The sequence below is a fragment of the Carcharhinus amblyrhynchos genome, chromosome 8 (genome assembly GCF_965287045.1).
Source record: "Carcharhinus amblyrhynchos chromosome 8, sCarAmb.v2.hapA, whole genome shotgun sequence".
NCBI classification, from domain to species: domain Eukaryota; kingdom Metazoa; phylum Chordata; class Chondrichthyes; order Carcharhiniformes; family Carcharhinidae; genus Carcharhinus; species Carcharhinus amblyrhynchos.
In genome coordinates, this window is record NC_137331.1 from 108,228,935 (window position 1) to 108,365,078 (window position 136,144).

Below are 136,144 nucleotides of genomic sequence, written 5' to 3' on the forward strand. Positions count from 1 at the left end.
AGTTCAGAAGCATGAAGGGGAATCACATTGAAACTTAGAGAATAATAGAAGGCCTGGATAGAGTGGATGAGGGGAAGATGTTTCCATTAGTAGGAGGAACTAAGATCCGAGAACTCAGATTCGGAGTAAAGGAACTGAGATGAGGAGGAATTTCTTCAGCCAGAGGATGGTGAATCTATGGAAGTGATTGCTGTGGAGACCAGGGCATTGAGTATATTTAAGACACGCATAGATAGGTTCTTGATTGGTAAAAAGGATCAAAGGTTATGGAGAAAAAGCAGGAGAATGGGGTTGAGAAACTTATCAGCCATGATTGAATGGCGGAGCAGACCCGATGGGCTGAATGGTCTAATTTTGCTCCTGTATCTTATGGTCTTATGGCCTCATGATATAAAGAGACAAAGTTAAGGTGATTAAATGGAATTGAGGTATGAAGCAGCCGTGACCTAACCGGTGAACCAGACCTGAGGAGTTAAATGACCTCTTCCTATTCCTATGAGTGTATGTTGCTACATAGGTACCAACCCTGGCACATCAGCCAGGCTACACAATGACAAATCAGAGCTCTTCAACCCAACAGTTCCTTTCCCTTTTTCCCAAAATTCACCCCTCATAAAGTGGTCCTGGATTTCGCATATAACCACAGGAATCCCTTCTGCTGTAGGTCTTGGAGATCTGAACTGTAACCAGGAACTGTTTGGACACATGTAACGCTGCGTATCTCATTAGAAAGATACCAACAATGTGATTATTGCAAAGACTTGTACCTTCAAAAACTTGCATCTTTAATTAGATATTCTCTTTCTCATTAAATTTTGACTGCTCAGGCCAATGGAGTTAGGAGAAAAAAACTATATGATTGCAGATGTTTAAATTCATTACAAGATCCAAAGACACTTTTCTCCTTCATTTTATTTAATCTGCAGCCTTTTTTCATGAAAGGTTATGCTGCCCTGCCAGATGATTTCAATAATCCACTTGTGTTAAGACACATTTTAAATGACATATATATTCCCTTTAGTATTCTTATCTCTGGCTCATTCCACTAACTTTTCTTCTTGGCTGTGATGGATGACAAGGCTAGATGTTTTCTGTCTGGTTTAATTGGTACCACTCCTGCATCAGCATTTTGTGTGCTTGAATCCTGTTTCAGGGATGTGCGCACGTAAGTTAGCTTGAAACTTCAGTACTGAGACAGTGCTGCATTGGGGGGGATGTGCTGCCTTTGAATCAAAGTAAGTGGGAGTGTTCCTGGTGTCTGGTGGCATAGTGGTTAGCACTGCTGCTTCACAGCGCCAGAGACCCGGGTTCGATTTCCAGCTTGAGTCACTGTCTGTGTGCACTGTCTGTCTGCACATTCTCCCCGTGTCTGTGTGGGTTTCCTCCAGGTGCTCTGGTTTCCTCCCAGGTTCCCAAAGAAATGCTGGGGTTCGGTGCATTGACGCGATCAGATGCTGAACTGTGGCAACTAACAAAGAACATAGAACATAGAACATTACAGCGCAGAACAGGCCCTTCGGCCCATGATGTTGCGCCGACCAGTTAAAAAAAAAACAACAACAATGACCCACTAACCTAAACCAATCCCTTTTCGTCCATAAACCTGTCCACAGACCTCTTAAACGCCCCCAAACTAGGCGCATTTACAACTGCAGCAGGCAGGGCATTCCAATCCCTCACCACCCTCTGGGTAAAGAACCTACCCCTGACATCTGTCCTATAACTACCCCCCCTTAGTTTAAAGCCATGCCCCCTCGTGCTAGATTTTTCCATCAGAGGAAAAAGGCTATCACTATCCACCCTATCTAAACCTCTAATCATCTTATATGTTTCAATAAGATCCCCTCTTAGCCGCCTTCTTTCCAGCGAAAACAACCCCAAATCCCTCAGCCTCTCCTCATAGGATCTCCCCTCCATACCAGGCAACATCCTGGTAAACCTCCTCTGCACCCTCTCCAAAGCCTCCACATCCTTCCTGTAATGTGACATAAGAACATAAGAAATAGGAGCAGGAGTAGGCCATCTGGCCCTTCGAGCCTGCCCCGCCATTCAATAAGATCATGGCTGATCTGTCGTGGCTCAGTTCCACTTTCCCGCCCTCTCCCCATGACCCTTAATCCCCTCTCTTATCAAAAACCCATCAACCCGCTTCTTAAAAATATTTAGCGAGGCAGCCTCCACCACTTCAACGGGCAGAGAATTCCAGAGATTCACCACCCTTTGAGTGAAGAAGTTCCTCCTCAACTCCGTTCTAAACCGCCCCCCCTTTATCTTGAGGCTGTGCCCCTAGTCCTACTGTCTTTTTTGAGCGGGAAGAGTCTCTCCACCTCTATCCTATCCATCCCATTCATCATCTTATACGTCTCAATGAGATCTCCCCTCATTCTTCTAAACTCTAACGAGTACAAGCCTAGTTTATTCAGCCTCTCCTCATAGCTCAACCCCCTCAACTCCGGTATCAGCCTAGTAAACCTCCTCTGCACTCCCTCCAAGGCCAAAATATCCTTGCGCAGGTGCGGCGCCCAAAACTGCACACAGTACTCCAGCTGTGGCCTCACCAATGCCCTATACAGCTGCAGCAAGACCTCCCTACTTTTATATTCAATCCCCCTCGCTATGAAGGCCAGCATCCCATTCGCCTTCCTGACCACCTGCTGCACCTGCAGGCTGGGTTTTTGCGACTCATGCACAAGGACCCCGAGGTCCCTCTGCACCGTCGCCTGCTGCAGTTTTTCGCCACGTAAGTAATAGTCCTTCCTACCATTCTTCCTACCAAAGTGGACCACCTCACACTTGCCAACATTAAATTCCATTTGCCATTTCCTGGCCCATTCGCCCAGCCTATCTAGATCCTTCTGCAGACTCTCCACACCCTGCGCACAATTTGCCTTTCCCCCAATCTTGGTGTCATCAGCAAATTTCGACACCCTACACTCGGTTCCCTCCTCCAGATCATCTATATAAATGGTAAATAGCTGAGGCCCCAGCACCAACCCCTGGGGCACCCCACTAGTCACCAACCGCCAATCCGAATAGCACCCATTGACCCCCACTCTCTGCCTCCTATTTGACAACCAATCCTCTATCCACGCTAACACCCTACCCCCAACTCCATGTCCTCTGACCTTCTGCAGTAACCTCTTGTGAGGTACCTTATCAAACGCCTTCTGAAAATCCAGAAAGACCACATCCACCGGCTCTCCTCTATCCACCGCTCTAGACACATCCTCATAGAACTCCAGTAAATTTGTCAGACACGACTTCCCTTTAATGAAACCGTGTTGCGTCTGCCCTATCAAGCAATTCCCTTCAAGATGCCTCGCAATTTCCTCCTTAATGACGGATTCTAACATTTTACCTACCACAGACGTTAAACTAACCGGCCTATAATTTCCCGCCTTTTGCCTGGCACCCTTCTTAAACAACGGCGTAACATTAGCCGTTTTCCAATCTTCCGGCACTTCCCCGGAATCCAGCGACGTCTGGAAAATAACCACCAAGGCATCCACTATAACCTCCGCCATTTCTTTCAGAACCCTCGGATGCATTCCATCCGGTCCTGGGGACTTGTCCACAATCAGCCCCTCCAGTCTGTCGCGCACCACCTCTCTAGTAACAGTAATGTCATTAAGACCCTCCAGTCCTACCACCTTTCCATCGCTAACACCCGGCAAATTATTCACGTCCTCCTCCGTGAAGACAGAAACAAAAAAGTTATTCAAGACCTTAGCCATATCCCCATCCCCTACCACTAGGTCCCCTTTCTCATCCTCTAAGGGACCAACGTTCACCCTAGCCAGCCTCTTCCTTTTTATATATTTATAAAAACGCTTGTTATCCTTTTTTATATTAAGCGCTAGCCCAGCTTCATAGCTTCTTCTACCCTCCTTTATCAACTTTTTTGTCAATCTTTGTTGACATTTAAACCTTTCCCAATCCTCTTCTCGCCCACTGCTGTGGGGACCAGAACTGCACACAATACTCCAAGTGCGGCCGCACCAGAGTTGTGTACAGTTGCAACATAACGCTACGACTCCTAAATTCAATCCCCCTACCAATAAACGCCAAGACACTGTATGCCTTCTTAACAACCTTATCTACTTGATTCCCAACTTTCAGGGATCTATGTACACATACACCTAGATCCCTCTGCTCCTCCACACTATTCAAAGTCTTCCCGTTAGCCCTATACTCAACACATCTGTTATTCCTACCAAAGTGAATTACCTCACATTTCTCTGCATTAAACTCCATCCGCCACCTCTCGGCCCAGCTCTGCAACCTGTCTAAGTCTTCCTGCAAACTATGACACCCTTCCTCACTATCTACCACACCTCCGACTTTGGTGTCATCAGCAAATTTACTGATCCACCCAACTATACCCTCATCCAGATCATTAATAAAAATCACAAACAGCAGTGGCCCCAACACAGATCCCTGAGGCACACCACTCGTAACCGAACTCCATGATGAACTAGAGGAATTTCACAATCACTTCATTGCAGTGTTAATGTGAGCCTTACTTGTGACTAATAACTTAAAAATAAACAGGTTAACTGGTCAGCTGAATGTTTCTGGGATGTTGCTGCCATGATTGGGTGTGGATGGTGCCATTACCTCTGCATCTTTTCAATCCATTTAAAGAATGGATGTTGAACGTATTCCAATAACAGATAAAAATCTCCCTATGTTTCTTTAACAGGCTTTTTGTGTTATTTCCAAGCTTGTTGGGGGACTCTTTTTTTACAATCTTGAACTGTGAGTGGAAGCAACGCCAGTAATGGGAGTCTGAGCAACTTTGCTTACTACTGTCGCCTTATCCGTAGCCGGAGGAATCAAAAATAGCCCTGAAATACTTTCCATCAAGGGAAATAGAGGAAATGTGACCAAGCGACACAGCATACCGAAAGTTTGTCAAACTCCATAAACCAAGATTGATGAGACTGAAACTGCATTACTTTTCAGCCGTTATGACTCTGGTTGTTTGTTCCTGCTTAAGAAGCCTATATTTGAGAAACAGGGACATTTTTTGGTTCATCTTTATAGTTTTCAAATTCTTCACAGCTCACTCATTTCTGGAGCTGTGTGCAATGCAACTCCTGACAGCCCTGGTTAATATGACGAGAATACTTCCCGTTAGTGTGGCATGTAGCTAAATATGTGTACGCAAATTGTTCACCCAAACTGACACACTTCCCATGCAGTATCTGACTTCTCTCTCCCAGTGTTCTTCTTCCAGTCTGACTGTGTCTTAAAACATCAATGACAACGTTGTCTCTTTGTTTCTCTGCACGTGACATGAGAATTGTCACATCAACAACTTGCACATGCCTTGCAAACAGAAATCACGTAAAATGCAGATCCATGAGGCACTAGTTCACCAAAACCAGCACAATGGTTAGCACAGCTGTTTCACAGTGCCAGGGACCCGGATTCAGCCCGGCCTCGGGTCACTGTCTGTGTGGAGTTTGCGCATTCTCCCCGTGCCTGCGTGAATTTCCTCCGGGTGCTCCGATTTCCTCCCACAATCCAAAGGTGCACAGGTTAGGTGGATTGCTAAATTGCCCCTTCCTCTCAGAGGGACTAGCAAGGTAAATAAGTGCGATTATAGGGATAGGTCCTGGGTGGGATTGTTATTGGTGCAGGCCCAATGGGCCAACTAGCCTCCTTCTGCACTATAGGGATTCTATGATTCTATGAAAACCATACTAGCCCAATGATATGCAGGTTAGGTGGATTAGCCATGATGAATTGCCCCTTAGTGACTCAAGGTGAGTAGGTCAGATGGATTAGCCGTGGCGAATGTGCAGGGCTACGGGGATAGGGTGGGGGAAAGGGCCTGGGTAAGACACACTTTTCAGAGGGTCAGTGCAGACTTATTGGGCCAAATGGTCTACTTCTGCACTGTAGGGATTCTATGATTCAATGATATTTCATCAAACAATGTAAACAAGACACAGACTATACTTGGCTCTGAATAATAGTTTTTAGAATATTTCAGCATGGTTTAACAAAACAAGCCAGGACTTTCCCTACAAACCTTCAGGAAACACTGGATTTTACTCCTGTGAGTGCAAAGTTCAAACTGATTTGAGTTATCTCAGATATCAAATGATGGAACAGATTATAAAGAAAACATTTTGTTTGTCAGGGATTTTGCATTTGCAAACATGTTGCTCTAACACACTGAATCAGAGCTGTCATGGTCCAGAACCGTATTGCGAGGTCAGGACCCCGATAATGTGACATTCCACAACTTGCAGCCTAATGCCATACACCATGATCTTGTTAGTTCTATCCCTTTTACCGGCAATCGCACCAAGTCTGTGAGGGGAAAACAAAATTGAACATTTTGGTTTTATGACAACAATGTGCAAAACGTCTCGCAAAACCAAAAGCTCCACATTTCCATCATCTGAACTCCTCAACTAATTAAAATAGAACAGCTTCCGAAATGGCACTGCTTATGTTACAGCCACAAAGCCATAGTCTCAGACAGTGAGACTCCATCTCCTTCAAATAAAGTCACTTTACTCACCTAAGTGTTTGGATTCATTGCACTTACTCAGTTGCCCTGCTTATTGTCACTTATATACTGACAAATTACAATTTCCTTCATTCCACTCAACTGGTTTCATTCTGGTTACTGGTTTTTATGCAATTTAGTGGTGACCCCCGTGTAAAATGTGAGGGGATGTCTTTGGTTCTGGCCCCAAAGTGACTGCAATATCATTGCCCACCCGAGGGTCACAGTCAGGAGTCTCAAGCCACTTTTAGACTCAGACTGTCTTTCACATTGTGGACTGCCAAACTGCCTCTTCATTGGTTTGGTCACACAGAAAATAAGCAAACCTTGCCACAACATTGGTCATTGGGATAGTAAATCTGGGGGAGGAGGCATGGGGGTGTAAGTGACGGGGCAGGGGGGGAGGGGGGGTTGGGGGCAGAGGCGGAGTTGTTGGTGAGAGGTTAGAAGACAATTCCATGCTGGCAATAGACCAGGAGGAGCATCTTAATCCTAGAGAATCTTCTTATCAGAGCGATGTCCAAGGGTTCCTGGTTGGCACCTCAGTAGCTGGAAAATGTGGGGTTCACTTATATTTTACTCGCTCACTCATTAACCCACCAAAGCTGCAATTGGAACCTGACACTGGTGTAGAAACCCAATTTTCACATGTAAACAGCCTCCTACCTATTTGAGCAGGAGTCACATTCAAAGATCTGTTTGAAAATTGAGTCAGCATGCTTGCCTCTAAATCTGGAGACTGAGGGGTCTCACTGAAGTCATTGGAGTATAAGATTGAGCAGAATATCATTCAGGCATCTTTTTTATCAAGGAGGCCATTTGACCCATCGGGTCTGCACTGACTCTCCAACAAAGCATCCCACCCAGGCCCTTTCCTGTAACCCCACATATTTACCCCCCTAACCTACAAATGTTGGGACACTAGGGGCAACTTAACATGGCCAATCCACCTAACCTGCACATCTTTGGACTGTGGGAGGAAACAACAGCACTGGAGGAAACCCATGCAGACATGGGGAGAACATGCAAATTCCACAGTCACCCAAGGCTGGAATTGAACTGGCTCCCTGGTGCTATGAGGCAGCAGTGCTAACCACTGTGCCGCTGTACCACCATCTGACTAAGACCATTTTCACTGAACAAATGGCAAAATTCACATAATTGGCAGACTTGGAAAATATGTGATGAGGTTATGAGCAGCAAAGAGAGATCCTCAAGATGTCACTATCCAATCCCTGAAAGAGCCAGAGACATATAAATTCAGGGATGTTGAGACCTTGAAGATCACTAACAAGGCACGTCCTCTTGGAAGAATCCCTACAGGTCAGAAGGAGACCATTCAGCCCATTGAGTCTGCAGCAACACTCCGACAGAACATCTTACCCAGGCCCAGACCCCCTGCCCTATCCCTGTAACCTCATGTATTTACCATGCCAACACACCTAACCTGCACATCTCTTCCCCACAGAGAGTTGGAGGGAGGGTCAATGAATATTTTTAAGGCAGGGGTCGATAGATTCTTGATGAACAAGGTTATCAGGGAGAGGGGAATGTGGAAGTGAGGCCACAATCAGATCAGCCCTGATCTGACTGAATGGCAGAGCAAGATCGAGGGACCGAAAGGCCTACACCTACTCCTAATTTGTATGTTCATGTGTCAGGAACAGCGCCTGCCACAGACATCTCAGCATCCTGAGACACTGCAGCCTCGACGTACTGAGGAAGCTCGTACTCTGTCTGTGACCCTATGCTGCATGTCTTATTGCCTTTGTCTGAGCTGCATCACTCTCTCTGTGACCTGGGCAGCAGTGAAGGCGGCTGCTGTTAACCATTGTTGCTGCTCTTGGTGCTGTTGGTACTAAAGCTTTTGGTGTGGCCCCTGGTGCTGCTGTTGGTGTTAGAGTGACTGCTCCCCTGCCAGTGGTCACCATAGATCCAGGCACAGCTGCATCAGTTTCTCCCATGCTGCCACGAAGATGGACAGAAAGAAAGTTGAAATGTGGATGTGTATATCCCAAAGTAGCTGAGAGCCTCTCTAAGAAGTTGAAATTGACTTGCAACGTGGCAATTTCACGCTTTGCAGAGTTAATCCTCAGAGCGTAAAGCTTTCACGCTGGCTGGCCCTGGCCACAGGCTTTACATTTTCACTCTTTACAGGCTTCCCAGCAGGTTAGTTCATTAAACATGATGCGGACATGCTTTATTGACCCTGGTGAGATGTAGCAAGCTTGCGAAACAGATCAGCTTGTTGTTAAAGTCAAAATACAGAGTTAAATTCACGGCTAATGGCCTGCTGGCTTATAATAATAATATTATGACAGCTGCCTGTTGGTTCACTGCTCACCCTCAAACCTACCCAGCCCAATTCCAGACATGAGCAGGACAATGGCATGGTGGAGTGGTACAATGGCACAGTGGTTAGCACTGCTGCCTCACAGCACCAGGAACCCAGGTTCAATTCCCGGCTTGAATAACTGTCTGCGTGGAGTTTGCACATTCTCCCCATACCTGCATGGGTTTTCTCTGGGTGCTCCTGTTTCCTCCCATGATCTGAACAGATGCCAGAAAGTGGTGACGAGGGGAATCTCGCAGTAACTTCATTGCAGTTTTAATGAAAGCCTTACTTGTGACAAATAAATAAATTTTAAACGATGCTAATTTCCTGACATTTAACCCTACCATCTGCATCTCAGCTCGCCTCCCTTTGGCAATGAAAGTCCTGCCTCTGACATAAAAGTTCTGCAGTTTCAAAAAAGGCACTCGGACTTATCGCCTGGTGTTTGGCCAATATTTATCTCTCAGTCAATATGATAAAAAACAGACTTCCTGGCCATTATCACATGGTTATTTGTGATTGTTTGCTGCAGGTAAATTGTCTGCCGTGGTTTCCATATTGATTGCTCTTACAAAGTACTTGATTGACTGCAAAGTGTTTCAGGATGTCCTTGTGGTTGTGAAAGGAACTACCTAAATCAAGCCTTTCATTTTTCTCAGTGAGCTGCCTGGGGGTATTCAGCTGGGTGTCCGCAGCTTACGAGTCCATGAGGCCCAAGGCTGATATTGGGATGGTTTCCTGTACCCAGTTTGGACCTGCAACTTCTAGGCCTTGGTTTATTAAGAAAATAAATATGAGGGATCTGTCGGTGGTCTTCTGAAGTTATATAAACACACACATATAAAAAAACTATGCATAAAAAATATAAATAACATGATGGAAAAGGTAGATCCAGGAAATTACTTCACATTAAAATGTAAGAGAGAAACAAGGGAATATAGTTTCAAGATATGAAACAAGTTAAGGCCTGAATTCAGAATATTCTTCTCCATATGAAGCATTTTTAGTCCATGAAATGAACTTCCAAACAGTAAGGTGGAAAGTTCTGGGATCCATTAAGAAACAGGCAGCCTGACTGCCTCCATCCTTCTCCCCACTAGTTTTTATTTATTAGTTACAACTCGGCTTACATTAACACTGCAATGAGGTTACTATGAAAATCCCCCAGTTGCCACACTCAGACGTCTGCTTGGGTATTCTGAGAGAGAATTTAGCAGGGCCAATGCACATAACCAGTATGTCTTTGGAGTGTGGGAGGAAACCAGAGCACTCGGAGGAAACTCGTATAGGCATGAGGAGAATGTGCAAACTCCAGACAGGCAGTGACCCGAACCAGGAATCGAACCTGGGTCCCTGATGCTGTGAGGCAGTAATGCTAACCACTGTGCAACCATGCTACCCGTATCTCAACAGTTATTGGGGGTTACCTCAGAATGTCAGTGGTGGGCAGACACAGTGGGCCTGATTTTACCATTCTTGTGTATAATAGGGATTTTATGATTACCCTGGGATAAAATCCCACTGCAGGTATGTGTGTGAAATATACATATGCATTTATATGAGTTCCATTTGTTTTCAAAGTTTCTCCGCAGTATCTGTCTCTTCACAACATAATGTGGAATGCTGGTGTTGGACTGGGGTAAACACAGTAAGAAGTCTCACAAGACCAGGTTAATGTCCAACAGGTTTATTTGGTAGCAAAAGCCACTAGCTTTCAGAGCTTTTCCCCTTTGTCAGAGACTGGTAGCCAAGTTCCACACACATGAGGACGGCCTCAACTGGGATCTTGGGTTCATATCACACTATTTGTAACCCCCATGACTTGCCTGGGCTTGTAAAATCTCACTTACTGTCCTGCCTGGAGACAATACATGTCTCCTTAACCTATGCTTAACACTCTCTCCACTCACATTGTCTGCACCTTTAAGACTTGATTAGCTGTAAAGACTCGCATTCTAATCAGTATTCTGTAAACTGGGTGTGTGCCTCTACATGCCCTGTTTGTGATCAGAACTCCTCACTCACCTGACAAAGGGGCAAAGCTAGTGGCTTTTGCTACCAAATAAACCTGTTGGACTTTAACCTGGTGTTGTGAGACTTCTTACTGTCTTCACAACATATGCATAATAATCACATTGATTACTACTGTCTCGTATCATTATATTCCCAATATTGATGGTGCAGGAACCAAAAGGCCTGGTATTGTTTTCATGGGGTTGATCCAGGCCTTCATCAAGCAAATGGTATTTGGGCTAACATCTCAGTCCATTAATGTATCCAGATGAAAGTCATCTCTCAACAAACTCCGGCACCCACCCAAAAGTAGCTGAGAAGATAAAGGAAAGTTAGCGGTGAGGCAATTTAAGCAATGATTACCAGTAAATTGCAAGGATACTTGGGAACATTTTGAGCTTGTGAACAGCTGGGCTTTGCTTTTCCTATTTAGTTCCCAGTTTAATCAAGGTTTGGATCACAAAACTGACGCCGCTGTGCTCTCTCTCCGAGGCATGGAGGAGGACAGAATGTTCCCACTGTGAGCTCTTTGTGTGGGAAGTAGTCAGCCATTATTGCAACCAAATTGTGGTCATCAGTAAATTGTGCGGACGATGTGAAATTCTAGTTTTAAAATTAACTTGTCCCAGAAAGATCTAGTCCACAGTTATTTTGTCAATAGCCAGGTAAGGGACCACTGGCAAACTCCTTGTTCTGAAATCACAGGGTAAGCCACAAAGAAGTAAAATCAGGCGTGACCATTTCATTGAATTGTGTCAGTTGTAAAGCAGAGATATGGGCCATTCATTTCAATAGGTCCACAACTGCATTAATGCAACTTAAGAGTATCCTCTCATACCTTTCCCCTAATAGTGTCAGCATTCTCTTTCTATTCCTTTCCACCTCATGTTTACCTAGCTTCCCCCTCAGTGTTATTGGTGTCCTTACCTGAGGAAGGATGTCCTTGCTATAAAAGGAAAGCAGCAAGTGTTTACCAGGCTGATTCCTGGGATGGCAGGTCTGTCGTATGAGGAGAGACTAAGTCGGTTATGATTATATTCATTGAAGTTTAGAAGAGTGTGAGGGGATATCACAGAAACTTCTAAAATTCTAACAGGATTAGACAGGGTAGATTCTGAAAGAATGTTCCTGAATGATGGGGAGAATCCAAAACTAGGGGTCATAGATTGAGCATAAGGGATAAATCTTTTAGAACTGAGGCGAGGAGAAATTTCTTCACCCAGAGACTGGTGTACCTGTGGAATTCACCACCACAGAAAACAGTTCAGGCCATAACATTGTGTGATTTCAAGAAGGGTAGCACGGTGGCACAGTGGTTAGCACTGCTGCCTCACAGCACCAGGGACCCGGGTTCCTCCCTGTGTCTCCGAGGGATTCCTCCGGGTGCACCAGTTTCTTCTCACAATCCAAAGATGTGCTAGGCAGGTTGATGGGCCATGATAAATTGCCTCTTAGTGTCAGGGAGACTAGAGGGTGAATATGTGAGGTTGCGGGGATAGGGCCTGGGTGGGATTGTGGTCGGTGCAGAATCGATGGGCCAGATGGCCTCCTTCTGCACTGTACTTTCTATGATTATATAATACTTGGGGCTAAAGGGATTAAGGGATATGGTGGAAGGGGAGATCAGGATATTAAATTTGATAATGAGTCATGATCAAAATTAATGGCAGAGCAGGCTTAAAGGGCTGAATGGCCTACTCCTGCTTCTATTTTCTATGTTTCTATATAGCTAACTACTCCTGGTGGGAGCACGTTATCCATTCTGACCATTCTTTGAATAAGGGCTGAAGTTTACAAAGTGAGTTGGGACCCTGACGTGAGGTTAGGAAGCAGGGCCTGAGGCTTCACTTTCCAACAGCCAAGCCTGCTCTCAGTTTTACCACAGCCAGCCCCCTAATCAGCTGCTGGCTGATTAAGGATGATGCGTGGCCTCCTGATACCGCTGGCCCAATCAGAGAACCAGTAGTTGTGACACAAGACAGCCCCATCGAGAGAGTTGGCCCCTGCTGGAGGATGCTGGGAAAATTCGGGCCTACAGCAGGAACTTATCATTCTGCTTCAGCATTTGCCAGCAAGGCTAACGACATTCGAAAAAGATACAGAAGAAAAGGGAGCGATAATTGATAATTAATCTTTGATTTGAGTTATTATTGCCACATTTATTAACATAAAGTGAAAAGTATTGTTTCTTGTGTGCTATACAGACAAAACATACCATTCATAGAGAAGGAAACGAGAGAGAGCAGAATGCAGTTTTACAGTCATAGCCAGGGTATAGAGAAAGATCAACTTAATGCAAGGTAAGTTCATTCAAAAGTCTGACAGCAGCAGGGAAAAAACTATTCTTGAGATAGTTGGTAGATGACCTCAGACTTTTATACCTTTTTCCCGAAGGAAGAAGGTGGAAGAGAGAATGTCCGGGATGCGTGGGGTCCTTAATTATGCTGGCTGCTTTGCCGAGGCAGTGGGAAGTGTAGACAGAGTCATTGGATGGGAGGCTGGTTTGCGTGATAGATTGGGCTACATTCACGACCTTTTGTAGTTCCTTGCGGTCTTGGGCAGAGCTGTGATACAACCAGAAAGAATGTTTTCTGTAAAAGTTGGTGAGAGTCTTGGCTGATTGCCAAATTTCCTTTGTCTTCTGAGAAGGTAGAGGCGTTGGTGCGCTTTCTTAACTATAATGTCAGCATCTCAGAGAGGTTAAACATTCTGGTCAAGTTGGATTGCCACATGGAGTAAATATGTGGGGTTACGGGAATAGGGGCTGGGTGGGATTAATGTCAGTGCAAGCTCGATGGGATGAATGGCCTTCTTCTGCACTGTAGGGATTCTATGCTTTGCACGCATTAAAAAAAGTTAAGGGCAAGGTAGCTCCCTCGGCAGTGAGTTCCAGGCACCAGCCATTCTAATATTTCATAGAGTCATAGGATCGCTACAGTGTAGAACAAATTCATTCAGTCCATCCAGATTGTGGTGTCTGCATCGACCACAAACCCACACAGGTCCTATTCTTGTAACCCTACATATTTACCCTGCTAATCCCCTTGAAGCTAAAGTCAATTTAACATAGCCAATCAATCTAATCTGCACATCTTTGGACAGTGGGAGGAAACCAGAGCACCCGGAGGAAATGCACACAGACACAGGGAGAATGTGCAAACTCCACACAGACAGTGATCCAAGACTGGAATTGAACCCAGGTCCTTGGAGCTGTGATGCAGCAGTGCTAACCACTGTGCCACCATGCCGCATCTTTGCTTTCATATGTGAGAGCAGGAAGGGTGAGTGGAATGACAATGAGAGACCAAGGGATTTAATGGGAGAAGTGGCAGCAGAGAGTCAGTGAGATTGAAGGGGGCAAGTCTAAATGAGGCCAAAGTCAGCGCATGAGATGAGCAGAGAAATCAGAGAAATTCAAAACTGGTATCCCGGGTACAGAGTTTGTGTGCTGCCTGTATCAGAAAGGATAATCAGAAAGGATTAATCCAACATCATGATCCCCAATCCCATTGACAACCCTTATATTGTTTTTCCTCTATAAAGCGGTTAATTTGGGGAAAAGTTTGGTCTATATACATCTCCATGTAGAGGCAAAGGACATGATCAATGTGTTTAATGAATACATTGCATTTGTCTTTACAAATAAAGCAGATAATATTAAAGGCACACCAAAAGAGGAGAGAATATTGTGGACAATAAAGAAATAGATAGAAAACTGAAATTTGGGAAGTCACTGGGCCTGGATGGAATATATCCCACTTTACTAAAAGAATAAAAGGTAGAAATAGCAGAGACATCGGTCAGAATCTCTCAATCCTCTTTGGACACTAATGTTAGAGCACCATTCCGAAAGGGGATAAAACAGGTCAGTCAGACAAACATTGAGACTGGGGAATGTTGTTGGAAATGACTATCAGGAAGAAAATAAGCTTTTATTTGGAAAGAAATGGATTAATCAGGGAGTGGTGCATGGATATGTTAATGGGCTTATGAACTTGATTGAATTCCAGACGGAAGTTAATGAAAGTAGTGGAGCAGTAGTTGTATCAATGAACTTTAAGAAGATAGTCGAGAAAGTGCCTCACAAGCAGCTTATTAACAAGATGGAAGCCCATGGAATTTTAATTTTAAATCAGAGAATCCCTTGAGCAGAAGCCATTCGGCCCATCGGGCCTGCACCAACAACAATCCCACCCAGGCCCTACCCCTGTAACCCCACATATTTCCCCTTCTAATCCCCCAATACAAAGGGCCTGTAATGGGGAATTCTGTTCCAGTGGTCGGATTACTCTAAAAAACTATTTTAATAAGCAATCTCTTAAAATAAACGAAACTCAGTCTTCAAGTGCAATAAAATTTATTTTTGAAACTAGTTTTATTTCTCTTAGGTTAATGTGCAGTCAGCAGTTAGGAAGGCAATGCAATGTTAGTATTCATGTCGAAAGGGCTATAATACAAGAGCAGGGATGTACTTCTGACACTGCATAAGGCCCTGGTCAGACTCCATTTGGAGTATTCTGAGCAGTTTTAGGCCCCATATCAAAGGAATGGTGTGCTGGCCTTGGAAAACGTCCAGAGGAGGTTGATAAGAATGATCCTTGGAATGAAGAGCTTGTTTTATGAGGAATGGTTGAGGATTCTGGATCTCTACTGGTTGGAGTTTAGAGGGATGAGAGGTGGAACTTACTGAAACTTACAGGATACTGCGAGGCCTGGATAGAGTGAACGTGGAGAGGATATTTTCACTAGTAGGAAAATCTAGAACCAGAGGGCACAAGCTCAGGTTAAAGGGATAGTCCTTTAAAACAGAGATGAGGAGGAATTTCTTTAGCCAGAGAGTGGTGATTCTATGGAACTCAATCCCACAGAAGGCCATGGAGGCCAAGTCATTGACTGTCTTTAAGACAGAGATAGATAGGTTCTTGATTAATAAGGGGATCAGGGATCATGGGGAAAAGGCAGGAGAATGGGGATAAGAAAAAAAATCAGCCATGATTCAATGATGGAGCAGACTCAATGGGCTGAGTGGCCTAATTCTGCTCTTATGTCTTATGGTCTTATGGTCTTCTTAAAACATAGAAAATACAAAACAAAAAACATACAATAGATAGATAAACAAAGACTACGGATGAAGAAGAGATCCAAGATAAGCTCAATGACAAACAGCACCATTGAGTTTTCTCCACAGATCTCTGTTTTCATACCAGAAGTTTGATCAATTAAACAGCTTGGTTATCGCAATTATCTCAAAATACACCCAAGTAATTAATGTACAGAATTTAATTTAATAATCAACATGTCAATGCATTTATGATCACTTTGATGCTCGAATTAAAATCTAATACTTAAAATATTGATCAGTTATTTGTCTGTCCGTTTTACGAAAGTTCTCTCCCAAAAAATCTTCTTTTGATTTTTATGATTCAGCATTTCTCTAATCATTTTAAACCAAATGAAGGTGCCTTTATCATTTAGTATTACCCCCTGGCCTGGATATACATAGGTAATTTACTTTGTTGAATAATTTGTGCCTGAATTGTGCTGGTATCTTTCATGAGTGCATTTTTCATTTAACTGGCATGTTGTAAGTTCAATTCTTAGAGACATTATTAATATGTTACTTAAATATTTTGTATTATTCTCAAACTACATATTAAAACATTAGTTGCTAATTATCCGCATATTAGATATTTAGAATTAATCAGAATTCTCAACTACAATTCCCCCCTGTTGGCCATATTGGCTAACAGCAATACAAGACCAAAATTATGTCTAAAATGTTGTCAGTGTAATCTACCATATCCTACACCATGGGTATTTTCTTCATTATTAATGTGTTAACACATCTTTACCTGATTCCTTATTGATGGTCGTAAAGAATTAGTTGTTTTTAGCTTAAAAAAACATTGTTGTTTTAAAAGGATACTCTAGTGTATTTGTTCCCATAAGGTGGAACATCTAAAGAAGTTGAAGTCAGTGGTATTTCTTCCTTCTCTTGCTTGATCGATGCTACTTTTACAACAGTTTGGCTTGCAGTCGAAAAACAACATTGGAGTAGCATTATAGTCACAATAATTAGCAATGAACAAACATTAAGATATGTAACTCCAATTAATATGTTCTTTCCTGATATTCCGATCCATCCTGCTGACAATTTCCCCAGAGAGAATGACTCTGGTTTTTCTAATTCCTTGACCTCCTTCCGAACATTAGTTACCAGATTGGTAATATTCTCCAAAATATCTGGTATGTAGGTGCAGCATTTTCATCCAATCAAAGCGCATGTTCCTGCTCTTGCTGCAAGAATGAAGTCCAACGCCATCCAATTCTGTATTACAACTGTACACATTGCTACCATTTCATCAGTGATCTGTGATAAAGCAGTAGCCATGTCATTCGCTACCCTCTCTACGATATTAGCAATATTTTCCAATTCCATTGTCAGTCTTACATGTGAATATCCTGGCACCATTATTCCAAAGAAATAGTCTATGCCCACTGTCAACATCTGGTAGTTTCCTTTGGTAATTGATCAGTATGGTAGATATGTAGACCTACATATTCTAAGTAACAAACTCTTTTCCAACCTTTGGACAGCCATGGGTATCCACAAATCCAAAACGTTCCATTAAGTTGGGTATATATGTTCTCCTCTGAAACAATATTGAATGTTGCACATGTGATCATTTTCCGATGGGCTTAAGCAAATCCTGTTCCTGACATCTATGATGTAAATTTAATTTACTAATCCCAATATCTATGCTTCCTTGATCATTCTTGATGCATAATATTCCTTGTTTCTCTAGTCCTGTATCAATTAGAATCACATTGGGTGCTCATTTGGCTGTATTGAATACAGGTGTGTATCTAATCAAGTAGCCTGACTTTCTTGTGCATGATCTGTCATTGAAAAAAAATCTACTCTTTCACACTCTTTTATAAATGTCCTTCCTCTGGGTTTCCTAAACAACTGGGTTAATTGATCCCATATTATCAATTCCTCCCACCATAAAGGGATTGTCTGCAAATAAATCCCCTTTCCGCATGAATTGGTATGTGAGTACATACCCACCATTTAGACATACTAACTGTTCTAGGATAAGCGTACACCAGATACAGCTAAGTGTTTCTGTTAAACTCCTAATAATCTACTTTCACTGTACAAATCATACATGTTATTACAAACAGATGTAATATAATCTTTTTTTTACTGTTTGCTGTTACTCTAATTCTGTTTATCTTAATAAAAATAATGTTTTTATTTGTAGTTTTAAAACTAGTTTCATTAAAACATAGAAAATACAAAATGAAAAACATACATTGGACAGACTAACAAAGACTTCAGCCAAAGGAGAGATCCAAGATATGCTCAATGATATAACAGCACCACTGAGTTTTCTCCACAGACCTCTGCTTTTGTACCAGAAACTTGGCCAATTAAACAGCTTGGTTATCTCAATTATCTTCAAATACATCCAAGTAATTACAAAGAACAAAGAACAAAGAACAACACAGCACGGGAAACAGGCCCTTCGGCCCAACGAGCCCGCGCCGCCGTCCCACTGTCTCAGTGACCTATTAATTTACAGAGTTTAGTTTAATAATCAACACATCAATCTATTTATTATAATTTTGATGCTCAAGTTATGATCTGACACTGAAAATATTGATCTGTTATTCGTCTGCCTGTTTTACAGAAGTTGCCTCCCAAACATAGCTTCTTATGATTCAGCATTTCTCTAACCAGTTTAAACTGGCTGTAATGCCAAATGATAAAGTGGCATTATTTGGTATCCCCTGGCCTGGATATACATGGGTAACTTACTTTGTTGCAATAATTTGTGCCTGACTTGTGCTGATATCTTTCGTGAATGCATTTTTCATTTAATAGGTATGTTATAAATTCATTTCTTAGAGACATTATTAAGAGACATTACTTAGTTATTTTGTATTATTCTCAAACAACACGTTAAAACATTAGCTGCTAATTATCCTCATGTTGGGCATTTAGAATTAATCAGAATTTTCAACTGCAGGGGCAATTTAGCGTGGCCAATCCACCAAACCCGCACATCCTTGGACAGTGGGAAGAAACCAAAGCACCCAGAGGAAACACGTGCAAACATAGGGGGGAATGAGCAAATTCCGTACAGTGACCCAAGCCGGGAATCAAACCCAGGTTCCTGGATTCCACCCACGAATCAAAGAGAAAGTGGCAACAGGAGGGCGAAATGAGCTGACGCATGGCAGATGGAGTTCAATGAGGCGAGGCTGGAGATGTTTGGACTGTTCTTCTCGTAACAGACAAGGTTAAGTGGTGACCTTAATGAAGTTTTCAAAATGTTTAGAGATTTTGATGAAGCAAAAAGAGAACAATGATTCCCTATGGTAAATGGGTCAATATCCAAATACCATGAAATGAAAATCATTGGCAAAGATCTATCCCAATTTTAACATTGTTTCCGCAGATGTGTTTCAAACGTGTTAAAATCAGGGCTAGAGGGGAGATAAGGAGACATGTCCCGGACTGGAAAATAATCCTTTTATTCTGGCAGAAACTAAGGTTAGTAAGACCGTGCCTGTTGTCTCACTTTCCTTTTTTGAACCATTCCTTTCTTCAGTGCTGTTATTTTTGTTTGCTTTTCATCTTCTCATTTTCCAGTGTCTCTGTGACAGATGTTGTGGTAGTCCCAGCTACATAACACTCTCTTCTACAGGGAAAAATAGAAAAAACAGACTCGTATTTCTACAGTGCTTTTCATGACATCAGGATAATGAAATACTTTAGAATGTAGTCACTGCCAACTCCCACAAACCACAACGTGGTAATGACCAAATAATTTTCTTTTCAGTGATTTTGTCTGAGTGATAAATACTAGCCAGACACAAAAGAATATAAGGATTAGGAGCAGGAGTAGGCAACCCAGCTTCTTGTACCTGCTCTGCCATTCAACATGATCATAGCTGATCTCATCCCAGCCTCAACTCCACTTTCCTGCCCATTCTCCATAACCCTTCGACCCATTACTCTTTAATCTTACCCAAGGTCCCCGCATCCACCGCACTCTGGGGTAGTGAATTCCACAGACTCACCACCCTTTGAGAGAAGTAGTTTCTCCTCATCCCTGCTTTAAATCTGTTACCCCTTATCCTCAAACTATGACCTCTCATTTCAGACTTCCCCACAAGAGGAAACATCCCCTCTACGTCTGCTTTTAGCATCTTACTTTTAGCACCTTACATTTCGCAATTAGATCCACCTTTACTCTTTTAAATTCTAGAGCACATAGTAAGTAGTCTCACAACACCAGGTTAAAGTCCAACAGGTTTATTTGGTAGCATGAGCTTTCGGAACGCTTCTCCTTCACAAACATATATAAATACAAACTAAATTACAAGATAATGGTTGGAATGCTAGTCTTAACAAGTAATCAAGTCTATATAGTGCAGACTATGTGAGTGGAGAGAGGGTTGAGCACAGGTTAAAGGGGTGTGAATTGTGTCAAGTCAGAACAATTAGTGAGATTTTACAAACTCAGGTAAGTCATTGGGGTTACAGATAGTGTGACATGAACCCAAGATTCCCGTTGAGGCTGTCCTCATGTGTGCGGAACTTGGCTATCAATTTCTGTTCGGCGATTCTGTGTTGCTGTGTGTTTTGAAGGCCACCTTGGAGAATGTTTATATCGACAAGAGAGTATAGGCCTAAACTTCTCTTCATTTGGCAAACCCCTCATCTCTGGAATCAAAGAATTGCTACAGTGCAGAAAGAGGCCATTCAGCCCATCAAGTCTGTACTGACTACAATCCCACCTAGGCCCTATTCCCGTAACCCATATATTTACCCTGCTAATCCCTTGTCGTTAGGGTCAATTTAGCATGGCCAATCTACCTAACCTGGATATCTTTGGACTAATGGAGGAAACCCACATAGACCCAGGGAGAATTCCACACAGTGACCCAAGCTGGGAATCGAACCTGGGTCCCTGGCACTCTGAGTACCACCATGCCGCCCTTGCCACAGGGAATCAATCTAGTGATCGTTCTCTGGCTGACTCCAAAGCAAATATATCCTTCCTCAAGTAAGGGGAACTAAAACTGTGTGCAATGCTCCAGATGCAATCTCACTAATGCCTTGTACAGTGCAAACAGCAAGTCCCTACTCTTATACCCTATTCTCTTAGCAATGAATGTCAAAATTAAATCTGCCTTCCTTATTACCTGCTGTATCTGCATTATAGTATCCTGCGATTCATGCATGAGGGCACCCAGATCCTTCTGCACTGAAGCACTCTGAAGTTTCTCCCTATTTAGATAATAAACTGTCTTTTTTGGTTTTCCCGACTAAAGTGGATAAGTTCATACTTAGAACTATCCCTTGCCGTCTTTGAAATAGTGCCATAAAATCCACCTGAGATAGAGAATGGGTTCCTATCTCATCAGAAAGACAGCGCCACACTCAATTAGGCTGAAAGCTGGGTAAGAGTGTAAATGTATCATATCATTGAATCCTGCAGTGCAGAAAGAGGCCATTCAGCCCATCGAGTCTGCACCAACCACAATCCCACCCAGGCCCTATCCCCATATTCCTACATATATTACCCACTAATCCCTCTAACCTATGCATCCTGGGACAGCGATTTAGAATGGATTAAGGGGCAATTTAGAATGGCCAATCAACCTAACCCGCACATCTTTGGACTGTGAGAGGAAACCGGAGCACCCGGAGGAAACCCACACAGACACAGGGAGAATGTGCAAACTCCACACAGACAGTAACCCGAGCCGGGATTCAAACCCAGGTCCCTGGAGCTGTGAAATAGCAATTCTAACCACTGAGCTACCGTGCCGCCCATGTTGAAATCAGAATATTTTGCAGAGACAGGGAATTATCCTGAAAGTAGCTATCAGATCTGTCTCACCAAGATGGCGATGAAGCTCTCACTGGAATTGATAAAATGTACAGGGTATTTAAATATATCTCAGTACAACACCATCCACAATTATGTTATATGGGAGGCAATAACCCAGCGGTATTAACACTAGCCTATTAATCCAGAAACATAACTAACATTTTGGGACCAGGGTTCAAATTCTGCCACAGTAGATGGTGGAATTTGAATTCAAGACTTGATGGACTGAAGGGCCTCTTCCTGTGCTGTACTGTTCTTGGTTCACTTTACACAAACTGATTATACTTAGCTGCTTGCATTTGTTTATTAGCACTCATGGTTATTTGTAAAGACTTGTTATTCAGCCTGCCTACACTGGCTGTACTTATCCTTTGACACTCTTGATTACCAGTTAGTGTCGGGCTATTATCACTCCGCCTACACATTCTGTGCCTGCGCACCTCACTCCACTTCACCTGACAAAGCATTTGAAAGCTTGTGATTTCAATAAATATAACCTGGTCTTGTGTGGCCTCTTATTTGTCTGGTAGGCACTTCATCTTTTTGACTTGACAGCACCATCCTGTTTGTAGAAAATACCATTCTTGTTGCCACTGCATTGCAGCAGCGTAAAAATGTGCAACTTCACCTGTCACTCAATTCTTTGAGGTAGAGTGAATACTTTTTGAATCTGGAAGTGAAGGCCTTCAGCCCATTCATCAGCATTGAGTAATGGTGTGACTGGGGAAACCATTATCCCAGAGGTTGGTCTTAATGTGAACTAATTCAGGGTGAAGTTTGCACAATGAGCACATTGATCTGCAGAAGAGGACGTTAAACCATTTGTTCCCTTTGAAAATATCAAAGCTGTCAATCAGACTGAGAGTCAATGTCAACATTACGGTTAGGAATAATGGTGGTACTTGAGATGCATTCGAGCATGAAGGGAAATGTAAATAAGAACAGCTGACTGGTGCCTGAGTAGAAATCCATTAATCTATCAATGGAAGTCTCTTTCAAAACACTGCACTTTGAAATTGAGAGAGAGGTCAAGGGTTTGTGTGTTTTCCAAGTGGAAACCATGAATGAACTGCGATATCCACTGCTTGCAAGTCTGAGGCGTTCAAGTCAGACAACATTGACCTATACAAGAAAGCCAGACATGATCTACAGGGATCTATCAAAGATGCCAAAAGATAGCACTGAACCAAGCTAGAGTCCCAGGCTAGCCTGAAGGATCCCCACCGACTATGGCAAGGTCTGCCAGACAAAACAGGCTACAAGATGAAGGCACGTAAATTGCCAAAACCAATGTACCTCTCCCTGATGAGCTCAATGCATCACTGTGTGACCAAATTCCCCTCCAACTCAATTTTCAAATTTGCTGATGGCATTATCATAGTAGGTTGGATCTCAAACAATGATGAGACAAGAGTACAAGAATGAGATAGAGAATCTAGTGAACTGGTGTCAACAAAACAAAGGAGAATGTCATCGATTTCAGGATGTGTAGTGGAGGACTTGCCTACGTCGACGTCAATGGGGACAAAGCAGAAATGGTCGAGAGCTTCAAGCTTTTAGATGTCCAGATCACAACAACCTGTCCTGGTCCCTCCATGCCAATGCTATACTTAGAAGTCACACAACACTAGGTTAAAGTCCATAGGTATATTTGGAATTACGAGCTTCCAGAGTGCTGTGCCTTCGTCAGGAGACTCATGGTGCAGTTCCAACTGGGGAGTTGATGCATGGTCCGTCAGACCCACTAATTGTATTATTCAGTGGGGCACCAGGATTCCCATAGGCTGTGGGCCGAGACTGTGGCCCATTATCTTTGCTTCTCTTTCCACAGGTGCTGCCAGGCCTGCTGAGTTTTCCAGCATTTTCTGATTTTATTTCTGTGCAGCAGACTGTATATTCCTATTCCTGAATAAATACTGTCAATGGCTGCAGGCAGCAACCCATCATGTGGAGGTTGCTCGTGCCAAGGTCTTATCAGCAGCTTAAAAATAATGGAGGAAAAAATATGTACACAGATATTAATTGGAGCCTGTTTGGGGAGTGGGGGGGCTGTGGTGGTGGGGGGAGGGTTGGTATTGGACACTCATAACTAGAGGGGATGACTGGATAATTATATATGTGACACATGATTGTAACAGAGGAAAGTGTGTAAAGAGACACATGACTAGGGGAAGGGTGCACAGTGACACAAGACTGGAGAGAGGGTGCACAGAGTGACATGACTTAGGGGATGGAGGTGGAGGGTGCACAGTGACATGAGACTCAGTGGGGGGGTAGGATGCACAGAGATACAAGACTGGGGAGAGGGTGCAAAGAGATACATGATTTGGGGACTTGGGGGTGCAGTGGGGCAATGGGGGGGGTGCAGTGGGGCAATGGAGGGTGTGGAGGGTCCACGGTGACACAAGAGTCAGCCAGTCACCCATGACCCTGCCATCGTTAGAGTATCCCAATTTCCCATGAGCCTTCCCATCTATGGGCACGGGATTGCAGGTGCTGCATCTCAGCATTAATCAGTTAATTCTTTGATAATAAATAGCACACATCACATTAGCTCTGATCCCATTTCAGGCCTCCATATTGTCAATCCAGAAGTCCCAGATGTCCACATGGAAACCTGGCAAACTGATGGCAACCTCCCAATCAGGTAACCATGTTGATTGGCCATAAGAGAGCTGCCTCGTGGATTTGGAGAAGCCACGCTAGCCACACCTTCTGGTCTCGAGCACCATCCTCCCATGTGATAGTCCAGCATCGGTGGCCTTGACAGTCTGAGCTCACATTATTGTCACCCTCTAATAGACATTTCAGAAGTCACCAAGCGTTAGCTAGATGCATAGCTCTGCATTAAGCAGGTGGGGAAGTTGGGACTACTATAGGGCTGATAGCTAGCTGTGGACACAGACACAACATAATACTGCAGGCTGCCAGGAGTGCATAAGATCCCTAATTGTTGGTGGATATACAACCTGCACTCAAACCCGACAGCAATACAAGATGCACCAGCGGAGATTAACTCCAATGCAACTTGACATTAACACCAACATCGGCCATTCCTCACTGCAGAACCATCAGGTGAATAAACCAGGCTGCACCTTCTACAATCATGAGGCCACATGATATGATCCTCTAAGTCTCAAGTATGCATTGTGCAGCCATCACATTGCTGGAACCAGAAGCCTTGTTCACCTTCCTGATGTGTACAGAAAGGCAACACATTATAATGAGATGGTCCGAGTCCCATAGACTTGAAGCATACAATGGGAGATCTGTGTGGATGGATTGTCTTTGCTACACTTGTATGACCCTGGAACATTGCGTCACATAGGGGACACATCCAACAGATGGGACGTTCACAGAAACAAAATATATTTAGATGTGACCATAGTATATACAGATTAGGTGGCACGGTGGCACAGTGGTTCGCACTGCTGCCTCACAGTGCCAGGGACCCAGGTTTGATTCCTGACTTTGGTAATTGTCTGTGTGGAATCTGCATGTTCTTCCCATGTCTGCACGTGTTTCCACCAGGTGCTCTGGTTTCCACCCACAGTCCGAAAGCTGCGCTGGTTGGGTGCATTGGCCATGCTAAATTCTCCCTCAGTGTACCTGAACAGGCACCAGAGTGTGGAGACTTTCACAGTAACTACATTGCAGTATTAATGTAAGCCTACTTGTGGCATTATTGGCTGCGGAGCAAGGAATTAAAAGTATTTGTTTATTAAATACCCACATTGATAAGTTGCTGAATATCAGTAAATTTGGACACTATTCTGGAAACAACCTTCAAAGACAGCTGACGTGCCAATGTGATTCGCAATTCGAAAATTATTTTCAAACTATTCAAAAACTTTAAATACTGTTCTGCTACATTTCCAGTAGTGCTTCATCAACTCATTTTACTGTACTGACAATTTTCAAGGAGAAAAGATTGGGGTAGCACAGTGGCACAATTGTTAGCACTGCTACTTCACAGCACCAGAGACCTGGGTTCAATTCCCAGCTTAAGTCACTGTCTGTGTGGAGTTTGCACATTTCCCCTGTGTCTGCATGGGTTTCCTCCGGGTGCTCTGGTTTCCTCCTACATTCTGAAAGACATGCTGGTTAGGTGCATTGACCCAAACAGGTGCTGGACTGTGGTGACTAGGGAAATTTCACAGTAACTTCATTGCAGTGTTAATGTAAGCCATACTTATGACTAACAAGTAAACTTCTTAAAAAAACTTTAATTGTAAAGTGAATTTGCCAGACATCAAGGATAGACATTTTGCCCTGAATAATCTTGACGATCTTCCCAAATTCTTCCTCTGGCCAAGTTAGCATTATCTACAGTGCATTTCATTTCAACAAAGTCTTTTCGACCTTCTGAGCAATGCACTTTTTATGATACCAATTCCTTGCCAACAATTTTGCGATGTTCAACAAAGCTGTTTCTCAGGACCACAGAAAAATCCAGTAATGTAGTGGGGCACAGCTACCTCCGGTGTTGGTAGCAACTTGACTGTTCCAAAGAATGTATTTAATGTTTGGCAAGCTGTCTGACAAGTGTAACTGAGCTGGAAGGATTGTAACCACTTTAATTCTTCTATTGGGCTCCATTTTGTCTTTGCAGCCAGCAGTTGCTGATATTGAAGTCATTGTCACTGATTTTATTCTACCCCTAACAACAATTTATGCTGATATCGTGCGCAGAATTTAATGAAAATATGAACAGTAAGATCATTACTCGTCTGATTGTAACTTCAACTCCACATTCCTGGCTTCTTCCAGTAATCTTTCACCCCCTTCTCAATCAAGAATCTATCCAGCTCTGCCCAAAAGATATTCAAAGACTCTGCTTCCACTGCCTTTGAGGGAGAGAATTCCAGAGACTCATAATCCTCGGAGAAAATCATTTCTCCTCACCTCTGTCTTAAATAAGTAACTCTTTATTTTTAAACAATGCCTAGACTCAATATCTCTCAGACTCATAAAGGTCTCAATCGTCTCTTACTATCCTAAAGTCCAGCAGTTACAAGCCCAAACTGCCCAACTTTTCGCCATAAGACAACCTGCCTATTCCTGCTGTTGCTCCAAGAAACCTGCAAACTGCTTCTAATGCACTTACAATGCTACTTATATAAGGAGACCAATACCATACACCCTTTTAATGCCTTTCCTTGAAGTGAGTTTGTTGGTGAGAGGGACCATTTAATCAGACAGGAGGGTGGATAGCCCTTCAGTCATACCGCCAATTGAGGGCCTTAAGTGGACAATTAATGATCACTGAAGAACCTTGTCCCACTGCTGGTATTTACCCAGCAGTGATTAGGAGACCTGTCACGCGGGAAGGCCGAATAGCAAACCCTTTCAGAGTTGCTTGCAAACTTCTGGAGGGAGTTCGTTGTTCAAAGGCACTCGGTGCCTGATCGAGGGACCTGGCATTAAGAAGGGGGGAGTCCACTGATAGACACCCATTACCCTTGCTACTGAACACTCTCCCACACTCCCCTGTGACCCCCCCGCCACCACCGCACAATCCTCCATCCCTGAGGCTTGGGTCCCTCAGCAATCCTGGGCCTTGGGTGGGTGCATTATTGGCAGCTACCACTGCACACCTGGTGGCACTGCCAAGCAAAACATAGCCGACGGCTCCTGGTATTCCTGCATCTCTAGGCAGGTGACCTCCATCCCCACGGTCCTTGATCCTAGGAAAGGCCCACTGCTGTTCAATTAAGGCACTGAGTTTCTTTTTATTCATTCATGAGACATGGGCATCGGACATGGGCATCGCTGGCTGGCCAGCATTTACTGTAATGGGGAGATGCTGGCATTGGACTGGGGTAAGCACAGTAAGAAGTCTCACAGCACCAGGTTAAAGTCCAATAGGTTTCTTTGGTAGCTCAAGCCACAAGCTTGGGCTACCAAATAAACCTGTTGGACTTTATCTTGATATTGTGAGACTTCTTACAGCATTTACTGACCCATTCCTAGTTGCCCTTGAATTGAGTGGTTTGCTAGGCCATTTCAGAGAGCAATTGAGGGTCAACCACATTCCTGTGGCTCTGGAGTCACATATAGATCAGGTCACATAAGGACGGCAGATTTCCTTCGCTAAAGTACATTATTGAACCAGAATGGGTTTTTCCGACAATCGGCAATGTTTCATGATCATCAGTAGATTCTTAATTCCAAATATTTTTTATTGAATTCAAATTCCACCATCTGCCGTGGTAGGATTCAAAGCTCTGTCCCCAGAACAGTAGGTGAGTTTCTAGATTAACGGTATAATGATAATACTATATCACCTCCCCACAATTCAGCAGGCCTCGCAAAAAGGAGGCAACACCAACTCGTTAGCTATTTGGAAAGGTGCCTGTCTGCCCATTAAATATCACCCAGTGTCTTTAATGAAGAAAAGCATCTTATGGCACTTTGCAGCAGCATAATCGAAGAATTAAAATATTAAGAGGGGCAACTAAAATCTTGTTCAAAAAAGTGGGCTTAAGGAAGCATCTTAAAGGAGGAGGGGATAGGGAAAAAAATAGAAATGACTGAGAAGGAATTCCAGAGCCTGGGGCTTATACAGTTGAAGCCATTGATTTGATTTGATTTATTATTGTCACATGTATTAGGTTACAGTGAAAAGTATTGTTTCTTGCCTGATATGCAGAAAAAAAATACTGTTCATGGAGTATATAGGAGAGAAGAGAAGGAGAGAGTGCAAAATATAGTGTTACAGTCGTAACTAGGGTGTAGAAAAAGATCAGCTTAATATCTTAACATCATTAGACATCTATAAGAGATGTCTTAACTTGCCAGTTAAGGCAGTAAATGTGCCTGCCCTATTTTTGCCAGTGTTATTCACAGAGCTTTGCCACCAAATCAGATTATTAACCCTTTTGATTCAACTATGTGAAATACTATGACTGACAGTATTAAAAGCCTTCATAAAGTCACAGTGCTACACGTGGTTCCATTCCATTGTAAGTTTGATGAATATATCGGCGCAGGTAAAATGTCCAGGATACAGTCCAGTTCACCCACACATGTTTATATTCAATGCCACTCCGCTGCACTGAACTCTAACATAATATCAGTTTTCATTTGGATACAGCCTGAAGCAGATCTGCCTATCTGGAAATTAAGTTGTAATTCCAGCAATGGCCAAATATTTAATTCACTTTGTTCTGACTTCAATTAAAGCATCATGAGGTTGCTGGAACTTGTGAAACTATAGTTGAAAACAGTTAAAACCTGCAGATGCTGGCGTTAACACAGCACTTCGTGTTAGTAACGAATACTAACCTGGTGTTAGTTCCATAAACACTGTGCTCCCAGCCTTGATGTAGACAACTTTCCACACACTTGACGAAGGAACACCGTTTCCGAAAGCTTGTGGGATTACTATCAAATAAACTGGTTGGACTTAAACCTGGTGTTGTGAGTCTTCTTACTGTGTTCTCCCAACCTTGGCCAGAGGATGAAAATAAGACCCTTTCAATAACAAAATTCCAAAAAGCAAGATATGGTGAACTATAACTGTTACATTTTCTGTATGAATCAATAGACACCATCGTGAAATTCACTTTCTGTTCACCTTGCTGGCAGGTAATAAAAGCTTAAAAGATTTGAGTACTTGCCGTGCATTGTCTGGTTAATCCACCACACCTACATTGCTAATTCATAGTAAAGAGCACCCCTTGTCCCACTGCCTTCAGTCAGAGTATTACCCCGGATTTCAGACAATTTACTTTTACCTTTGGGGACAGAAGGAGATTTTTCTTTATCCTTCAATTGTTATGCACTGTCAGAAAGGATGATTGAAGCAGGGTCAATAGCAACATTCACAAAGGAACTGGATCTTTCGGGTGAGATTTTCTGGGCCCACCTGCTGCAGGAACCGTAAGGGGGGGGGACAGAAAATTCAATGGACCATTTGAACTCGGGCAAGAATTTCCAGTCTTGGGGCAGGCGTGGCTGGAAAACCTTGCTCCTATATCTGAAAATGGAAAATGCACAGGGTTATGGGGAAAGAACAGGCGAGTGGGACAAATTGTGATATGCAAGTTGGGGCATTGCCGCTTTAAGGGAGTGGGTGAGGTCACCTGGGGTGTGGGGTGAGCTGGTTGGGAGGCACCCTGAGTAGGTAGTTGTCATTTGGAGTGTGGAGCGAGTAGATTGAGTAAAGATTTCTGTTCGCTGATGCCTGACTGTGGAGTAGTTCTTGAGGAGACACTTCAGTACTCAGCGATTTAACAAATTGCATAGATCTTTCAAAAGGCCTGCACAGGTACAACGGTGTGGAGTTGTGAGGCTTCTTACAGGTACAATGGGTCACAAGTGCTGCAACCCTATGAATTTTTCAAAACCAATTTTGTGCATTTTGAAATGTAAAATGTGCACAACACCCAAAGTTGTCTGGCATAATTAAAGCAAAAGTTATATCTTGGCTATAACGTGGAGTGGAAACTTATGGAAGAGAAAGTCCAGAGCCTGCACTTCATTTTCAGACCAAAACAAAAGCAAACTACTGCGGATGCTGGAAATCTGAAATCGAACAGAAAATGCTGGATCCACTCAGCAGATCTAGCAGCGGTTGGTGGCCAGAGTTAATGTTTTGAGTCCGTATGACTCTTCTATTTTGCAAGATGTCGGAACTCCAGAAGACGAGTTATACAAGCTCGACACATTTGCTGGAATTTTACTGCCGCCCCACCCGCCACGGGAATCGTAGCGGGCGAGGGGTGGACAATGGAAAGGTCCATTGACCTTGGGTGGGATTTTATGGTTTTGGAGCGAGCAAGGCTGTAAAATCCCACACATCAACACTATTCCTTTTGCCACAGACACTGCCAGACCTCCTGAGTTAATCCGGCATTTTCTGTTTTTTGCTTCCTTTTAGGACATTGCTGCTGCTAACAAAGGTCCATCTATTGCCCATCTTTACTTTCCCTGAAACAGCCATGGTCATTCTGGCAACATCAGTACCTCAGTGCTAGCAGGTAGAGTATTTAGCAGGTAGTGACTGTGAAGGAAAAGCAATAGATATGTCCAAGTCAGGATAGTGTTGGAGATTTAACTTGAATTCTTTTCAGGTATGATGTGGAAATGCTGGCATTGGACTGGAGTAAGCAAGTAAGAAGTCCCACAACACCAGGTTAAATTCCAACAGGTTTATTTGGCCAAATAAATCTATTGGACTTTAATCTGATGTCGTGAGACTTCTTACTGTTCTTTTCAGCTGACAGCTGTCCTTTTCTCAACCCCTGTTTTGGTTGGTTGGTCTGTTGATTTTTTGCTGGTTTTGGGACGAAGAAAATTCTCACTGGACAGCCCCCCTCCCCCTCCACCACCAACACCCTCCCACCCAATGCTCCTCAGTAATAGAGGTTACTGGGAAAGGAGATGCTTTTAAAGTAAGCTTAGTCCTGGGTAACGTTAACCTTTTTTTGAGTATTCCTGTGGCTTCAACCATCCAGTTGACTGACAAATATTTCATCACACTCCCGACTTGAATGTTCACCTGGTGGATAGAATTTGAGGACGCAGGAGATGAGATACTATTTTTATTATTATTTGTTCGTGGGAGATGGGTGTTACTGGCTAGGCCAGCATTTATTGCCCATCCCTAGTTGCCCTTGAGAAAGTGGTGGTGAGCTGCCTTCTTGAATCACTGCAGTTCACGTTCTGTGATCTCAAGGTTCTAGACCTGGAAAAATGCGTCCCTTGTCCAAAATCCAGAGGATAAAGTATGTCACATGACCTCCCCTAAGCTGCCAGAACCTATAATATTGTCGTGTGGAACCAAATCTGGGCAGCCCATCATTTTCCAGCCAACAGGTAGATGCAGAACATGTTCTGTCCAGGTAATTTGCCTGGCCCTCATTTACACTGTGCACCACTGGAGTATCAGGACTCTTGTATTATGGGTGGCACAGCGGTTAGCGCTGCTGCCTCATAGCACCAGAGACCCAGGTTCGATCCCTAGTCTGTGCGAAGTCTGCATGTTCTCCCTGTGTCTGCATGGGTTTCTTCCATGTACTCTGGTTTCCTCCCACTGTCCAAAGATGTGCGGATAGGTTGATTGGCCATACTAAATTGCCCTCAGTGTCGGGGGGACTAATAGGGTAAATATGTGGGGATAGGGCCTTCGGGCGCTCCGGTTTCCTTTCACAGTCTGAAAGTCGTGCTGGTTAGGTGCATTGGCCGTGCTAAATTCTCTTTCAGTGTACCCAAACAGTTGCAGGAGTGTGGCAACTAGCAGATTTTCACATAACTTTATGGCAGTGTTAAAGTAAGACTATTTGCGGCACTAATAAATAAACTTCATAAACATCAACTGTCAGTGCTTAAGAGGCTAATTCATCTCCACATGCCTTGTTCCATTGTGGAAGTCCTTGTTTCTGGAAAGACAGATTATCCTGGAGTCAGGAGCCTGCTAATCTCTGAAGGAATACATCATCAGAGTTGATTTTGGATTCTGGACTCACGTGAAACCATAACTCTCGTTCCTCTCATGGTCTTTGTTCTGCGCCCCTTTCTTTCCTTGACCCTTCTTGTATTGTACAAGTGCAAAAGGGGCGGACATTGCAAAACCTATTCTTGCGTTGTGTATGTGTGGAAGATAAACCAATCGTCTTATCATAAAATCCCTACAGTGCAGAAGGAGGCCATGCTGCCCATTGACCCTGCACAGACCACAATCCCACCCAGGCCCTATCCCCACATATTTAGCCTATTAGCCCCCCTGACACTGAGGGCAATTTAGCATTGGCAATCAACATAATCCACACATTTTTGGACTGTGGGAGGAAACCAGAGCACCCAGAGGAAGCCCTCGCAGACACGGGGAGAATGTGCAGTCTCCACACAGACAGTGACCCGAGGCTGGAATTGAGCCCGTGTCCCTGGTACTGTGAGGTAGCAGTGCTAACCATTGTGTCACCATGCCACCCCAGCCACTGTGCAATATTTAGTCATTATAATGATCTTGTCTTGTCTTGAGTTTCCTATGGCGTTACTTCAAACTGAAAGATTGGGGAAAACTCCCCACCACTTGTAAAGGGTGAAATGAAAAATCAAAAACCCCTTTCTGTTTATAATCAGATGGTGAGAGGAGGAATCCAGATTGTTTAAATTAAGTTCCCCACCTCACCCTTCCCCATCCATAACAACTGATTGCAGTTAAAGTCTCTCCTCCAGCCTGCTCAGCCAGTTCTCAAATAAATAAGTGAAATCATGTTTATACCCTGGTGGCTTTAAAGTAAATACAGTTATTAAGCTATTTGCAAGGTATATTGTTGATGGAAGCCTCTGCATAACTATTTGCCAATTAGTAGAATCTGTTAATTATCTATTCATTCATGATTTGTGGCTGTCATTGACAAGGCCAGAATTTATTGCCATCCAAATTTCCTTTGAGAAGTGGTAGCGTCATTTTGAACTGCTGCAGTCCATGTGGTGTGGGTACTTTCATATGGTGTAGGTACCCCCACGGTGCTGTTAGGGAGGAAGCTCCAAGTCTATGACCCAGCTGGGAAGGTGATATAGTCCCAAGTCAGGACAGTGAATGACTTGGAGGGGAACTTGCTAGTGGTGGTGTTTTCATGCATCTGTTGCCCTTGGCCTTCTAGGTAGTAGAGGTCGCGGGCTTGGAAAGAGCTGTCGAAGGAGCCTTGGTGAGTTGCTACAGTGAATCTTGCAAGTGATACACTGCCACGTGCATCAGTAACAGAGGGAAGCGACAGTTTCAGGTGGTGGATGGAGTGCCAATGAATAGGGCTGCTTTGTTCTAGGTAGTGTTGAGCTTCTTGAAAGGTGTTGGAGATGCACTCATCCAGGTAAGTGGAGAGTATTCCATCACACTCCTGACTCGCACAGACTCCGAGGAGTCAGGAGGTGAGATATTTGGAACAAAATTCCCGGCCTCTGAGGTAGCTCAATATAGCTCTTGTAGTTATGAAATTCACATCCAGCCAATGTTCTCTGAGTGTTGGCCATTTGACCCATGATTCTCGTGTCTACGTAACTTACGAGTCATGCTTTCGCAGCTGAAGCAGTATTTTTATTTATCTGGCTTATATTCCCAATTAAGTTCAGCCTGTTCCTTTGTTAGTAAAATTCTCTGGCAACAAAGAAAGAACAAGCTGAATAATTGTGGCTCAGTTCCAGTGGGGTATAAAAAGAAAGAATGTGTATTTCAGTCTCCATCGAGGCAACTGACACTCAGCTCTGGGTGAACTTGTCCCCCAGGATGGATGGAATCGGGAATAAGTCAGACAGAGTAATGCATAGTCATATACAATAAATGCCTAAAACCCCACCGAACCCAACAATGGAACATGCAATATTTAATCATCATTATTATCTTATTTAGTTTTTCTCCCTCCCTTCCTATTACTATCACTCCCTTCCTTATAAGCACTAAAGGGTAGCTCAGTTGGGGATTCAGTCTGTCCTGATGTTGCAGCTGAAGGTATCTGAATCGGCCAATTTAGTGATCATACAATCACTGAATCCTTACAATACAAAAGGAGGCCATTCAGCCCATCAAGTCCACACCGGCTCTCCAACAGAGCATCCTACCAAAGCTCTAACCCCATGATCCCCACAGATTTACCCCACTAATCCCTCTAAACTGCACATCCTGGGACACTAAGTGGCAATTTAGCACAGCCAATCCACCAAACCCGCACATGTTTGGAGTGTACCCGGAGTACCCGGAGGAAACCCACGCAGACACGGAGAGAACATGCAAACTCCACACAGACAGTCACCCAAGGCTGGAATTGAATCCAGCTCCCTGAAGCTGTGAGGCTGCAATGCTAGCCACTGTACAACCGTGCCACCCAAAATATCAGAAATGTATCCATTTTTGGCAATGCTCTCCCCTGGTCAGGTTCTATTCTTTCTAACTTAACCCTATGAGCTGCCACTGGGCACATTAATTCAGTCAAGCCATTTTGCCACGCTTTAGAACGTGCATGAGTGTGTAAGGAATCGAACAACATGTTAATTTATACCCAAACAGTAGAAAGTAAGATTGTCAGGGCTAGTTTTGGACGTCATAAAATTCAAGTGATTAAGAAGCTGAATTTAGAAACTGATCCCATGGACTCCTGGGTTTGACCTGCCATCATGGGAGATAAATAGTCCCTCCTCTGCACTGCATCTCCCCTTTGGAATGAGATAGCTTTCAAGTAGAAGGCTGAGCCTTCAGTTGTTCCTCCTGGCTTTGGCATCAAATATAAAAAGGAAACAGCTCGATTATTTATTTATTAGTGTCGCAAGTTGGCTGATATTGGTACTGCGATGAAGTTACTGTGAAAAGCCCCTAGTCGCCACACTCCGGTGCTTGTTCAGGTACACTGAGCACCTAACCAGCATGTCTTTCAGAATGTGAGAGGAAACCGGAGCACCTGGAGCAAACCCACACAGACATGGGGAGAACATGCAGACTTCATACAAACAGTGACCCAAGCCAGGAATCGAACCCGGGTCCCGGGTGCTGTGAGGCAGCAGTGCTAACCACTGTGCCACCGTGCTGCCCCTATTAACCTCCACTCCCTGACACTTGTCTTCCCCCAGGCCTTAAAAAATCCAATCTCTTCATGAAAAATGCCCCCTTTCCACAAGCCGGGAATTGAACTCATGTCTCTGGTACTGTGAGGCAGCTGTGGGTTTTACTGTTCCCTATACTTGTCATCTCTTCCAGCCCACAATCGAACAAAGTTTCTACCATTTGGCATAATTTCAACCATTGATGACCAGGCCGTCAGATGTCAAGGCTCCAACCTCTGAAATTTCCTCCTTAAACCTTTCCACTGGTTCCCTCTTCTCACTGGACTCCCCTTAAAAACTTCCTCTTTGACCAAGATTTTGGTGACTCGTCCACTATGGGGTTCCTTGGAGGCCCTGCTCGTTGCTCAGCCAGAGTGCCAGGGGGCAGTGCTCTGCCTTGTCCCTCACCACCCAGGTTCTGTAATCACCACCAAACCTCAGAGTTGTTGTTAGGACTCATTTTCATTTTTGGAAACCAGCAGTGATTCCCACGGGTGCAATGTCACACTGGCAGTGGGTTAGAGGGGCTGGGGAGGGGAGGGGACAGATGATCTGTTGACTCTTGAAGCAAACCATTTAAGAATATTTAAATGTATGCAAATTGATGGTAATCAAGTTCACATCCTTACTGGGTGTGAACCTGATGATGTCGCCATGCTTGTCGGGGAGGGGGGGTGCGAGGGTTGCTGAAGGGAGGCAGAGGAAGACCTCAAACTGAGATCTTGCCACTGCACATCTTGTTGTACTTCTCTCAAGACAGTTAGCAGCTGCAACGGGATGTGCACCTTTGGCAAACGGGCCCAGAGTATCACAGGCCCTATCTCAAGGTACAATCCCAAGTCTAACATCGTCTATTCCATGGTTTGCTCCAGAATCTGCTGATCTATGAAATTATCCCAAAAACTTTCTATGAATTCATCATCTTCACAATCTTTTCTCATCTATATATTGCAGCTGTATAGGACCCTGGTCAGACCCCACTTGGAGTACTGTGTTCAGTTCTGGTCGCCTCATTACAGGAAGGATGTGGAAGCCATAGGAAGGGTGCAGAGGAGATTTACAAGGATGTTGCCTGGATTGGGGAGCATGCCTTATGAGGATAGGTTGAGGGAGCTCAGCCTTTTCTCCTTGGAGAGACGAAGGATGAGGGGCGACCTGATAGAGGTGTATAAGATGTTGAGAGATATTGATCGAGTGGATAGTCAGAGGCTTTTTCCCAGGGCTGAAATGGTTGCCACAAGAGGACACAGGTTTAAGGTGCTGGGGAGTAGGTACAGAGGAGATGTCAGGGGTAAGTTTTTCACTCAGAGGATGGTGGGTGCATGGAATGGGCTGTCAGCAACGGATTCGATAGGGTTTTTCAAGAGACTTTTAGATAAGTACATGAAACTTAGTAAGATAGAGGGTTATAGATAAGCCTCGTAATCTCTGAGGTAGGGACATGTTCGGCACAACTTTGTAGGCTGAAGGGCCTGTATTGTGCTGTAGTTTTTCTATGTTTCTATCTGATTATTCCAGTCTATACATAGATTAAAATCACATATGACAATCGCCTTACCTGTCTGACAAGCTCTTACTATACATTCTTTGATAGCTGCCCTAACAGCTGATTAATGTTTAGGGGCCGGTACACCACTCCCACATCATTCCCTGTCTCTACCAAACTGTTTCTATATCCAGGCTTCTCAAATTTAAGTGATCCTTCTCTTTTGTGTTAATTTCATCTTTAATTAACAGAACCACCCCTCCACCTTTACCTCACATCCAATCCTTCCTAAAAGTCACATATCCTTCAATATTCAGGTCCCAATCTATGCAGCCATGTCTCTGTGATGACTATTAGATCATACTTTTCAATCTCTGTTCACACCATCAGTTCATATGTGTTGTTTTGAATGTAATTTGCGTTTAGATAGAGTCTTAAGTTTTGTCTTATCTTATTTTTGTAACTTCGAGCCTTATCTGTTGGTTCATTCTTAAACTTGCACTTCCTGTCTGGTATTGTCACACGCTATTTATCATTTCCCATATTCATATCTTTTTCCCTTGCCTTGCTTCTACTCTTTGATGTACCACATCTGCACACATTTGATCCCTTTCTTTGACTATTTACTTGAAAACCTTCCCTCCTTCCCCAGTTATGAACACTAGTCCCAGCATGGTTCAGCTATGGAATATCTCAACAGTACAATCCCCCCCTTTCCCTGGTACTGATGCCAGAGCCCCACAACTGGAACCCATTTCTCTCACACCTGCCTTTGTTCCACAACCAAAAAGCTGGGAGAAGCACAAAAGGATGGATGGAAAGTTTCTACGCTGGATCATTCAATGATGAGTCGCAGGGAAAAACTGAACCTCATTGTCCTTGCTGTCCACGACAGAAAAGGAGACACCAACATCCCAGTTAACTGGGCCCAAAAAGTATTAGAATTACACTCAATGCCATTTTAACATTGGGAATTGAAGATCACCTAAAACAGGTCTTAGGCATTATGAAGGTTTCAATCAAGGGCCTACCACCTTTTCAGGACCCATTCCAGAAATTATTTGATCTCATTACAAGACTGAGTCTATTCGCTCAGGATAAATGATCTACATGCAGTGTAATGAACAACCCTGAAAGGGATCACTGGAGGCCCACCATTAATATGTTAAGTTCTATTTAAAAAAAATGTACCTCTATGTGGAGCCAGGAGCTCCAGGAGAACTCCTCATGACTCCTTTGCACACTATGTATATTGATAGAGGCACACCCATCTATATATAAAAAGTTACAGACTTTTTACTAAGTATTTATTTAGTTTCTGTAATGTTTAGTCATGGATATATTTAGCATTTGGATTTAAATTAATGCTTATACTATTTTTAAACTTGGAATCTCATGAATTAGGCAAAAAAGGAATAGACAGAATATGGGGGAAGGTGGAGGAGGTTAATTTTGTTAGAAACTAAAAGCTGTAATTTGCCCCTATTTAAGGTTATTTTGGAGCCGGGTTTTACCGGGCTCACTACCTCTGGATGGAATTGCGACAGCTCATTGAATCAGATATCGTGCCTAAAACGAGATTCCCGCTGGAAAGCAAACCTGCCGCAGTGTTCCCAGCCCGGTCCACTGGCCCTGATCAGGTTCCCAACTAGAGTGGGGGGGGATCTAGTTGATTAGGCAAAGCTGCTCATTGTAATGGTATTAGGCGGCTGGAAGCCTGATTCAGAGGCCTCCTGTGATGAATCTGACCTCCTCCCCATGGGAAGCTCACCGGGCAGGCTATGGTGCAGGCCCTGGGAGACTGGGCACCTTGTACTCCAAGGGTGGGAGAGACAGGGAGGTAAGCCTGTGTGCCTCTATGCTGCCACCAGGCTACAGAGGGAGGGTCCTCAAAGGGACCTGGGGGTTGGGGGAAGAGGTTGATCTCAGAACTCTCACGTGGGATGGGGGTCTCGTGACAGCACTTGTCCTTGTTGCCCTGAGAAAGGCTTGTTCAGTTTCAGGATGGTGAATTCAGACACCATTCTGGGGTAGGAAAGTTCATTATCATCTCTGTCCTCTGAAACCTTTGAAATGCCTTAGTCACTTTGATATCCATGCCCGTTGGACACCTGGAAGCCTTTAAAATCATCGCAGCTCCCCATTCCACAACAGGATTGAGCCAACGTTCCAAGTCCTCTTTAAATTGCTCTTATAGAAATGACCTGTCAAGATTAATGGGCAGCACGGTGGCACAGCGATTAGCATTGCTGCCCCACAGCGCCAGGGATCCAGGTTCAATTCCCGGCTTGGATCACTGTCTGTGTGGGGTTTGCACATTCGCCCCGTGTCTGCGTGGGTTTCCTCCAGGTGCTCCAGTTTCCTCCCACTGTCCAAAGATGCGCAGGTTAGGTGGATAGACCATGCTAAATTGCCCCTTAGTGTCAGGGGGACTAGCTAGGGTAAATGAATGGGGTTATGGGCCTGGATGGGATTATAGTCAGTGCAGATCCGAAGCCTCCTTCTGCATTGTAAGATTCTGTGATTGCTCGGGAGATCTCCTTGCTTTTCCTCGTAAGCCACAGCTACTGTGAAAACCCTTTGAACTGCTTTGATGGTCAGTTTCACTGGGGAAAACCCTTTTAACATCGGAAGATTAGCATCTGGCGTCTGCATTCTTTGAAGTGGTTTGATTAACAGGTATGGATAACGTACCAACCAACCAAGAGCCTTGTTTGTTTCTCTTTCCCATCTTGCTTGAATGCATCGCGAATATTTTGTAAACATTGTGGTAGAAAAGAGGAAGTTAAACCTCATAAAATACGTAACCTAATGGCAATGCTTATAAACATTAAGGATTTGATCCCATAAGAGCACTTTAAAGAGGCTTTTAACAACTGGGCCAATTCCTATTGTGGAGTGGTGCGCTACGATGATTTTGAAGGCTTCCAGGTGTCTAAGGGGCACGGAAGTCAAAGCGATGAGGTTTTAGAGAACAGAGGCAATATTCTGAATTCACCATCCTGAGCAGTAAAGGAATTAAGGATTATGGTGAGTGGGCAGGGAAGTGGAGCTGAGTCCATGAAAAGATCAAGCATGATCTTATTGAATGGCAGAGCAGACTCAAGGGGCCAGTTGGCCAGTCCTGGTCCTAGTTTTTATGTTCTTAAGCTAAACAATACCCTTCCCAGGGCAACATAGACAAGTGCAGCGACTAGACCCCCAACCTGGGGAAGAGTCCTGAGCCCACCCTCTGCAGTCTGATAGTGACAGTGGGGCAAATGGGTACAACACTTACCTCCCTGCCCCACTCGTAGTACAAGACATCGGGTCAGGGTGTCACTGCCGATGTGCCAGGGAGCAGTTCAAGGTTGACATGGGGGGTCCTGAGGGTTCCTGAGAGGATTCCGGAAGGAGCACCTGAGGGAGGCCTCAAAGGAGTCTGGAAGGGTCCTGAGGGGAGTTGAGTTGAGGTCTAAGCAGAGTGTCTCTTTAATGGAGGGCCATTGAGGCCCCTGGCCCTGGGCCAATCTCCTGCCTGCATGACCTGGGGATGATGCCCTGTTTCAGTGGTGGGGGGAAGGATGTCCCTCTGTGTCGAGGGTTTGGGACACTCCCCTTGTCAACAGGCGTGACCATGTCCATTGTGGGGGAAAGGGGGCACCCCCTTGTTGGCGCAGAGATTGGGGTGTCTTTTAAAAAAGAGTTCCCAGTCTCTGGAAAGCCGGGCTGGTGGCATGTTTCAGGTTATGCACAAATTGAAATGGTTAAGCTGGGCAAACCCCCGATAGGTGCTACCAACGCCAGGGGAAACACTCCAAGCACAAACAGGTGAATTGCTCTCATTATCTTTGCTTGACGAGAAAATACAAAGTTTCCTTGAATATTATTTTTCACATAGAAGTTCTACAAATCATTTTTTCTTCTGGAACCATGGTGCACTTGCTGTAGATGGATGTCTGGGCTCTGTAGGAAGCAGACTTCACCAAGGAAGAGAATACAATCCTCATGTCCAATTTTCATCAGGTTGGCTATGGGTGTTGGTGAGATAAGATGAGAGAGTTAGCTTCTGGAGATGAGGGGGTTAGCTTATGAGGAGAGATTGAGTAGATTGGGCCTGTACTCGTTGGAGTTTAGAAGGCTGAGGGGGGATCTTATAGAGACTTACAAGATAATGAAGGGGCTAGATAGGGGGTAGAGGTAGAGAGATTCTTTCCACTTAGAAAGGAAACTAGAACTAGAGAGCACAGCCTCAAAATAAGTTGGGGGGGGCGTAGTTTAGAACAGAGTTGAGGAGGAACTTCTTCTCTCAGAGGGTGATGAATGTCTGGAATTCTCTGCCCTTAAGTGGTGGAGGCTACCTCGTTGAATATGTTTAAGTCATGGGTAGTTGGATTTCTGATCGACAAGGGAATTAAGGGTTATGGGGAGCAGGCGGGTAAATGGAACTGATCCACTTCAGATCAACCATGATCTTATTGAATGGCAGGGCAGGCTCGAAGGGCTAGAAGGCCTACTCCTGCTCCTATTTCTTATGTTCTTATGTTCTAAATTTCAGAGAAACCATCCGGCCATATGCTTAAATTCTGTGCTTATATGGATGAGATTTTGATTTTATTTGATTTATTATTGACACATGTATTAGTATACAGTGAAAAATATTGTTTCTTGCGTGCTATACAGACAAAGCAAACCACACATACAAAAGCAAATGAGAGAGTGTGGAATGCAGTGTTACAGTCATAACTAGGGTGTAGAGAAAGATCAACTTAATATCAGGTCCACTCAAAAGCCTGATGGCAGCAGGGAAGAAGCTGTTCTTGAGTTGGTTGAACATAGAACATAGAACACTACAGCACAAACAGGCCCTTCGGCCCACAAGCTGCGCCGATCACATCACCTACCTACCTACAGACCTATCTATAACCCTCAATCTCATTAAACCCCATATACTCATCCAGAAGTCTTTTAAAAGACCCCAGCGAGTTCGCCTCCACCACCACTGACGGCAGCCGATTCCATTCACTCACCACCCTCTGAGTGAAAAACTTACCCCTAACATCACTTCTGAACCTCCCTCCCCGCACCTTAAATCTGTGTCCTCTCGTAGCGACCATTTCAAACCGGGGAAATAGCCTCTGAGAGTCCACCCTATCTATTCCTCTCAACATTTTGTAAACTTCTATCAGGTCGCCTCTCAACCTTCGTCTCTCCAGGGAAAAGAGTCCCAGCTCCCTCAACCTAACTTCATAAGGCATGCCTCCCAGTCCAGGCAACATCCTTGTAAATCTCCTCTGCACCCTCTCAATAGCTTCCACTGTCTTCCTATAGTGAGGCGACCAGAACTGCGCACAATACTCCAAATGAGGCCTGACAAGGGTCTTATAAAGTTCCAGCATTACCTCCCGACTCCTAAACTCAATCCCTCGATTAATGAAGGCCAGTACACCATACGCCTTCTTGACCACCTCCTCCACCTGCGAGGCCGATTTAAGAGTCCTGTGGACCCGGACCCCAAGATCCTTCTGCTCCTCAACACTACTCAGACTTCTGCCCTTGATAGTGTACTCGTTCATCCCGTTGGTTCTGCCAAAATGGACGACTACACATTTATCCGCGTTTATCCGCGTTGAAGTCCATTGGTTGGTACATGACCTCAGACTTTTGTTACGGAAAATACTCCATAACCCCATATATTTTACTCTGCTGATCCCGCTGGCAATAAGGGGCCATTTAGCATGGCCAATCAACCTAACCCACACACCTTTGGAGTGTGAGAGGAAACCAAAGCACCAGGCAGACACAGGGAGTATGTGCAGACTCCGCACAGACACTGTAGGCCAGAATTGAACAAACAAAGAACAAAGAACAAAATCAGCCCGGGAAACAGGCCCTTTGGCCCAACGAGCCCACGCCGCCATCTCAACACCACCAGTCCACCTCTCCACCCACGACCCCTGTCTAATGTTTTATGGCCATCCAGATTGAGGGAATCTGATTTAGGGACAATTTATTCCTGCCAATCAGCCTAACAGCACATCTTTGGGATGTGGGAGGAAACCGGAGCACCCGGAGAAAACCCACGCAAGCACGGGGAGAATGCGCAAACTCCCACAGACACCGGCCCAAATCCATGTGTCTGCACAGCAATCAGCGATAGTCACTGAGCCGTCGTCTTGTCCAGTATCTTGTCCAGTTTAGGCACACACTAACGACATGAAGCACTAGGCCAATCTCGAACAACCCCAGTATGACCCATCGCGTGTATGCCTCTCGTTAGACACAAGGTGGACCGACTTAAAACCTGTGAATGAAAAGAGAAAAAACATTATTATCATACCACAACCATTTAACATGGGTTCCTGGTGCTTTGAGGCAGTAGTGCCAATCACTGTGCCACCATGCTGCCCATTAAAGTGGATGCGTTTAATCATTGCTCCAGAGAGATAAAGACATTTGTTTATGCAACTGTGATACTTTGTTATCCAGTCATAAAATAATGAAGATCCATACGAAATTTACAAACCACTTGTCAGATCCAGGGCCTTTAAGCTTCTTCCCATTTCCCTATCACTCTTCTAAGAGATGCTAGGAAAGTTATCTTCATTTTGGAGTTAGATACATCACAAAAATACTAATACGAAGAGCTGTATTAAAATACTCAAATATCAGCAATTTAAAAATGATCATAACACTAATGTACTTATATGCACAAAACCTAACAAATGAAAGAAACACAACACCAGTTTTAGGGGAAAAATTAATGAAAAACAAATATCAAGTGTTGTTGTGCATCTGCATTACAACAGCAATTATGCTTCAAAAGAACTTCATTGGCTGTAAAGTGGTCATGGGAAGCACTAAAGAAAGCAAGGCTTTCTTTTTCCTTTCATCAGAATGTGAAAAGAATGCCGTCAGGCTATGTGAACCTAGCTTGCCCATTAGCAACAGGCAGCAACCAGTAGAATGCGGGTTTACATTGGGTCTCAGGGAGTAAAATCCAGCCACAGATTGAGTCTACTAAAAAACTGTCTCTCCCATCCCCACCCTCACCCTCAAGCACACAATTTAATCATGAGGTGAGACCATGGGGTGAATTTTCCCATCCCGCCCGTCACGGGAACCGTAGTGGGTAAGGGGTGGACCATGCAAAGGTTCGTTGACCGCGGGTGGGATTTTCCAGTTTTGGGGCAAGTGCAGCCAGAAAATCCCACTGTGTTTCTTCCAAGTTTACCAAGGGCGGCACAGTGGCACAGTGGTTAGCACTGCTGCCTCACAGCACTAGGTTCCTACATTTGATTTCGCCTTGAGTGACCATTTGTACGGAGTCTGCATGTTCTCACCTTGCCTGCATAGGTTTCCTCTGGGTACTCCAGTTTCCTCCCACAGTCCAATGATGTGCAGGTTAGGTACATTGTCCATGCTAAATTGCCCCTGAGTGTTCATCAATGTGTAAGTTAAGGCAGTATGATGGCACAGTGGTTAGCACTGCTGCCTCACAGCACTAGGGATCCAGGTTCGATTCCCAGTCTGGGTCACTGTCTGTGTGGAGCTTGCACATTCTCCCTGTGTCTGTGTGGGTTTCCTCCCACAGTCTGAAAGGTGTGTTAGTTAGGTGTATTAGCCATGCTAAATTCTCCCTCAGCGTACCTGAACACGCATCAGAGTATGACGACTAGGGGATTTTCACAATAATTTCATTGCACTGTTAATGTAAGTCTACTTTTGACACTAATAAATAAACTTTGAAACTTTAAAAAAAAGTTAGGTGGTTTCGCCATCCGTACTATAGGGATGGAGGGGAGGAGTTGGATTGGGGAGTGCAGACTCAATGAGTCAAATGGCCTCCTTCTGCACTGTAGGGATTTTATGTTCTATGCCAATCCACCAATGCTCTGTGTTCATGGGCACCTTGCAATAATTGAGCGCAAGAAGTAAATTCTGTCCCTCTCCAAAAGTAACCAGACACCTTGGCACGTGACTCTGAACACAACGCAGTTTGTAGAATTTGCGTTTGGAAATTAGCATTGAAGAAACTACTTTTTGCCATTTCAAAGATAAAATATGATCCTGAACAGAGGGCAAAATGTGACTTCTGGTTTCCAACTAAAGCAGCTCTCTCTGCTGCCCCCTTCATTCAATCTGTTCCCCTTTGGTTAACATATGAGCTTCTAAGTTTAAAAATAGCTGAAGCATTAAGTCTCGATCCTAAATATATCAAGGACAAAACATTTAAGGAGAGCGATCCATCATTAAGGTGCAAAAAATCAGCATTCCATCAGAACCCCTCAGTTTCCCAGCAAAGTGTTGGAATATCCCCTTAACTTTGAGTTTTTAAAGCCTCTATATTATTTAAAGAAAGGAAGACTCAGGGAGGCAAAGCATTTCAAAAGTGTTGAGAGACTTGGATGACATTGCATCAACAGTTGTGTGGGCTGCTAAATACAGAAAGCTTATTTGAAAATTTGCATTGTGCTGCAGACTCTGCTGTTGCAAACGCTGTAAATCTGGAATCCTCTCTTGTTAAATTTTAAATAAGCTTTCAACAAAGTCAAACACTGTTAACACTGGATATACTTGATGATGCAAATATGCCCTGAATTATTTCATTGCTCACTTCTGCACACACACTTGGGAAAATCTCAAGCAGGCTAGTTAAAAGTGACAACTGTTACTTTAAGGATTACTATTTGTGCCCTAAGTTTCATATCCCATTCCTGTCGAGATCCTTGCACTTGAAAATAAATGTATGTGGAGTTTAATTATGCTTTGTTTTAAGTTAACCCATCCAGTCCTGTAACAACTTAAATCCTTGTCACTTATCTTACTGGAAACACTCTTAAATTTTATTTGGAATCACATCTCATGGTTTCTGTGGTGGTTTACATTTCAGTTATTGTGTAATTCTTCCATTGTTCCTGCAGGTTCACGGGTGTCTGCGTTTCAGTACATGTTGCCAAAGTCATGTAGATTTTAAGTTAAAGGAAAGATCTGACGTCAGCTGCCTCTAAATCATGTCTTGAGTTCCTCTGAGCCGGCCAAAGGCAAGTCCAAAACGATACATTGCGTGTCACATCGCAAAAGCATCTGAAATACAGAAGGAACCAGCTGCTTTCACTGAAATCTACTGCAAGTGAGTTCTGCTAATGTTCACTTTGTAAGAAAGGGTTTCTCATGAAGATAATCAAGAAATGTGATTTTTAAACTTCTAAACTGGAAATTCTCTAATTCTACCAAGTTTGTCTCCCTTGATGGTTTAAGTTAAAGTTTATCATAGATAAACTATGTTAGTGCTTACTGCATTTGTTTTAAGGTGTATGTATTTATTTTGCTAGTAGTTTACTCAGTGTATTGCCAGCATTTCAATGTTAAGTGCGCTGATAGTGATCTTTAATTTTCCTATTCCTTTGGCTGTAAAACAGGAGTGTTTTAGTAATATGCATATATTAGCTTAAAGAATTCAGAGTCAGATTGCTATATCACGAACATTTGCACCATTTCAACGTCTGTGTGCTTGTTCACCCAGTTAACTTTTCGGGTAGTCGGGACCAAGGATTATTAATAATACTATCTATTATTCATTTTGCTGTTCATTTTCATGACAAATGCTTTTTAAGTGCTATATTTCAGAATAGAAGATTTTTTTGTTCATATCAGAGTTTTTTAAAATCATCTATTCTGTAATTTCAATTCTTGTCATTTTTAAAGACTGATTTTACTAGATTCACACCAAAGTTTTATTTTGAATCACATCCAACCTCCCAACTTTTTTTAAATTATTTACTTTTCCCATGGAAAGTTGAATGAGGCAGTGAGAATCTATAGTGGGTAAATGGGTGTACAACAGACCAGGATTACTTGTTATAACACAACAACTTACATTGTTATAGCACCCCCTCATGTAGAAGAAATATCTCAGTGCTTTTCATAGGGAAAAGCAAAAGCCCGAGCCCAACATTGGAAGGATAAAGAGTAAACAAAAATCACAGTCTGAGGTATCCCTTAACATGTTTTTAAAAGGAAGAGGACCGCAGCATAGCAAAGTAGTTTAGGGAGACAGTGTCAAACAGCAGAGAGCAGACACTGAAAGTAGAGGAGAAGAAGGCACATGATTATTTAAGGTGGAGTGCACAATGCCACATATGATGGTAGAAATCAATGTGGGATAACAGCATGAATGTGTGTGAGATGAAGATGAAAGGTGGGATTTGCCGGCCGCATTCGCCCCGAGTCCAAAAGATCCTGCCCAAGGTCAATGAACCTCTTCGTGGTCTGTGTCCTGCCTGATACTATTTCCGTGGCAGGCAGGAGGGCAAATTCTGCCCCAAGGTTTAGATGTTGATGCATTGAGTGAGCAAAAAACTCAAGAGAGATTGGAGAGTTCTAGGATTATCACCGTCAGAAAATGATTTGATTTATTATTGTCACAAGTATTAGTATACAATGAAAAGTATTGTTTCTTGCATACTATACATACAAAGCATACTGTGCATAGAGAAGGAAAGGAAAGAGTGCAGAATGTAATGTTACAGTCATAGCTAGGATTTAGAGAAAGTTCGACTTAATATGAGATAGATCCATTCAGGAGTCTGATGGCAGCAGGGAAGGAGCTGTTTTTGAGCTGATTGGTACATGACCTCAGACTTTTGTATCTTTTTCCTGACGGGGGAAGGAGGAATAAAGTATGTCCGGGGTTCTTGATTATGTTGGCTGCTTTTCCAAGGCAGCAGGGAAGGAGCTGTTTTTGAGTGATTTTATTGAAACATTTAAGTTCATTGAGAGACTTGACAAAGTGAATGCTGTGAGGATGTTTTCCCTTGTGGAGAGACCAGAACTAGGGGACACAGTTTGGGTTCTCCCATTTAACACGGAGATGAGGCGACATTTATTTTCTCTCAGGGAATTCTTAGTTTTTGGGACTCTCTTCCCCAGATCGCAGTGATGGCAGGATCATTGTATATTTTTAAGGCAGAGGTAGATGGATTCTTGAATAACAGGGGAGTCAAAGGTTATGGGGGTAGGTGGGAACATCAAGTTGGGGTTGCAAAAAGGTCTTACTGAACGATGTTGCAGGCTTGAGGGGCCAAATGGCTTACTCCTGCTCCTAATTCGTACGTGCGTATGTTATGCAGTCTGTGTGAGCACTGTTGCCAGAACTTGAACACTGATGTTGGAATGAAGTGGAGCTTTGGATGAGGGGAGTGACTGTGGAAAAGATTGAAGAAATCCTGGAGACTTTGAGGTCATGGGTTTGAGCTTTTTGAGGCATCGAGTAAAAAGCAGCGTTAGAAGCAAATAGCTTCCAGAGATAGAAAAATAAAGCCTCAGCGGTGGATAAAAAGTCAGCTTGAAATAAGCCAAAGTTGCAGGCTTCTTCCTTCAATGTGAGGGGGAAGTCAAACAGCCACAAGCCAAAAGCACAGAAATACTGAGAAAGGTAGCATTTGTTTTGCTGCAACTACACCGAGGGAAATTTGGTTGTCCATGAATTAACGTTGAGCGGGTGGTGTCAAAGTACAAAAAGAGTCCTAAATTTGATAATGGTGCTCGAAGAGGTAGAATTGGGTGTGACATGAATGAGCACGAGGCCATTTTATTTCAGAAAATAGGCTTGTGGAAATGGGGTCACGTTTCATTAAGAGAATGGGTTTGATAAAGCCTGGGGGAAGGCGAGAGACGGGGAGTGGAGGCTAAGGTTAGCGTGGTGTACGGTGATGAAAAGAAGGCAGTAGGGACTTAGCTAATGTTCTCTCTTTAGAATAGAAGAAGCACATGAGCATCTTACTTTGGTGTTGGACGTAACAATAGAGGTTCCAGGAGGGAAACAGCAGAGGAATCAATAAAAGTTGTGGAAGAAGTTAAGAGGGTTCTTACTCTGTAGGAATATTCCGGAGTAGTGAGACATTCTAGGAGAGGGGCGATGTACCTGGAGAATTTCCTCAACTAAAAATTATCAGAAGTTGCAAGGCAGAAATACATAGAATGGAACCCCTACAGTACAGAAGGAGGGCATTCAGCTCATCGAGTCTGCACCGACCGCACTCCCACCCAGGCCCTATTCCTGTAACCCCACATATATACCCTGCTCATCCCCCTAACGCTAGGGTCAATTTAGCATGGCCAATCAACCTAACCCGCACATCTTTGCACTGTGGAAGGAAACCAGAGCACCTGCAGGAAACCCACACAGACACGCAAAGAATGTGCAAACTCCACACAGACAGTGACCCGAGGCTGGAATTGAACCCAGGTCCTTGGTGCTGTGAGGCACAGTGCGAACCACTGCGCCGCCGTGCTGCCCTAAGTTAAACTGTAAATCGACAAGAGTAAAATGTGCATCTGCAATAAACAAAATACATGTATTGAGTTTTAAAATACATGTATTGAATTTATGGAACAATAGAAAAACAATTGTAATAAAAATAGACCTAACTCTGAATTATCGCAGGTTTTTTTGTTGCAATTTTTGCATCTCTTTTTAATCATTCTTCCTGTCTGCAGGAAATGCAAATTTAGATATTTAGATTAGCAATGGTAAAATCTTTCCTTGACTTACTTTCTTTATGTTTTTCCCATAATAATGCAACCCAACTGAAAAAAGTTGGAAGCCATTATTGAGATGTTAGAAAGCCAAAGGTTGTCAACACCTGTCTGAGAACCAACATTCATGGTGAAGAAGAAATGGTGACGATTGAATAGAACAAAAAGGTGTGTTCCAATGGGTGGGATTTTCCCGCCGGAATTTTACCGCCTCGCCCATCCCAGAATCAGAGCAGGCAAGGCTCACAGAACAGAAACCTCCATTGGCCTCGGGTGGGATTTTACAATCTCACCTGAGCAGGCCGTAAAATCCCACCCGCCATGTGTCCCCCTCTCCCTCAGCGTGTTTCGTGGTGGTGGAGGTGGCCCGCCATTGACCAGCAGCAGGATCTTCTGGTCCCTCCACCATCAATGGGGTTTTCCATTGTACGTACCCCCACCATTGCCAGGGAACCCACAGCAGTGGTTCATCAATAGCAGGGCCGGAAGATCCCACCAGCAGGAGCAGCCGGAAAATCCCAGCCAATGTTAAAGGCTGGGAACAATTGAAGCTTAAAGTTTTTAAGAAAGATAATAACCCAGGATTTGCTCCTTCAGAATGTCACACATACTGTATACACAAGGCTATAAAACAGATATTTCATTGCAATATATGATTTACTTTGGATCCCATTATCACAAGTATACTTGCCTCTTGTGCTTAAAGTGCTTGCGTTTGTTTTATGGTACCTCTTCAATGTAATATACAAGATGTGAGAATTATTTTTGTCATTGTAGTTTGCTTCTTTAGATGTAATCCTTGGAGTAGCATGCATGTTGCAAAATAATATGCACATTATAGAATCTGAATCATAAGTTGTTTAAAATTACTAAGCAAGGCAATTTCTCATTGGGGCAGCACGTTGGCACAATGATTAGCACTGTTGCCTCACAGCACTAGGGACTTGGGTTTAAATCCAGCCTTGGGTCACTGTCAGTGTGGAGTTTGCACGTTCACCCAATGTTTGCATGTATTTCCTCCAGGTGCTCAGTTTCCTCCCACAGTCCAAAGATGTGCAGGGTAGGTTGATTGGCCATGCTAAATTGACCCTAGTGTTATGAGGATTAGCAGATAAAAAGTCCTTGTGCATGAGTCGCAAAAACCCAGCTTGCAGGTGCAGCAGGTGGTCAGGAAGGCGAATGGGATGCTGGCCTTCATAGCGAGGGGGATTGAATATAAAAGTAGGGAGGTCTTGCTGCAACTGTATAGGGCATTGGTGAGGCCGCAGCTGGAGTACTGTGTGCAGTTTTGGGCGCCGCACCTGCGCAAAGATATTTTGGCCTTGGAGGGAGTGCAGAGGAGGTTTACTAGGCTGATACCGGAGTTGAGGGGGTTGAGCTATGAGGAGAGGCTGAATAAACTAGGCTTGTACTCGTTAGAGTTTAGAAGAATGAGGGGAGATCTCATTGAGACGTATAGGATGATGAATGGGATGGATAGGATAGAGGTGGAGAGACTCTTCCCGCTCAAAAAAGACAGTAGGACTAGGGGGCACAGCCTCAAGATAAAGGGGGGGCGGTTTAGAACGGAGTTGAGGAGGAACTTCTTCACTCAAAGGGTGGTGAATCTCTGGAATTCTCTGCCCGTTGAAGTGGTGGAGGCTGCCTCGCTAAATATTTTTAAGACGCGGGTTGATGGGTTTTTGATAAGAGAGGGGATTAAGGGTTATGGGGAGAGGGCGGGAATGTGGAACTGAGCCACGACAGATCAGCCATGATGTTATTGAATGGCGGGGCAGGCTCGAAGGGCTAGATGGCCTACTCCTGCTCCTATTTCTTATGTGTGGAGTTACAGGGCTTGGGTGGGATTGTGGTCGGTGCAGACTCAATGGGCCAAATGGCCTCCTTCAGCACTGTAGGGATTCTATGATTATATTCTTTCACGTACACACAGCCACACAAAACTATAACCACTTAATTTCCTTGCTCACTTTCACTATCACTAATCATTCCACCTCTCACAAACACTCCATCACTCCCTTTTCTCTCGCTTGATCATATTTTGCTCTCTTTTACACAAACTCTATTTCTCTTCTCACCATTTCACTGTTCTCCTGATGCACTCAAGCGCACACTCTACACACTCAATCACTCTTGCTTTATCCTTCATATTCTTCTTTTGCCTTTCTCCTCTTTCACACTCAGTTGAGCTGTTCCTTACCTCCAGCGATTAGCAGCTTATTCCAAAAACTGAACAGCTCTGAAATACCATTTTATGAACAGCACACAGACAACTTCAGGCCCCAAAGATTAAACACAGGGCTGCTACCACGGGATTTAGGGTCAGAGATGCCTGCATATTGGTGTAAGTGGCTATTATGTGCAGATGCCGGCGTTGGACTGGGGTGGGCACAGTAAGAAGTCTCACAACACCAAGTTGTGACTCATCTGATGAAGGAGCAGTGCTCCGAAAGCTCGTGATTCCAAACAAACCTGTTGGACTTTAACCTGTTGTTGTGAGACTTCTAAGTGGCCACTGTCAGCCATGCATGTGATTTCTCTGGGATTGCTACCAATCGCTCAGTGAACATTACAATAGAGAATTTCAGACCCTTAAACCTATTGACAGGTTAATGCTAACATTTAAAGTAGCAGGTAAAGTCAGTACAGAGAATGCATACATCCTGAGCACATTAATGGCTCAGAAAGTTAGGCTTAGCTCATTGACTGGGGTGCAACATGAACATAGAATCATAGAATCTCTGCAGTGCCAAAGGAGGCCATTCGGCCCATCACATCTGCACTGACCGCAATGCCACCCAGGCCCTGTCCCCATAGCCCTGTGCATTTACCCTAGCTAGTCCCTCTGATACTAAGGGGCAATTTAGCAAGGCCAATCCGCCTAACCTGCACATCTTTGGACTGTGGAGCACCAGGAGGAAACCCACACAGACATGGGGAGAACATGCAAGCTCCACACAGACAGTGACCCCAGCCGGGAATTGAACCCGTGTCCCTGGCACTGTGAGGCAGCAGTGCTAACCACTGTGCCACCCTCTGTGAGCTGTACTTTGTAACCCAGCTCCAGGGGGTATGCTGCTGATTGCTGGAAATGTGAATTGATAACAGTGTAGCAATGTTAAGGTTGTATCTTGGAATTCACGATGGTCAATGAAACAGAAGAAAGGGGAAGAAACGGTGCGCCCAATGGAAAAAGGAAATTGAATGAATTTGAGTCAAATTGGAGCCAGAGAGGGAATTAAAAAGAGGGCAAGTTAGAGAGTTGATTAGGAGAGAAAGGAAAAGTAAGGAGAAAGGGAAAAGAACAATCAGATGAAGAGGTCATTTTAATCAAGCTGTGTTTGGAAATTGTTGTCTTTGTCCTTCAGATGATCTGAGTGAAGGCAGGGTGACAACCTATGTTCTTTCAAATAATGTCACGAGTCACATCAAAATGTGTCATGATGTCTCAGAAATATTCTGTGACATTAGAACAATGCCCAAGCTGGACAGCTGTTTGGTCACACTCTGGGAAGCTGGCTTAAAACAAGCAAACGAATTGAGCTGAAAGCATATTTTCTTATATTTTTAATGCTGTTCTGAGGTTCATTTCCCTTTCAAGTCCTGGCATCTGACAGATCATTTCCTGCTCGTGGTCAAAAGTTATCTTCGGAATAATCAGGCAAAACTCACCAGCTGAGAGAAAGTGATTATCAGCTGAAATCAAGCAGATGTATCTAGGGATGAGGCAGCAGCTGGAAGGGGAAGATGTGTGAAAAGGAAATAAATGTGACTGCAAATTGCGTTACAAAGGCATTCACGTGATAAAGTGCACCCATCTTTTATTTAAAGCAATCTACATAATGCGCAGTATGCGTGACAAACATAGGAACACAAAAAATAGAAGCATGAGTAGGCCCTTTGGCCCTGGGAATCTGTTCTGCTATTCATTTTGATAATGACTGATCATCAAAATCAATATTCTGATCCACCTCCCACCCCCACATCACTTGATTCCTTGAGCCACAAGAGCTATACCCAATTTATTTTTGAAATCACACAATCTTTTATCCTCAACTGCTTTCTGTGGTGCTGAGTTCCCACCTTTACCATTCCCTGGGTGAAGAAATTTCTCCTCACCTCAGTCCTAAAAGGTTTACCTCTAATCCTCAAACTGTGCCCCCTAATTTTGGACTCCCCCACCATCAGGAACATTCTTTTTGAATCTACCGTCTCTAATCCAGTTGGAATTTTTTAAGTTTCTATAAATAATCTTTACTTTTCTCCCACTCTTCTAAACTCCAGTGAATATAATCCTAACATGTGATGGTCTGGTGACGTTATCACTAGACTATTAATCCAGTAACTCAGCTAATGTTCTGGAGACGCAGAATCGAGTCCCACCACAGCAGATGGAGGAATTTGAATTCAATAAAACAAAATCTGGAATTAAAAATCTACTGATAGCCATGAAACCATTGAAGATTGCCAGGAAAAATCCATCTGGTTCATTAATGTCCTTACCTGGTCTGGCCTACATGTGACTCCAGAGCCACAGCAATGTGGTTGACTCTTAACTGCCCTCAGGGAAGTAGGGATGGGCAATAAAATGCTGGCCAGCCAGCAACGCCCATGCCCCATGAATGAATATATTAAAAAAAACCCGCCTCACATGACATACCTGCCATCCCAGGAATCAGCCTGGTAAACTTTTGCCATACTCCCTCTGTAGCAAGGACATCCTTCCTCAGATAAGGATACCAAAACTGCATACAATAGCTCAGGTGTGACCTCACCAATGCCCTGTACAATTGCAGCAAAACATCCCCATTTCTATACTCAAATTCTCTCGCTCTGAAAGCCAAAAGTCTCGCAAATACAGCATAGCTGCCTCTTCTAACCAAACAATTCTGGATCTGCGTTGCTACCACAAGAAGAGTGAAGAGAAAACATTCCATCTTATTATTTGGCCAAAGGACATGTGCCAAATCCAGATTTAAGGATATCTGTGTGGCGAGGGTAAGAGCACTTCAACCACAATTGTGGGTCAGCAGCACTGTAGCCAACAGAACTTCAAAGTGGCATTGTAACATGTCGGTGACAGGGAACCTTGAAAGAAAATCACAATAGGGCAAGTGTTGGGAAATACATCAATCCAGAATCAACTTCCTTTCCAATTTAATTAACTTCATTGGAACTCATACCAATTCTCACCCAGGATGAGTTCAATTCCTACCTTGGTGAGATTACACCTGGAATACTCTCTGCAATTTTGATCTCCACATATAAGGAAGGATGTTCTTGCGTTGGAGGTAGTGCAGTGAAGGTTCTCTACATTGGTGCCTGGAACGAAGGGGTTGCCTTATAGAGTCATAATCATAGACGTTTACAGCATGGAAACAAGCCCTTCGGCCCAATTTGTCCATGCCGCCCTTTTCTTTTTCACCCCTAAGCTAATCCCAATTGCTGGCGTTTGGCCCATATCCCTCTATACTCATCATACCCATGTATGTGGCATGCTTTTGAAGGTGTGTTATCTAGGTCTGTCACGATTGGAGGAATGGTAGTGGTATGTTTCTGATAGTTGGCCATCTCCATTTGATTTCTTTCTTTTGCTCCTTCGAGCTGTATTTCTCTTTGTTAACAACTCACCTTCTTCCTTCGTTCATTGTGCATTTGTCCGGTTCCTTCCAAGCAGAATGTGCACCCTGTTCATTCCCAGACCGGATTTGAATTTTCTTTTTCTGTGGTGTCCGCCATGTTTATGTTTCAGAAATGGAGCCTACGCTTTTCACTTGTGTCACAATTTTAGCCAAACATTTGTTTGCTGTTATATTTGCAAATCACTTTGAAAATTTAGAAATCTTGTCATTCAGTTTAATGTTTTTTTCCCAGTGCTTTTCCTTCTACTAGTGCCTTGTGCTTCATTATCAGATTTACATTTCCCAATCTCATTTCTCTCTCTGTCTGCAACAGGACTTCCATCCTATCCTTCATTTTACATTCACTGTTGTGAATTGCTACCAGCACAGTGGCACAGTGGCTAGCACTGCTGCTTCACAGCGCCAGGGACCCAGGTCTGATTCCTGGCGTGGGTCACTGTCTGTGTGGAGTTTACACATTCTCCCTATGTCCGCATGGGTCTCCTCTGGGTGCTCCAGTTTCCTCCCAGCCTGAAAGACGTGCTGGTCAGGTGCATTGACCTGAACACGTACCAGACTGTGGTGACTAGGGGAATTTCACAGTAACTTCATTGTAGTGTTAATGTAAGCCTTACTTGTGACTAAAAAATAAATAATCTTTACTTTTGTCACTGACGAGATCTGAACTTGTTTTGATTCTGTAATTGTGCTTCTCTTTTCTTCATTAACCGCTCGCAGCTTGGAATGTTCTATGGCTTTTCCTTTCAGTGCCTCCTCTTTTCTGTTCAACTGCTTGTTTTGCTTTTTGGTCTGTTCCTTGTGGCTTTCAGCTTCCTCCTGGAACATAGAACATTGCTGAATCCTCTCCCCCAACAGGTTCAGCAATTTGTTCAGAGTGATGTGAATTTCATTTTGCTTCTCTTCACAATTTTCCAGAAGGATAAGCTTTGACCCAAGGAATTCTCATAGCTTGCAAAAGTCTTTCATAGGTTTGCCTTTTCCCTGCAAAGCTCACTTGCATGATCTTGCGTTTTCCTGTAATTCAGCAGAGTCTCCTTATGTCTTCTGTTGTGCTTCTATTCTGCTGTTTAAGATAGTTTTTCATTTCTTCATGGCGTAGAATGGTCATACATTCCTTTTGCAATTGATCTTGAAGAACAATTGACTGTTCTTTCAACTGTTTATTCCCTCATTGGCCTTCCTCTGTGTTCTCTTGTCTCCCTCCCAATGGGGTCTCGGTGCACACAGCAAAGTTGCACCCTCTCTGAGATCACTTGTTGCCCTTGACAGAGTTGCCCTTTGTCTGAGGTCTTTTATTGCCCTCCGCAAAATTGCCCTCTTAATGGAGTTTCTTGTTGCCCCCAGTGGAGTTGCCCTCTCTCTGAGGTCTCTTGTTGCCTTCAACACAATTGCCTTTGTTTGGGGGGTTTCTTGTTGCCCTCTGCAGAGTTGTCCTCTCCCTGGGGTCTCTTGTTTCCCTTGGTGCTTTATTGAGAATTGGCTTGAGTCTCTTATAATTTTCTGTCCATTACCATTTTCTATCTTGTGGTTACCACTTTAAATTTTGTTACCTCTTTAAGACTGAGTGTAGCAACTATTTCTTCACAGAGGCTGTAGTTGCTACACTCTACAGCCTCTGTGAAGAAATAGTTGCTACACTCAGTCTTAAAGAGGTAACAAAATTTAAAGTGGTAACCACAAGATAGAAAATGGTAATGGACAGAAAATTATAAGAGACTCAAGCCAATTCTCAATAAAGCACCAAGGGAAAGAGTTGACTTCCCTTTGTCTTTATTGAGATCTTGATCAAAGATAGTCAGCATGGCTTTGTCAGAGGGAGGTCATGCCTAACAAATTTGATTGAATTTTGAGCTGGTGATCAGGTGTGTAGAAGAGGGTAGTGCAGTCGATATAGTTTATATGAATTTCAGCAAAGCCTTTGACAAGGTCCCACATGGGAAACTTGTAAAGAAGGTAAATCCATGTGGGTACAGAGTAATTTGATAAAGTGGATTCAGAATCTGCTCAGTTGTATGAGGTAGGGGATGATGACAGAATGACAGAAGGCTGTTTGAGTGACTGGAAGCCAGTGTCCAGCGGCGCACCACAGGGATCTGTGTTGGTTCCCCCTATCATTTGCCATTTATATGAATGACATTGATGACTATGCGGGGGCGTAGGATTAATAAGTTTGCGGATGACACAAAGATTGGACGGGTGGTTAGCAGTGAGGCGGAGTGTCTTTGGCTACAAGAAGATATAGGCAGAATGGTAAAATGGGCAGATAAATGGCAGCTGGAATTTAACCCTGAAAAGTGTGAGCTGATACACTTTGGAAGGAGTAATTTGACAAGAAAATATTCAATGAATGGTGGGACACTAGGAAATTCTGTGGAATAAAGGGACTTTGGCATGTTTGTCCACAGATTTCTGAAAGCGGAGGGCAAGTTAATAGGGTGAAAAAGGCACTTGGGATACTTGCCTTTATCAATCGAGGCATAAATTACAAAAGCAGGGAAGTCATGTTGGAGTTGTATAGAACTTTGGTGAGGTCACAGCTGGAATACTGTGTGCAGTTCTGGTCGCCACATTATTGGAAAGGATGTGATTGCACTAGAGAGGGTGCAGAGGAGGTTCACCAGGGCGCTGCCTGGGATGAAACATTTAAGTTATGAAGAGAAGTTGCGTAGGCTAGTATTGTTTTCATTGGAGCAGAGAAGACTGAGGAGTAATCTGAACGAGGTGTACAAAATTATCAGAGACGTGGACAGAGTGCATAAGGAGCAACTGTTCCCCTTAGTTGAAGGGTGTGTCACAAGGGGACATAGGTTCAAGGTGAGGGGCAGAGGTTTAGGGGGGATGTGAGGGAAAGCTTTTTTACCCGGAGGGTGGTGATGGTCTGGACTGGGGGGGGGCGGGTGATAGAATTGGGTTGCCTCACATTCTTTAAATAGTATCTGGATGAGCTCTTGGCATAGCATAACACTCAGGGCCACGGGCCAAGTGCTGGCAAATGGGATTTGGTGACACTACAGCTGTTTCTAATGTATCAGTGCAGACTTGATGGGCTGAAGGGCCTTTTCTGCACCTCATGACTCTATGATTGATATGTTTTAGAGCTTCTGGCCATGCCGTAATATGATGCATGATGGTGTCTTGATGATAAGGTCTTGACATTTTGAACCATCAATTGCAACTATTCACAGATCTGTGGTGTAGTGCTGTTGTTGCCATGCAGGCAGGCTACTTACTTTACAGAGTTCTATTTCTAGACTGTCCTCTAAAGTCTATTACCATGTGACTTGGTGCATCATACCCCTATTCTCTGGTCCCACATTAACCCTTACACTGCTGAGCACCTTTACCATGGCATGCAGGCAATATTGCAACATTGATTAGTTTTCCAATCATTGGCTGCTAAAAGCTATTTGAGAATGGATCCTTATCATGTGAGAGGAAACCCAAAGCCTCCATTTTACGGTGCTCAAAATGACACTTATTAATAAGATAATTAAATGTACCATTAGGGGTTTATCACTGATGTTGATTTGAGTTTAAATTGTTTATTAATGACTGTATTTCTTGGCAATATTGTTTTTCAGCTGTTCTGCATGGAAATTACTGATCATACATCTTAATAACATTTCCCAGCTCTGTTCTCCTTATCCTTTTTCCTTTAATCTATCTATCTAATCAAATCATAAATATTAACATAGTTATTGCCTCAGTCATAACCCATGGAAATAAATCCCACAGATTCACAACTCTGAGTAAAACGTCTCTCATGCTTTTTGTTATAAAGCTCTCACACTTTATCTTCAGTTAATGCACACCATCAACCCACTCCCCCGCAAAACCCCACCCCAAACCCCCATCCAGACATTTTCACCACAGAAGGCTGTCTGTTTCTACCCATTCTGTTCTATCATTGCACGATCTTCAAACATCTACCCATCGCCCATATTCTAATGAACCAAATAACAATCTTTCAAGTCTTTGTATTTTGTATTCCCTCACATCCTAGTGAAGCAGCAATCTGTCTTGTCAGAAACTTTGGTATCTATCCTCAACACTGTCCGAATACCCAGAATGCTGGAAATCTGAAATACAAGCAGTAAATGCTGGAAATCCTCAGGAGATCAGGCAGTTTCCATGGAGAAGCAAACAGAATTAATCTTTCAGGACGTTTTGTCAGAACTGGATGATGTTAAACATGGACACGGAAACTTAGAAACTGGAAACAGGAGTAGATCATTCAACCTTCAAACCTGCTCCACCGTTCATTTTGATCATGGCTGATTATCGAATTCTATAACCTGATTCTCCCCTTTCCCCTATATCCCTTGATCCCTTTAGCCCTAAGAGCTATATCTGATTTCTTCTTGAAATCAGACAACATTTTGGCTTCAACTACTTTCCATGGTAGTGAATTCCACACATTCACCACCCTCTGGGTGAAGAAATTTCTCCTCACCTCAGTTCTACCCCTTATCCTCAAACTATGACCCCCTGGTTCTGGACTCCCCCACCATCGGGAATAGTCTTTGAAATAAATGTTTTCTGCAGTGGGTAGTGCTCTGAAAGAGGAAACCTTTTGTAAACTGGTTCATAAGAACATGTAAATATCTGAATTCCTGAGAGCGTCACTTCAAAAAAAAGGAAATATTAAAATACAGGAAATATGAAAGGCAAATAAAAAATGGTGGCAGTGCACAGCCGACCTGTCTGTACTCAACGTCTATTAAGCTAGTGGAGAACTGAGGAGAGGAAAGAACCATAGTCAATCATTTCAGGTTTCATCGTTTCTCTGATAGCCTACGCTTAATTTGAAAAAATGCAAAGTACTTAATACATACTTGCACTATCTCTTGACCGCCTACAACATGTGAATCTTCTCTTACAGAACGTAATTGAGGCCAAAATATTGTGTGATTTCAAGAAGAAATTAGAAGTAGCTCTAGGGGCTAAAGGGATCGAGGGATATAGCGGGGAAGGGGGGATCAGGGTATTGAAATAATGGCAGAACAGACTCAAAGGGCCAAATGGCCTACTCCTGCTTGTAGTGTCTATGTTTTTACATTAATGTTTCTATGGGTCCCCATATCTTGCCCTTCAACATTCTCTTCTAATTTATATGCTGTACTGGTAAAATATTTTACTAATTCTTTTTCTTTATCAGAATGACTGGTGCTCTCCATTTCCTTGGAGTATGTATTTTTGAGCTATGCAATATCCCCCTTAGACAAACATTTGGGAGAAAAGAAAGCAGACTGGTTCCCAACCTACGCTTCCAAAGGTTATGTCAGGCCTGATCACTAACTCATGGTTAGTTGTATCAGTAATCCATCTCCTCTGCACTGCCAGCTTAAACCTTATCCAATTTGTTGATGCCATGGACATTTATTTGACAGTCATGTTCATTTTGCTGCAGGAAGTTAAACTCTCAATTACCTCAGACAACATAATTTACTTTGGATTGTCTTGCTCGAGTTTTTCTTTGCTCTTTATCCCACTCCCTTGGGAAGTCCACTGTCCGCTCTGAAATTCTTATAGATATGAGTACCCCTCAAACTCTGACTCCAAAAGCTTCTCTCTTCCCCCCCGATGAGTCAAGTCGTCTGTGGCTCCTCTTTAAGTTCAGAGACGCTGTGATTGAACAACATGAGGGCAGCACTGTGGCACAGTGGTTAGCACTGCTGCCTCACAACGCCAGGGACCCGGGTTCGATTCTGGCCTCGGGTCACTGTCTGTGTGGAGTTTGTATGTTCTTCCTGCCTCTGCGTAGGTTTCCTCTGGGTGTTCCAGTTTCCTCCCACAATCCAAAGATGTGCCTGTTAGGTTAATTGGCCATGCTAAATTGCCCCTTAGTGTCAGGGGAGATTAGCAGTGTAAATATGTGGGGCTAAGGGGCTAGGGCCTGGGTGGAATTGTTATCAATGAAGGCTCGATAGATCAAATGGCTTCCTTCTGTGTTGTAGGGATTCTATGACTCTATTCATTGAATCACTCAGGGAAGTATGTTTCTATGTCTGCAGGTGTTCAATCCTATCCATGGTTACCTTTGCAAGTTGTACCCTCAGTCCCAAAGTGCACTCTTCACATCTTACAAAAGTCACACTTGAGACAATGATTGACCTAACCCCACCGTTTTGATAGTAATATCTTAAATCTTGTATTAATTGCACATTCTGGGTTCATGAATAGCCAATTAACATACAACATTTTTTTTAATGGGTAAAGTACTGGGCTTATCAGCATCACCAGGTTGGCTTACTAACAGTTTGGAGATGAACATTCCCAAGGATTGGGAGAGGGATGATCTAGACACAATGGAACCATGGTTGTTATTTTGTTAGCCATTTGGGTCTTTGTCCTCTCTGAAGAGGCAGGGTGGGCTACATCATTACTTAGCCAGCAGCGCCTAAGGGAAGAATATGCATCACTGACTCCCTCCACCTTTTCTGTGGCTTGCCCAAACTTGCTAACTATACAGAGCACAGCTAGTTCGATCATCTGGTCCAACTTCCTGACTAAAGGGAAATCCTAAGCTGCATTTTAAATGTTAATGCACCTCAGATCTGCAATACAGGATATGGCCAAAATACAGACTAAGCTGCTAAACTTGCAAAGATGTGGGGAAAGTAGATTACTTGACAGTAATATTGCAAATTTTGATGGAGGAAATTAAGGAATATTCATGTAATTCTACTTTATAATATTAAGTTTCTGGAATTGAAGCTAGCAATAACTTAATAACAGGACAGTAAGAAGTTTCACATATCAGGTTAAAGTCCAACAGGTTTATTTGGAATTGTGAGCTTTCAGAGCTCTGCTCCTTCATTAGGTGAGTCGTGAATCACCTGACGAAGGAGCAGCACTCCGAAAGCACGTGATTCCAAATAAACCTGTTGGACTTTAACCTGGTATGTGAAACTTCTTACTGTGCTTACCCCAGTCCAACACCATTAATAACAGGAGATGAACACTACAATATTTTAGCCGTGAATTTGATTAACTGGAATGTCAAATGAAGGAGATAAGTTTGTCCAATATTATCATAATGTTCTTTTCTAGTCTGGTGTTGTTTTTGGAAGATGGGAGATCTTATTCATAACTCCTTAAAGAAAGCAAAACTAATCTTGGCAACGGGGCCACAACAGGGAAACAACAAGTAATTGTGAGGCAGTTAGCCACTGTTAGGAAGAAAAATATCCAAAGGTTGCGAGCACAGCTCCTTTAACATGTTCTCCAGCAACTGAATGTGAAGAATAATTTGCAGTGGTATGAGATCAACCGGACAGAATACTATGTAATACTGTGGGAATCTAATTGGTAAACACAGTAAGAAGCCTCACAACACCAGGTTAAAGTCCAACAGGTTTACTTGGTAGTAAACGCCACTAGCTTTCAGAACGCTGTTCCTCTGTCAGGTGAGTGGGGAGTTCTGACCATAAACAGGGCAATTGCACTTTATATGCCTTGTTTGTGGTCAGAACTCCCCACTCACCTGACAGAGAAACAGCGTTCTGAAAGCTAGTGGCACTTACTACCAAATAAACCTGTTGGATTTTAACCTGGTGTTGTGAAACTTCTTACTGTGTTTACCCCAGTCCAACGCCGGCATCTCCACATCAGGAATCTAATTGGAACAGGGAGGAGAGAAAACAACTGAACTGGCAAGCTATAGAAACCATAAAATTCCAGCATTCAATGGCATGCACAGGGTTAACCTAAGCAGTGTTCATGCACAATAATTCTAGATCTTCAATGCTAAAATGTTGATGACCCTTTTAAGTTTAAGCCTGACAAATTGATTGGAAAATATTCCCAAGCTTTACACTTGGCAGAACTTCTCTTAACAATTTCTAAAAAGCATTCTTAAACTTTTTCAATGTTTTGTACAGTTTAGCATGATTAATAAAATGCGTTTTTAAAGGACAAAGACATCTTAACTCTTTGGAAACTCAGTGGAAATTAAATATCATCATTTTCCCTTCATTATTAACTGCCACATCCAAACATTAAAATATCTCTCACTGCAATTAATTATATATTTTATATTTTATCCAGCCATTCTCAATGTCTCCTCTGTACCTACGTGTCAGAACTTGATTGCTATCATTCAACAAAAACGGAACTGGAGATGTCAGATTCTAAAACGATTGTGGTAAACAGGAAGAGAATAGTTATCTCCAGTGAGGGGACAGTTGTGTTGGTTTGACATGTTTAATTTCTATGGCTGTAAAATTCCTCAGATGCGCTCAATGCTACTAGTTGTAACTTTCTTCTCAGGGTTTTCCATCAAAGTAATCTGAAGTTAATTCATATTTGCAATAAGATTAATTTAAAAAATAAAGTTTATTTATTAGTCACAGGTAAGGCTTACATTAACACTGCAATGAAGTTACCGTGAAACTCCCCTAGTCGTCACACTCTGGCACCCCTGTTCAGGTCAACGCACCGAACCAGCACGTCTTTCAGACTGTGTGAGAAAACCGGAGCACTCGGAGGAAACCCACACAGACACGGGGAGAATGTGTAAACTCCACACAGACAGTGACCCCAAACTGGGAATTGAACCCAGGTCCCTACTGTGAGACAGCAGTGCTAACCATTGTTGCCACTAGCAATTTTGCTACGTTTGTCCATCCAGGTTTTTCAACATCTCCTTCAATAAAAGTTGTCATCTGGTATAAGAATATAACATACAGATCAGTACAGTCCCAGGCCCAATCCTTAGTCTATGTACCATTTGGAGTCTATCATTAACCTCAGTGCCCCATGAGCTAATGGGTGAAAAAAATTAGCCCAGGTTTCTGGGGCTGTGTCACCCAGTGCAGTGGTTCAGCAAAATCATATGCAAAATTCAGAGAGAGAGTAGAGCAACATTTTGAGTCAGGATGGCCCTTCGTCAGAGTTTAAAGTATTGGTTAGTGCACTGAGTTTGCACATTGCTTTTGCCTTTTGGCCCTGGATTTAGAACAAAGAACAAAGAAAAGTACAGCACAGGGAACGGGCCCTTCAGCCCACCAAGTCTGTGCCGAAACAGGTGCCTCTCTAATCTAATATTTCCTTGCCTCTATGTGGTCCATATCCCTTTATTTCCTGTCTATTCATATATCTATCCAGATTCCCTTTGAACATTTGTTATAGAATCTGCTTTCCTCTGTAAGTGTGTTCCAGGCATTCACCACCCTCAGTGTGAAAAACTTGCCCCTTACATCTCTTTTAAACTTTCCCCCTCTCACTTTCAACCTATGCCCCCATGTAATTAACCCCTCGACTCTAGGAAACAGACTCTGACTGTCCACTCTACCCAAGCCTAGCATAATCTTGTAAACCTCTATCAGGTTCCCCCTCATCCTCCAAAGCTCCAGTGAAAACAATTCAAACTCATTCAACGTTTCTTCATCGTCCATATCCTCCAAAGTAGGCAACTGCCTGGTAAATCTCTTCTGCCCCCTTTCAATGCATCAACACCATTCCGGTATTGTGGCAACCAGAATTTGATTTGATTTATTACTGTCACATGTATTAACATACAGTGAAAAGTATTGTTTTTTGCGTGCTATACAGGCAAAACATACCATTCATAGAGAAGGAAAGAAGAGAGTGCAGAATGTGGTGTTACAGTCATAACTTGGGTGTAGAGAAGATCAACTTAATGCAAGGTAGGTCCATTCAAAGGTCTGACAGCAACGGGGAAGAAGCTGTTCTTGGTTGGTATATGACCTCACACTTTTGTATTTTTTTCCCAACGGGAGAAGGTGGAAGAGAGAATGTCAGGGTGTGTGGGGTCCTTAATTATGCTGGCTGCTTTGCCAAGGCAGCAGGAAGCGTAGACAGAGTCAATGGATGGGAGGCTGGTTTATGTGATGGATTGGGCTACATTCACAACTTTTTGTAGTTCCTTGCGACCTTGGGCAGAGCAGGAGCCATACCAAGCTGTGATACAACCAGAAAGAATGCACTCTATGGTGCATCTGTAAAAGTTAGTGAGAGTTGTAGCTAACATGCCAAGTTTTCTTCGTCTTCTGAGAAAGTAGAGGCGTTGGTGGGCTTTCTTAACTATAGCGTCGGCATGGGGGACAGGTTGTTGATGATCTGGACACTAAAACCTTGAAGTACTTGACATCTCTACTTTGTCCCCATTGATGTAGACAGAGGCATGTTCTCCTTTACACTTCCCAAAGTTGGTGACAATCTCCTTTGTTTTTTTGACATTGAGGGAGAGATTATTGTTGTTGCACCAGTTCACCAGATTCTCTATCTCATTCCTGTACTCTGACTCATCATTGTTTGAGATCCAACCCCCTACGGTGGTGTCGTCAGCAAACTTGAAAACCAAATTGGAGGGGAATTTGCCCGCATAGTTACAGGTGTATAAGGAGTAGAGAAGGGGGCTGAGATCACAGCCTTGTGGGGCACTGGGATTGAGGATGATCATGGGGAAGGTTTTGTTGCCTATCCTCACTGATTGTGGTCTGTGAGTTAGGAAGTTCAGGATCCAGTCGCAGAGGGAGGTGCCGAGGCCCAGGCCACAGAATTTGGAGATGAGTTTCATGGGAATAATAGTGTTGAAGGCTGAGCTGTAATCAATAAATAGGAGTTTGACGTAGGTATCTTTGTTGTCTAGGTGTTTCAGGGTTGAGTACAGGGCCAGGGAGATGGCATCTGTTGTGGACCTGTTGCAGCAATAGGCAAACTGTAGTGGATCTAGGTAGTTTGTCTGGGAGGGTGGAATTGATTCATGCCATGACTAGCCTTTCAAAGCACTTCATAATGATGGATGCTTGAGCCACCAGCCAACCACCGTAGTAGGTCAGATCTCAAACAATGACAAGACAGAGTACTGGAATGAAATAGAGAACCTGGTGAACTGGTATGGCAATAATATTTTCTCCCTCAATGTCAACAAAATGAAGGAGATTGTCCTCGACTTCAGGAAGCATAAAAGAGAACCTGCCCCTGTCTACATCAATGGGAGCCAAGTAGAAAGGGTCGAGGGCTTCAAGCTTTTAGGTGTCCAGGTAACCAACAACCTGCCCTGATCCCCCCATGCCAACACTATACTTAAGAAAGTCTCTACTTTCTCAGAAGGCTAAGGAAATTTAGCATATCAGCTACAACTCTCACTAACTTTTACAGATGCATCATAGAAAGCATTCTTTCTGGTTGTATCACAGCTTGGTATGGCTCCTGCTTTGTCCAAGAATGCAAGGAACTATAAAAGGTCGTGAACGTAACCCAATCCATCATGCAAACCAGCCTCCCATCCATTGACTCTGTCTATACTTCCTGCTGCCTCGGCCAAGCAGCCAGCATAATTAAGGACCCCACACACCCTGACATTCTCTCTTCCACTTTCTCCCTTCGTGAAAAAGATACAAAAGTTTGAGGTCACATACCAACTGACCTAAGGACAGCTTCTTCCCTGCTGCTGTCAGACTTTTGAATGGACCTACCTTGCATTAAGTTGCTCTTTTTCTACACCCTAGTTATGACTGTAACACTACATGCTGCATTTTCTCCTTCCCTATGAACAGTATGCTTTGTCTATATACCACGCAAGAAGCAATACTTTTCACTGTATGTTAATGCATGTGACAATAATAAATCAAATCAAATAATCATTAAGGCATGCTGCTTGGTTTTTCTTAGGCACCGGAATATTGGTCATCTTCTTGAAGCAGATAGGGACCTCAGTTTGTTGTAAAGAGAGGTTGAAGATGTCCGTGAATACCTTTGCCAACCGATCCGCACAGGATCTGAGTGCTTGTCCTGGTACCCCATCCAGGCCAGTCACTTTCCGTGAGTTGACCTTCAAGAAAGCTGCCCTGACATCTGCAATGGTGACCCTGATACAGGTTCATTCAGAGCTTCCAGGGTGGAGGGCATGTTCTCGCTGACCACTTGCTCAAAACGGACATAGAATGCATGAGTTCATCAGGAAGGTGTACGTTGGAGCTGGTGATTTTACATGCCTTCACTATATTTGTACACAATAATCCAAATGCCACCTAACCAAAGTCTTATACAGCTGCAACATGATTTTCCAATTGCTATAGTCAATGCCCCGACTGGTGAGAGAACTTGCCATATGCCTCCTTGACCACCTTGTCCACCTGAGCTGCCTCCTTCAGGGAACTGTGGATCTACACACCTAGATCCCACTGCATGCTAATATTTCTAAGGGCTCTACCATTTACTGTATACTTTCCTTCTGCAGTAGACCTTCCAAATCACATCACCTCATAGCTGTCCAGGTTAAATCCCATCTGCCATCTTTTAATCCAAGACTCCAGCTGATTCATATCCTGCTGTATCCTCTGACAATCCTCCTCACTATCCGCTAATTCCCCAATTTTTGTATCATCTGCAAATTTACGAATCAGACCACCTCCATTTTCCTCCAAATCATTTATATATATTACAAACACAAGCAATGATCCTTGTGGAACACAGCTTGTCACAGATCTCCAGTTAGAAAAGTACCCTTCCACTGCTACTCTCTGCTTGCTATGCTGTAGCCAGTTTTGCATCCACCTTACCAGCTCACCTCAGATCCCATCTAACTTCACTTTCTGTATCAGCCTGCCATAAGGCACCTTTTCAAAGGCTTTACTAAGGTCCATATATACAATACCCTGTACCCCATCCTTGTCCATTTTTCTTGTCATTTCCTCAAAGAACACAATTAAGTTTGTGAGACATGACCACCCCTTCACAAAACCATGCTATCGCTAATAAGCCTATTCCATTCCAGATGTGAATATGCCCTAAGAATCTTCTCCAATAATTTCCCCACCACTGATGTAAGGCTCACAGGCCTGTAATTTCCTGAATTGTCTCTTCTACCCTTCTTAAACAGAGGAATAATGTGAACTACTCTCCAATCCTCTGGTACTTCGCCCATGGCTAAAGAGGTTACAAAGATTTTGGCCAAGGCCTCAGCAATTTCTTCCCTCGTCTCTCTCAGTATTCCAGGATAGACCCTAACTGGCCCTGGGAACTTGTCCACCTTGATGTTTTTCAAAACCTCCAATACTCCTTCCTTTTTATCTCAACATGTCCTAGAGTGTCAACATCCTCTTTTTTGCAGTCACCATTCAACACGTCCTTCTCCTTTGTGAATACTGATGCAAAAGTACTCGTTAAGGAGCTCGCCCACTTTGATTTGAATTCATCTCTGGCTAATTGGATGGAAGTTTCCTCTCTGTTGGCCATGACTTCAGGTAACTCTAACCATTTCCAGACGACCATAACCCATATGATGTTTCAGCCCCCTCACATTGTTTGCCTCGAAAATACTTGTCTTGATAAAACACAGAGCAAAAGGAAAATTAAAGGCTTGCATCCCGAAGTGCTTTTCATGCTCCACAGATGTCTCAAATTACTTGACAGCCAATGAAGTACCTTTGGGATGAAGTCACTGTCATAATGTAGAAAATCTTGCAACAAATTTCCACACACGAGCTCCCAACGGCAATGTGACGGAAACCAGATCGTCTGTTTTCTGACAAAGGAAGAAACGTTGTCCAGGACACCAGGGATAACTCTTTTGGTCTTCTTCATTGTGGTGCCTTTTACATCCGCTTGACAAGGAAGACAGAACCTCATTTTAATATCTCCCTCAATACTGCGTCGAACTATTAGTCCTGATCTTTGTGCCTAAATCTTGGAGGAAACTTGAACCAAGAACCTTGTAACTCAGAGAGATGAGATTGCTATCAATTGGGCCACACGCAGATAAAACAAACATGAACATAGAACATAGAACATAGAACATAGAACATTACAGCGCGGAACAGGCCCTTCGGCCCACAATGTTGCGCCGACCAGTCTTATTCGTAAAAAAAAACATTGACCCACTAATCTAAACCAATCCCTTATCGTCCATAAACCTATCCACCAATCTCTTAAACGCCCCCAAACTAGGCGCATTTACAACTGCAGCAGGCAGGGCATTCCAGTCCCTTACCACCCTCTGGGTAAAGAACCTACCCCTGACATCCGTCCTATAACTACCCCCCCTTAATTTAAAGCCATGCCCCCTCGTGCTAGATTTCTCCATCCGAGGAAACAGGCTATCACCATCCACCCTATCTAAACCTCTAATCATCTTATATGTTTCTATAAGATCCCCTCTTAGCCGCCTTCTTTCCAGTGAAAACAACCCCAAATCCCTCAGTCTCTCCTCATAGGACCTCCCCTGCATACCAGGCAACATCCTGGTAAACCTCCTCTGCACCCTCTCCAAAGCCTCCACATCCTTCCTGTAATGTGGGGACCAGAACTGCACACAGTACTCCAAGTGCGGCCGCACCAGAGTTGTGTACAGTTGCAACATGACGCTGCGACTCCTAAATTCAATCCCCCTACCAATAAACGCCAAGACACCGTACGCCTTCTTAACAACCTTATCTACTTGATTCCCAACTTTCAGGGATCTATGTACACATACACCTAGATCCCTCTGCTCCTCCACTCTATTCAAAGTCCTCCCGTTAGCCCTATACTCAACACATCTGTTATTCCTACCGAAATGGATTACCTCACACTTCTCCGCATTAAACTCCATCCGCCACCTCGCGGCCCAGCTCTGCAACCTGTCCAAGTCACCCTGCAAACTTCGACACCCTTCCTCACAATCTACCACACCTCCGACTTTGGTGTCATCAGCAAACTTACTAATCCACCCAACTATACCCTCATCCAGATCATTAATAAAGATTACAAACAGCAGTGGCCCCAAAACAGATCCCTGAGGCACACCACTCGTAACCGAACTCCATGATGAATAATTACCATCAACCACCACCCTCTGTCTCCTATCTGCTAACCAATTCCTGATCCAAGTACCTAAATTACCACCAATCCCATACATCTGCATTTTCTGCAGAAGCATACCATGGTGAACCTTATCAAACGCCTTACTAAAATCCATATATACCACATCTACTGCCTTACCCCTATCCACCTCTTTGGTCACCTTCTCAAAGAACTCAATAAGGTTAGTAAGGCACGACCTTCCCACTACAAAACCATGCTGACTATCTCTAATCAATTCATTACTCTCCAAATAACTATAAATCCTATCCCTAATAATTCTTTCTAAAACCTTGCCCACTACAGAAGTAAGACTCACTGGTCTATAATTCCCAGGGAAGTCTCTGCTCCCCTTCTTAAACAATGGGACAACATTCGCTGTCCTCCAATCTTCCGGTACTATACCAGAGACCAACGACGACCTGAAGATCAGAGCCAGTGGCTCTGCAATCACCTCTCTTGCCTCCCATAGAATCCTAGGGTAAATCCCGTCTGGACCAGGGGACTTATCTATTTTCAACCCATCTAGAATATCCAACACATCCTCTGTATCAACTACAATACTTTCTATTTTACACCCCTTCACCCCAGTGACCTCCTCAGCTACATTCATATCGTTAAAAGTAACCTTTAAGTATAATTTTTAAAAGAGGCTACTAATGGCACAGCTTATTCTGAATTAACATAAAAGAGAGTCAAGATTAAGTTCTCTCCAGTTATGAATTTTGCCCTTTTTGGTTTAATTGAGTTAAATTGCTAACTTGTATTCTGAGGCCAGTAAAATAAAAAATAACTGGTATTAGCCAATCCTTTTTAATTATTTAGCATTCAAAAATTTTAAATTAGAGATCATCCTTTTAGGTCAAAGATGAGGAGAATTCTTTTCTCTCAGAGGGTTGTCCAACTTCGGAACTCTCTTCCTCAGAAGGCAGTGGAAGTGGGATCAGTGAATATTTTTAAGGTGGGGAGGTAGACAGATTCTTTTAGGTAAGAGAGTCAAAGGTTATCGTGGTTAGATGGGAATGTGGAATTATAAAGGTAAACAGAGCAGCCATGATCTAAATGAATGGCCAGTAAGCTCAAGGGGCCAAATGGCCTACTCCTACCCCTACTTCATATGTTTGTACGCTCACAATACGTGGTCCCACATAGAAGCATAGCTCTCAGGAGCAAGCGTAGGCCATTCAGCCCTTAGAGACTGATCCACTATTTAATAAGATTATAGCTATTCTGATTGTGATCTCAACTCCACTGTCTGCCCCTCATAAGACCTTAAGCCCATAACATATAGGAACAAGGTTAGGCCATTTGGCCCATCAAGTCTGCTTTGCCATTAGATTACGGCTGATAAGTTTTTCAACCCCATTCTCCCACCTTTTTCCCATAATCTTTGATTCCCCTTACCAATCAGGAAGCTATCATTCTCTGTCTTAAATACACTCAATGATCTGACCTCCACAACTTTCTGTGGCAATGACTTCCATAGATTCACAACCCTTTGGCTGAAGAAATTTCTCCTCATCTTTGTTCTAAACACTCCCTTGACTATCAAAAATCTATCTAACCCAACTTTCATTAAATTTAGTAGGCCAGCCTCTACTGCTTTCTGCAGAAGAAACTTTCTTCTAGAGAAATAACAATCCCTCATCTCCATCTTATTTTTGAACTGCATCCACCAGTTCAAGTGTTTCCCATGAGAGGAAACATCCTCCCAGTATCCATCTTGTCAAGCCCCCTCATAATCTTATATGTTTCAATAAGTTCATCTCCCATTCATAGAATCCCTACAGTACAGAAAGAGGCCCTTCGGCCTATCGAGTCTGCACACCAACCACAATCCCACCCAGGCCCTACCCCCATGTCCCCACATATGTTACCCACAAATCCCTCTTACCTACGCATCTCAGGACACTAAGGGGCAATTTTTTAGCATAGCCAATCAACCTAACCCGCACACCTTTGGACTGTGGGAGGAAACCGGAGCACCCAGAGAAAACCCACACAGACACAAGGAGAATGTGCAAACTCCACACAGCCAATGACCCAAGCCAGGAATCGAACCCAAGTCTCTGGGGCTGTGAAGCAGCAATGCTAACCACTGTGCTACCGTGCCACTCATTCTTCTAAACTCTGATACAGACCCATCTTGTTCAAACTTTCTTCATAAATTAAGCCTTTCATCCCAGGAATGAGTTGAGTGAACCTCCTCTGAACTGCCTCCAACGTAACTATGGCCAGGATTCTATGGGTGGGATATCACACTCCTGCCAAAATAAACAGCAGTTTAATTGGCCCACTGCAACCACCAGGGCAGAGACACTATTGTGGGGCACATCATAGGGGAGGTGACAGCCTAGTGGTATTATCGCTAGACTATTAATCCAGAGATTCAGCTAATGTTCCAGGGAACCTGGGTTCGAATCCCACCATAGCAGGTGGTGAAATTTGAATTCAATAAAGTAAATTTGGTATTAAAAATCTACTGATGACCATGAAACCAACGTTGATTGTCGGGAAAACCCATCTGGTTCACTAAGTCCATTAGGGGAGGAAATCTGCCATCCTTACCTGGTCTGGCCTACACGTGACTCCAGAGCCACAGTGATATAGTTGACTCTCAACTGCCCTCGGGCAATAAATGCTGGTCAGCCAGCGACGCTCATGTCCCAGGAATGAATACAAAAAAATCCTGGCCTATGTTACTTTTCAAGTAAGGGCTCCAGTACCCCAGATGTGACCCCTCCAAGGCCTTGTACAGATGCAGTGCTTAATGTTATATTCCCTTCCCTTTGCAATAAACAGCAACGTTGCATTTGCCATCCTAATCACTTGTTGTACCTGCCTACTAATATTTTGTAATTCCTGTACCAGACACCCCAGATCCCTCTGTACCACTGTGTTCTGCAATCTCTCTCCATCTAAATAATATACTTCTTTTCTGTTCTTCTTGCCAGATTGACATACTCACAATTGCCCACATGGTGCACCAACTGATAAATGTTTGACCACTTACTTAACCTATCCATGTCCCTTTGTAAACTCTTTAACTCCTCTTGACAACTTATTTTCCTACCTGTCTTGGTGTCATTAGCAAATTTAGTTACCATACATTCCATCCTTTCATCCAGGTTATTGGTATGTTTTGTAAATAGTTGAGTCCACAGTACTGATCCCTCTGGCATTCTACGAGTTACAGTTTGCCAATCCAAATAAGACTCATTTATTCAACTCTGCTTCCTGTTAGATAACCAATCTTTGTTGATCTGTTATCCCTGCACCATAAGTAACTTTTGATGCGGCACCATACCACATGCCTTTTGGAAGTCCAAGTATAATTCACTGTGCTTGTTACTTCCTCAAAGAACCCTAATAAATTAGTTAAACACAATTCCCCTTTCACAAAAACCGTGTTGACTCTGCCTGATCCTAATATGATTTTTAAGTATTCTGCTATAACCTTCTTACTAGTGATTTCCAGCAATTTCCCCCTACAAATGTTAGGCTTAATGGTCTGTAATTTCCTGCTTATTGTCTCCTTCCTTTCTTGAATAAAGTTGTTCCTTCAGCTATTTTTGAAATTCTAAGACTTTTCCAGAATCTAAGGAATTTTGAAGATTAGAACCAATGCCTCTATTATCTCTGCAGCCACTTCTTTTAAGACGCTAGAATGCAGGCCATCAGGCCCTGAGGACTTCCGACAATTTCCCCAGCATCTTTTTCCCTGATGCTGGTGATTATTTTGAGTTACTCCCTCCTATTCACCTCTTGGTTATCAAGTATGTTTTTGGGAGTTTTCTAACTCTTCTGCAGTGAAGGCAGACACAAAATACCTCTTCAATACTTCTATCATTTCCAGGTTTTCCATTAATAATTCTCCAGGCTCATTCTCTCGAGAAGCAATGCTCACTTTAGTCACTCTTTTCCTGATTAAATTCTTGTAGAAACTCTTACTATCCATCGTTATATTTCTAGCTTTCTTTTCCTCATACTCTAATTTTTTTCCCCTGAATTACATTTTGGTCATTTTTCTTAACCACCACTAATCTCCACAGATTTGTGTAGCATTTCCATTTGATACTATTCTCAACTTGTTTATTTAGCCACGGATGATGCATCCTTGAGTCTTTCTTTCTCACTGAGATAAATCATAGAATCATAGAAAGTACACAGCACAGAAAGAGGCCACTCAGCCCATCATGTCTCCACTGGCCAAAAAATGAATTACCCCAGCCTAATCCCAATTTCCAGCATTTGATCTGCAACTCTGCAGGTGACAGTACTTGAGTTGCATATCCAGATAGCTTTGAAATAAGTTGAGGGTTTCTGCCTCTGCTACCCTTTCAGGCATTTTAAATCTACGCCCCTAGTCATTGGCCTCTCTGCTAAAGCAAATGCCCCTTCCCCATGTCCCCCTCTTCTGAAAAGATAGACCCAAAGTATTCATTAAGAATCATGCCCACATTCTCCATCTCCACACACAGGTTAAATTATTGACTTTTTAAGGGCCCTACTCTTGCCTTGGTTATCCCCTTACTTTTAATGTATTGATATATCACCTTTGGGTTCTCCTTGGTTTTGCTTGCCAATAGTTTCTCACGCCCTCTCTTTGCTTTCCTAATTTCCTTTTTGATTCCACCACTTCACTCTCTATACTCCTCTCAGCCTTCAGTAGTATTGAGCTCTTGGTGTCTGATATAAGGTTTCCTTTTCTATTTTATCTTACCCTGACAGTTCTTTGACATCCAGGGCTCTAAATTTGGCCGTCTACCCCTTTTCTTCATGGGAACATGTTTACTCAGAACTGCTTGAATCTGCCCTTTGAATGCTTCCCATTGCTCATAGACTGATTTCCCTGTCCAGTAGATGTTCCCAGTCCATTTATGCTAAATCACTCTTCGGTTAAGTAAAATTGGCCATGCTCCAATTTAGAACTTCAACTCCTGTTTTATCTTGGTCCTTTTCCATCATTATGTTAAAACTAACTGAATTATGATAACCCATTGTCATTCCTTCCACCTGCTCAGCTTCATTTCCAAATTAAGCCCAGAACTGCACTCTTTCTTGTTGCATTTGCTACATTCTGGCCTAAAAGGTTCTCAAGAATGCACCTTAAGAATTCTGATCCCTCCATTCCTTTCATACAAAAGTTAGCTCTGTTAATATTGGGAGAGTTAAAACCCCCAATGACTGTGCTATATTTTATGAAATTCTCAGAAATGTGCCTTCATATTTGCTTTTCATCTCCCTCTGACTGTTTAGGAATCTATGGGACACTCCTAGTAATCTGACGGTTCATTTTTTGCTCCTTAGTTCAATCCCCTAGATAGATTCAATTGACGATCGTTTTAACACATTATCCCTCCTCAAATTGTAATTGCTTCTCTAACCAAAATTGTCACCCCTTCCCTTTTTATCCCCCTCTATATCGCATCTGAAAACTGTGTAATCAAGGATGTTGAGCTGCAATTTCTGTCCCTCTTTAAGTCATGTTTTGGTAATAGCTATGATATCAAATCTTTGCTGATAAACTCTTCCTTATAAGTCTGTCACTGCATCTCCATTGCCCTACCATTTAAGTTAGTTTCCCAGTCTACTTTAGTCAACTCTGCCTTCATATCTTTCTAATTTCTTGTATCTACATTTAAAACACTAGTCTTAGGTCCACACTTTTCAACTTCATGTTGTGATCGCTATCCATGAAGTGGAGAGCCCAACTTGGTAGGGATGCTAATATTTTGCAGCATTTTTTAAAATCATTCATGGGACATGGGCATCACTGGCTGGCCAACATTTGTTGCCCATCCCCAGTTGCCCAAAGGTAGTTGAGAGTCAACCGCATTGATGTGGCTCTAGAGTCATATGTAGGCCAGATCCCACACATCCTGACATTCTCTCTTCCACCTTCTTCCATCAGGAAAAAGATACAAAAGTCTGAGGTAATGTGCCAACAGAACCAAGAACAGCTTCTTCCCTGTTGCCATCAGACTTTGGAATGGACCTACCTTATATTAAGTTGATCTATGACTGCAACACTACATTCCGCACCCTCTCCCTTCCTCCACTATGTATAGTATGCTTTGTCTGTATAGCGTGCAAGAAACAATACTTTTCACTGTATACCAATACATATGACAATAATAAATCAAATCAAATACGTAAGGATGGCAAATTTCCTTCCCTAAAGGACATTAGTGAACCAGATGGGTTTTTCCGACAATCGATAATAGTTTCATGGTCATCAATAAATTCTTAATTCCAGATATTTTTTATTAAATTCAAAGTCTACCATCTGCCATGGGTGGGATTCGAACCCGGGTCCCAGAACATTTGCTGAGTTTCTGGATTAATCATCCAGCGATAATACTACTAGATCTTTACCTCCCCAGTGTTGAGATTTAATCATGTAAGATTTAAAATAATGAACATTTCATTTGAGTTTGAACGATGAATACATTAACAGGATTTAAGTGATCTATGGAAGAGAAACTGCAATATTTAAATATCAATAGATCTAAGTGATATTTCTCTACAGATGGTTTCTATCATTTGTCCAATAAAATGATGTGAAATAGCCTGGGTCTGTTTATTCCTGTGAATTGATCAATTAGTTCCACACTGACAGACAGGGGGCAACATTCATAATTAATCCTTAGACAATCTTTGAATATACTGTAGCAGTCAAGTTCAAGGATGACACTAGTTATAGCTGATCAAGTGTCTGCTCATTTGGAAATTGGACTCATTGCAGGGGGAAATATGGGAAAGATGGGAAATTAAAACCCAATTAAACATAGGGATTAACCAAGTCTAAGCAAAAGATGGTTTGTTCCTCCTTACATTTACATTGTCACAACTCCTTGCAATGTAAGCAGTCTCAAGAGGCTGCCTCAAGTATTTTGATGTACAAGAAAATCCACCATGCATTTATAAACACATTGAGAAGTCAGCACATCAGTGCCAGCTAATCTGGAGCACCCATTCAACTCAAGTTCTAACACTTACTTTCCTACGAAACTGATGTTTTATTGTAGTAATAAAGGACTTTCTACTGTGTTTTACTGAGAAATGAGGAAGGGAGCTAATTTTAACATAAAGCTGGTCATGTCTTTCATTCAACCTCATGGTTGCTATACCAGCATAATGCTGGGTCACTCAATATAATTATAGGCAGATACAGTTCACTAAAAGCAGAGCAAAACAGTAAGAGTTTCTATGGATATATAAATAGGAAGTGGGCAGCTAAACTAAATGTGGGACGACTACTGAACGAGACTGGTGAAATGACAACAGCAAACAAAGAAATGGTGGATGTGCTAAATAAATTTGTTGTATCAGTCTTCACTGTGGAAGACATTGCAAATATCCCTAAGATAGCAGAAGGACTGATTTCAAATTACATGGTAGCACTTACAAAAATCACAAGGGATAGAGTATGAGAAAAATTCAAGGGCCTAAAGGTGGACAAGTCACCAGGAGCTGGTCAACTGCACCCTAAGGTTTTAGTGGAAGTGGCTGCAGGGATAGTGGACCCATTGGTTTCATAACTTGTGAGATTCCAGGAAGATCCCAGAAGATCAGAAAACAGCCGATGTGCCTGCCTTATTCAAAAAGGGAGAATGGCAGAAGGCAGGGAACTTGAGGCCAGTTAGTTTAACATCTATTATTGGTAAGAGCCAACAATCAAAGAAGAAATAGCTAATCATTTAGGAAAGCTGAATATAATAAAACCTAGTTAACATGGCTTTATGAAAGGTAAATCATGTTTGACAGATTTGCTTGAATTCTTTGAGCATGTTACAAGGATGGTAGATGAAAGGAAACCTGTAGATGGAGTGTATTTAGATTTCCAAAAGGCATCTGACAACATGCCGCAGAAGAGGCCTGTGCATAAAATAAAAGCCCATGGAATTGAAGGAAGAGTGCTGGCATGGATTGAAAACTGGCTGTCATATAGAAAACAGAGAGTTGGAATAAATGGGTGACTGTCACAGTGGAAAGATGTGACTAGTGGAGTAACTCAGGGATCAGATCTTGACCTCAGTTGTTCACTATTTACATTAATGACCTGGAGGGAGGAACAGAATTAAGGTTTCCATTTTTGCCAATGATAAAAAGAAAGGTAGAAGGGCAGGCTGTGATGAGGATATTATGATTCTGCAATGGGATATAGATAGATTGGCTGATTGGGTGAAAACCTGGCAAATGGAGTTTAATTTGGGGAAGTGTGAGGTAATGCACTTAGTAGGCGGAATCAAAAGGCAGATTATTATCTAAATAGAGAGAGACTGCAGGTGACTGAAGTAGAGAGGAATCTAGGCGTTCTAGTGCATGAATCACAAAAAGGTAGCAGGCACGTTCAACAAGTAGTTAAGAAGGCAAACAGCATTTTGGCCTTCACTGCTGAGGGGTTGGTGTTTAAAAATAGGGAGGTTTTCTTGCAATTGTACAGGGTGTTGGTGAGGCCTCATCTGGAATACTGCATATAGTTTTAACCCCCTTACCTAAAAAAGGATGTAGTAACATTAGAGACAGTCCAAAGGAGATTCACTCAGCTAATTCCTGGGATGAGAGAGTTGTCTTAGCAAGAGAGACTAAATAGTCTAGGTCTATATTCCTTGGAGTTTAGAGGAGTGAGGGGTGACCTTATTCAAACATATAAGATCTTGAAGGGGTCTTGGCAGGGTGGGTGGTGAGATGTTTTCACTAGAGGGAGAGTCTTGAATGTGCTACTAGATAAAGGACTGATCATTTAAAACTGAGGTGTGTAGAAATTTCTTCTCGCAGAGAGTGGCGAATCCCTGGAATTCTCTGCCCCAAAGGGAGGCCGGATCATTAGAAATACTTAAAGTGGAGGTGGATAAATATTTTGATAGATTGAGGAATGGAGGGCTATGGTGAAATAGCACAGAGAAAGAGTTGAGGCCAGCATAGATCAGCCATGATCGTGTTAAATAGTGAGACAGGCTTGAAGGATGTGGGTGCTTCTATTTCTTGTGTTCTTGTGTTTCTGGCAGCAACAGTGTTGAGCTGTATAATAATATTTAAATATAGTCAGTTTCATGGTAATCAGGTTCAGTCACCGGTTGGGGGTGTGAGGAGGGGGCATGAAAAGATCTCAAACCAAGATCTCACCACCAAAAACCCTGCTGAGTCCTTCTCGCTGGAGCTAGCAGCCACAATAGGGTTTGCACCTGCGGAGAACAGGCCCTGACAATCGCCCAATGTTACAGCCTCAAGGATCAGAGTGTTTCATTGGATTTCTGCCATTCTAAACTGAATTGGGTCATTTTAACTCAGAACACTGACCAAGTGTAAGGGAGCCATTTTTGATGCTGACCATCATCAGAGCAAGCAAGTGGAAGTGAAGGCTTCAGGATTCTTCAGCTGTTCACGCCAGCCGGATTCTCCTGTCCTGCCACCAGCATGCTCCCACCTGTAGGTTTCCCGGCAGCATGGGGTGGCTTCAATGGGAAATCCCATTGACGAGAGTATCCCACTGCCTGCGAACGGCACACCGCCTCCTGCCACCAAGAAACACACAGTTGGGAGGCCAGAGAATCCCGCCCAGAGTTGGGTAGGAAAGAGGTCAAAGAAGTAGAAAGTTGGTTGATGATGGAACGAGTGTTGTATGGCAGATTTGGCAATATGAAGTTGAGATTAGCCTGGCTCACAGGCAGAGGTTTGTGGTTGAAGTTGGGGTAATGGTGACTCCTGCAAGGATAATCCCAATCTGTGATTCAAGAAGTTCTGGAAAGTTGTCCCTCTTTCCTCTGGAGGTGACTATGAGTGAATGTGGATAGGAGTTGCAGAAGACACTGGTTGCTGAGAAAATTATTCTGTTTTCTGGGATTAATACTACTTGAAATCCCCTCTAAACCTCCAGCCGCTTGACTTAAATCTATGTCCCCTGGTTATTGATCCCTCTACTAAAGAGAAAAGTTCCTTCCTATCCACCCTATCTATGCCCCTCATAATTTTGTACACCTTGATCAAGATCCAGATTGATGCTGGAGCCTGAAACAAAAGCAGAAAATGCTGGAAAATCTCAACAGGCCTGATAGCATCTGTGGGGAGAGAATAGAGTCAACATTTAGAGTCTAGATGGGACTTTTGTCAGAGCAGCTCTGACGAAGAGTCATCCAAGCTCGAAACATTGGCTCTATTCTCTCTTCTCAACTGCTGTCAGATTTGCTGAGATTTTCCAGCACTTTCTGTTTTTATTACCTTAATCCATTTTATCAACTAAATTTGTATTAATCATTGCATACATCCCTTTTCACAATTGTGTGTGTGTGAATTTGACACCAGATTAATAGGGTCATAGAGACTTGCAGCACACAGAGGCACTTCAGCTCATTGTGTCTGTGCCAGGCATCACACACCTACCCTGATTCCATCTTCCAGCTGGAGACTGTAGCATTATATGTTATGGCAGTTCAAGTCGTTATCTAAAAGCTTCTTAAATGTTGTGAGGGTTCTCGCCTCTATCACCCTTTCAGGCAGTGAGTTCCAGATTCCCACCACCCTCTGGATGAAAAAGCTTTTCCTCAAATCCCCACTAAATCTCATGCTCCTTAACTTAAATCTGTGTCCCCTGGTTATTGACCTCTCTACTAAGGGGAAAAGTTCCTTCCTGTCTACCTGATCTATGCCCCTCATAATGTTGTGCGCCTTGGTCAAGTCTCCATCAGCCTTCTCTTCTCCAAGGAAATCAACCCCAGCTTATCCAGCTTCTCGTCATAGCTGAAATGCTCCAGCAGACAGTATCCTAGTAAATCTCTCTGCACCCTCTCTGGTGCAATCACTCCCTTCTAGAACTGCACACAGTACTTTAGCTGTGGCCAAACGAGCATTTTATGCAACTCTATCATAACCTCCCTGTTCATATACTTTATGCCTCAGCTAATAAAAGCTAATGAATCCCAAATGCCTTCTAAATCCCCTTATTTACCTGTCTGGGATCTATGAGCATTAAGGAAGCAGTATTTAGTATCACTAACGAGTAAAATGTTAAAGGCTCCAAACCAGACATTTCCATGCCCTGCACTCTCACCTCCAAAAGTCACTCTTGAGTAGGTCTCATCTGAAGATAAGCACTTCTGACAGTCTAAATTATATGTCAGGCTTGCACTTACGGCATTCCTAATCAAAAGTGCCACACTGCAACGTTATAATTTATGTGACAGGGCCGCAAGCTCAAGGCAAGCAAAAGTGAGTTATGATCTCAAGTGTTTATTTTAAAACTATTTTACTGGGAAATCAAACTGCAGTTTTTTAACTTGTGGTTAGTTTTGCAAATGGTGCAACAAATCAATGTCATTCCATCTGAGCTTCACTGTATTTTCAAGTAACAACTGCACAAAAAGAAACTATTTTAAACTGAAAATAAAGATTTGCACATATATAGTACTTTTCATGATACTGGACATTTCAAAGTGCCAAAGATGTGCAGGTTAGGTTGATTGGCCATGCTAAATTGCTCCTTAGTGTTAGGGGGACTAGCAGGGTAAATAGATGGGGTTAAGGGGATAGGGCCTCGGTGGGATTGTATTTGGTACAGACTTCATGGGCCAAATGGCCTCCTTCTGCTCTGTAGCGATTCTATAATTCTAAGTAAAGTCTCTGTTGTAATGCAGGAAACACAGCAGCTATTTTGGACTCAGTTAGCTGCCCCAAGCAGTGGCAAGTTAAACCACTTTTTTATGATTGTTGATTGAATGATAAACTAATGGTCAGGACACCAGAAATAAACTGTCGCTTCCATATCCATATGAGCAAGCAGATGGTTCCTGGGGTTAGTGTGTCATCCAAATGACGGCACCTCCAACTGTGCAGCACTCTCTCAGTACTGCACAGACTCCAGTATGGGATTCAAACCTGGAACCTAATAGATAGATTTTACAATCTCCATTCTGCGACCCTTCTGTGGTAAAATCCTGGCCTATGTCTCTGAGGAAAGGGTGTAATCAACTGATGCACATCAAAGGGATCTTCAAAGAGATTTAAATCATTTGCAAAAAAATTGATAACTGTCAGGATCATTAAATTTTCCCTTTTTTAATATATAGTTTATTCCTTTGGCACTTGTTTTCTATTTGGTAGAATGTTTATTGCAATGTGTTCTGCTGTAGTCTGTTTGATGTTAGAAATAAAAGACTACTGTGAGATCTGATATTAAAACAACCTTGATCGTTGATTCACAGAGTGCAACTTCATACTCTGCTTAAAAACAAGTGTCCAGATATAAGTGAGGGAACTTACAGCTGTTTTCCATCAGCTGTGTAAAGTTGGAGGCCTACCCACTTTGAGATTCTTCAGAGATTGCTGCAGCTTAAGCAGCAACTACATCAAGATCCCTTCCTGTGAAACATGGAGAAACAGAAGTGCTCCTCCTTACTCCACAGCAGTCACCATTGCCATTTCTGCCCCTGAGGTTTGCCTTAGATACTGTTGCCTACAAAGCAGGAGGCCCAAAATTCATCTAGTTCTGCCTCAGCATGCAGCTTTTCAAGGCTATCTAAATGAGATTCAACTTGGATTTGATTTGATTTATTATTGTCACATGTATTAGTATATAGTGAAAAGTAGTAATTCTAGTGTGCTGTACAGACAAAGTATACCATTCATAGAGGAGAGAGTGCAGAATGTAGTGCTACAGCCATAGCTAGGGTATAGGGAAAGATCAACTTAATGCGAAGTAGGTCCATTCAAAAGTTTGATGGCAGCAGGGAAGAAGCTGCTTTTGAGTTGGTTGGTACGTGACCTCGCACTTTTGTATCTCTTCCCCAACAGAAGGAGGTGGAAGAGAGAATGTCCAAGGTATGTTGGGTCCTTGATTTTGCTGGCTGCTTTTCTGAGGCAGTGGGAAGTGTAGATGGAGTCAATGGATATAAGGCTGGCTTGCATGATGGACTGGGATTTGTTCACGATCCTTTGTAGTTTCTCACGGTGTTGGACAGAGCAAGAGCCATACCAAGCTGCGATGCATCCGGAAAGGATGCTCTCTGTGGTGCTGGTTCATGCATTCTGTCCTGAAACCAAATGCCAATGAATTTCTACTCCACTTCCTCTGGAAAGTGCAGATTTGTTCTTGAATTTTGATGCACAATCACCAGCCATCGCACATTGCACAGTGACAGTTCTTTATCGATGACACTGAGAGGGATTTTTTTCATGGTTTACCCTTACAGCGGAGACTCAGTTATAGCCATCAACTTCTACCTTGGCTGCTATCTTAGTACAAACTGGTTTCTCCGAGTCTGGTGTATAGGACTAGGCACCAGAAAGAATGATACTTTTACTTATTTGGTCACAGGGCAATTGATGTACAAGACTTTGGCTCTTCATTTTCACCATGTTTTGAGAAATGATTACCTGCCAAATGGTGCCACTATTCTGGGAAACATCATTGCAGACAGTCATTCTCTAAACAACAGCAATAGATTCTGACAGACCAAGGAAGTTGTGTTGCGAAAGTTTACCACAGTACTATAAATTAATCAGATAAATTCAAATCTCCTTTTTAGGGAAATCTGGTATGTGAACTTGCAGATGAACACTTAAACATCCAAAGTTCTTTAATCCAACAAAATAAAAGAAACCTTCAGAATAGTGCTCAAAATTTGACCAATGGACAAAAATGCCCAAACATAAAAGTACATGTGTACATGGCACCTCGTTCAAAACAAAACTGGCCTCAGCCCAGTGTGATTAAAAAGTATGAACTGTTTGCTGCTCCTTGCTATGAACAATGTAGCCAGTAGCACAGATAAGGGCCAATTCTGCAGTCAAGTAATCATGGTTATAGAGCAGTCCGAAGAGAGTGTTCTTTTTAATTCATTCGTGTGACATGGGCGTTGCTGGCTCGCCAGCATTTATTGCCAGCCCCTAGTTGCCTGAGGACAGTCGAGAGTCACATTGCTGTGGCTCTGGAGTCACATAGGCATCAATGTGGTACAGTGATTAGCACTATTGCCTCACAGCGCCAGGGACCCGGGTTCGATTCCCGGCTTGGGTCACTGCCTGTGTGGAGTTTGCTAGTTTTGAGTTTTGCTCTCCATGTCTGTGTGGGTTTCCTCCCACAGTCTGTAAGATGTGCAGGTTAGGTGCATGCTAAGTTCTCCCTCAGTGTACTTGAACTGATGCAGAGAGTGGCGACTGGGGATTTTCACAGTAATTTCATTACAGTGTTAATGTAAGCCTACTTGTGACACTAACAAAATAAAAACAAACATGTAGGCCAGATCAGATAAGGTCAACAGATTCCCTTCTCTAAAGGACATTAATGAACCAGATGGGATTTTGCAACCATCAACAATGGTTCCATGGCTATCAACAGATTCTTAATTCCAGATTTTTTTAACTAAATACAAATTCCACCATCTGTTCATGGCAGGATTTGAATCGGAGTCCCCAGTTAGTTGATTTTCTAGATTAGTATCCTACGATAATACACTAGGCCATCGCCTCCCCTGGAGAAACCATTGTTGCCTGTAACCCTTGTTGTTCCATGTGCCAAAATTCAAGGGTAGATTGTCACGCATTGCTGGCCTGTGATTTTCCAGCCTGTATCCCCTGTGAGTATCAACCCACATAGCGAATGGCTAACTACAGATCTATTATACATATGTAATACAAGGGATATGAATACAGTGTGCCAAATCTTGCAGGAGTGGTATATCTCATGGCATGTGCCATTAGCTCAACTTGTATTTGTGCCTTTCAGCACAAATATAATTTGTTGTTTAACTTTCTAGGTTCTGATAATGGTGTGAGGATCATCACAGGAATTCTGCAACTTTAGTACAATAGTTCTCCATGTTTTTTTGGTTCATCGCCCCCTTTTAGGTAGATTAGTAATCATGGACTCCACCATCTAAATTATAATACTGTATATAGTATACATATTATGAAAGTATTCCTTGTAAATAGTGAGTGCAATTCTCCAGCCTCCTAGCCACATGTTCCTGCTTGCAGGAGGTGGTGCACTGTTGGTGGACCCAGAGAATCATAGAATCCGTATAGTGTAGAAGGAGGCCACTCAGCCCATCGAGTCTGCACCAACCACAATCCCACCCAGGCCCTATTCCCACAAGCCCACATATTTACAGTGCCAATCCCCTGACACTAGGGTCAATTTAGCATCCTAACCCGCACATCTTTGGACTGTGGAGGGAAACTGGAGCATTTGGAGGAAACCCACGCAGACGCAGAGAGAATGGGCAAATTCCAGACAATGACCCGGGTCTCTGGCGCTATGAGGCAGTAGTGCTAACCACTATGCCACCGTGCCGCCCATCAGTATGAATGACCAGAGAATTCCAGAATGGGCAAATTCCAGCTAAATTGGCCCTAGTGTCGGGGGATTGGCAGAGTAAATATGTGATTGGTGCAGATTCAATTGACCAAGTGGCCTCCTTCTGCACTGTACGCATTCTGTGGTTCTTAGGGTCCACCAATAGTGTACCCCCAACCGTGAGTTTCCTGCCGGTGTGAGGTGAACTCAGTGGGAATTCCCATTGACAGTGGAGGGACCAGAGAATCCCACTGCTAGCAAACAAGGTGCCACCTCCCACCAGCGGGAAACATGTGAGTGGGGGGCCGGAGAATCTCACTCACTATTTATAAGGAATCTATAAGAAATTCCAGCCCATACGTATGTGTATATTTGTATGTGTTCCAAATGGTGCTGTGAGCTTTTGTAGTTCACTACTACATGGGCAGTACGGTAGCACAGTGGTTAGCACTGCTGCTTCACAGCTTCAGGGTCCTGGGTTTGATTCTCGGCTTGGGTCACTGTCTGTGTGGAGTTTGCATGTTCTCCTCGTGTCTGCATGGGTTTCCTCCCACAGTCCAAAGATGTGCGGTTTAGGTTGATTGGCCATGCTACGAAATTGTCCTTTAGTGTCCAGGGATGCATAGGTTAGAGGGATTAGTGGGTATGATATAGGGGTAGGGCCTGGGTGGGATTGTGTTTGGTGCAGACTCGATGGGCCGAAGGGCCTCTTTCTGCACTGTAGGGTTCTATGTTCTATACATGGTTTTCAGGCACTGTAAACAGAAATTTACTTTCACAATTATACTCATTAACACAGCCAGCCTTAGGAAAGATGATGCTCTGAGCAAACCTGCAACTTGGCACCCATTCTTTGAGTTCAATTCTGTATTATTTAAATTTTTTTTAAATCCTCCACTCATTGAGCAAGGCTGAATTCACTTGGCTTATGTTAACATCATCTTGGGAACTGTGAGATCTACCAGACAATCATTGTAAAAGTTAAAGTTTATTTATTTAGTCATAAGTAAGGTTTACATTAACACTGCAATGAAGCTACTGTGAAATTCCCCGAGTCGCCACAGTCTGGCACCTGTTCGAGTCAATTCACCTAACCAGCACATCTTTCAGAATGTGGGAGGAAACTGGAGCACCCGGAGGAAACCCACACAGACACTGGGAGAATATGCAAACTCTACACAAACAGCGACCCAAGCCAGGAATCAAATCCAGGTCTCTGGCGCTGTGAAGAAGCAATGCTTGCCACTGTGATACAGTGCCACCCATCATTGTCTCACTCTCAGAGTCTTTCCCTTCATGCCCGCCTGCTAGGTGGGGCAGCTGGCACATGTAGCAGCTGCACACTGCTCTTGAGTCCAATTTCTCATCAAGCTTACCTCTGGCCACCACCCATGCCCGTGGCTACCATCCCTCATCATGGCACCTGGGCAGTCAACTACATTACCCACGCATAAAGCCCATTCCCACACTGCCACCATATATCCATGGAAAATCTCTGTGAGCCCCAGTTGGAGGAGCAATGCCTTAGTGAAGTGATGGGACAAGCAGTCCGTCTCCTTGACTAATAAGATTTAAGGATTGTGAAAGAGGCAGGACAGGGGAGGAAAGTGCATTAGTGTCAAATCAAGTGCAAACGGAAAAATAGAGTGAAGAAAAGAAAGGTAGAATTAAGAAAGAGACAAAAGAGACAGAAAAGAAAAGTAAGGGTAAAAATGATATGTAATTTATGTACAAATCTTAACTATAACAGGGTGATTGAGGCTGACCTGTTGTTTGTACAAGACAAACAGTTCAATGCCATAAATCAACCTGAAATTTGCACCTCACACCACTGCCCCAATTTTCACAGGAGAACTTTTAAAGTGGTAGGACGTTACCAATTTCTGCACTCCAGACTCCATTCCCAGCTGTCTGATTTTCCGGGGTGCTTTTAAAGGGTGCAGATTGATTCCTGATAAAAGCTCTCTTTTAAAAAGAGTAATTCATTCATAACTTTCTACTATCTTGAAAAAATTGTCATTTCATTTAGATGGCAAATGAAGTGTCAATCATCCAGACCCTATTAAAGTTTTCATAAATACTTGATACCATTTGATATTGTGTAAATAAGCATCGTGAAACTGACAGCAGGGACCAGAGAGCATGAGCTGTCAATTCAGAAATGCTTTCTCTGGGGCACTGCTGTTTCAACAAGAATAATGGATGGCTAGCTCTCAGCCAAGTCCACTGATTGAAATCAAACATTGTTTGATTGACAACTCAGATTCTCTGAACTCTGATGTCAATTTCCCAGTGTTTATTATATAACATTGTGTAGTTTCAAAGTTTGTGCTTTTTCTATTAAGGGGTCTAAATGATTTATATTTCTATTGCTTTTCATTGAAGTGACATTTCTTAACATAATAAAAAGTTATGAATTAATTACTTTTGTCATTTTTTTACAATACATGGAGTCAATGTGCAGCACATTAGTTATAGACAGTGAAAAGTGAGTCAATGGGCATATAGGTGCCACAATTTGGAACATAGAACATAGAACATAGAACATTACAGCGCGGAACAGGCCCTTCGGCCCACAATGTTGCGCCGACCAGTCTTATTTTTAAAAAAAAAACATTGACCCACTAATCTAAACCACTCCTTTTTCGTCCATAAACCTATCCACCAATCTCTTAAACGCCCCCAAACTAGGCGCATTTACAACTGCAGCAGGCAGGGCATTCCAGTCCCTCACCACCCTCTGGGTAAAGAACCTGCCCCTGACATCCGTCCTATAACTACCCCCCCTTAATTTAAAGCCATGCCCCCTCGTGCTAGATTTCTCCATCCGAGGAAACAGGCTATCACCATCCACCCTATCTAAACCTCTAATCATCTTATATGTTTCTATAAGATCCCCTCTTAGCCGCCTTCTTTCCAGTGAAAACAACCCCAAATCCCTCAGTCTCTCCTCATAGGACCTCCCCTGCATACCAGGCAACATCCTGGTAAACCTCCTCTGCACCCTCTCCAAAGCCTCCACATCCTTCCTGTAATGTGGGGACCAGAACTGCACACAGTACTCCAAGTGCGGCCGCACCAGAGTTGTGTACAGTTGCAACATGACGCTGCGACTCCTAAATTCAATCCCCCTACCAATAAACGCCAAGACACCGTATGCCTTCTTAACAACCTTATCTACTTGATTCCCAACTTTCAGGGATCTATGTACACATACACCTAGATCCCTCTGCTCCTCCACTCTATTCAAAGTCCTCCCGTTAGCCCTATACTCAACACATCTGTTATTCCTACCGAAATGGATTACCTCACACTTCTCCGCATTAAACTCCATCCGCCACCTCGCGGCCCAGCTCTGCAACCTGTCCAAGTCACCCTGCAAACTTCGACACCCTTCCTCACAATCTACCACACCTCCGACTTTGGTGTCATCAGCAAACTTACTAATCCACCCAACTATACCCTCATCCAGATCATTAATAAAGATTACGAACAGCAGTGGCCCCAAAACAGATCCCTGAGGCACACCACTCGTAACCGAACTCCATGATGAATAATTACCATCAACCACCACCCTCTGTCTCCTATCTGCTAACCAATTCCTGATCCAAGTACCTAAATTACCACCAATCCCATACATCTGCATTTTCTGCAGAAGCATACCATGGTGAACCTTATCAAACGCCTTACTAAAATCCATATATACCACATCTACTGCCTTACCCCTATCCACCTCTTTGGTCACCTTCTCAAAGAACTCAATAAGGTTAGTAAGGCACGACCTTCCCGCTACAAAACCATGCTGACTATCTCTAATCAATTCATTACTCTCCAAATAACTATAAATCCTATCCCTAATAATTCTTTCTAAAACCTTGCCCACTACAGAAGTAAGACTCACTGGTCTATAATTCCCAGGGAAGTCTCTGCTCCCCTTCTTAAACAATGGGACAACATTCGCTGTCCTCCAATCATCCGGTACTATACCAGAGACCAACGACGACCTGAAGATCAGAGCCAGTGGCTCTGCAATCACCTCTCTTGCCTCCCATAGAATCCTAGGGTAAATCCCGTCAGGACCAGGGGACTTATCTATTTTCAACCCTTCTAGAATATCCAACACATCCTCTGTATCAACTACAATACTTTCTATTTTACACCCCTTCACCCCAGTGACCTCCTCAGCTACATTCATATCGTCCTGTGTGAACACCGAAGAGAAATAATGGTTCAATGCCTCTCCAATCTCTTCCGGTTCCACACATAACTTCCCCCTACTGTCTGTAACTGGCCCTAATCTTGCCCTGACCAACCTTCTATTCTTGACATACCTATAGAACGCCTTAGGATTCTCCTTAATCCTATCAGCCAAAGTCATCTCATGCCCTCTTCTAGCCCTTCTTAACTCCCTCTTCAACTCCCTCCTAGCCAATCTAAAGCTTTCTACTGCACTACCCGAGCCCTCAAGCCTCATCCGAACATAAGCCTCTTTCTTCTTCCTAACCAACAAATCAACTTTTTTCGTGCACCACGGTTCCCTAGCCCTACCAATTCCTCCTTGCCTGACAGGGACATACCTATCACAGACCCACAGTAGCTGCTCCTTGAACAAACTCCACATTTCAGACGTTCCTAGTCCCTGTAATCTCCTAGTCCAACCAATGCTTCCTAATTCTCTCCTAATGGCCTCATAGTTACCCTTCCCCCAGCTAAAACTACTGACCCGAGGTTCATGCCTATCCCTTTCCATCACTAAGGTGAACGTAACCGAATTGTGGTCACTATCACCAAAAAGCACACCAACTTCCAAGTCTAGCACCTGGTCTGGCTCATTTCCCAGCACCAAGTCCAATATAGCCTCACCTCTAGTTGGCCTATCTACATATTGAGTTAAAAAACCTTCCTGCACACTTTGAACAAAAACTGACCCCTCTAACGAGCTAGAGCTATAGCTATTCCAATCAATGTTAGTAAAGTTAAAATCCCCCATAACAATTACCCTATTACTTTCACTCCTAACCAGGATCGTCTCTGCAATCCTTTCCTCAACCTCTCTAGAACTTTTTGGAGGTCTATAAAAGACTCCCAACAGGGTGACCTCTCCTCTCCTATTTCTAATTTCTGCCCATACTACCTCAACAGACAAATCCTCATTAAACTTCCTCTCTGACACTATGATATAGTCCTTGACCAATAATGCTACTCCACCCCCCCTTCTACCTCCTTCTCTACTCCGACTAAAGCACTTGTACCCTGGCACCTGCAACATCCATTCCTGACCCTGCTCTATCCACGTCTCTGAAATGGCCACAACATCAAAGTCCCAGGTACTGGTCCACGCTGCAAGTTCATCCACCTTATTGCGAATACTCCTCGCGTTAAAGTATATACATTTCAAACCTCGCTCCGCCCCACCCTCACAATGCCGTGCAATGCCATCCTCTTCTATGCCCCCCTCACTTTCACCCCCTCTACCCAGGATCCCACCCCCCCTCTGAATCAGTTTAAACCACTCCGCATAGCCTTCACAAATTTACCCCCCAGGATATGTGTTCCCCTCTGGTTCAGATGTATACCATCACTCTTATAGAGATCCCATCTTCCCCAGAATGAGCCCCAATTGCTCAAGTAATTAAACCCCTCCCTCCTGCACCATCCCCTCAGCCACAAGTTCAAACTTTCCCTCTCCCTATTCCTCTCTAAACTATCCCGTGGCACAGGCAAGAGTCCAGAGATAACCACTCTGTTTGACTTGGCCTTTAGTTTCCATCCCAACTCCATGAAACTCTGCTTAATATCCCCTTCCCTTAGCCTCCCTATGTCATGTGTCCCCACATGAATTATAACTTGGGGTTGATCACCCTCTCCCCTAAGAGTCTTGAATATCCTCTCTGACACATCCCGGACCCCAGCCCCTGGTAGGCAACACACCAGCCCTGAATCCCTACCCTTACTACCAACTCTCCTATCCGTCCCTTTAACTGTAGAGTCCCCAATCACGAGGCCCAATCTCTTGCATCCCCTAGACACCTGAGCTTTTACAATAGGCTCACCCCCAGAGTCCTGCTCCCTCTGGCTATCCCCAGTTGATGCTTCCTCAACTGTAGCCTCCAGGACCGAAAACCTATTTTGGAGGGGAACAGCCCCAGGGGATTCTCCTCCCAACAGGGAACAGGGGCATGAACAGTCATAGGTACTATGGGAGGAGTATTTAGGAGGTGAGAAGGAGTGAAAGGTGAGGAGTGGAAGACCTTTGTATTTTTATTTTAACTGGAGAAAAGTCCCACTTTACTGAGAACAAAAAACAAAGAACAGTACAGCATAGGAACATCTGTACCAATACAGATGCTTCTGTATCTAATATTTTCTTGCCTCTATGTGATCCATATCCCTCTATTCCCTGCCGATTCATGTATCTATCCAGGTGCCTCTTGAACGTTACAGAGAATCTGTTCCCACCACCTCCTCCGGCAGTGTGTTCTAGGCAGTCACCATCCACTGCGTGAAAAACCTACTCCTTACATTTCTTTAAAACTTTCCCCCCTCACTCTCAACCTATGCCCCCGAATAGTTGATTCTTCAATCCTGGGAAAACGGCTCTGACTATCCACCCTATCCAAGCCTGTCATCATCTTGTAAACCTCGATCAGGTCCATTCCTCACCCTCCAATGTTCCAATGAAAACAATCCAAATTTGTTCAACCTTTCTTCATGATCCTCCAAACAATATCCTGGTAAATCTTTTCTGCACCCTTTCCAGTGCATCAACATCCTTCATGGCAACCAGAATTGTACCCAATACTCCGAATGCAGCCTAACCAAAGTCTTATTCGGCTGCAACATGATTTTCCAATTCCTATCCTGGGTGTCGCGACTGATGAAGGCCAGCATTCCATATGCTTTCTTGACTACCTTGTCCACCTGAGTTGCCACTGTGGAACTACACTAAATCCCTCTGTATGCTAATATTTCTAAAGGCTCTACCATTTACTGTATACTTTCCTTTTGCAGTAGACCTTCTAAATCACATCACCTCACATTTGTCTGGGTTAAATTCCATCTGCCATCTTTCGGCCCAAGGTCTCCAACCAATTTATATCCTGCTGTATCCTCTGACAATCCTCCTCATTATCCACTACTCCCCCAGTGTTTGTAAATCTGCAAATTTACTAATCAAACTACCTACATTTTCCTCCAAATCTTTTATATATGTTACAAATAACAGAAGCTCCAGCACTGATCCTTGTGGGACCAAGCCAGTTTTGTATCCATCTTACCAGCTCACCTCAGATCCCATATGACTTCACCTTCTGTATCAGCCTGCCATGAGGAACCTTAGACTTCGCTACATTTATGTCCCATTCCCCTTGCAGATAACATCAGCATACAGTTTGCCTTCCAGATCATTTGCTGTAGCTGCATTTTAACTGTTTGTGATTTATGTACCAGGACACACAGTCCCTCTGTACCATCGAGTTCGGCAATCTCTCTTCATTAAAATAGTTAATTGCTTTTCTATTTCTTTTTTTCGAAAGTGGACGTGTTCACATTTTCCCACATTATACATAATTCTTCACCCACTCTCTTAACCTGTCCAAATCCCTTTGTAAAGGCAGCAGACACATGGGAAAACACTATCACCTGGAGGTTCCCCTCCAAGTCACTCGCCATCCTGACTTGGAAAAAATATCACCGTTCCTTCACTGTTGATGAGTCAAAATCCTAGGACTCCCTCCGTACACCACTGGGTCTACAGCAGTCCAAATAGGCAGCTCACCACCACCTTCACAAGGGCTAATGACGTTCAAGTCCTGTAAATGAATACAAAAAAGCACTCTCTACCTCTGCTTGACAACTTGCATCCCTACCCACCTGTTGTCATTGGCAAATTTCATATTCGATCTCTTCATCTAAATCATTGATATAGATGGTAAATAGTTGAGACCCCAGCATTGGCACTCCACTGGTTAGTTTGTCCACCCAAATCATTTATCACTACGCTCTGCTTCCTGTTAGCTAACCAATCCTTTATCCTAGCTAATATGTTGCTTCCTACACCATGGCCAGAATTTTCCTCTCCCCACCCCCCCGTCGAGTTTTGAGGTAGGGGTTTGTAAAGTTGTGTACATGGGATCCCCTCCCACCCCTGCCCCCCCCCCCCACCCACCCACCCCAAACCAGATGAAATTTCGTAGTAGGGTGGGCAAGGCCTCAGGCAGATATCCTGCCTGTGCCCCTATTAAGTCCCTTAAGTGGCCCCTTAGGGCATAACCTCAGAGTGAAGGGACGCTCCTTTAAAACTGAGATGAGGAGGAATTTTTTCAGGTGGAGGGTAGTGAATCTGTGGAACTCATTGTCATGGAGGGTATGGGGGCCAGGTCATTGAGTGTCTTTAAGCCAGAGATGGAAAGGTTCTTGATCAATAAGGAGATCAAGGGTTATGGGGAAAAGGCAGGAGAATGAGAATGAGAATCATATCAGCCATGATTGAATAGCGGAGTAGACTCAATGGGCTGAATGGCCAATTCTGCTCCTATATCTTATAATCGTAATGGCCACTTAAGGGCCTTTTCCTACCAAGCCTCTATTTTTAGGCTGGTGGGTTTGGAGATAAGTTGTAAACATTACAATTCTCCATCTTGGACAGTTTCAGATTCAGATGTCCTCCCCTCTTAGAGCTGGGAGCTCCAGCCCTTCCTCCCACAAGATGAAGACCATAATGGATGCGTCTACTACCTTTGCAACTGCTTCCTTTAAGGTTGCTTACATTTCTTACATTTCTCTTACCTTTCTCCAGTTTTCTCACATCATTCACGTGGATGAACTTCTAGAGATCAAACTTTCTTTCAATTGTCACAAGCATCAATCAACGGGAAATGAAAGCACCGTGACTTTAGACTGAGGAGACTGGAAAAGTGGGTCATAAAACAGAAACGTTCCTGAGCAACCTTTAACAGAACAGGCCTATAAAATAATGAGGGGCATAGATCAACTCGATAGTTAACATTCTTTCCCTAAGGCAGGCGAATCTAAAACTAGTGGGCGAAAGTTTAAGGTGAGAGGGAAGAGATACGAAAGGGTCCAGAAGGGCAATTTTTTCACACAGAGGGTGGTGAGTGTCTAGTACAAACTGCCAGAGGTAGTAGTAGAAGCGGGTGCAATTTTGTCTTTTAAAAAGTGTTTAGACAGTTACAAGGGTATGAGAAAGTTTATGAGAAATTGAGCTTTTCAGATTTAATAGTAAAAACAGAGTTGTGGAAATGAAGGTGACTAGGATTTGAATCTGGCACTGATTTATGGAATTAAAACATTCTCTGGCTGGTGCTGCACTATATAAAATAAATTTGACCAGTTTCAATGCAACTCCCAATGAGCCTGACACCAAACATGTCATTTGATACGAGGTGGCAAACACTCAGTCAAGAGGGTCCAGTGAGGGTGTGAAAATGGAACTCCACACCATCAAAGCATCGTAGCACAATAGTTAGCACTACTGCCTCACAGTGCCAAGGACCTGGGTTCAATTCCCAGCTTGGGTGACTGTCTGTGCAAAAGCTGCACATTCTCCCCATGTCTGCATGGGTTTCCTCTGGGTGCTCCAGTTTCTTCCCACAGCCCAAACAAAAGGCTGGTTAAGTGCGTTGGTCATGCTGAATTCTCCCTCTGTGCACCCAAACAGGTGCCAGAGTGTGGTGACAAGGGAATTTTCACAGTAATTTAATTGCAGTGTTAATGTAAGACTACTTGTGAGACTAATAAATAAACTTTAACTCAAAGGGTTCTGTAGGTTTTTATTTACCCTTCTTAGATTGAAATGTTATTAAGTTTGTGAAAAAGTTTGATACTGTTAACAAGGACAAATGGAAATGAGGAGACATTGGGAAAAATTGTGAACTTAATCACCCAGATAGTAATATGACCGGAGTGGCTCATCTCCCAGTTGGAGAACCAACCTCGTTCACTCACTAGAATAAAAAACTAAGCTGATTCTACAGTCAATGAGTGATCTGCTTGGGTGGCAATGGTCAAAATGACTCTTACTTAGTGCTGGTTACTGGTGGTTGGCAATGTCTTCCTGCTCCCAATGGTCTTTTCCTTACGAACTAAAATGCTTCTTGTCTTGTTGCAGATCATCCAAAAGAGCAGCCATGCAGAATGCAACAGTGGAACCAAATCCTGCAAATGTGACCACGACCAGCCCCGGCAATGCAACTCACAACCACAAGGAACCCTACCTACACAAGCTAGCGCATCTCGATGAAGCGCTTTACAACGATTACTACAGTCTGTGGCTTGCCTTAATGATCATTAATGTTATCATATTCATAGTTGGCATTGTACTCAACGGTGTTGCATTGTATGTATTCTGTTTTCGTACCAAGATTAAAACAACGTCTGTCATCTACACCATAAACCTAGTAATCACCGATTTGATGGTGGGCTTCTCGTTGCCAACCAGGATAGTAATGTATTACAGCGGTGGTGAATGCCTGACCTGTTCCTTTGTGCACATTTTCAGCTATTTTGTGAACATGTACTGCAGCATTCTGTTCCTAACCTGTATCTGTGTGGACAGGTACCTGGCTATAGTCCAAGCAGAAGCCTCACGCAAGTGGAGGAACCCCCATTACGCCAAAGGGATTTGCGTTTTCATCTGGCTCTTTGCCATTATTGTCACCTACTCCATCCTCACCACTGCAATCAAATACGCCTCTTGTTGCCTGTCCAAGCTCTTTGCTCTGACGGTGTTTGAATACTTTCTGCCTTTAGTGATCATCACGGTCTTCACAATTAGGATCATGTGTGCCCTGGCCAAGCCAAACCTCATGCAGCAGAGTAGGGAGAGGCGCATGAGAGCTGTCCAGCTTCTGGTCACTGTACTGGTCATCTTCATGATCTGTTTCACGCCCTTTCATGTCCGTCAGGTTGTGGTCTACGCGAACCCTAAGCTGCCCCATCACATCAGCCTCATTGTGTACCATGTCACAGTGACCCTGAGTAGCCTCAACAGCTGCTTGGACCCTATTGTCTATTGCTTTGTCACCAACAACTTCCAGTCCACTATGAGGAACATCTTCGGCAAGGCAGAGCCTGAACAGAACAGCGGAGAGGTCATCAGCGCACAGAAGAGCTCCAAGGTGTCCACGGCAAAGACGGTAGTTTCAGCAGTGGTGATGAATGGCCCTGCACTGGACAATGAACAATGAACAGATCATGCAACATCTTGCAACTCAACTATAAATATGAGAGGCCTTTCATGTCTGAATATTTCGTTGTGACTTTGCTTTGTGTTACACTTTGTGCCTTGATGTTCATCATACATTATTTTGTAGAGTTAAGGTGAAATTTACTCAAGGTATCCTTCATAAGAAAAGAATGGCAGGTCTGGCTTTCTTTGTTTGGGTAATGTTCCATTAGTTGTAAAACAATATGGTGCTGGCAGACGAAGGAAAGAGAAACAAAGTCTTAATGTTTGGTTCATTAGTTTATAATATGGGAGAGGAACCCTTGGCCCTCAACCAAGTACAGTGGAAAATCTTTGTTCTTCTCGCAATAACATAAATGTGGTTTTCAGTGTTTATAGGGCTGTCTGCTCTACCTTTCCATTCTTACAATTTCACCTCAGTGAATGTGTGTATGTATGACTTGCCTGGAAAATGTTGAATATATTTTGCGAAACATTCTCTAATTTATTAACTTCAAACTTGTGCATAAAATGTTACAAAGTCATGTAGGTATAAAATGGCCATGGGATGTTATCCTTGGATAGATGGGATGACGTGATTAGTACATTCAGACCTCCATTTTCCCAGCACCTCCCTGTTTCTGGCTCAGAGTAATGGCCATATAAAATAATAAAAGGCTCAAAGTCTGAACCTATCAATGGATTGTTTCAGAATAAAATAAAAGTAGAAAGTGCTAGAAAAACTCAAGCATCTGTGGGAAGAAAAACAGGTTTTTTTCTCTTTATTCTTTCACGGGATGTGGACATCACTGGCAAGGCCAGCATTTGTTGCCCATCCCTAGTTGCCCATGAACTGAATGGCTTACATTTCAGAGTGCAGTTAAGAGCCAACCACATTGCTGTGGGTCTGGAGTCACTTGTAGGCCAGACCAGGTAAAGGTGGCAGATTTCCTTCCCTGAAGGGCATTAGTGAACAAGTTGTGTTTTTACATCAATGGATGGAGGATTTGTATTGCGGCTTTATTAATTAAAATTATTTGCCACCATCCGTCATGGTGGCACTTGAAGCGACGTGGCCAGAGCAGAAGCCTGGGCCTCTGAATTATATGTGACATCACCATTACACACTGTCTTCCCAAAACGCTTCATAATGTTTTGAGTCCAAAATGACTCTTCTTCGGAACTCCAGCACTTTATTGTTTTACCAGCACTTTCTGCATTTATTTCAGATCTCCAGCAGCCATAGTATCTTATTTTAGTGATAATTTCACTTTGACAAGCTGGGAAGAACAAGAGATCATTTCTTTTAAACTACACAAGAATAGGAATAGTTTTGACGGCAGGCAGTTTTTCTTGCCGGAGTGAGGTTTCATAGTACTTTGCTGGTTAATGAGGAGTCTCTGCATGTCCTCTCAAAAGGTTCAGGTCCAGTTCTTGGCTGGGACAGTGATCATATATCATAAAAGATGATTCTGCAGTTAATGGACAATGTAATCTGTCTCCTGGACTGGTTTCAAACAGTTGAAGGGTTCGGAGGAGAATCTTCCAGATTTAATTCTCTCTGTGCGCCTGAGTTTCTTTTTCTGTTCTCTTCTTTGCTTTTCCCAGGATCTCACATAGCCACTGGGGTTAGGAAGTGTACAGTCATGATGCTTCGTCCGTCCATTGTGACTGTGGGCCAGTTGTTTCTTCCCTGCCCGTCATTATGATTCACATTTAATGCCACAGTTATTACAACTTTAAAAATTCTGCCCTATTTGTGAAAGAAAACATTGCTGCCGACCAAATAGTACTGCTGTGTTTGATTGGGTTACATAGGCACCAAGGAATCCAGAAAATAGCCTCAAGCATGGTCTCAGGAAAATTAAAATCCTAATAAGTTTTGAACTTAGCTTTGACAGCTATTCATCAGCTTAATGACTCCCTCACCTCCACCTTTGATGTCAACAGCCCCAAGGAGTACATATTGCCTCCCCATTCTAGTTGCCACCTCTGGGACGGCCCCTATATTTACTCCTGTAAATCCATGGGGCAGAAATTGGAATGCATATTGTGAGTTCATTTGTCATCAGGTCTGGCTTGGACTGGATGAAATCTGTACAAAAAAAAACCTACCCATTATCTTCTGTTCCTCTTGCACTTTAAATTTACTTTTTCTTTACTTTGTTGTCCGATATACTTTAACCCATGAAATAAAATTCTGGGCTAATGGTATCTTTTGAAAGAAGATTTCTTTTTTGTGTCACTTAGAGCACATTATTTGCACTGGAGCCAAAGGAGGATTTTTTAAAATTTGCTTTATTATTGCTACATGTATTGGGACACAGTTTTCTGCGCATTACACAGATAAAGCATACCATTCATAGAGCACCTAGGGGAGAAGGAAAGGAGAGGGTGCAGAATATGGTGTTGCAATCACAGATAGGGTGTAGAGAAAGATCAGCTTAGTATAAAGTAGGTCCATTCAAAAGTCTGATGGCAGCAGGGCAGAAGCTGTTCTTGAGTCGGTTGGTATGTATTCCCAGACTTTTGTATTCTTTTCCCAAAAGAGGGAAGTGGAAGAGAGTATGTCTGGGGTGAGTGGAATCTTTGATTATGCTGGCTGCTTTTCGCTTTTCCAAGGCAGCGGAAAGTGTAGATGATTTATGAAAAATTATGCTTTTCATATTTAATATGCACTGATATACAACTATACTCCAATAAGAGACAATTATGTCACCAAGAGTGAAAGCAATTTATGCTGGTGTAGTCCTGGGTCTTGCATGAAATTGAGGAAATGTAAGATGAAGTCATTTAAATCAGTGATATACAGAGTTTTTAGTTTTCCATTTGTACCACAACAGCATGGTCATTGATGCTTTGACGCTGTCCACTTTATTTCCCAAAACTCATTAAACAGGATTGTAATTTACTTATAAATCCATGACCAGTGGACCCACACTCTCAGATGCAATAATAATGTGCAGAAAGATTTGTCAAGTGTCAAACCAGGCAAATGGCTAAAATAAAAGTTATATATTATGTAATATATATATTATGTTATATATTATATATACCTATTATATATTTTAGTTACCAACATCAGTTCTGTCACATTGGCAATGCTGCAGATTGCATCAGGTGAAAGTATTTATATTGCCCTTTTCTTCTCTTACGTCTCCTGATTAGCCTATTTGAACTGCAAGTACATTGGTAACTATTTCAATGTGAGAGGCAAGTAATTCAAGATGTTACTTTTATCCACATCCCACTCCTGCCATTCTGAGCACTTGTTTGTTATTCAGTGATGCATACAATGGTGCATCTGAAAGCTGAGAAAACAACCTTAGACCTTGCTTCATATTCAAATTGGATAGCCAATTAATATAATAAAAATACAGCTCGCTGGACTATTGGTGTTTCGGCATCAGATACCATCAGCAATGAACAGATAAAATTTCATTTAAAAGCCACGTTAGATATATCTTGGGACAAAATAACATTAGCCTTTGGTCTCCACAGATGACTTCACTATCTCGGTGTTATCTGATGCAGGATATATTAAATGAATTTACTCATGGGCATCAAAAGTCGGGACGTTATCTTCAACGCAACTCTAACAATCTTGCAAATCTGGACTTTAGATTAAATGTGGATAGAGAGGTATGAGTTTCCTTCAGTTCTCCAGCCCTCTAATTGTTAATGTTCCAACATTTTTACCAGTCTGACTTCCTCCTTCCATTACTGGATTCCTGCAGCGTGAGGTATGGGAAATTAAATAAACAGTTTCACAGTCACCAATCTCGCAGGGCAACTAAATGAGATGTACAAGTTCCGGGTAACTTGTGGCGTTTAAAGCTAAGATGAAATGCTGAGGAAGTGAATGCCATCCTGCTTTCACTATCACCACACTCATCTACTGAGTATGTCAAGCACTCCATTCAAATACTATAGCATAAATGATTAAAACATTTTAAAGAAGCAAGCTCCATTGAAAATGCTACAAACCTGAAAAACAAACAACAAACTCTATAAAGATCGGGTGATGTCTAAGAAGAGAAAGCAGATTAAAGTTTTAGACGTGGACCCTTCATCAGAACAATATTGATTATTGTGGTAAAAATATTTTCCATGCTAACAACTACATGGAGCAAGTTTGTGGTAGAATATATTTTGGTAGTGATTTTATATTTTGAATAGATATAACAATGTTTAATAATCTTAATCTCATAAGGGTTACATTTATTGACTTCTGTACATAGTCCGTGAAATTCATGTGTGAGCCATTAGTCCTGAAATCACAGGAAACATACTTGTAGAAAAGCAGTGATTAATTTTTGATTTGTCAGCAAGATGTCCAAACTTTCAAAATAATTGTACCTGTGTGAACTGTTTAAGTCTGTAATACATTGATTATTCATGCTGTGGCACTTTCCACATTGGGCTAGAATGCGGGCTACTATATGTGCTCAATGGTTTCTGTATTCAACATCCACTGCAAACCAAGCAGCATTGACTCTCTTCACTGACTGTTGTCCCATGTGGCATTCAAGTGATATTGCTTGGGACCAATGGACTTAAAGTTTAAGTACTGGTCACTTTTGACCCCTACTCGTTTGTACCGACACATGTCAATATTTCATTTTCTGTATTCTCCCAAATTCTATGATATGATGCATTGCAGATGAGGGAATGATAAAAAAAAATAGTGTGCAAGTGGCACATTTGACTAAAATTAAATGAACCTTTCACAAGTAGCATTAAGGATGCCATGGAGGCACAGTGGTTAGCACTGCAGCCTCACAGCGCCAGGGACCCGGATTCCATTCCCAGATTGGGTCACTGCCTGTGTGGAGTTTGCACATTCTCTCCCTGCCTTCATGGATTTCGTCTGGGTGCTCCGGTTTCCTCCCACAGTCCAAAGATGTGCAGCTTAGGTGGATTGGCCATGCTAAATTGCCCCTTAGTGTCAGGGGACTAGCTAGGGTCAATGTGTGGGGTTATGGGGATGTGGGGCTGGGTGGTCGCTGCAGACTCAATGGACCAGGTGGCTTCCTTCTGCACTGCAGGATTCTATGATTAAAAGTCTTCAGTTTAGTAATGCCTCCAAGTCTAAAGATCATAGTCTTATAACTTGGAAGCTGAACTTCTGTGAAATACAAATCCAACACCTTGTCCCTGCCTTGCAGGTGATTTTAAAGATCCCACAGCATTGGTTGTAGTTGAAAAAGAACAGCACATTCTTTTAGTGCAATGCCTTTTGCCAACATTCTTCCTTCAATCGACATGGAAAATACAATTTTCTCCTTCAGATGTATTAACGAACGTACATTATTAAAACATAAATTGCTGAATCACCCACCAAATGCTCCTGAACTATTACTTGTCAGTGGAATTCTGTACATACTTCACTGGTTCTTCATCGAATTCTACACCAGGAAATGACCATTGATGTAAAACATGTCATGTATATATCGAAAAGCTATGCTATTGCTAATTTACAGTTGAATTAATAAAGTTATATTTATGTTAACATTTCCTTTAAGAGTTTTGAAATTTGATCTGAAAGTACCTAATGAGTAGTTGGATGGTACATGCACCAATGCAAGAGAACAGTCATCTGTGGCCACTGAGTCAGATTAACATTCAGATTGACTAAGCAGCTCAGGCACTGGCCATTAAAGTTTATTTATTAGTCACAAGTTGGCTTACACAAGCACTGCAATGTTACTGCAAAGTTACTGTGAAAATTCCCGAGTCACCACACTCTGGCACCTGTTTGGGAAAAACTTTGTTAGTGGATCAAGTTGGATCCCAGAACTTATTGTCCCTGAGACTCTCATACCAAGTAGACATGGAGAGATGGATTGTTAGTTAAAAAAAAAGATGAGGTACTTGAGGAGTAGAGATAGATGGTCTAGCCATCAGTGTTGCCATTGAGAAATGCTTTCAAACCCATAAACACTGATGTACCTGATCAACCTGTTATAGACAGAACTCTCTGTTGAAGTAAGTAGTAATAAATTGCCTATACCAAAAGTGATTCCCATCATTAAAGTTCATGTTAAAGTTGATCCTCTCGAAAAATCTCAACTATAGAATTATGCCACTCTACCAGAAACAGAAAATGCCCTTGAAGACTTGATTTATAATTATTGAACCTATGTACATAGTGTGTAATTAGAATTCAAGACTACGTATAAATGTAATTATTTCTCAGCTTTTGATAGTTTTTTCTATCCAACTGGATAAAGTAATTTGGTAAATAAGGACTGTAAAAAGGAGCTAAAGGGGAGGGAGGTGGTGATTGTCACTTTAAGACCAGCCTTGCTGAGTAAGGCTGGTCTTAAAGTGACTTAAAGCTGGTCTTATAGTATGAACAACCAATCAACACCTAACAAGGTGAGGAGTTTTCCCAGTTAGAAAGAGTGTGCAATGGACTAGTTTGGAGCATATAGCTAGTGAAGAAACCTTGTAAATAAAGTTTGTTTGTTCAACTTAGGAAGCTCCAGGACTACATCCTCACAGGGTTCCAGCTTTCTATAAACATAAATACACTCCCAATCCTGCTGCACTAATAATTTGGGCTAATACTTTTCTATGAAATAATTCAGAGATATTTCTGGATACATTTTACCTCAACCTGAAAGTCAACAACTGCTGTCGATCTCAGGCTTCTGATGAACATAATGGCTGGAATCCTTCAGCCATTCACATTGGCAGGATTTTCCAGTCCGGCTGGCAGTGGTGTGACATCAATGAGAATTCCCATTGACGGTGGTGCAACCCCGTCATTAGCAAACAAGATGCCACCTCCAACCGGCAGGAAACAGGCACTGGGAGGCCGGAGAATCTCGCCCAATATTTCCACAAGAGCAATGCGCCATTATATATAGGTGGGCTAGGAAGAGAAAAGGGTGAGGCAATTGACATGGTCTGGAGATGCCGGCGTTGGACTGGGGTAAACACAGTAAGAAGTCTCACAACATCAGGTTAAAGTCCAACAGGTTTAGTTGGTCGCAAAAGCCACTAGCTCTGAAATGACACTTCAATGTTTGGCTACCAGTCTGTGCTGTATTCAATGACCTCAATTGAACAGTGCTTGGGGTCAGTACATTTAGGCAATTTAAGGATTATTATGTTTGGGCAGTAATAGGGGGACCAATACAATTGGTCTCTGTGTAGTCTATATTTGGTTTCAGTCCAACCGGGTGTTGTCAGACTTTTTACTGTGTTTACCCCAGTCCAACGCCGGCATATCCACATCATAGTCTATATTTAACATTATTAACCCTTGGTTAAAATTTGAGATTTTAATGTGTGATTCTCAAGGCTCCATAAGGTTCACAAGAAGCTTGGAAACACTTACCCCAGTGCATGAAGCAATAACTCTGCTTCAGCCTGTGATGGTTAAAGCTGCACTTAAACATCGGCACGTTAGAGAGCCAAGTCTTGACACTTATGCAGAGGCAAAGAAGCAACTCTTGACAAGAGGAGATCTTGGAAAATCTGGAAATCTTGAATTTAGGAGAGGATCACATTACTCATTTTTAATTCAGTTTCCAACCCCGTGTTAGCATGATTGTCAGCCTGCTGCCAGGAAAGCTCAGGATAAAAAGCCACAGCCGGACTGGAGCAGGGACAATCTCCAGTAATCAGGAAAAGTCATGGTCTTCATCCCTCCACTGTTGCCAACAAGAACAAAGAATTTGGCACTCAGGCAAAGCTCCATTGACTGCAGTGGGACTGGAGAATCCCAGCTGTGGGCTAGGCCGGAGAATTCTGCCTGGATGTAACATAGACTGAGTGCAAAGTCAGAATTTTACTTCATGAGGGAAAAAAAGACATTCCTTTTTCTGTCATTTTTCAGCATCCAGTAGTTGGTGAATCTTTGTTGTCTCCAAGCTAGCGTAGTGTAACTTTCAATTATTTTAGCTCACTTTACCTCTATAGACATGACAGGAACAGGGCAGGCCCTTCAGCCCATCATGTCTGTGACAGCCATCAAAGACCTATCTATTCTGATTCCATTTTCTAGCACTTCGTCCATAACCTTGTGTACTGTAGCATTTCAAGTGCTCAACTAAATGCTTCTTAAATGTGTTAAATGTGTTGAAGATTCCTGTCTCTACCACCGTTTCAGGCAAAAAGTTCCAGATTCCCACCACCCTCTGAGTGAGAAAGTTTTTCCTCTAATTCCCTCTAAATCTCCTGTTCTTTACCTTAAGTCTATCCCCTCCCCCAAAAAGTTTCTTCCTGTCTACTCTATTTATGCCCCCTCGAAAAGTTCCAACCTTAGCCTTCTCTGTTCTCAGGAAAACAACCCCAGCTTAACCAACCTCTCTTCATAGCTGAAATGCTCCAGACCAGGCAACATCCTCGTGAATCTCTTCTGCACTGTCTCTAGGGCAATCTCAGCTTCATTATAGTGTGGCGACCAGAACCGCAAACAGTACCCTAAATGTGGCCTAATGAGCCATTTTATACAACTCCATGATAAGTATCTCATATGCCTTTATAACCACCTTATCTACCTGCCCTATTGCCTTTGGGCACCTTTGGATGTGCACCCTACGGTCCGTCTGCTCCTCTGTATCTCCTAGCATCCTACCATTCATTGTGTATTCCCTTGTATTGTTACTACTCCCAAAATGCGTCATCTCACACCTTTCTGCGCTAAATTCCATGTTGCACTGTTCCACTCATCTGACCAGCCCATCTCTATCAATCTTTAATCTAAGACTTTCCTCCCTGCTATTTACCATGTTACCAATTTCCATGTCACGTGCAAACATAAATAGTGTCTTGTATAAGTTCAAGATAACCCCCTTGCTTTTGTACGCTTTGTTCCTATCAATAAAGGCCATAGCGCTATATGCTTTATTAACTGTTCTTTCCACCTGCCCTGCCACCTTCAATAATTTATGCACATATACACCCAGCTCCCTCTGCTTCTGCACCCCTTAAGAACTTTATCCCTTATTTTTTATTGTCTCTCCGTGTTCTTCTCACCAAAATGCATGATCTCACACTTCTCGGCATTTAACTTTATCTGCCACCTATCTGCTCACTCCACCAAGATGTCTATGTCCTTTTGAAGTTCCTCAGCCTGGCCCCAGTCACCATGTGTAAATTTCCTCTTTGGTCCTAATCGGCCCAACTTCTCCTTTTACTGCCCTTTTACTATTTATGTGACTACAGAGAGATCTTGGGGTACATGTGCATAGCTCACTGAAAGTTGGCACCCAGGTTGATAAGGTTGTTGAGAAGGCGTACGGTGTGTTAGCTTTTATTGGTAGAGGGATTGAATTTCAGAGCCATGAGGTCATGTTACAACTGTACAAAACTCTGGTGTGGCCGCACTTGGAGTATTGCGTACAGTTCTGGTCGCCGCATTATAAGAAAGATGTGGAGGCATTGGAAAGGGTGCAGAGGAGGTTTACCAAGATGTTGCCTGGTATGGTGGGAAGGTCTTATGAGGAAAGGCTGAGGGACTTGAGGCTATTTTCATTAGAGAGAAGAAGGTTACGAGGTGACCTAATTGAGGCATACAAGATGATCAGAGGATTGGATAGGGTGGACAGTGAGAGCCTTTTACCTCAGATGGTGATGGCTAACACAAGGGGACATAGCTTTAAATTAAGGGGTGGTAATTATAGGACGGATGTCAGAGGTAGGTTCTTTACTCAGAGGGTAGTAAGGTCGTGGAATGCCCTGCCTGCAGCAGTTGTGGACTCGCCAACTTTAAGGGTGTTCAAACGGTCAGTGGATAGACATATGGTTAACATTGGAATAGTTTAGGTTAGAGGGTCATTGGATTGGCTCCACTGGTTGGCGCAACATAGAGGGCCGAAGGGCCTCTACTGCGCTGTAATGTTCTATGTTCTAGAAGACTTCAGGATTCCCCTTTACTTTGACTGAGAGTGTTTTCTTAGTAATCCTTTTCACTTCTCTAATGAGCTGCTTAGAAAATTATTTGATTGCACATCTAATTTGCCCACTAATTAAGACATCGTCACTTCCCACTGCATTGTCTCACCATTCATTCTTTAGATACTCAAGGTCAGTATATATTGCCCCGTGGCAGTGGTGTTGGGTGGTGTGTGATGTGAAGGGGAACTTGGGGTTCCCAGGCAGCTTTTCTTCTAACTCAGACAGTAGTTTGGAAGGTGCTGCTGAATAATCCTCCATCAATCCATCACTCAACTTTAAGGCTGTTGGTGCATTTGAGCAACTTAGAAAGTCGGGGCGCAGAGCACAAAAAAAATCAGATCCGCAGAAAGGGAAAACAATAGGTCAGTTCATTCAAATGACACCTGTGCCTTTAACAATCGGTTAAATCAATGTTTTCAATTGTGCTGGTTAGGTGACTTGGCCATGCTAAATTTTCCCTCAGTGTGACCCGAACAGAAGCCGGAGAGCAGTAACTCAGGGATTTTCACTGCAGTGTTAATGCAAGCCTTACTTGCAACTCTAATAAGTACAAACTATAAGACACACTCAACTCCATTTTGATGGAACAGTATGACTATACTCAGTCGCTAAACTAACATATGAAGAATGGGAAAGTTCAACAAGAAACTGGGTGAGTGACCACCTTCAGGAGAGATGACAAGGGAACTGGAGGAAGAAAATTTAATAATTATAAATGATGGCAGTTGGCAACAATTATTGGAATTTTAGTTCAGTTCACATCACTGACAGTCAACCTGTTTGTACCTACAACCACAACAACCTTCTTCACCAGGGAGCATCCATGAATATTTGAGGATTTTTGAACCATGGAATATTGTGATTTTATTAACAAGACAGGATAAGGAGGCAAACCCCATTCCTCAGCTAGAATGCTAGAAATCAGCCTCCCCTCCATTGACTGTCTACACTTCCCGCTGCCTCAGCAAAGCAGTCAGCATAATTAAGGACACCACACACCCTGGACATTCTCTCTTCCACCTTCTTCTGTCGGAAAACGATACAAAAGTCGAGGTCACGTACCAACCGACTCAAGAGCAGCTTCTTTCCTGCTGCCATCAGGCTTTTGGATGGACCTACCTCGTATTAAGCTGATCTTTCTCCACACCCTAGCTATGACTGTAACACTACGTTCTGCACTCTCTCCTTTCCTTCTCTATGAACGGTATGCTTTGTCTGTATAGCGCAGAAGAAACCATACTTTTCACTGTATGCTAATACATGTGAGAATAATAAATCAAATCAAATCAAATCAAAGAATGGGGGCTGATGCCTGCACTGAATCACACATGCACCACCTCGCCAACTGAAGTAACTGGCACATTTTACCCTCAACCCCAAACACAACAATAACTGGAATAACTTTCATGTCAGTTACACAAATACATTTAACTTAAACTGCTGTGGAGCACCGTTAGCTGTCAATGGGCCAGTTACAAAAACTGGTGCCTTAAGCAGTCTATGCCTTTGTACTCATTTTTCTTTGCTTCAATCTTTCGCTCTCCTTCTCTCTAACCCTTGTCTACTTGAGTTCCCAAGTTCAGTTCTAGTGTCACTGACTCTGCTTTACTCACTTCCCTGCTCTCTGACCAGAAAGATGACCATAATTCCCAGCAGCTACATCATCCATTTCTCATCATAGGCAGTGAACCACCCAAATCAAGCAAATAGCACTATTCATTTTCCATTTCCATAGAGCTCTGTTATAAAGGTACCATTTATGGAGGATGGACAGTTCAATAAGTACTTACTTTGCAATTGCTGACTTGAAAACCTTTGGTGATTTAAGGCAAAGACGAATATTTGAATAGTTTCCATCAGCTGTTTACATCTTGCTGAAGTGCTTTAATTATGAGATTTTGAGGTCAACTGTTAAAGTTTACTTACTTGTGTCACCAGTTGGCTTAAATTAACACTGCAATGAAGTTACTGTGAAAATCCCCCCATTGCCACACTCCGGTGCCTGTTTGGATACACTAAGGGAGAATTTAGCATGGCCAATGCACCTAACCAGCACATCTTTGGACTGTGGGAGGAAACTGGAGCACCCGGAGGAAACACATACAGGCACAGGGAGAACGTGCAGACTCTGCACAGACAGTGACCCAAGCCAGGAATTGAACCCGGGTCCTTGGCATTGTGAGGCAGCAGTGCTAACCATTGTGATACCGTGCCGCCCATTTAACTGTTAACCATTAGGAAAGATTGATGTTATGTGGAACTTGCTTTGTTTCAAGAAACAATCGGATTTTGTTTTATCACTCATTGTTCACCTCATAAAATGGAGAAATTACATCAACAGCAATGTCCCAGTTATAAATGGTGGGGATTACATGAGGAAATGGAGGGGTGAGCAATAGGAGATGAAGGGATGTGTAATAGGAAATAGAAGTATAGACAACTGAAAGCAGTGAGATGAGTTGGGTGCTGTGGAGAGGTCAGTGGTGGAAGGCAGTGGGGTAATATGGAGAAGTCAGTGTTAGTAGACAGAAAGGTGAACAATGGGGCTTAGTGGGGTGATTAAAGGAGAACGAGGAATCAGTGAACAGCATCAATGACTTAGTCATACACAACATTTATTGGAAGTAATGCTTCAGAATGAACCATTGGAATCTTTCTATAATCCAAACATTTGGGTTCGTCTGACAGTTAGGTATTTGAGTTTGTTCCACTGTTTACAGTTGATCGTTTCAAATCCAAACGTCTATCATGAGTTACTGACTGCTGGCTAGATTGTGAGAATTAACTTTGAATCAATCATGTGTAGTGTCTAAATACAAATGTTCCACGCTGGAGGATCAAACTGAGGAAAGGCTGAAGAATGAGAGTGCAGCTATGTGCCTCAATCAACTAACTCTGGCATCCACTCGACCACTAAACCTCCTTAAGCACAGCAATGGGCAGCTGACTGTTTGCACAAAACCCCAATGCCCTCAATAATAAATAAGGTATGACTTACTTTTCCCCACTTACCTCCCCTTTCCATCTACAATCTCTGACGTACAATCAAATTGTGCTCATCTGGTATCTTATCTTTTAGAAGGATCCCTACCATGTAGACGCAGCACGGTTTCATTAAAGGGAAGTCGTGTCTGACAAATTTACTGGAGTTCTATGAGGATGTGTCTAGGGCAGTGGATAGAGGAGAGCCGGTGGATGTGGTCTTTCTGGATTTTCAGAAGGCGTTTGACAAGGTACCTCACAAGAGGTTATTGCAGAAGGTGAGGGGACATGGAGTTGGGGGTAGGGTGTTAGCGTGGATAGAGGATTGGTTGTCAAATAGGAGGCAGAGAGTGGGGGTCAATGGGTGCTATTCGGATTGGCGGTTGGTGACTAGTGGGGTGCCCCAGGGGTCGGTGCTGGGGCCTCAGCTATTTACCATTTATATAGATGATCTGGAGGAGGGAACCGAGTGCAGGGTGTCGAAATTTGCTGATGACACCAAGATTGGGGGAAAGGCAAATTGTGCGGAGGGTGTGGAGAGTCTGCAGAAGGATCTAGATAGGCTGGGCGAATGGGCCAGGAAATGGCAAATGGAATTTAATGTTGGCAAGTGTGAGGTGGTCCACTTTGGTAGGAAGAATGGTAGGAAGGACTATTACTTACGTGGCGAAAAGCTGCAGCAGGCGACGGTGCAGAGGGACATCGGGGTCCTTGTGCATGAGTCGCAAAAACCCAGCTTGCAGGTGCAGCAGGTGGTCAGGAAGGCGAATGGGATGCTGGCCTTCATAGCGAGGGGGATTGAATATAAAAGTAGGGAGGTCTTGCTGCAGCTGTATAGGGCATTGGTGAGGCCGCAGCTGGAGTACTGTGTGCAGTTTTGGGCGCCGCACCTGCGCAAGGATATTTTGGCCCTGGAGGGAGTGCAGAGGAGGTTTACTAGGCTGATACCGGAGTTGAGGGGATTGAGCTATGAGGAGAGGCTGAATAAACTAGGCTTGTACTCGTTAGAGTTTAGAAGAATGAGGGGAGATCTCATTGAGACGTATAAGATGATGAATGGGATGGATAGGATAGAGGTGGAGAGACTCTTCCCGCTCAGAAAAGACAGTAGGACTAGGGGGCACAGCCTCAAGATAAAGGGGAGGCGGTTTAGAACGGAGTTGAGGAGGAACTTCTTCACTCAAAGGGTGGTGAATCTCTGGAATTCTCTGCCCGTTGAAGTGGTGGAGGCTGCCTCGCTAAATATTTTTAAGAAGCGGGTTGATGGGTTCTTGATAAGAGGGGGGATTAAGGGTTATGGGGAGAGGGCGGGAATGTGGAACTGAGCCACAACAGATCAGCCATGATCTTATTGAATGGCGGGGCAGGCTCGAAGGGCTAGATGGCCTACTCCTGCTCCTATTTCTTATGTTCTTATGTTCTTATGTAAGGAGGCCATTTAGCCCCTCAGGTCTGCACCGACAACAATCCCACTTCAGCCCCATCCTCACAGCCCCACATATTTACCCCATTAATAAGAACATAAAAACATAAGAACATAAGAAATAGGAGCAGGAGTAGGCCATCTAGCCCTTCGAGCCTGCCCCGCCATTCAATAAGATCATGGCTGATCTGTCGTGGCTCAGTTCCACTTTCCCGCCCTCTCCCCATAACCCTTAATCCCCTCTCCTATCAAAAACCCATCAACCCGCGTCTTAAAAATATTTAGCGAGGCAGCCTCCACCACTTCAACTTCTCTCTGACCTACATATCCCAGGATACTAAGGGGCAGTTTAGCATGGCCAATGCACCTAATCCGCACATCTTTGGACTGTGAGAGGAAACCAAAGCATTCGGAGGAAACCCACACAGAAGAACATGTAAACTCCACACAGACAATGACCCAAGCCAGGAACTGAACCTAGGTCCCAGGAGCTGTAAGGAAGCAGTGCTAACCACTGTGCCACTGTGCTACCCAAATAAGTACTCTGTGTACCTTTGTGTATCAGTCCACCTCCACTCTCTCTTGCTTTCGCCCCTATTCAGGCATGGTATCATATCCCTTTATTGCCCACAGTTAATACCTCAGGCTGTGTCTTCTGAGTCCGGACCTCACTTCAACTGGTTCCAGTGCAGAATTATACCATCAGGTATAAGCCAGGCAAAAATGCCATCTACAATTTCCCACAGGAATTTCCATTGCCTGGGGAAATACTGCCAAATTTGGGTGGACAAATTAAAATGACTTGCAAATGAAGTCCTGACGTACAATTTTTGATATCAGCTACCTGTCTGCCATCTAACACTGAGTATGCCAGTATCTGACAGTATCAAACAGGTATCTTCCTCTCTCCTGCTCACTGGAATTCCCCTCATTTAGTTCCAATCTTAACTATCCAATTAATAACCTATTTTCTGGCTCAGTTGTTTTACTTTTGAGTTTCTGGGGATTCCCTTGAATGTTTGCATAAGATGTGCATGTTATTGATGTTTTTCTCTTTTAATCCACAGGTGCTTTGGCCTGCCTTGTTGTCCAACAAGGGGCATACACGCAGTGGGTCATGTGAGGGCTGCTTTTGGACGTTTCGAGAGTAGCCTAGTGCTTCACGTCGTTAGTGTATGCTTAAACTGGACCAGCTGATGGGCAACACAACAGCTCAGTGACTATCACTGTTTGCTGTGCAGATACATGGATTTGGGCCAGTGTCTGCGGGAGTTTGCACATTCTCCCCGTGCTTGCGTGGGTTTTCTCCGGGTGCTCCGGTTTCCTCCCACACCCCAAAGATGTGCTCTTAGGCTGATTGGTGTAACAAATTGTCCCTAAATTAGCCTCCCCTCAATCTGGTTTCCAGTGTGGAGTGCCATAAGCGTAGACAAAGGTCATGGGTGGAAGAGGGAACTCACAAAGTTAAAATGGCGGCGCGGGCTCGTTGGGCCGAAGGGCCTGTTTCCCGTGATGTGTTGTTCTTTGTTCTTTGTAATAACCTCTCTTCCCACATAAAACTTCCAGTGTGCTTATATGCTTTAAATTTTAATATCTTAAACCTTTATACCTCCTTTGCATGTAATTTATTGTGAAAATGTAACCCTTTAAGACATTTGAACATAAACAATGCTGTCTGAGTGCACGACTAAGTATGGAATTGTCATTCCTTTCATGTTGCAGCCAGTTTTTTGGCTTTGTAAGCAAACATAACAGTCAATTTCCACACAGAAAAGTCCCACAAACAGCAATGGACTTGAGTTGGTAGATGGGGCGTCAGTTTGACACTTCATTTGAAAGTTAGCAACTCTGACAATTGCCCAGCATGGATAATGCAGTGAGGCTTAAACCCACAACAGCCAAATTCAAACATGAGGGTCATCATTATTGCAATGCTCGAAAGTGGTGCAAGAATTTGTGCTTTTGGTCATTTTTAGAAGCTTGTTTTTTAAGTACAAGACTTAATTCATTCGCCCCATCGCGTCTGATCCACCATCCAGTTAGATAGATCACGGCTAATCTGGTTGTAGTCTCAACTCCACTTTTGTCGTCTGCAGTCCCCCTCACCCATAAACATTGACTCTCTTGTTTCCCTCTCATTCACAATCCTCCTCCATGGCTGAGTGTCATGGGGTGGGATTTTACGGCCTCGCTCATCCCGAAATCATAAAAATAAAATCATGAATCTTTCCATGGCCCGCTCCGAATTCCCATGGCAGGCGGAACACAAAAATTCGAGCCTTGGTTTGGAAGGTACAGTTATGGTTCCATCAAAGACACTACAGTTGCTTTGCCTTCTCAGATGATGACAAGAAGCTTACCACAAAACCGCAGCTGGAATTGGACAATTTTGACACTGGAAGTACTGTCCGGGCTCCATAGGGTATTACTTCAGTGTTCCATTACTCTCAGTCTCTGTGCACATTCCCCTCTACGAGCACCCTTTACATTAATTTTTGCTGTCTAATTTTCAGAGCTACATCTGTAGGCAGGCAGCCAGGACTGCTCCCCACAACTCTGCCAGTCTGTCTTTGAGCTAGGTACCAAGAGTTTGTTTGGGTGAATCAATTTCTAACTCATTTGTCTGGAGTAATTCCACTTTGAGAAAGGAATAAAACAATCTCAAAATACAACTCTCTCCAACAAATGAAGTTTATTTGGCAGCATTATCATTGCAAGCCATTTCCCAATGGGTTGAAAGGGCAGGTCTAGGCTGCCACCTGCAGGAGAGAAACTGTACTACAAACCTTGCGGAAACCATTTTGACTCTGCTCACTTTGCAGTGGAATCCATGTGAAAAAAAAGCTCAGCAACACGAATGGAGCTAATCGAAAAGGAGGTGGGATGCATCATCCATTTAATGGATAGTCCTGACAGAATATGATATAAGTTGTAGTCACAAGGATGGCACGGTAGCACAATGGTTAGCACTGCTGCCTCACAGCGCCAGGGACCTGGGTTCAATTCTAGCTACGGGCATCTGTCTGTGTGGAGTTTGCATGTCTTCCCCTTGTCTGCCTGGGTTTCCTCCGGGTGCTCTGGTTTCTTCCCAAAGGCCAGGTTGATTGGCCATTGTAAAACTGTCCCTTAGTTTTGGAAGGGGGTGGTTGGCAGGGTAAATACATGGTATTACAGGGATAGAATCTGGGTGGGTTTATTGTCGGTGCAGTTTCAATGGGCTGAATGGCCTCCTTCTGCACTGTAAGCATTCTATGATTCTAGGTGCTTAAAGATATCAGATCCATCTTTAGGCAGCTGTCATATGGAAATTGGTCTCTTTATTAATCGTGTTCTGGGATAATTGGCAACAAAAACAAAATGGGCGGAAAATAGCTCATGCAGCATGTTATGATTTGGAATGCACTGCCTAAAATCAGAGCAGAAGCAGATCAATTAGTAACTTTCCAAAGGGCACTAGACCTGAAAAGGAACAAAAAAAACAAAGCTGTTATAAGGAATCAGCAAGACACTGAGAGCAATCAGGTGGCTCTTGTAAAGAGCTAGACCAAGAACGCCTGGCCGAATGATTTCCCTTTGGCAAATCCAGCATTTATTGTCCAAACCCTATTACCCTTGAAGAAGTAGTAATGAGCTGCCTGCTAGGACCTTAGAAAATTGCATGGTACACCCTTACAGTGATGTGAGGAAAGGAGTTCCAGGATTTAGGCCCAGTGATAGGATCTTCCCATCCAGTTATAATACTTTCTACGGTGCATATGTTGAAGTTTCTTTTATTCATTCATGGGACATGGGTGTCGCTGGCTGGCCAGCATTTATTGCCTATCCCCAGTTGCCCTTGTTCAGAGAGCAGTTAATAGAACATAGAACACTACAGCGCAGAACAGGCCCTTCGGCCCACGATGTTGCGCCGACAATAGTCAACCACGTGGCTGTGGCTCTGGAGTTACACGTAGTCCAGACCAGGGAAGGTTGGCAGATTTCCTTCCCGAAAGGACATTAGTGAACCAGATGAGTTTTTCCGACAATTAATAATGGTTTCATGGTCACCAATAGATTCCTAATTCCGGATTTTTTGTTGAATTGAAATTTCACCTTCTGCCATAGTGGGATTTGAACCTGGGTCCCCAGAACATTGGCTGAGTTTCTGGATTAATAGTGTAGCAATAATATAATTAAGCCATCGCCTAGTGAGAATTTAGCAGACATGCCAAATTTCCTTAGTCTCCTAAGAAAGTAGAGACATTGGTGGGCTTTCTTAACTATAGTGTCGGCATGGGGGGACCAGGACAAGTTGTTGGTTATCTGGACACCTAAAACCTTGAAGCTCTCGACCATTTCTACTTCGTCCCTATTGATGTAGACAGGGGCATGCCCTCTTCTACGCCTCCTGAAGTCAATGGCAATCTCCTTCATTTTGTTGACATTGAGGGCGAGATTATTGTTGTCGCACCAATTTACCACATTCTCTATCTCTTTCCTGTGCTCTGTCTCATCATTGTTTGAGATCTGACCCACTATGGTGTTGTCATCAGCAAATTTGAATATTGAGTTGGAGGGGAATTTGGCCATACAGTCAGAGGTGTATAAGTTGTGTAGTAAAGGGCTGAGGACACAGCTTTATGAAGCACCGGTGTTAAGGATGATCGTGGAGGAGATGCTGTTGCCTATCCTTACTGACTGCAGTCTGTGGGTTAGGAAATCTGGGATCCAGTCGCAGAGGGTGGAGCTGAGCCCCTGGCCACAAAGTTTGGAGATGAGTCTCATGGAATAATGGTGTTAAAGGCTGAGCTGTAGTCTAGGAATAGGGGTTTGGCATAGGTGTGATTGTCAGCGTGTTCTAGGGTTGAATGTAGGGCCAGGGAGATGGTGTCTGCTCTGGACCTGTTGTGGCGATAGGCAAGCTGGATCCAAGCAGTCTGGGAGGTTGGATTTGATTCGTGCTATGACCAACCTTTTGAAACACTTCATAATGATGGATGTCAGAGCCACCGGACCATAGTCATTAAGACACACTGCCTGGCTTTTCTTTGATACCGGACTTCCTCCCATGAGGCGCAGATGTTCTGCCTCCAGCCAATAAATGCTCCTTAGAATGTTAACAGGTAGAATCAGACAGGGATGTTTTCCTCTTCAATTCTTCGGGAAGGGAAATCCCCATCATCCTAAAAATCAGGCCTATGTTTCAAACTGTTCCCTTTGTGTTGACCATGAAGCTTTCATTTTCCCACAGGATTAATTGACACTCTGTGGCGGCCTAGCCAGTTTGGGATCAGCTCTACTGTCCTTTTGTTTATGTTACCTCGAACAGTTGGGAATCTGTTCCTTTGAATGCATGGAACCTTATACAGGTGGTTACTCACTCTTCAGACAACCTCTGTTGCTTCATTGTACGGGCTCAGGGTCTTGACGGCGACTTGTGGGATTGCCTAATGTTAGAGATCTAGAAGAGTAATAGGAAGGATCTTAAGAAGGAAATTAGGAGAGCCAGAAGGGATCATGAGAAGGCCTTCATAGGCAGGATTAAGGAATTCTACAAGCATGTGAAGAGCAATAGGATAAGACATGAAAGAATGGGGCCTATCAAGTGTGATATTGGGAAAGTTTGTATAGAACCAGAAGAAATAGCAGAGGTACTTAATGAATATTTTACTTCAGTATTCACTATGGAAAAGGATCTTGGTGGTTGTAGTGCAGATTTGCAGCGGACTGGAAAGCTTGAGCACGTAGACATTAAGAAAGAGGATGTGTTGGAGCTTTTAAAAGCATCAAGTTAGATAAGTTGCCAGGACCGGATGGGATGTACTCCAGGTTACTGTGGGAGGCGAGGAAGGCGATTGCTGAGCCTCTTTGATGATCTTTGCATCATCAATGGAGACGGGAGAGGTTCCGGAGGATTGGAGGATTGCGGATGTTGTTCCTTTATTCAAGAAAGGGAGTAGAGATAGCCCTGGAAATTATAGACCAGTGAGACTAACCTTGGTTGGTAAGTTGATGGAGAAGACCCTGAGAGGCAGGATTTATGAATATTTGGAGAGGGATAATATGATTAAGAATAGTCAGCATGGCTTTACATAAGAACATAAGAAATAGGAGCAGGAGTAGGCCATCTAGCCCTTCGAGCCTGCCCCGCCATTCAATAAGATCATGGCTGATCTGTCGTGGCTCAGTTCCACCTTCCCGCCCTCTCCCCATAACCCTTAATCCCCTTGCCTATCAAAAACCTATCAACCCGCGTCTTAAATATATTTAGCGAGGCAGCCTCCACCACTTCAACAGGCAGAGAATTCCAGAGATTCACCACCCTTTGAGTGAAGACGTTCCTCCTCAACTCCGTTCTAAACTGGCCCCCCCCTTTATCTTGAGGCTGTGCCCTCTAGTCCTACTGTCCTTTCTGAGCGGGAAGAGCCTCTGCACCTCTATCCTGTCCTTTTTGTCAAAGGCAGATCATGCCTTACGAGCCTGATTGAATTTCTTGAGGATGTGACTAAACACATTGATGAAGGAAGAGCAGTAGATGTAGTATATATGGACTTCAGCAAGGCATTTAATAAGGTACCTCACGCAAGGCTTATTGAGAAAGTGAAGGGGCATGGTATCCGAGGGGACATTGCTTTGTGGAACTGGCTTGCCCACAGAAGGCAAAAAGTGGTTATAGATGGGTCATATTCTGCATGGAGGTTGGTCACCAGTGGAGTGCCCCAAGGATCTGTTCTGGGACCCTTACTCTTTGTGATTTTTATAAATGACCTGGATGAGGAAGTGGAGGGATGGGTTGGTAAGTTTGCTGATGACACAAAGGTTGGAGGTGCTGTGGATAGTGTGGCGGGATGTCAGAAGTTGCAGTGAGACATTGATAGGATGCAAGACTGGGCGGAGAAGTGGCAGATGGAGTTCAACCCAAATAAGTGTGTGGTGATTCATTTTGGCAGGTCAAATAGGATGGCAGAAGGATCTTGGGGTCTAAGTTCATAGGACGCTCAAAGCAGCTGTGCAGGTTGAAGCTGTGGTTAAGAAGGTGTATGGCGTACTGGCCTTTATCAATTGAGGAATTGAGTTTAGGAGTCAAGAGATAATGTTGCAGCTATATAGGACCCTGGTCAGACCCCACTTGGAGTACTGTGCTCAGTTCTGGTCGCCTCATTACAGGGAGGATGTGGAAGCCATTGAAAGGGAGCAAAGGAGATTTACAAGGATGTTGCCTGGATTGGCGAGCATGCCTTATGAGGAGAGGTTGATGGAGCTCGGTCTTTTCTCCTTGGAGAGACGAAGGATGAGGGGTGACCTGATAGAGGTGTATAAGATGTTAAGAGGTATTGATCGAGTGGATAGTCAGAGGCTTTTTCCCAGAGCTGAAATGGTTGCCACAAGAGGACACAGGTTTAAGGTGCTGGGGAGTAGATACAGAGGAGATGTCAGGGGTAAGTTTTTCACTCAGAGAGTGGTGGGTGAGTGGAATAGGCTGCCGGCAACAGTGGTGGAGGCAGATTCAATCGGGTCTTTTAAGAGACTTTTAAATAAATATATGGAATTTGATAACAAAGAGGGTTATAGGTAAGCCTAGTAATCTCTCAAGTAGGGACATGTTTGGCACAACTTTGTGGGCCAAAGGGTTTGTATTGTGCTGTAGTTTTTCTATGTTTCTAATCTCCCAAAGTACACTGCTCAAGTCTAGAATTTCTCAAACCATTGCTCTTTAATTTACAGCAAGTATTGACCCATTTGGACTTTGAAACAAGGTTGGAGCTTCCAGATCTCCCAGTCTTCTCAGCCGTGTGATCTGTTATCACGTGTGCTTCTGTTGTTAACCCTGCCTCTCTGAAAAATGAAGCAGATTGCACAATCCCCTGAGGCCTCAATTGTTCCCGTTCACACGCTACTTTTGTCAATTATCTCACTCGAAACTCAATCCCGGGCTTTTCTGGAAACACCTTGATATTTTAATTTCGGATTGCATTAATGCTGCCCCCCCACCCCCCCATTAATTCACCTGGGGAGAGGAGACTGGTACTTTGTCCACAAAGAGCAGGGAAGGCCCCGGTTTGACACTCAGTCAGTGCTGAGTGACTGGTCCCAGCTAAGGTGCGCTGGCAGTGGTGTAGAAACTGGTCTCAGTGGTCCCAGTCTGACAAAGGGTTGGATCTCCCCACTCCCCCCTCCAGTCCTGATCACCATCCAGCAACACTGACCACAAAGGTTCATTAGGCAAGGATCAAATTAAGTCTCAGACCCTAGTTGGTACTCAGTCTAGGATCACAGGACCAGGATAAAATGATGGGGTGATTGACACCCTGTGGAACCTTACAGCTGCAGAAGTGAGTGAGCCCCTTAGGGAGAGGATGATAAGGGGATAAATTAATGGTAAAGGGAGTAGGAAGAACCATCATCACTGATACATGTGATGTGCAGATGCCAGCAATGGAGTGGTGTGGGCACAGTCAGTAGTGTCACAACACCAGGTTAAAGTCCAACAGGCTTATTTGGTAGCACGAGCTTTTGGAGCACTGCTCTTTCATCAGGTCAGTAGATTGACTCACCTGAAGAAGGGGCAGTGCTCTGAAAGCTCGTGCTACCAAATAAACCTGTTGGACTTTAACCTGGTGTTGTGACACTACTTATTGTGACCACTGATACAAACAGATGGGGTAATGTCTCCATTGGAGTCCAGCTTTGACAAACTCTGATAGCACAATGAGTATGGTTGCCAACTCTGGTTGGACATCTTCCTGGAGACTTCATCACGTAACTACCTTCCTCCAAACACCACCCCAGTCATACAGCCTGCCTCCTCCTCCATAAACTATGGGTAGGGTTTCCCAAAGTCACTCATCTGTAAAATACACTGCAATGACTTGCTAAAGCACCTTCCAAACTTGTGCCCTCCACTATTGAGAAGGACAGGGACTGTAGATGTATGGTGTGTTGCTTACATTCACACTGCAATGAAGTTACTGTGAAAATCCCTTAGTCGCCACACTCCAACGCCTGTTCGAGTACACTGAGGGAGAATTTAGTATGGCCAATGTACTTAACCAGCACTTATTTTGGACTGTAGGAGGAAACCCACACAGACACAGAGAGAATGTGCAAACTCCACACAGACAATGATCCAAGTCAGGAATCGAACCCTGGTCCCTGGTATTGCGAGGCAGCAGTGCTAACCACTGCGCCACCACGCAACACCACCACCTGCAAGTCCCACTCCAAGTCATGCCACGTACCTATTTGGAACCACTGTTGCTGGATCAAAATCCCAGAACACCCTTCCTTCCTAACAATACTGTGAGTGTACCTGCACCAGATAGACCCACCAGAAATATCTCATGGGTAATTAAGCTCAGACCATAAATGATTTCCTCGCCAGTGACGTTCACATCCCATGAACGGAAAACAAAATGCTGGGAAATGTTCCATTCCCACGGGAAGGATCTGACAAAATAATTCACAATCAAAAAAGAAATACAAAACAAAAGCAGTTTTGAAATCCTGCCTTTACTGTAACCTTCTGACTAATTTTCTTGACGACTGAGCTGCAATTCTTTGAATCATCGTGAGGTGGCAGTGTCTGCAGAGAGAGCAAGTGTTTCTTAGTTTCAACATTTCAATGACTGTGGCCTCATGTTAACTATTTATCTCTTGCAATGCCTATTTAATTGGCAATAAAAGAAAAGCTGCTGACATTGGGAGTTTGAAATCACATAGAATGGAATTACAGAATGGTTACAACATTAGGAGGAACCCATTCAGTTCTTTGTGCCTGCGCTGGTTCTCTCCTCGTGAACAGTTTAGAGTTTATTTATTACAGTCATAAGTAGGCTTACATTAACACTGTAATGAAGTTACTGTGAAAATCCCCTACTTGCCACACTCCGGCACCTGTTCGGGTACACTGAGAGAGAACTTAGCGTGGTCAATGCACCTAACCAGCATGTCTTTCAGACTGTGGGAGGAAACCGGAGCACCCAGAGGGAACCCATGCAGACATGGGGAGAACATGCAGGCTCTTCGCAGGCAGTGACCCAAGCCAGGAATCAATCTCAGATCACTGGTACCGTGAGGCACCAGCACTAACCACTGTACCACTGTGCCGCCCCAGAGTCACCTGGTCTGTGCATTCCCCCATAGCCTTGCATTTTGTTTATCGTCAGGTTTCTTTTTGAAAGCCATGATTGAATTTACCTCCACCATGCTCAGGCAGTGCATCCCACCTCATAATCACTCACTGCATCGAAAGGGTTTTTGTATCATCCCGTCTTTTACAATTCACCTCAAACCTTTGCCCTCTGGTTCTTGATCCTTTCGCCAATGGGAACAGATTTCCCCCTACCTATTCTGTCCAGATCCTTCATGCTTTTGGACCCTGCTATCAAATCAGCTGTCATCCTTTGCAGAGTAGCCATCCCCAGCTTCACCAATCCATGTAACTGAAGTTCCTCATTCCTGGGCCTATTCTCACTTGTGAGGTATGGGTGTTGCTGGCTGGGCAGCATTTATGGCCAATCCCTAGTTGCCCTTGTTCAGAAGGCACTTGAGAGTCAACCACATTGCTGTGGGTCTGGAGTCACATGTAGGCCAGACCGGATTAGGATGGCAGATTTCCTTCCCTAAAGGACATTAGTGAACCAAATGGGTTTTTCCGACAATCAACAATGGTTTTATGGTCATCTGTAGATTCTCAGTTACGGATTTTTTTTATTGAATTCAAATTCCACCATCTGTCATGGCAGGATTCAAACTCAGGTCCCCAGAACATTAGCTGAGTTTCTGGATTAATAGTCCAGCGATAATATCACTACGATATCACCTCATAAAGCTTTCCTCACCCTCTCTAATGCTTTCACATCCTTCCTAAAATGTGGCGCTTAGAATTGGACACAATTGAAGCTGAACCAGTGTTTTTACAACATACTCACTTTTGTACCTCTTCATAAAGCCTAGAATTCCGTATGCTTTATTAATAATTTTCTCATCTACCTTTCCACCTTCAGTGATTTGTACACATACATCCTCAGGACGCGGCTCACCATATTTCAAGTTTGGTGTCATCTGCAAATTTTGAAACAATGCACACCCACTAATGGGCCAGAATTTTACTGGCACGCCCATTCAAGGCTCGTAAGATCAGGCTTGAGACCAATGGAGAATGTCGTTGTGTGAGCGTCCCCACCCCCCACCCAATTTGGGGTGGGCGTGCCAGTAATATCAGAGCAATATAGTTCAAGAAAAGCAGTGGCCCTCATACGAAGGCTTGGTGAACCCCACTGCATATCTTCCTCCAGTCTGAAAAACAACTAGTTACCACTAAACTGTTTGTTCCCTTTCCCTAAGCCAACACTGTATCCATGCTGCCACTGGCCCTTTTATTCCATGAGCCATAACTTTGTTTGCAAGTCTGCTTTGCAGCACTATATCGATGTCCTGGAGCTGAAGTGATTGGCCTCCAATAACCACTGCCATCATCTTCCTTTGAGATAGGAATGACTCCAAGCAAATGAGAGTTTTCCTCTCAATTCTCGTGGATTTTAATTTTGCCAGCACTCCTTGGTTGCAATTGTGGCCTTTATGCAAGTCATTCTCAACTCATCTGTAGAATTCACCTTTCTTCTCCATGTTTGAACCAAGGCAGTGAAGGCATTTGAGGTAAATGTCCCTGGCACAATCCAACTGAGCATTGGTGAGCAGTGTTTTGCAGAGTGCATGCCACTTGATAGAGATGTTGACAAGATCTTCCATCACCTTGCTGATGGTTGAGAGGAAACTGATAGGGTGTTATTGACTGGATTGGATTTGTCCTGCAGGAATATCTGGGCTTGCCTGAAAGCTGCATGCAGAGCATGGAGGGTATACTGCCCAACATGGAGACTATACTGTACAGCATGGAGACTATACTGTCCAACAGGGAGACTATACTGTCCAACACGGAGACTATACTGTCCAGCATGGAGACTATACTGTCCAACACGGAGACTATACTGTCCAGCATGGAGACTATACTGTACAGCATGGAGACTATACTGTCCAACACGGAGACTATACTGTCCAGCATGGAGACTATACTGTCCAACACGGAGACTATACTGTCCAGCATGGAGACTATACTGTCCAGCATGGAGACTATACTGTCCAGCATGGAGACTATACTGTCCAGCATGGAGACTATACTGTCCAACACGGAGACTATACTGTCCAACACGGAGACTATACTGTCCAGCATGGAGACTATACTGTCCAACACGGAGACTATACTGTCCAGCATGGAGACTATACTGTCCAACACGGAGGCTATACTGTCCAGCATGGAGACTATACTGTCCAACACGGAGACTATACTGTCCAGCATGGAGACTATACTGTCCAACACAGAGACTATACTGTCCAGCATGGAGACTAATCTGCTCATTCACTCCATTGATGTCTGTGAAGCTGGTTGTGCTCAAATTGGGTGCCACACTTGCTATCAAACTGATAGTGACTACATTTCACAGAGCACATCATTCATTGTAAAGTGCTTTGGGCGGTCTAGAGATCACAAATGCAAGTCTTGCTTTCTTCTTTCTATTCCTTTGGGCATGTGGGGCAGCATGGTAGCACAGTGGTTAGCACTGCTGCCTCATAGCTCAGGAGCCTAGGTTCAATTCCTGGCTTGGGTCACTGTTTGTGTGGAGTTTGCATGTTGTCCCTGTGTCTGCGTGGGTTTCCTCTGGGTACTCCAGTTTCCCCCCACAGTCTGAAAGATGTGCTGATTAGGGGCATTGACCCGAACAGTCTCCAGAGCATGGTGACTCAGGGAATTTTACAGTAACTTCGTTGCAGTGTTAATGTAAGCCTGTCTTGTGACTAATAAATAAACTTCACATGTACATTCTCCAACGACATCCTGCGTTTGACAAGTGAGCCTCAACCATTTTGAGGCAATCGATTTTTAAGTATTTTGTCTTTTAGAATGAGGCGAACTTTCACATTTACCACAAGTGGGTTGGGCTACACGTTTTAAACCCTGTTCGTCTTCATTCCCACGAAATCATGCTCCAGATAAACCTAAGGCCATTCCAAACCACTCCCCCCACCCCTTTACAGTCAACAATGAAAGTGAACGTTTATCCCACTGTGTTCTACTTATCCATCTGCTACTCCGTATCCTTGAACTACAGACATGTTTTGTTTTCAACCCATTTTCATGAGAGAGCTTTCCTTTCTGTCTCAGCTAGAGTCACCTGTAATATAAATATCTTGCAGCCAGAAATCATACAACCGCCCACCTCTTTCAGACTGTCAACAGCACGTGAGCGCTGACACCTTATTAATCATAGCTTCCACTCAAACAAACAACTGAACATGGGGGAGATGGGGAGATTTCTCTTTATTTTCCCAATGCCAGCTGTTACGGTCTGGAATGCGCTGCCTGTAAGAGCGCTGGAAGCAAATTCAATCGCAATTTCCAAAAGGGATTTGCACACACACTCGGAAAAGGAGGGAAGCTTAGGTTGTGGGGCAAGAGCGGTGGGAATGGGATTAATTTGCTAGTTCATGCACAGACACGTGGGACTGAATGGCCTCCTTATGTGTTGTATGATCCTAAGGTCATGAGCTGGCTTCATCGTGATCTGATTTTGGCATCAAGCTTAAGTGACTAAGGATCTCATGACAGGAAATCATCTGAGTGGGAGCAGTGATAGATTGCCCTGCAAACGGTCACAGACGGAGAAGAAATATTATGGTTGAAGCTTTGCGAATAGCAGATGCCTACTTGACACCCATCTGATGCCAGCGAAGCTTCAGGGGTTGGTTCTAATTGCATATTCAAAGTGAACTCCCAGTGCGCATTTTCTGGCCATTTAAGCAGCAATCTAATTTCATACAGGCAAATTTTGGATGAGGGTTTTGTGACTTGTTTTCCATCTGCAGCGCCTGCAGAGCTTGGACTCCAGATATTTTCCTGACGTAATAGAACTGCACCTTTATTGACACATAGTGAGAGGAAGGAAAGTTGCTCAATCGGGCATCTCCATGGCACAAAACCCACGGGAGAGAAATCTAGCAAGAGCTGCTGTAATGTGTCAATTGAGAGCGCGCCATTCAGGGATCAAAAACACCAGAAAATAGTGACTACCTTACAACCAAGGTGACATCTCAATAATAGCACACATCTTGCCTCAGGTTCAGAAGGGCATGTGTCCCAATCTAACTCCAGCACATCATCTAGGTTGGCACTCCAGTGCAGCACTGAGCAAGTGCTGCACTGTTAGAGGTGCCAGCTTTCAAGCAGGACATGAAGTCTTTTTGCCCTTTTTGGTTCAACTCAAGGTCCCCATGAAGCTATTCAAAGGAGAGTTAGTGGTTAGCATTGCTGCCTCACAGCGGGCATGGAGCCGCGCTCAATTCCGGCCTCGGGTGACAGTCTGTGTGGCGTTTGCACATTCTCCCCGATTGCTGTTGTTACAGGCTCAATGGGCCTAATTGCCTCCTACTGCACTGCAAGGATTCTATAATGTTACGATGATTTTATAATTTATTTTTCAACCAACATCGTCAAAAGACAGACTATCTCATTGCAGTTGTGGGACAAATCAGCTGCTTTGCTTCCTACTTTAGAACATTGACTACACCTCATTGGCATAAGAACATAAACATTTTTCCCGCTTAGAAAGGATAGCAGGACTAGAGGGCACAGCCTCAAGATAAGGAGGAGGGGGGGCAGTTTAGATCGGAGTTGAGGAGGAACTTCTTCACTCAAAGGGTGGTGAATCTCTGGAATTCTCTGCCCGTTGAAGTGGTGGAGGCTGCCTCGCTTAATATATTTAAGTCACGGGTAGATAGGTTTCTGATAGACAGGGGAATTAAGGGTTATGGGGAGAAAACGGGAAAGTGGAACTGATCCACTTCAGATCAGCCATGATCTTATTGAATGGCGGGGCAGGCTCGAGGGGCTAGGTGGCCTACTCCTGCTCCTATTTCTTATGTTCTTATGTTCTCTATCTGCATTTTAGTGCAATGATCAGTGTTGTCTTTGTTGGTGCTTTTCTTTCACACTCTGATCTGTTGCTCTCAGCAGCATCTTCAGGTGCCAATGACTCCACTGGGACTTCTCACGGCTGTTTATCTCCCATCTTTCACTTCCCCACGCCCCCACCAACATTCCTGCTGCACTCACAATGTGTACAATATCAAACTATCTCATTAGACCCAAGCTAACAGGTTTGCTTTTCCTACATGGTGAGCAGGTGCATAATACAAGGAAGCAGGCATGAACAAAATGAAGAAGAACTTACTGAGATGACTAACTTCCATTAAAGTTTTTCAAGTTTATTTATTAGTGTCACAAGTAGGCTTACATTAACACTGCAATGAAGTTACCATGAAAGTCCCCTAGTCACTACACTCCGGCGCCTGTTCGGGTACACAGAGGAAGAATTTAGCGTGTCCAATTCTTCCGACCTGTGGGAAAAATATTGGAGCACCCAGAGGAAACCCACGCAGACACGGGGAGAACGTGCAGTCTCTGCACAGGCAGTGAACAAAGCTGGGAATTGAACTCAGGTCCCTGGCACTGTGAGGCAGCAGTGTTAACCACTGTGCCACAGTGCCACCCTGTCACCATGCTGCCTCAAAGGGCACTGAATAGTTCAATTATGGATAGAGGAAAATTGCACAAATGCACATCATATAAAACCTAAATAAACACCAGAGAGGGAGCAAGTTGCAAAATTAAAAGGGAGTGTGTATATCTAGGTAAGAAGCTTGGAATAAATTTAAGAACTTACATTTAGTAAGTCCTTTATTTGTTTCCCAGAGTGCTCCCAAAGCATGGAATAGGAGTTATCTTAACCCCCATTAATGGGTGGTTTTGAGAAAATTGAACTGCTATAGCCCATGTAGTATAGATATACCCAGAGTGCTGTTAGGGAGCGGGAAGAAGTTCCAGGGTTTTGACCCAGTGACACTGAAATAGGCAGCGATATATTTCCAAGTCAGGGTGGTCTGAGCCTTGGGGGAAGTACCTGGAGCTAATGGTGGTCCCAAACATCTGCTGCCCATGTCTTTCTAGGGGTAGAGGTTGCAAGTTTGCAATGTGCTGTTGAAGAAGCCTTGTCAGGTTGTAGCAAATTGGGCACATTGCTGCCACTGTGATGGAGGGAGCAAATGCCTAGAGTCTTGGATGGGATCAAGCAGGTTGTTTCTTCCTGGATGATGTCAGGTTTCCTAAATGTTGTTGGAGCAGTCAACTGGAGACTATTATATCACACTCCTGACTCGTAGAATGACTTTGGGGAATCAGGAGAACGTAAGAACCTAAGAACTAGGAGCAGGAGTGGGCTATCTGGCCTCTCGAGCCTATTTCACCATTCAATAAGATCATGGCTGATCTTTTCATGGACTCAGCTCCACTTACCTGCCTGCTCACCATAACCCCTAATTCCTTTACTGTTCAAAAATTTATCTACCCTTGCCTTAAAAACATTCAATGAGGTAGCCTCAACTGCTTCACTGGGCAGAGAATTCCACAGATTCACAACCCTTTGAGTGAAGAAGTTCCCCCTCAACTCAATCCTAAATCTGCTTCCCCTTATTTTGAGGCCATGCCCCCTAGTTCTAGTTTCACCTGCCAGTGGAAACAACTTCCCTGCTTCTATCTTATATATTCCTATCATAATCTTATATGTTTCTATAAGATCTCCCCTCATCCTTCTGAATTCCAATGAGTATGGTAAGGTGAGCGTAAGTATAGGTGAGTCATTCACTGAGAACTCTTAACCTTTGACCTGTTAAACAATCTGTGAGACCCTCTTTCTGGTCCACAACTAGGACTGTTTGTTATTAAGTCACAAAGCCTGTGTTGAACCCAACCTGTGACAAAACTTTACTCAGAGGGTAGTAAGGTCGTGGAATGCCCTGCCTGCAGCAGTTGTGGAGTTGCCAACTTTAAGGGTGTTCAAATGGTCAGTGGATAGGCATATGGATAACATTGGAATAGTTTAGGTTAGAGGGTCATTAGATTGGTTCCACTGGTCGGCGCAACATCGAGGGCCGAAGGTCCTGTACTGCGCTGTAATGTTCTATGTTCTGAAAGATTGACTCCACATATGAACGTGAGTTCCCGAAACCTTTCACAGGACTGGGTGATTGAAAAACTCTACAGTGAGAAAGGATGCTAAACCCATATCCAACACTCACACATCAAGTGCAGCAGCAGAAGGATGAGATGGTAATCATTGGAGTCATCTCCGCAGTCACACAACCAACCCCATGATTCAGGATGGTCCCAGTCTCAGATCCAAACGGGTCCTTCTATATCTGTATTGACCTGACAAAGCCACAGCCAGAGACGTACATCCCATATCCCCAGTGAACGAAGCCTGTCTAAACTCTTGAGGAGCACATTATTTTCAAAGCTAGACACCAACAGCAGTTTTTGACATTCCCTCTGAGCAAAGAGGTCTTTATTACTCTCCTCAGCAGATCCTGCTTTAACTACCTGCCAGTGGAATCACGTCACCTTCTCATGAACAAACAGAAATGGGTAACAGCAATATTCCGTGTCAGCCAAAACATCAATTCACTTCCTGAGCCACATTGTCAGCGATAAAGATGTTACAACAGATCCACAAATAAACCAAGGCTGTCAACAAGTTCCCAACTCAATCCTGGATTCCAGACTTCCAGAGATTCTTGGAGACGGTGAACCAGTTGGAAAATATTTTAACTGAGGTGGCACAAATTACAGCGAGCCCTTGAAATATCCTCTTCAGAAAGAACTAGCTTGGTGCGGGGACACACATCACAAACAAATATTCACTCACTCATGGAAAGCAGCATTACTTACAATCAAGAGCCTAAAATTTTGTTCGGAAAATATAGGCCCATCTAGGGCCACAGGAACAAATTGCAACTCTGCGCCCAGATCAGGGGTAAATCTCTTGATGTTGCACCCAGAAACAAGGTTACCATACAATCCCTACAGTGCTGAAAGAGGCCATTTAGCCCATTGACTCTGTCCCAACACTCCAGAAGAGCATTCCACCCAGGTTCCCCGCCCCATTCTATCTCTGTAACCCCACACATTTACCATGGCTACTCCACATAATTTACACATTTTTAGACACTGAGGGGCAATTTAGCATGGAAAATTACCTAACCTGCACATCTTTGGATTGTGGGAAGAAACCGAAGCACGCGGAGGAAACCCTTGCAGATACGGGGAGAACATGCAAACACCACACAGAGAGTCATCCAAGTCCGGAATTGAACCCAGGTTCCTGATGCTGTGAGGCAGCCGTGCTAGCCACTGTGCCATCGTGCCACTCCTGTGTCACCCTTTAAGTGATAGGGTGGTTGGGGACGATGGGGGAGGGAAGGGTAAGGTGCCCTTATTGCAGACTTGACGGGCCAAATGGCCTCCTACTGCACTGCAGGGATCTTATGGATTCTCTGGATACTTTCACACACACCAAAGTGGATATAGCTGAAGGGAGGACAGTAATTACAGGAGTGAAATTTAACTTGGTCTTTATTTCAGTGCAGGCCTGGTGTTCCATGGTTGAATTATTACTTCAGCTGAAGTTAAGGTTTCAGGAATGCAGAACTTCCTCAGTATTTTGATGGTTCCTAGAGTGCATCTGCCTCAAGGTCCTTTTCACTGATAGGCTTGAAGATGGGTCAGATTAGAGAACAGAAAGAGAGATTTAATTAGATATTGTAGGTAGTTACTTAGTTGCTTAATTGACTGCAGCAGTTGATGGTATAACCTATCTGACCCTCTGATGGAATTCTCTCTGTGTCTCTCAAAAGCAGTTTGGATTTTTGCTATATCTTTGGCAGAGAGTCAAGATGCCCACTATATCAAGTGACCTCACTTTAGTGTCACACCTTGGTGCCAAATAAGGAAGGGTCTGAAGTCCTTAGTTGGTGTCACAAGTAGGCTTACATTAAGACTGCAATGAAGTTATTGTGAAAATCCCCTAGTCGCTACACTCTAGTGCCTGTTCAGGTACACGGAGGGGGGATTTAGTATGGTCACTGCACCTAACCAGCACATCTTTCGGACTGTGGGAGGAGACCGGAGCTCCTGGAGGAAACCCGGACAGACACGGGGAAAAGGTGCAGATTCCACACAAGTGAAGTCTCCTCCCCCTCTATGTTTTTTAAGGTGGCCAAAGCCTTTAGATTTGACAAGACAAATTTACAATGAATCGAGGCTACTACCCCAGTGACACAATATCTTCAATTTCTTTCACTTGTTGATAGATAATATCATTTGATCCTCAAAAACTTCTGAGGAGACATCCTAACTTCCAGGTTTATTTATTTTAAAATGTAACCTTTAAAAATATATTTTTAAAGATTTACAATACCATCATGCCAGTACTTATCAAGACATAATTATTCTTTTTGTATATTCATTCATGGGATGTGGGCATCACTGGCCATTTATTCTAATCCCTAATTGCCCTTCAGAAGGTGGTGGTGAACTTCCTTCTTAAATTGCTGCAGTTCATGTATTGCAGGAACACCCACAGTACTATTAGAAAGGGAGTCCTTTCCCTTTCTAATAGGATATTGCCTTGGTATCACCCTCTACCCTGACGGCTATACTTACCCATGCACGGATTCTTTTCACCAAGCCACTGTATTATCCAGACCTGTTGTAAACCCTATTGATATGACGTCACATCAGCAGGGGTTGGTGGAGGTGGTTTTCCTTATGGGGGTGAGGGGGGATGTTAATGCAGCAACAAAGCCCACTAATGATATTTAAATGTATGGTAATAGGTCTGCTGACCTTTCAAGGGGAGGACCCAATTATGTCATTGATGGATGCAGGGACTAACTCAATGGGAAATCACATTGGCTTAAATGCTATTTTGGGGCTCCCGTTAGATTCTCCGCCTCCCTCTGACCTTCCTGCCTGCCAAAAATGGGCGCCAAAAATCCCTCCTTAATCTCAGAACCACTCCTCTCTCCTGAAACTGAACGCAAAATTCAATCACAATTTGATCGATGCTACTTAGGAGTGCCTCTTTCTGAAACACTCAAGTGAGTGCCCAGTTTGAGTCTTTACATCGCCCATCGACGTATACATTTCAGAACGGAGTCTGAGTGACGTACACCGGGTGGTAACCACAGCCCTCAGGCATACTGCAGAAACAGGGGGTTTGATCTCGAGTACGATACGGCCTCTTCCACAGAGCTTGCAGATAAGCAGAATGTCACACCACTGAAAACAACGCCAAGTAAGATTAGTTTTTGCTCCATTGTCCGGAGACGTTTACTCAGTGACGTTTTAATAGCAAAACTACAACAATTGGCAACGCAATGGATCTAACAATATTTACAGTTACACACGAGACTCTACTCGTGCAACCCAGGAGTAGTACTGTTTGCCATCTAACCAAGCCCGACCCTTTGTGGCATGGTAGACTTTGGTCTCAGGAGTAAATTCTTTATGTTTCTGCAAACGTTTTCCTTGTTGTCTTCCACTGGTATAGTGACCTCCACCAGATGTGACAGGACACCTGTGCACTTTCATTTTTTCACACCGGGCCTTGGTCTTTTTATCAACGATTTTCCTCATTGACTGGTCGCAGGGATCGGAGGTCTCCTGTCCTGCAGTCTTGATAGGCGCGATGCACATCCTTTTGGTGGTCAAATGCACATCACCAACTAGCCCCAGAACAAGTAACATACACCATCTGTCACATGTTTAATGTTGTCATAAAAACGGGTTTGAAGGCCAGGAGTGTGTTTGGCAGTTCTCGGCCCAGTCGTATTTCCACTACATAACCACATAACCACAACAGCATTGTGGGCTGCTTGAAATCCTGTGGGACCACTGCTCAGGCACGACTCACTGTGGTTTAGAACGCCAAGCTCACCACAACTAAGCAACTCCTACCGCAACTCAATGACATCACACTAGTTCAACAATACCACCATAATTGCTGGCAGTCTCCTGGTGGCAGTTTTCCTAGGGGCCTTAATTGTTCCCGCTATATACTCCTCGGCCAGTCATTTAAACATCATCTCTCAATGCCCATAGAGATGATGTTCAGGTGGTACCTGCAGAAAGGCATGACTCACTGGGGTTATAGAAGCAGGAAAATTCACACAGCTAATAAGACTAGACCCACTGTGGACCATATTTTTGCGCATGAATGGAATAAACATCTAGTCCCAAACCACCCGTTTGTAATAACAGGAGACAGAGATACAATTACATCCACATTATCAACCTCTCAGCAAGTGCTTTCACCATCATCACTCAGGCCAGAGTGATGATCTTCCCGGCAGGAGCATCCGGGAAGCACGACTCACTGTGTCACAGGAAAGTGACAAAATTCACACAGCTATCATAACTACCCTCTTTCAGAGAATCATTACTCCCATCTCATTGCACTTTAAGCATTCATTCACTAATGTTATCAACAGTAACTTTTGGACATGGTGACACAATGGTTAGCACTGCTGCCTCACAGCTCCAGGGACTGGGTTCAATTCCCGATTTGGGTTACTATCTGCATGGAATTTGCGCATTCTCCCTGTGTCTGTGTGGGTTTCCTTCAGGTGCTCCGGTTTCCTCCCACAGTCTGAAAGATTTTTTACACAGAGGGTAGTGGGGTACCTGGAACTCATTGCCGGGGAGGGTAGTGGAAGCAGATACGGTAATGACTTCTAAGGGACATCTTGACAAATACGTGAATAGGATGGGAATAGAACATAGAACAGTACAGCACAGTACAGGCCCTTCAGCCCTCAATGTTGTGCCGAGCTATGTCCAAACCCAAGATCAAGCTATCCCACTCCCTATCACTCTGGTGTTTTCTATGTGCCTATTCAATAACTGCTGGAAAGTTCCTAAAGTGTCCGACTCCACTATCACAGCAGGCAGTGCATTCCACAGCCCAACCATTCTCTGAGTAAAGAATCTACCTCGGACATCCCTCCTATATCTCCCACCATGAACCTTAAAGTTATGCCCACTAGTATTAGCTGCATCCACCCGAGAAAATAGTCTCTGCATGTCCACTCTATCTATTCCCTCATCATCTTATAAACCTCAATTATTTCACCTCTCATCCTCCTCCACTCTAAAGAGAAAAGCCCCAGCTCCGTCAACCTTTCCTCATATGGCCTACCTTCCAAACAAGGCAGCATCCTGGTAAATCTCCTCTGCACTCTCTCCAATGCTTCCACATCCTTCTTATAGTGAGGTGACCAGAACTGCACACAATATTCCAAACGTGGTCTCACCAATAGTTGCAGCATAACCCCCGGCTCTTAAGCTCAAACTCCTGTTAATAAACACTAACACTCTATAAGCCTTCTTCACGGCTTTATTCACTTGAGCGGCAACCTTCAAAGATCTGTGGATATGAATCCCAAAATCTCTCTGTTCCTCCACATTCCTCAGAACCCTGTCGTTGGCCCTGTAGTTTGTCCCACCAAAATGAATCACCTTGCACCTATTAGGGTTAAACTCCATCTGCCACTTTTCTGTCCAGCTCTGCATCCTATCAATGTCTCTTTGCAGCCTACAAGAGTCCTCCACCTCATCCGCTACTCCATCAATCTTGGTGTCATCATTGGAATAGGGGGATAAGGTCCCCAGAAGGGTAAGGGGTTTTAGTTCAGTCAGGCTACTGGGTCGGTGCAGGCTTAGAGGGCTGAAGGGCTTGCTCCTGTGCTGTAATTTCCTTTGCTCTTTGTTCTTTATGTGCTGGTTAGGTGCATTGACCCAAACAGACGCTGGAATATGGCTACTAGTAGAATTTCACAGTAACTTCATTGCAATGTTAATGTAAGCCTTACTTGTGACTAATAAATAAACTTTAATGAACTGCAACATCTAAAGTGAGGATATCATAGAAATATTGTTAAATGTATTTGAAAGCTCAGATAGTTGAATCATCATCCACTTTTCAAACTCATTTTCACCCGCTCTCTTGAATCAGAGACTTCCCATGAACAAATTGACATTTTGTTTAATGAATAAAATCTCAGAAACAGCAGAAACACACACCAGCTTTACAAGGCTGTGTGAAGTGCGTCATATATTGCCAAAATAGATGTCAGGTGCCAGAACAAAATGCTCTCAATAAAAGACAGAGCTTCATTAATTTAACATCCAGTCATTGATGTGCCAGTGGCAATTTAAACAACCTCTGGTTGCAAATGAAATCATTTTGTACCAGACACTTAATGAGTCACTCATTGAAGTAAAACATAATAGGAAGAAATAATAACATATTTGAAACAAAAATTGATGAATCTCAGTTTAGATCTGGGGTAGGAACAAGAGATGGAATATTTCACCTAAGAATACTCTTCAATCAATACTTAGAAGTTGACAAGAACGTTTCCATATGTTTCATTGTCTATGAAAAAGCATTTGATTGCCAAATGCTAATAGATGTGTTTCTGAAATATTATACTAATGGTAAAGATTTATTCAAAGCCTAGACTGGGACCAAATAGCCAGACCAGAAGATGGACAAAAATATAAAAATAATAATATGTTTGATGCAACGTCCAAATTAGAAGCAAAGTAATAGCCAGAATAAAACTCACCTTGTAACAAAGAAAAAGCTCATAAGCTGCTACATTCCTGTATGTCACAGAAAGCAGGATAATAAATGAAGTTCTGTGAAAGAAAATAAGTGTCTTCAAAATGCAAAGCTTAAAATTCCACACGCAGACCATTAGACATATGAAAGGTGCTTAAAATGGCAAAACCAAATATAACTCAAAATTATTTTGGCCATTTGATCGGAGCTGAAAAGCTACAGACATTTCTTCCAGAGGGCAAAGAGCTGAGAGAAGGGCCAACCTAACTGTAGTTGGGTGATAGACGTCACAGCGCAGTTACAGATGTGGTGCAGTGGATGTGTGAGGATGGAGTGAGACGTAGCATGACAACAGATCTCCTGATAGAAGGAGTTTCCAGCAGCAGCAGTAACCATATAGTGTCAGCTATCCTTCAGTGCACAGCATTCTTGCTTCTAAGCTAGAAATTTGTGGGTTCAAGTCCCATCCACAACCTGAGCACAAAAATAATCAACACTGACACTCAAGTGGAATATTGAAAATGCCACACATAGAATCCTATAGTGCAGAAGGAGGCCATTCAGCCCATCAAATCTGCACTGACCACAATCCCACCCAGTCCCTATCCCCATAACCCAATGCATTTACCCTAGCTAGCTTCTCTGACCCTAAGGGGAAATTTAGCACAGCTAATCCACCTAACCCGCACATCTTTGGACTGTGGGAGGAAACCGGACCATCTGAAGGAACCCCAAGCAGACACAGGGAGAATGTGCAGACGCCACACAGACAGTGACCCAAGCCAGGATTCAAACCCAGGATCATGACGCTGTGAGTCAGCAATTGCTAACCATTGTGTTATCGCGCCATCCCAGTCAAAGGTGCTAACTTTCAGGTGAGGTTTTAAATCAAGGCCCCATTGGTGGACGCAAATGATCCCATGGCACTGTTTTGAAGAAGAGGAAGCAAGCTAATCTTGGTGCCCTGGCCAATATTTATCCCTCAATTGACGTCATATAACCTGATTATCTGGTCATTATCACATTGCTGTTTGTGAGATCTTCCTGTGTACAGATCAGCTGCTGTGTTTCCTACATTACAACAGTGACTGCGCTTCAAAAATATTTGGCTCTGAAGCATTTTGAGATATCTGGTCAGTTAGGAGTGTTATATAGATAAGTCATTCTTATCAAAAAAGACAGATAGTACTATCAACCAGTACTTACGCAGCAATAAACTGATCATGACTGCTCAGTTTGGATTACACCAGGAGAACTGCTGCTCCATACATATTTTATCTAAACATGGTTACAAGAGTTGAATCCAAGAGATACGCTTGACATTGAGGCAGCTTTTCCCCAGAACGTGACACCAAGGAACACGAGTAAAATTGGTGTCCGTGCAGATCAAAGGGGAAACATTCATTGCTGAAGTTACAGCTGTTGTGTTGTTGGTGACACTGGTGCATGGAAAAGAACATGTATGTGTTGCCAAGGAGCACATGTCCAACCACTGCATACATTTCCAAGCTCTTTATATTCCCTGCATAATAATGCCACAGCCCCAGGAGCAATAGGCTCATCGGTTTCAGTAGCGAGACATACCACAGCACTAAGCATTGGCCGTGATTCTACTGAATCAACACCAACTGCCCATGCCAGAGGGAAAATCGGAGCATTTCCCGCTTGATTAGCAGTGGCTCTGAGGTGGCTTTGCATTGACCTGATCAATGCAAATTCATCCTTGTGGGAATCACCCCTCTCAGCCTAGCTGTTCAGAGGTTGGGGTGCCTTTTTTAGGCTCCCCTCCCCCTCAAAATGTAAATGGTGATCCCCAACCCCTGCCCCCATTCCCCCCCCCCCACACCATGCAGGCATAGTGGTGACCCAGTCAGGGCTAGAAAAGGTAGTTTAACCAGCGGATAATATCGAGATCAATCCCCAGCCTGAGCCCACCCAACTCCCAGGGCCTTTGGAGGAGTCTCCCTCTGCAGACTGAGAGCAGCAGAGGAGCACATGGGCACTGCAC

The 136,144-nt window shown here is 43.5% G+C and overlaps 1 protein-coding gene across 1 annotated transcript; it reads left to right on the top strand.

Annotated features, from left to right (window-relative positions):
• The first annotated feature begins 45,859 nt into the window (after positions 1-45,859).
• Positions 45,860-96,306, top strand: LOC145347082 (G-protein coupled receptor 20-like). Its single transcript, XM_080194992.1, has 2 exons — positions 45,860-45,927; positions 95,209-96,306. Exon 2 carries the CDS (start codon positions 95,228-95,230, stop codon positions 96,284-96,286), a length of 1,059 nt encoding a protein of 352 aa, XP_080051118.1. The 5' UTR covers positions 45,860-45,927; positions 95,209-95,227; the 3' UTR covers positions 96,287-96,306.
• Positions 96,307-136,144: the final 39,838 nt, after the last annotated feature.

What these genes read in the sequence shown, in the direction of transcription:
- LOC145347082 (XM_080194992.1), top strand. Translation starts at nt 95,228, where the DNA reads ATGCAGAATGCAACAGTGGAACCAAATCCTGCAAATGTGACCACGACC.